This window comes from Amphiura filiformis, chromosome 19 (assembly GCF_039555335.1).
Source record: "Amphiura filiformis chromosome 19, Afil_fr2py, whole genome shotgun sequence".
Lineage (NCBI taxonomy): Eukaryota > Metazoa > Echinodermata > Ophiuroidea > Amphilepidida > Amphiuridae > Amphiura > Amphiura filiformis.
In genome coordinates this window covers 24,375,992-24,520,170 of record NC_092646.1, presented here as the reverse complement: position 1 = coordinate 24,520,170, position 144,179 = coordinate 24,375,992, and the positions used below count along the sequence as shown (strand labels likewise).

General features: G+C 36.9%; 5 protein-coding genes across 11 annotated transcripts; 3 read left to right on the top strand and 2 right to left on the bottom strand.

Moving 5' to 3' along the window:
* Positions 1-9,862: 9,862 nt before the first annotated feature.
* LOC140141101 (EF-hand calcium-binding domain-containing protein 14-like) lies at positions 9,863-37,294 on the top strand. 2 transcript variants are annotated; one of them, XM_072162884.1, is made up of 11 exons: positions 9,863-10,260; positions 20,040-20,188; positions 20,997-21,109; positions 21,907-22,095; positions 23,992-24,159; positions 27,782-27,988; positions 29,225-29,401; positions 30,928-31,156; positions 32,726-33,088; positions 34,484-34,582; positions 35,341-37,294. In XM_072162884.1, the coding sequence occupies exons 1-11, from the start codon at positions 10,016-10,018 to the stop codon at positions 35,517-35,519; spliced, it is 2,118 nt and encodes a 705-aa protein (XP_072018985.1). In that variant the 5' UTR covers positions 9,863-10,015; the 3' UTR covers positions 35,520-37,294. The 2 variants fall into 2 exon arrangements, with proteins under 2 accessions (XP_072018985.1, XP_072018986.1); XM_072162885.1 differs by lacking the exon at positions 32,726-33,088.
* An 11,831-nt stretch (positions 37,295-49,125) lies between these two features.
* Positions 49,126-71,270, bottom strand: LOC140141098 (protein HGV2-like). 5 transcript variants are annotated; one of them, XM_072162876.1, is made up of 14 exons: positions 71,056-71,270; positions 68,845-68,955; positions 67,434-67,627; positions 62,396-62,553; positions 61,334-61,407; positions 60,423-60,587; positions 59,309-59,366; positions 58,755-58,845; positions 57,874-57,959; positions 56,986-57,063; positions 55,502-55,588; positions 54,681-54,698; positions 53,034-53,237; positions 49,126-50,992 (listed from the first exon to the last, which is right to left on the bottom strand). In XM_072162876.1, exons 1-14 carry the CDS (start codon positions 71,106-71,108, stop codon positions 50,918-50,920), a joined length of 1,452 nt encoding a protein of 483 aa, XP_072018977.1. In that variant the 5' UTR covers positions 71,109-71,270; the 3' UTR covers positions 49,126-50,917. The 5 variants fall into 5 exon arrangements, with proteins under 5 accessions (XP_072018977.1, XP_072018979.1, XP_072018978.1 ...); XM_072162878.1 differs by having other exon boundaries at positions 53,103-53,237; positions 71,056-71,269; XM_072162877.1 differs by having other exon boundaries at positions 53,034-53,234; positions 71,056-71,269.
* Positions 71,271-71,765: 495 nt separating this feature from the next.
* LOC140141099 (transcription factor BTF3 homolog 4-like) lies at positions 71,766-86,349 on the top strand. Of its 2 annotated transcripts, none has more exons than XM_072162882.1 (5): positions 71,766-71,866; positions 79,294-79,519; positions 80,565-80,711; positions 81,296-81,413; positions 82,179-86,349. In XM_072162882.1, the coding sequence occupies exons 2-5, from the start codon at positions 79,343-79,345 to the stop codon at positions 82,220-82,222; spliced, it is 486 nt and encodes a 161-aa protein (XP_072018983.1). In that variant the 5' UTR covers positions 71,766-71,866; positions 79,294-79,342; the 3' UTR covers positions 82,223-86,349. The 2 variants fall into 2 exon arrangements, with proteins under 2 accessions (XP_072018983.1, XP_072018984.1); XM_072162883.1 differs by having other exon boundaries at positions 71,856-71,876.
* A 6,734-nt stretch (positions 86,350-93,083) lies between these two features.
* On the bottom strand, positions 93,084-109,041 carry LOC140141097 (required for excision 1-B domain-containing protein-like). Its single transcript, XM_072162875.1, has 5 exons — positions 108,900-109,041; positions 104,386-104,471; positions 101,263-101,467; positions 99,824-99,912; positions 93,084-98,252 (listed from the first exon to the last, which is right to left on the bottom strand). The coding sequence occupies exons 1-5, from the start codon at positions 108,900-108,902 to the stop codon at positions 98,162-98,164; spliced, it is 474 nt and encodes a 157-aa protein (XP_072018976.1). The 5' UTR covers positions 108,903-109,041; the 3' UTR covers positions 93,084-98,161.
* Positions 109,042-109,567: 526 nt separating this feature from the next.
* On the top strand, positions 109,568-142,204 carry LOC140141096 (endoplasmic reticulum metallopeptidase 1-like). Its single transcript, XM_072162874.1, has 13 exons — positions 109,568-110,147; positions 112,850-113,083; positions 114,186-114,332; positions 120,296-120,388; positions 121,248-121,451; positions 122,210-122,439; positions 123,037-123,235; positions 125,670-125,863; positions 127,314-127,466; positions 129,296-129,501; positions 132,731-132,843; positions 134,301-134,476; positions 137,880-142,204. Exons 1-13 carry the CDS (start codon positions 109,568-109,570, stop codon positions 138,045-138,047), a joined length of 2,697 nt encoding a protein of 898 aa, XP_072018975.1. The 3' UTR covers positions 138,048-142,204.
* Positions 142,205-144,179: the final 1,975 nt, after the last annotated feature.

The following is a 144,179-nucleotide window of genomic DNA, read 5'->3' as shown; positions in this document are numbered from 1 at the left end:
TTATTTATTATTAGGCCCTATTATTATTATTATTATTATTATTATTTTTTATTCTTCTTCTTATTATTATTATTATTATTATTATATTATTATTATTATTATTAGTGTTATTAATATTATTATAAATATACTGTGGTTTTATTATTGATATTAGCCGGACTATTTGTATTATAATAAAAGTCACATTGGAGAATTTAATTTGTTTATAGGGCCTATTATTATTCTCTTTCTTCTAATTATGTATTTATAATGTATCTTTTATCTATTTATAGGCTGTTTATTTATTTATTATCATAACATATTTTATCATTTATTGATTTATTATTATTTACTTAGTTGTTCATCTAACAAAATTAGTACCATTTTGGGGAACTATATTGGTTATAATAATAAAATAATGATAAACGATACAGGAAAGGATATCATAACAATTGTCCACTTGACAAGGTGATTAGCGCAATGTCACGTTATATAATAGGAACAATAGCTGAATGGCTAGGATATTGAATTCTTTGGTATTAATCATTGACTGGTGTGCTATTATTAATCAATGGAATCTGTATAATATATATAAAATCAATGGATTCTAGAATATAACCAGATTCTTATCATTGATAATTTTTTTTTAAATCAGCCATCTTTCATTTGTATGAAAATGTTTAATAAATCATAGATAGTAACACGGTAACACCATGGCTGTCGAAAGATTTAAAAAAAAGTTTAAAATGAAATCACACTTCTAAGCCCCTATATCACTAAACTTGTTTAACATGTTTGAGTATATTGAGGAAAAAAAAAAGAAGGAAGGAAGGAAGGAAGGAAGAAAGAAACTTGCGGAATAAAAAAAAAGATGGGTTCCCTGCCCTGTCCATTCAGTCTTATATGCCGATTTTAGATGAAAAGAAAGGAAACAAACGAATCCGCCCTTCAAAATATAACAATTAGCCCGATTTTAGATGAAAAGAAAGGAAACAAACGAATCCGCCCTTGAAAATATAATTAGTCCGATTTTAGATGAAAAGAAAGGAAGAAAAACAAATGAAAGAAAGAAAATCAGTTCAAAACTGTTTAATATTTATACAATAACTCATAACATCCATGCTAAAAAGACAAAACAATGTTTTGTTAAAACATATGGAATAAAATTAAAAGAAAGTCACTGAAAGAGAAAAAAACAAATAAGAAAGAAATATAATTTTCTAATTTGCAAATTTGATAGTATATTGAGGGATAGTGTTTAGAAAGAACGAAAAAACACGCGAAAAAAGACAAAGCAATGTTTTGTCAAAAAATGTGGAATAAAATTAAAAGAAAGTCACTGAGAGAGAGAAAACAAATAAGAAAGAAATATAATTTAATTTTCTAATTTGAAAAGAAAGTCACCCTTTACAAAGATGTTAATTAATTATCTAATTAAAGGATGCTATTATACAGTATACAGCCTGACCATGCACACGGCATAAAACTACCAACTTCTGTGCTTCCAAATCTGGGTATTTGATATACCCAGATATGGAAGACCTATGTGGGCGCGTGAACAGGAAAAATAATGAGTTATGAAGTTTAAAATGAAATATATATATTATCACTAAACGCATTATATAATGCAATCACTTTGTAAACATGTTTGAATGCTGAACATGTTTGAGTATATTGAAGGATAGTATTTAGAAAGAAAGGAAAAAAAAAGACAAAGCAATGTTTTGTTAAAAATGTGGACTAAAAGTAAAAGAAAGTCACTGAAAGAGAGAAAATAAATAAGAAAGAAATATATTTTATTTTTTAATTTGAAAAATACAGTCATCCCCTTAGGCTGCGTTCACATAGAAGTATACTATTCGGGTATACGGTGCACGTTTTACAGGTGCACGCGTATATAGTTAAATCGAGCAAGGCAATATCATAGTACCGGGTCACATAAGGCTACGATCGCATAGAAGTATACTATTCGGGTATACGATGCACGTTTTGCAGGTGCACGCGTATAGATTAAATCGAGCAAGGTAATTTCATAGTACCGGGTCACTGACATAAGAGCTATTCGAAAAGGCCGTATACCTGCGTTTAGTATAGTATAGTGGGAATCGCGCATGTTCGATTTTAGTGCATGCGTATACCGTCCAAATTTTTAAAACCTAAACCATATGTGGGCAAATTCATTTTTGTAATAGATGCACTATCTAATTCTGCACATTATGACACCTCATTGAATGCAATGTGACCTCAAGAAGTAAAGTTACAAGCATTTGATAAGACGAAGAAAATGGGTAAACTGACATACTCGCTATTCGCTATACGAAATACGCTCATTCGACCAGGCTGAGTTCACATAGTATACTCCTATATGAACTCAGCCTGAACGAATGAGCGTATTTCGTATAGCGAATACCGTATACCGTATACTTCTATGTGAGCTCAGCCTTATGGATGCTATTATAGGGCATGCAGTCTACAGCCTGGCCATGCACACGGCATAAAACGACCCACTTCTATGCTTCCAAATCTGGGTATTTGATATACCCAGATATGGAAGACCTATGAGAGCGTGAACAGGAAAAATAACGAGTTATAATATATGATGTTTAAAATTAAATATATCGCTAAACACATTATTGCAATCACTTTTTTAAACATGTTTAAATGTTGAACATGTTTGAGTATATTGAGGGTAGTGTAGAAAGAAAGAAAGAAAGAAAGAAAGAAAGAAAAAGAAAGAAAGAAAGAAAGAAAGAAAGAAAGAAAGAAAGAAAGAAAGAAAGAAAGAAAGAAAGAAAGAAAGAAAGAAAGAAAGAAAGAAAGAAAAGAAAGAAAGAAAAAAAAAAAGAAAGAAAGAAAGAAAGAAAGAAAGAAAGAAAGAAAGAGAAAGAAAGAAAGAAAATACAGGCTAAAAAAGACAAAAATGTGGAATAAAATTTAAAGAAAGTCACTGAAAGAGAGAAAACAAATAAGAAAGAAATATATTTTATTTTCTTATTTGAAAAAAAAGAAAATCATCCCTTTACAAAGATCTTAATTAATTATCTAATTAAAGGATGCTATTATACAGTCTACAGCCTGACCATGCACACGGCATAAAACGACCAACTTCTGTGCTTCCAAATCTGGGTATTTGATATACCCAGATATGGAAGACCTATGTGGGCGCGTGAACAGGAAAAATAACAAGTTATGAAGTTTAAAATGAAATATATATTATCACTACAGCCTGTCTCAAAAAAAGTTGTGCAAGTGAAAAGCGCCCTCTGTGGCAATTAGAAAATACCGTTGTGACATAATGCTTACATCAACGTCAAGGGCATAGTCTTAGCTCTCAAATGCCGTTTAGTCTGTTCGATTTGCTTGTTTTAATCTCGAGATATGCTTACTTAACAACGAAAGGGTAAAATCACAATTGTGCCACTTTTACTAGGGAAGAGGGCTGTACATTATAAATCAATGATAGCATCAAGTTTATCAAGAGTTCCTTCGTGAAATCAATGGAATGCATCAATTACACAACAATACAAATTTGTTTTTAATGTTTTATCATGATAAAGGTATAATGATTCTCTTTTTCCACTTACGACATTAAACGATAAATAAATATTTCACATTCTGCTGTAAAATTAAATACATGTGCATGTCAATGATTTTACCATGGTAAATACTGTTCGTTTTTGTCATTCAAGACATGTTAAAAGACAAACAAATATTACACACTTATAGGTTAATGAACTTTGACAAGTTCATGAAATTTGACAAATTAATGACATTAGACAAAATAATGCACGCGAGCTGGTGTTGATGCGTCTAATGCACGAGCCCCGAAGGGGGAGTGCATTAGACGCATCAACATCAGCTATCATTGATTTACATGTACAGCCCTATTCCCTAGAAAAAGTGGTACAATTGTGATTTTACCCTCTCGTTCTTAACTAAACATATCTCGAGATTAAAAAGAGCAAATTGAACAGAACAAACGGTATTTGAGAGCTAAGACTGTGCCCTTGACGTTGATGTAAGCATCATGTCACAACGGTATTTTCTAATCACCAAAGAGGGTGCTTTTCACTTGCACAATTTTTTTTTGAGACAGGCTGTATAACGCATTATATAATGCAATCACTTTGTAAACATGTTTGAATGCTGAACATGTTGGAGTATAGGGATAGTATTTACCTCGTTACCTCGTTGAAACTTCCTCCATAGCACTTCCACACGGGAGTATCACTGGAGGTTGACTTGAGTGCTGGCTGGGTCTGTCTAGTCATAAATTAAGTTGGGGCTTCTGGCTGGTCAAACTTTTACTGTCGTCGTCGTCGTCGGGTACAGGCACAACAGGGAAACTGTTCCAAATTGCAATTGCCTCTGCGAAAAATGACTGCTTCATGATGTCAGTGTAAGGAGTCTCATGTAAAACAAGCTGGTTTTCATGTCCCCTTCTGCTCCTGCTTGGTTTTGGCTTGAAGTATTTTGACCCATCTATAGCTAACCGGTTCATGAAAGTTTAGAAAGAATGAAAAAAAACACGCTAAAAATTTTCCACCTAGTAGAATTTGGAAGACATTTGCATACCCTACTCGAATTAACTTTCAAACTTTCCTCTTTGAAAAATGTATACGGGTCTGTAAGAAGCGGCCATATAATTATTTCCAATTTGCATTCAATGCAAGAATAAGAATTAATATACGAAACTAACTATAAATTGCACACAGGTGACAAATGGAGCAGAAACTGTGTCAAATTATGTCAATCACTGATTATATCTTGTCTCATATGAGAACTGTTATATCAGGCTCAAATATCTAGTGGCCTGTCGGGTCAGCATTGTTGGAAGTTATACTGGCCCAATGCAAAATCCACTGGCGCAGGGCCACCGGACCACCGCTTAAATCTGTCCCTGCCTATAGGCCTACGGGTGAAACTGATAATTGATAATTTAGTTATTATCAAATTTACATTCTAAAGTTATTATGTAGGCCTACAGGCGAATGCCATGTTGCATTCGTGACGTGAAAATACTATTATTCAACAAAGAATTAGGCCTATTTATAAGCGCTTCGACCATGTTGACCGTGTCCAAACAGGGATTTCCCTTTTAATAAAGGAGCACCGCGCAATGCCGCATGTAGATTAGGCCTATCCATTGGTATATATTCAAAATAGCTGTCAATCATCAGAATAGTTAGATTGTACCCTTTTTCATAAATAAGTACGTGATTAATATTATAATAAATATAGGTGTGGTGTTTGCTAGAAATCAGTAATTTGCAAAGAAAAAAGACAATCAGGGGGTTAGCGACCTTTAATTTATGCAAAATTTACCATTAATGGCCAAGTTGACCTTCCCGTTTTCGGCTTGCGGCTAATCACGGCGTATTATACAATTGTATGACTTACCGAAATATGTTAATAGGCCCTTTAATCAACATCGCCATTGATTTGACAATGATTGACAGACGAGATACAGATTAATTATACAGCATAATTATAAATCATATATGTCAATCATTTGCATAGGCCTATCGTGATTTGGGTTTTACTTTTTTTTATAGGCCTCATGAAAGAAATAAAGAAAGAACATTATAAATATTTGAACTTGACAATCTTTTAAAAATTGTGATTTGACCATATAGGCCTAAATGATCATGATAATTATGTGCATTTTAAAAAGAAAATAAAACCAATTTTCCAAATCTGGGTGTGTGAAATACTTCAAGTATAATTATATTGGGGATAAAGGGAAAAACAGAGTGCACGAAAGACGATAGAAACGCAGAAAGAAAAAGAAAGAAGAAAAGGGATGTATAAGTTGTTATGGTGAGACGGTCATGTTTTGTGATATGACATTTACAGTGAGCTCTAAATCGTTATCATATGGCATTATTATAAAGTTTCAAATTTATTTTCGACATTCTGCGCTTAAATACTTCAAAGTCCATGATGTAGGCCTAGATTGCTTATGTGCGTGTTTAGTATTTGTTTGGCGGGTGTGTGGTGAGTGTACAACAGGGGTGTGCTGGTTAGTTTATGTGATGAGACGCTTTTGTGATGCTTTATATGGTGAGCTCAAAACGCATTTTTCCGCATTCTGCGCTCAACATCTATAATACCGCGTGTATGTTTGTAGGATTGGGTGGGGTGTGTGGGGGTTGTGTAAGACGGATGGGTGTGTATTTTGTATTGTAGTTTTGATATGATAAGCCTTGGAATTTGGTGGTAGGGCCTATATGCAAACCCAGAAAGAACCATACCTAGATAGGGAAGACCCGGACGACCTATTATGTGCGCGCGTGAACAGGAAAAATAACGAATTCTGGAGTTTAAAATAAAATCAAAACCGGCCCTATATCACTAAACACGTTATTGTAGATCAATTCGTAAACAAGAAAGATTTCCCTGTCTATTCCGGTGATTCCAACCATTAAGTTGGCCGATTCCATGTGAAGCTTTGACATTTTTTAGACATAAATATGTCAAAAATCCGCATGAGGCAGTGTTGAAAAACATTAAAACGATCGTAGGCCTACATTTAATGACTTCGTCTCTTGACCCCGGGCTCATGACAGTTGCACACCATTATCAAATTGAAGGAGAACAAGAAAGATAGAAAGAAAGAGAAATAGAAAGAAAGAAAACGAAATTTAAGAAAGAAAAACAGAAATTTAAGAAAGAAAGCAAGAAAAGAAATCAAAAAAATAATCAAAGACAGAAATCAAAGAAATGAAGACCTTAAAGTCATAATGTACGATCTTATAGGCCTAATATGAATTTGGTTAATTTTTTCAAACCTGATTTTTTTTACACATGTCACAACTTGCACCTAAATGGAATCAGCCAAATTTGTTGTGTTTGTAGGTAAACAGAGCAAAGTTCGACATAAAGTCATAATTCAAGAAATTATGACTTTATGTCCGCCCATAGAACTGCGTGTTAAACGGCCAAAATAACAAGCAGTGTTTCTTTCACGTTACCTCGTTGTTTCAGCTCAAAATGGACAGAAACCATTCCCGATCATTATTACTAGTATTATTTCAGTATTTTGAGTACATAATGACAAATTTAAAAATTTGAAGGAAATCGTACATTAAGCCTTTAATATGGAAAGAAACTTAAGAAAGAAGGACACTCGAGGAAAGAATTGGAGGATTTGAGCTTTTAATTCACCAAATGACCCTGCATGTACGTACTAGGCTATAGGCTAGGCCTAATAATATATCGAGCTGTAACCCATGGCCGGGGAACTCATCACAGTGCGAGGAGGAGATGGTCCAGAACGCCGATGTAACCTGTCATTCAATCTTAATTATGTCATGGCCCTGAAAAAACCCAAAATAGTATGTTTAGACCACAACTTTGTTCCAATAGGCTACGTATGCTCCTTTAAGAAAGGACTCACAGGAAAGGATATACTTATAGACTTTTAGCATTTCAAAATTTTTCACCAAATGACCCTATACTATATATACTACACTCCTCAAAAGATTTAAAGGATCAGATGAAAAATTATCAGCATTTTTGAAAACAAAGGATATGATGGATGATAATATTATTGATAATTGTGCTTGATCTTTCAAAAGGCAAAGTAGCATAGGGCCTAAAACTAAAAGTAGGCCCTATAAGACTCGTGATGATGAGATGACACTCGGCTAAGTAACTTCAGTAGGCCTACGTGCGTTTTTCACACAAGCACGATCCGAAATTATGGTTATAATGATGCATCCTATCACACTAGCCTATACACAAATCGGATAATCCACTAAGTATTTTGAAATGAAATGCTCAAATAATATTAGTAATAACTACAGATAATAACTCAAAAGCCTACATGACACGGTATTAAAGTGAAATAACCCTTGTGGCTATTTTAGTCTGAATATGACATTATCTCTATATTTCACTATCCAACATTTAGGCCTACCGGCTATTTCATCAAAAGACTCTATCATCAACCTGTAAACCTCGGCATGCATAGATGTAGGCATAGGTGGAGTGGGAATATTTGTGTGTAGTCCCGGGATAGGGCCTAGGCCTATACCGGGATAGGCCTAGGCCTATATGATATCAAAATGAATCGATGCACGCAAACGGTACTGTTTCTTGTTTTTGTTTTAAAAAAAATTGTTCTTAACAATTTGCCATTCGTATAGTCTTTGAACGTCATCAGAGCTTTCAACATGGTTAAAATATACTAATTTATTTATTTATAAAAACGACTGCAAAAAGAGACTAGGTCGTGCGCAAACTAGGAAATTCCCATGAATGCGCAGATGCTCAAAACATTGATTTCCCGAGTTTGAGCATGATGCGCAAAACATAGATTTCCCGAGTTTGAGCATGATGCGCAAACTCAGGAAATCCCACAAGGACGCAGCTTTTAAGAGCTGCGCATATCAAGGAATTGCTGGGTTTGAGCAGCTTTGGGATGCGCAAACTCATGATATCACCATTTCCCGCATGCGCATTTTTCTGCGTAAACTCATGAAATACGGTATATTACATACATGCGGATAGCGACGTTTTCACGTATTATTTGTGGGACATGAGAGCATACATTTTTTGTAGTAAACGTAGTAAACTTGCTTTCATAGAGTATAGACACAGCTTATTTTGCTCTGAGCTTGTTGTCTTGTTTGCTACTGAGTTCTATTTGAACTTGTCTTCAGATTTTGACTTGAATTTGTTTTTTAACTACAGCATGTAGTTTTCGCTGTTTGATTTTATATTTTGTTGTTTGTCCCTGAAGAAGAGCAGTTTATCTGCTCGAAACGTCGTTTTTGTTGTTGTTGTCTGCTAGCTTATGTGCACAGTGATTTTCATAATTGTACACTTTTGTACTGTTTTCCTGACACTTCTGTGGGCTAATTGGCAATTTTTGGCCATCGAACTTTGCCTGTACCTACATTGGTTGTTTGGTTCTCTATTTGTGCATAGTGATTGTCATCACTTGTTCCAGTGCACTTTTGTATTCCTGTTGATCTGTGTTGTTTTTGCAGGTTTAACAATTCTGTGGGCCTTGGAATTGGTAATTTTTGGCTATCGAACTTTACCTAGGCTACTTCTATGCCTACTTTTGTTGGTTTTTGTCCCCCTCTGCATACCGTCTAGTCTGTATTTTGTTTCCCCACATCAAGTTGGTATACCTTGCCCTCTTTCTTTTCAATCAAATCTAACATTGTTTTGCACTTCTTTATGTAACTTGACCAATGCTTCCAAAATGAAAAAAAATCTCATCATTTACTTTTTTAATTATGAATCTTTAATTATATTCAGCAAAATTCTTCTTTAAAAAAAAAAAAAATATTTCCGAAGCTACAACTAGGCCTATTTTTAAATAGTTGTAGCTTCGGAAATATTTTTTTTAAAACAGTTCCTTTTGGTTTTATTAGTTATAGAAAAGAACATTTAATAAAGGCTACTATTTCACATCAAAAAATTAAAACAAAACTATTTTATATTCAATCTAAGTTCAGATTTCCGGAAATTCCCTATGAATATGATTTCCCCCGGGATTTCCCAAACGGGAAATTATACAATATCTTCGGGAGGGAAGGTGGTATGAAGGTCAAACAACCACCAAAATGTGTATTTCTACTCACACTATATTTATATAATGTCATGCCAACAACTCAATTTCAGCTAGAGGTGGATGTAGGCCGGGGATGTAGGCCTAAAGGCCTTTCAACAAAGCTCCTCAAAATACTGTAATGGTGCAGCTTCAGCTAAAAGGAATTGAATTAAAAACATTATTTGCAATGTATTGACACTAATCAATACATTCTAGTCTTTTACACTTTCTATACACATTAGCGTATTTTTATTGATAAAGAAACAAGACTGTGTTGAGTCTACGGTAATTGACTAATCGATGTATCAATTTATATCTTTCTGTCATCACATAAAAATGGCGACTGTGTTGGCAAATACGTGATGTTATGACCGATGATGTTACACGAAAACTTTGTCCAATACGTGATGAATCCTTGATGTATTTTATTCCAAGTATCTGTTTATAGTTTATGGACTAGCTCGTTACATGGCAGCAAACGGCGATCCGGCAAATCATTCTTCTGCTTCGAATAAATCTGTCAAAAAGATGAAGAAGCGAAAGGAACTTGATGCCTTGTTGACAGGGTCGAATGGCAAAGCAAAACATTTCAACAAACCGAGTAAACCACCGAAAAAAGATGGTCACGAACTCTTAATTCCTGATGAGTCGGACTCACTAGATTCGTCAGATAATGATTTTTTTGCTACATCAAAGAAAACAATAATTAGAAAGTAAGTATAAATTTGTCACACCATTCTGAAAGGATTAACTTAAGCTTACCGCATTTTTTTTTCTTCAATTTGTCTTGCATCATCATTCATGCAATGCATGAGCATATTTCATTTTCATGACAATTAATTACATTTACTGTTACAGGCAAATTAAGTAGTTATTAGCCAAGCTTGAACATATCTGTTGCGTCCAATCCGTCCATGTAGCTAAAAAGCCTAAGCTTTAATTTTTAATACTGATTATTCTGTCGGTCGAACATCCGGGCTATCTCTAGTCTCGGGCCCAAACTGCATGTGGCATACGGTTTGTTGTAAACAACAGAAACCGGCTGTGAAGGAGGCTACATAGCGATGTAGCTGGAGTGGCATTCAATTTCGGAAAAAACGACACGCGACCATGGACTTTAATTTTAAGTTTGTCAGTATCTAAACGGTAAATCAAGTAAGTTTCTTTCACTCTTAAGACTTAGAAACAGGTTGTTTGATTCCACTGACTATTTGCGATCGAAATTTACATAACACCAATGACAGAAATCATCCACAAAAATCGAATCAGGGACTTGTTTTCACTCGAACATCATCAACCGGAAGTGACGTGACACGGACCGACAGAATAGAAAAATTACTTAATTTGTGGACATGGACATGGTGGAACATACGGTACTCTTCAGACTTTTGTGTGGCTGTGCGTAGTAAGCTGTTGTACGCAGATAACCTCGCAAAATGGACGCGTAGAGTCAGTGATCGATTTTCGTATATTTTTATGTGTAGCAAAAAATGCTACTCACTTTCAGATTATGCCTGCCACTTCCACATACTTGTGCATAATACGGAAGGTCGATTTGTGCCCATAAATGTTTAGGCCTATGTTAAACTGTATGTTATACAAATTGTACAGCTATCATTTCTACCCTATGACGAACCGACATACCTGTAAATCAACTAGCCCACAAAAAACTGGTCATCGCTGGTATTTTTCATGAAGAAAAACGACACTTTTTTACGCCGGAACATGTCCAAAACACGTCAGCTGACGTACAAGCCTCCCACGCATGTACATAAACAAGCCGTGTTCATTGTTTAATTGTCACCTGCAGCTGTTCGCAAGAAAACTTTCTGCATTAAATTACCTGGGGTCGTTATCAGGCCTGAGACACACTGGCGCTAGTTTGAGGACAGTCACTATGAGTTACTAATGTCGGCACATGCAGAAGATGCGTGATGGGTCGCCATTTTGTGACTCGTGCAAGCTAACACAAACAAATTATTGGACTTAATAATCTTTTCAAGTTTTAATAAAACGTGCATCTATCATGATAATATTACATTTTATTATTTTAATTACATAAGCTATGTCAATTTTGTGTCCATGTTAATTTTTATATGGATTTACCTGTGTTGATTTTAAACTGTTGTGAACGTGGAGCTACGCAAATTGGCAGGCGATTACCCACCATGCAATGCGAATACACGGAACGATCCAGTTTAGGATGCATCGCAGTTCCTGTTGTGTAAACCAGGCGTAAACCGCCCATCCAACCTGATCGTGTGCACAGGATTTGTGCTGGAGGCTAGTTAATGCGCACAACCAATGCGCAGAAGAAGACCTTGATACTAGGCGGAGCTTACGTTTCACAAGAATGATTGACAGCTGTGAGTTAAGTGAAATTCTGTTCTGAAATAAAAAAAAAAATATGGTTCTCGTATAAATGAATATATTATCCATGGCTTCAAAATTACGAACCGTGTCTTCCACAGAGCCCTATATAGGGCTCTATGGTCTCTACTCATCATACACGACCGTAGAAGATCTGGCCAGCGGCGACGCTTGCCAATCAGGCTAGCTATTTGTGCAGGCGTGGCCTCTCATCCTTTTTATTATCTCTGGTCTTGTCACGCTGGTAGATTAAGCCCACCTGTGATTACTGACCTGGATCTGACAGAAGATTGTGGAATTTACGATTTTCAGCAGCAGGATTTTATGAAACTGCCAATATTTGCAAGTATTCTGAAGGATCGGTAATAATTAAAATATTTTTCATGGTGTCGGTAGTGCAAGTTGAAGTTAGTGAATTTGTGGTTTTGTATGTTATGTGCAAGAGTGTTTTCAGGAAGCGTAAATAGGCAGGCCGTTATGCTAAGCTCTCCATGTTATATGCGAGTTCGGCGATGAACTGGACACATCACACGGTAGTGTGATGTGTCCAGCCTGGATATACTTTCAGATTTGAGTAGCAATTCCAAAATTGTGAGTAGCATTTTGCAACATGCTAATCCTGAATGTTCCATTTTCAGTACAAGTCAGTGGCCAGTGATCGATTTTCGTATGTTTTTATGTGTAGCAAAAAATGCTACTCACTTTCAGATTTGAGTAGCAATTACAAAATTGTGAGTAGCATTTTGCTACGCTAATCCAGCTAAATCGAACACTGCGTAGAGTAGCGCTGTACGCTTGTGTATTAGCATGATTAGTCGCGGAGTAACAAGCGTAGTTGAATGTTCCACGATGTACATGAATTTAATATTTTTTCTATAAGCGTGTGTACGCAAAGTAAGTAGATATATATGAAAGGTGAATTCCAATTTGCCATCAAACCGCATCATTTTACATGTAGACATCAAGCTCTTGAGTAAAGAAAGCCAAAACTGAAAACCGTTTTGCCATATCACTTTCCGTAGCAAAGTTACATCTTGTCAAAGATTGATCATCAAAAACATTCAGCCAACAATGCATCAATTGCTTAAACAAAACAGCATATTGTAGTCTCATGAATGATATAGGCTGAGTAGAGCAGCTTTTCTATGTGGAAGTGCCAAACTGTTATCAAAATCCCTCTAAAATTACATGTGCGATTAATATCTCATGATTCTCATCACAAAAATATATCATATATTTGGGTCAAGTTAGTTCCAATAATTGGAACTCACGGCTCCGACTGTGAGTTCCAAGGAGCTATGTGTACATGTAGTAACAAAAGTTTTGTATACGGTATTATAGAGGCAAGGAATCCAATTACTTCAATGAAATTTCAGTGATTCAAGACAAGTGGATCATTTAATATAGAAATGAGGTACATGTGGTCATGTTTTTAAAGGTGGGACCCAATTGTGTCACATCTTGCCATTTATCAAAAATCAACTCCTTTTTTGTATTTCTGATTATATCTTGAAGTGTTTTCACCCAAATTATGCAAAAGTATACATTTCTAGAAAGCATATATTGTCAGGATTGCAAATCTGTAATGTTTGAGTGCATATACAGGGTGTGCCAAAAATTATACAGGGTGATTCCAATGAAAAATACCTAAAAAATAACATTTCTTTACTACCCCATTATTTCTACATAGTGTATTAAATTGTAAAATAAACTTGATATTTGGAATGTACACAATTATTCCTTTCATCAAATATATAGTTTGCACTATAATTGTTAAACCCATTGTGAAATACAGGGTGTGAAAAAAGTCATATTTTAAATTGCTTGATTTAATGTAAATTTCCCTTTTAGGTTAAAACTGGCATCAATTGTAGCATTTAATGAACAAATGCTCTTTAAATTAGGAAATATATTCAAAATAGTTTAAACAATTACTATAATATAATATTTTAATATCTTATTCCCATACAGGGTATTCCAAAAATAAATGTACATTGACTAATTTGTAACAATGTACAACCTGGATTTCTGACACAATGGAATGCACATAGTGATTACAGTTATGTGAATTTCTTAAAATAATCAAGTAGAACATACAAGTAACCAATTTTAAAGTCAACAACAACAATTTAAATATACAGGATGTAACATAAAATAATCACATTGTCCAGAACACCATTATTAGCAAAACACTTACCCAAAATAATTCTGATGATGTTTCTACATTGAAATGCTGCAAAGTATTTCAGTATGGTCTTCATTTTTCAGCAGGAATTCATCTTGACCTTTACCAGGTGATAATTCTAATGCACAGTATATTAAACTACCATATGGAATTATGGCATTCCTTGGATCACGCTTGAAGACGAGTTCTCTGCGTGTAGATTTTTTATATTCAAGATAATGGCCCTTAATCACTTTTGAGCCTTCTGGAAAGCTATGTCCAAAATCAGACTTTTCCTCCTGGAGAAGGGTTTCTACACCGTCAGAGTTGACATGGATGAGGAAATAGTCATACATTGAGTGTGTGTCCGGTTTTATGGCAACTATTGAGTCCTGTGTTGCCATTGCTGCAAGACTTGCCAAAGCAGGACTTTCAATGAAGTCTAGTGCCACACTAGTTTCATTTTCAGTTGTATCATCATCATTGTTACTGAAATCATCTTCTGATGGTTCTGAAGCTTCCACTGTGGAACCAGTAGCAAGAGATACAGTTTTGAAGTTTTGCGCCAAAGCCTTGTTAACACAAGCATCATAGTTTTGCTCGACGCACTTTGGACAATAGCATGTCAGTTCACGGACTTCCAACTCTCCCTTTTTTCCAAGTGAACGTATACAATGGATGCTTTGAATTCCTTTGATGCCATTGTTGTCAATTTCACGACTGCGGTTCACCTCCTCCTTTCTAACGAAGAAAAACCGTTTTGCGTGAAGGGTTGTTGGATTTGCCTTGGTGCCCGCAGTTATAGGCTTTGGCTCAATAGTAGTTTTGCAAAAATCATACAGAGATTCTGCATCGGTGATGGTGGCATTGTTTTTTATCACTGCATTGCGTGCTTGTGTTTTCACCGCTCCAGCTGCTGAGTCGACTTCCGACTTCCCATGACCACTGGCAGAGAAATTTGCGGTAAATTCATCAATGCCGAGATCATCAAGTGCAGTGGAGGCGTCCATCATCGTATACCTACTCTTATATTGGGTTGCACAGTTGTCTGTTCGTTGATGGATAGATTTTACATTGCAGTTCATTGCGTGGAGCTGAGGCTTGATTATGTTAATCCAACAATGGTGTACAAAATGCACATCATGTTTCAGATCATCTGAAATCATGATCCAGTATTCTTTCACATGAGACGATGTGCTATTATCAGATGGGATACTTGGTCTGACAACAACACATGAATGTAATGTGCATTGCGTCTTGCCAAAATGAAGTGTTTGAGCCTCTTCTTGGTATACAACGGAGTAGTTTTCGCTGAAATCCATGTCTATCATCATTGAATCCGGGGGCAATGTTTCCCTTATCAACTGCCATTGCTCCCTTTGCCATTTACTGGTAAAAAGATGAAGTGAAAATCGTTTCCTGAAAAGGTGATTCTTCAAATGATTCACAAGCACGAGAGGAGCTGTTTCTTTGGTTACAAGCTTCAGCTTTTTCACACATGTTTTAGCTGTTTGAACTTGCACATAATCCAATGTTTGCCAAGTGACTGTACCATCTTCACTCAGTTCTTGAGGGCTAAAGTTCAACAGACCACACTTGGAACAAGTCATTTTAAGACAGTTTATGTTATGGTAACCAGATTTCTCTTTAGGGCATAATGTTGCATTCACCATTTCGTATACATTTTGGTAAATTGGCAGAGTGCTTCCTGAGCGCCTCCTAAAATCCATTAAAGCTCTATGAGCTTTGCGAACTATCACACATTTTTGACAGCAGCACAGTTCTAAATCACGTGTATTAGGAGGCTGGACATAAAAAGGCTTCAGTTTGTAATATAAGCTCTCACTGATTGTGATATCTGCATTGTTTTCTTTGAAATTTTGATAGCCTTCACGAACAGTCATGTTCATTATGTGGCGCCTGTGTTCCAGATATCTCTTGAAACCAAGTCGTTTCCTTACTGTTCCTCTTGTGGTGTCAGTTGATACACGGCTAGCTATATTTGTCCAGTGATCAATGACCACCTTTTGTTGCTCCTGGCTTAATTTTTCTGCACGACTTTTACGAATAATGTCCTCCATTGCAGCTTTATCTCCTTCAATTATGTTTTTACGAATGTTGTGTTTAGTAACTTTCTTTGATGATTTTGGAGAAAACAATTTGCGACTGGCAGCAGCTATGCCCCTAACTTTTCTTACTTGTGAGCCTATACTAATTGCAGTGCTTTTTTGTTTCAATTTCAGTGCAGGGTTGCTCCTCTTGTGTTTTATTGATTTCATTGCTTCAGAAAGATCTTCAACTATGGCATGGCAGACTTCATGTTCACGCTGTTTCTTCTTAGTTTTAACACTCCCTTTCTTCTCTAAAATGTTGCGTGTACGAGGAGAATGGTCAATTAACCATTCAGTAACTTTGGCTTTTGTGTCTGGACTCTGCTTTTGAATTTCTGTTTCAATTTTTTTAATACTGCGATGAGCTTTCATGCGAGCAGTAGAAGTTTTTCTTGGAGGGGTGTGGCTGCTCTGGGGTGTGGCTGAACAAGAATGTGACTTAAGTTTACTCTTTCTGGTCCATGATTTTCCACAATATGCACAAGCAAATGTTTGATTGGTGTGGACAGATGATATGTGACGCTTCAAGCTTTTTTTATATGCAAATCGTTCATTACAGATGTAGCATTGCAGGTCACCATCAAGTCTAGTAATTGGTTTTACATTTAATCTCCTTGCTTTCTGTTTTTCCCCTTTGGCTCTTGTTACCACCATACTGCATTTTCTTTGGTGCAATTTCAAGGTATCTTTCCGATTAAAACTTTGTCCACACCTGCACAAAAAGGTGTTTAAAGTGTCATGAACACTTCCAAAATGTCTTGAAAGGTTAGATTTTTGTAAGAAAGTTTTCCCACACACATCACATTTGTATCCTTTTTCTTTGTGTGTCATTATATGCTTAGCTAAAGTATCACATCGTAGAAAGGTGGAGCCACATATTTCACATACAACATTTTCCAAATGCTCCTCTCTGTCCCCAACATGGATTGATGAAACATGCCTCTGAAGATTAAACTTGCTGCTAAATGATAGGTTGCATTCTTTGCAATTGAAAAACTCATCACTTGGAGTGTGAACCTTTAAGTGTCTAATTAAGTTGCTGTTTTTTTGAAAAGTTTTTCCCACAAATCGAGCATTTGTGTACAGCCATACTGATTTTGAATAAAATTGGATACAACTTGTGCACACAACATATCTTGAAGCACAACTGCTCTCTGAGAAATCAGGATGAAAAGTGAAGACTATAATGTCTAACCTCTCATTTAGGAATTTGTGATCATCAACTGTGAAAATATTATCAATCAACCATTGAAATTAATTGTGCTTGTTTACTTCACCTTTAACCAGTTAACAATAGCCAGGGATCAATATGATATGAGATTTAATCATTTGACTATAATTACTAATCTCACTTGAGAAGATTGTTGTGTTAGATACTTCACCAATCCACTTAACAAAGGAACAATTATCAGATATCAATATGTCATTACTGTCATATTGATTTACTCCTTTCACTGTAACTACTCATCTCCTTTGAGAAGATTTTATAGATATGGTATTTAACAATTTAAAATTCTTTCTGTTAAACCTATTATATTGCTGCTTCCTGAATCCCCAAAATATTTAAAATTAAATAATTAAAATAGTGAATAATTAAGTTTATTATGTACTTTGAATATAAAACAAAAACAATTTAACATTAAATCACATACATTGTATTAATACACTACAGCCTAGGCTTATTAGTTTCTTTTCTTTTCATTCCTTTTTTTAGCATGTAAAAAGTTAAGCCCATTGTATTGCATGGCACACATATTCCACTGCATTAATTAAAAGCTTGTTAAATCCTTAATTACTAACTTAATTAAGATTAACTATTAGACAATTATAGTTAGAAAGTTAAAAAATAAGATATACACTATGCAAATGCATTTTCAATTCTTCTACTATTGAAATTCATACATTTCTATTAATGTACACCATCTTCCCATTAGATTTACACAGAGCTCCTCGCTTCCGGCTCCTCCGCTTCCGGCACCACCCCTGACTAATTAACTTAATTAAGCCATTGTAATTAATTAAAACATTTGTTCAATTGTATTTGTCATTAATCCATTAGATTAATAATTCCTCTTCAAAATAAGACCAAAACCATTTGCTCATGATGGATTTTAGCAAAAATATTGGAATAAAAAGACAAAATGATTTAGCAAAATGTGACAGCACCACCTTTTTTAGGGTCCCAGTTTAAAAAACATGACCATGTACATTCTAGTACCTATTTCTTATCATAAATAACGTCATACCGCTTGTCTTGAGTCACTGAAATTCCAGTGTAGGTACTGGATTCCTTGCCCAGGGTTCTCCTTCCAGCATAATTTTTGCATCGCAAAAATTGTTATTCACTATTTGTTTTGTATAGCAATTGTGTATAGTACGGCTCAGCTTTACGCAATAAAATTACATTTTTGTATTGATTACATAAAATTAATAATGATTCTCAATAAAAGTACCCAAAATAATGTGTCTGTGCAGGGGTGGAATTTCGCGGGAGTCCGAGAGTCGACTCTCGCAGAGACTCCCGTAAAAGTCCTATTGCGAGAGTCCATGTGGACTCTCGCTGGAAATGATCGGCTCAGCGAACTTACGTTTAAGTTCAACACGCCTTTAAGGGGGTACTACACCCCTGCCCAATTTCGTGCCTATTTTTGCATTTTTCTCAAAAATTACAGAGCACTGGTGACAAGTAAGATATACATGTATGTATATTCATGGAAGAAAGAGTATATATATTATAGGGGCAAGGACTGCAACTACTGCACTGGAAATTTTATTTCAGCACAGACAACAGTTTTGGAGTTACAGTCAAAAATGAGGGAAAACCAATATTTGATCAATAAATCAATAACTACTTGCCTTGATTTACTGAATTTTCAGTGCAGTAGTTGTAGTCCTAGCTCCTATAATATACATATCTTACTTGTTACCAATGCACTATAATTTTTGAGAAAAACTCAAAAATAAGCAAAAAATTGGTTAGGGGGTGTAGTACCCCCTTAAACTCAAAGCCTGAAAAAATAAAGGAAAAGATGCAATGACATATAGTATGATGACACATATATTAAAAACTTAACTTTGTTAGTTTGTTTGTTTGAATGCATTTTACGTAGGCCTACATATAATACCTTTTGGACTCCGCAAGATTGTACAACGAGAATCCATTTACGGGAATCCATGGACTCTCGCAAAACTCTCTTGCGAGAATCCACTTGGACTCTTGTGGCACTTTACGAAATTCCACCCCTGCTGTGTCCATGCTGTGTCCTTTATTTATCAATGATTTCAATAAACAGTTAACAGTTTCGCCATTTTCTCGGAAATTTCACATTGATTGCATAAATTGCCCACGGGCTGAAGATTTAATCGCTGAGGAAACACTCGCTATCGCGAAAACACGACTAGTTCTCTTTCTTCCATATTTACAACAAAAGAATTTCCGGTACTACCGATTAAAGGAGGATTTTGTGATCCTAGCTTCCTCTTTTTATGACATTTATCAGTAGATATCCAGGAAAAAAGCTTATTCCCAAAATATCAGTTGATTCCGATTCTGCATTTGCGAGTTATGCATGATTATGTGTATTATTCTACTGAAAATAATTGTAAAATGTTGACACTGTTTTGTATATTTGTTGGCTTCAAAATCTCGGGAAACATTTTAGTGTTTTATATTTTCCCCAAAATTATGGAAGGTATGCGACTGAATGATTCAAAAAACAATTAAATGCAGTATCAATCTTGCCATCAGCTATTGATGGCCTGGATAGTATAGAAGATAAACTTCTTACATGTAGCAAGCGTAACATAGATTCCTTAATAACTGACCAACTAATTTTCTCTCTTTCAGACCTCGACCGTGGCGTATATGTGCAACCTGCATACCACTCTGTATATTTGTATTAACATTAGCATGTATAGTAGTAACCACAGGACTCATATGGATGCATATGGAGCTTAAACAAGACTTAGATGACTTGCGGGAAAGACTAGCCAAAGGTAACAGTTTCAGCTCATATTGGGCTATTCCAGTTGAATCCACACTACCCCTGTGGAAGATTTGGTGAGGGTTAATCATTTTGAAACCCATACTCCCCCTGTATTATGGCTTTACCTATATCTTCCACAACTGGAGTGAGTATTTCAAATGGAATTTACCCAATCGTCTATTCTATTCGAAACTCATACTCCCTCTGTGGTAGACTTTAGCTAAATCTTCCACAAGGATAGTGTGGATTTTAAATGGAATAGCCCATTTAATATTAACATTAGCTTGCATAGAATAGTTAGTAGTAACTGCAGGACTTATATGGATCTTTAACAAGACTTACAATCGATTTCAGAGAAGAACTGCAGTCCCTTGCTCAGATTGACGCGAGCAGCCTGTTAAATGATCGACATAAGCAGAGCTTTGTTTGCGCTGACCAATGTTTTGATGCATAATCGACCAAGCAGATTACCGCGTCTGTTGCTATGATTGTCAGACGATTGAATCAGCCAATCAGAACCCCACTTCCATGGCTGTGTTTATGCTATGCATGCTCTCAAAATGTAAACAATTGCTGTTCTTCTCTGGCAAAAACTGTAATACATGTAGATGTAGAGGAAGACAAGCCAAAGGTAACATTTTGAACAAGCAATCCCAAAAGTAGATGAATGGGAAATATCCTCAACCTGGGCACTTTTGGGCAAGCAGTAAGTTGAGTCGAAAGTTTTCTGTTTATATTATAATTTCAACTTTCAATGTCACAAAGATAAATAATATGAACTTTGAACTTTGATAATGTAATTTTGTTTCTATTTGCAGTTGAATCCGATGTACAGACGTCACAGAAACAAGCTGCCACAGTGATCACACTAGAAAATAAATTGGAAAAACTTCAGGGATTAATTTTTACTAATCAACAAGCACTAACACAGGTGAGAAAGACAGCATAATGTCCAAGGTCCTTTTAACACTTACATATAAACAAATTCATAAACAAGTATTTTGATAGTGTACAACATGGTTACATGGGAAGTTGTAAACTATAAATTTCCCGAAGGTAATTCCCAGGTAATGCCTATCACCCCAAACCTGAAGGGTGGTACGTGATAGACCCGTAACCAAGGTCTTAGGCAGGATTTGAAGGTTTGGGTGTGTAAATTCAAAAAACTGGGTGTATAGGCCATGTGGGCAAAAACTGGGTGTGTATTTACAAATTTGGGTGTGTAAAACACTCCCTACACGGCTGGCTGCTAGCCTTAGGCCCTTGCCCGTAACCAGTACAGTTGCTCTACTGCCCGATATGAAATCATGATGTATAAAGTATTTGTTTTATTACACCCAGTCTTCAAATTTTTCAAATTTGTTTACCTTGTAGAGTTGTAGTGCACTCTTGCACCCCATTTTGAAAGTTGTGGTGCAATTTCATCTGACGCAGAGCAATTTGAAGTGCAGTCTTGGACAATCAACATAAAAATCTGTACAATGTGGAATCGCAATTTTGTTCCACACTTTTAAAGTTGTATCGCAACAGGCAAATTTTGGGGTGCAAATTGCACCGCGATAGGACTTATTTCAAACACTGATTACACCGGACTTTGACTATATGGAGATTGGGGATGCGATAAAAAAGTTTAATTTTCATGTATATATATATACAAATTATTTAGTTTATATTGTTGCTCACAATGTTCTTTATTTCATTCTTTTCTTTTCTTGTATTTTTTTTCAGATGAAAACATTAAACCAGTCAATAATTGATGTAAACCAGTCAGTAAATGATGTAAAAACACAAGTTAAAGCTATAACCCATTCTAACACAGCAGCTAGCGATGCATTACAGTTACAACAAGAGGTTGCTAATATGGGAGCTAGAGTCACTGAGTTAGAGGAAATGAAAGGCTCAGTGAAAGAATTGCAGGTGAGTGGTGCTGTTGAAATCAATAGTCAAGTTACACAGGTTGTTAAAAAAATTCAATAATCCATGTTTTTGTAAAAAACAAATGCAGTGATTTATAGTGTGCTACTCACAGGTGACGTTGATCCACAAGCCTCAGCAACACTTTACAGGTTGTCGCTGACCACTACGGCCCAATATCATTCCATAAACCATTAAACAACACCATCGCAGCCAGTATCAGCCCCCTGAGTTTCATACAGGTTACAACAAGACAATCAGCAGTTAGTTTCTTGTCCAGGGGAATTTCAAGCTAACCAAATTTTAACCCAATTTTTACCACAAGAGCGTACAAAACACCGCCAGGAGTTGAATCCACAACCGAACACCATAGTCAAACACCTTATCGATTGAGCTAAGTTATCTGTTACAGGAGGGGGAAAATAGAGTAGATTATACCTAAAGAGTAACAAGTCAAAATTAGCCAGTGTGTAGCGCTACATGTACATGTACATAGTAAATAGGCCATTTTGGTTTGTCACTCATTGAGAGCAAATACAAAGGTTTGCACGCTCAGCATTTTTGGCAAAATTTGGTACACACCGAATGCAAACAACTATACACTTTCAGCTGAAGTTTGTTGGGCGCATTGCAAAATCATCCAGAGGTACATTGTTTACCCTCCATGAGTGACACACAACATCGTAGAGTCGGTACTCTTTGGTTCTACCTCATTGAGTATGCCAACTATTGAAAAATTACCGTAACCACTCTGGTATAAGCCCCCCCCCCACTAGATGTCAGATTTCACTTCAAAAATGTGGGTGGGGGAGGGGCTAGTACATAAATTTAAAAATAAACAAAATCATCCCCATTTGTATCATGGGATGAGAGCCAGAAAGCCTCAACTTACAATCACCTGCACCCATAAAATGAGCAGAAAGTCGGCAGGGCACTATAGAAGATACAATCGATTAATCTTGACAAAATTCAATAGAAAACAAAAGACATTGTGGAGGAAATATTGATTTTTGAAGACTATGCTCAATTTGTGAGACCTGGTCATAATGAGTTACGGCTTTCTGGTTCTGAACCTTCGATATGACCGATACACCAGTAATTTCTATCATCTTTGTCAATTTAAAAAAAATATAATTATGGCATGTTAATTATCAACTGATATTTTTTTATATTTGTTCTTAAATGTGAGAGTAAAGCATTGATATAATTTAAGTTCCGCAAGGTGGCCGAGCGGAACGAGCTCTGACTCATAATCGGAAGGTTGCTGGTTTGAGCCCCGGCGACACCATCGTGTTGTGCCCTTGAGTAAGGCACTTTATCTCCATTACTTCTCTCCCTCCACCCAGGTGTATAAATGGGTACCGGCATTCTTAAATGCTGGGAAGGTAACAGACTCACTGTGGAGGAGGTGTAGCGATCCCCCTATAGCAACATTACACGGAGGAGTCTGGCCCAATCGCCAATGGAAGAGAGATGGGCACTCCGATTACTGTATATACAGGATCGTCTCCTTTACCTTTACTTTTTTTTATAATTAAAGAACTTGAGCCAAAATTACAACTAGGCTTATACCTGAGTGCATCCTTGTGCAACTAGGCTTATACCCGTGTGGTTACAGTATGTATTCTGGGTCGTTCGGGTACAAGGTGTTGTCTTTTACAAAATGATTGCCACTACAAAGATCGGGGCTAGGTTTTAAGCAAGTATGCCTGGACCAGGAGTTAAAACAAGATGGCTCCTGGACTGGTCCTATAGTTTGTAGTATAAAATGTTGGACATATCAGGAGGATATAAGCCTTGATTTTAGGGTTAGGATCACAGATATTAGGGTTACAATATGGTTGAGGTTGCCAACCACTGTTATAAAATTGCAGCTTTTGTTTGATTTTACAACAACAGGATGCGGTAACTGAAGCCTCTGGAAACATCAAAATTCTGCAATATGATGTGCATACGTTACAAGCCGCACAATATCAAGGCACAACTCCAAAGCCTCATCTAGAAAACACGAGACCAGGAACTCATGACAACTACCAAGAAGTTGCCCACATCTTGGTTCTAACTCAGGTAAGGTTTTAACATAAGGTCGAAAAAACCAAAGCTTGGGATGGCTTGAATCAAGGCTAAATGGAATACTGAATAAGACCATTACTGCCAAATATGATGTTATTCGTTTCTCAAGTGCTACCACTTCTGCTGGTTTCATACAACACGTTAATGGACCAACTCATAAAGATGGACATACTTTGGATTTAGTTTTTACTCGCTCTGATGAAACATTGTTGAAAGACTGCTATACAGAGGATAAACTTATGTCTGATCACCGTGTTATTTGTTTCACATTAGATTTACCAAAACCTAAACCCATGAAAATTGTTTCCACTCTACGCAAATATCGTGATATCGACAATGTGAAATTTGCAAAATCTCTTGATGAATTTATTTCTAATCAACCATCTCACATTCGTCATGATAGCACTGCCATGTTTGAGTGGTATGATTCTGGAATGAAATTTTTACTTGATACATATGCTCCTTCTACAACTCATTACACGCCTTTGTTAAAAACCGCATGCCATACTATAATGATTCAATCCACACTGCACGCCGTGAACGCCGTCGAGCAGAGCGAAAGTGGAGGAAATCTGGGTCTGAACTTGATCGTGAACTTTATTTAATTGAAAAACGTAATGTAAATGATCTCACCATGTCTGCAAAACAAGAATTTTTCAAAGACAAACTTTCTACATGTTCAACAAAAGATGTCTATTGCACAATTAACTCGCTTCTCAACAAACATGTTCAACAACTACCATACTATGATTCTGCTACAGACCTTGCCAATTCTCCTCATATTTTGTAAATAAGATTGTAAATATCAGAATGAAACTAGACAGTCAAAATGTTACTGTTCCTGATCGCTTTTGTGACTCTTGTGAAAATATTCCACCACTTGAAGTGTTTAGGCCAACTACTGATGATGAAATATTGAAAATCATCATGTCATCACCAAGCAAAACCAGTCGGTTGGATCCCATCCCAACATGGTACCTCAAAGACAAGAATCTACCTCAACTTCTTCCAGTGCTAACTGATATTGTTAATGTCTCTCTTTCTACCGGAGTTTTTCCAAAAGGAGCTCATTCTGCAATTATAAGGCCGCTCCTTAAAAAGCCAACTCTGGATCAAAATGTCCTCAAAAACTACAGACCTGTTGCCAACATAACTTTTGTTGGCAAATTAATTGAAAAAATAGCATGCTTACGTCTTACCGAACATATGGATTTAAACCACCTTGCGGATCCTTACCAATCAGCGTACAGACCACTGCACAGCACTGAATCAGCACTTATAAAAGTAAAAAATGACATTATGTTTTCAATTGATGCTAACAGAGCTGTACTTCTTGTATTATTGGACTTGTCAGCTGCCTTTGACACAATTGATCATAACATCTTAATTTCTCGTCTTTCTCAACGAATTTGTGTCAAAGGACCTGCACTAAACTGTTTTCGTTCATATCTTGCTGATTGGTCTACCCAAGTGGATATAGCAGGTCAACTCTCAGAGCCAATTATCTCGCAGTTTGGTTTGCCACAGGGCTCTGTAGTTGGACCTGTTGGCTACACTGTGTACACCCTTCCAGTTGGTGACATTGCAAATTATCATAATGTTTCTCATCATGTTTATGCTGATGATACACAATTATATGTATCTTTTAATCCCAAATTGCCGGGCGATCTTGACAGTGCAATATTTCGACTTCAAAATTGTATATTAGATATAAAAAACTGGATGACTGCAAACAAACTGTCGTTAAATGATAGTAAAACAGAATTCTTTATAGCTGCATCACCATATTATTATAACAAACATTTGCCACCTAATATAACTTTATCTATTGGAAATGAACGCATCGAATCTGCAAAGACCATTAGGAACCTGGGTGCTTTTTTTCGATACTCACATGACTATGTCTTCTCATATTACAAATGTTAGCAAATCTGTTATCTTTCATCTTCGAAACATCGCTAGAATTAGGAAATATATCGACCAACCTACATGTCATCATGCCACACGTTCATTGATACTTTCTCGTCTTGATTATTGCAATGGCCTTCTCTCCTCATCACCATCTACTCATATTATTCGTCTACAACGTCTTCAAAACTGGGCAGCACGTCTTGTATTTGAAGTGGACCGAAAACACTCAGCGGGTCCACTTTTGAAATCACTTCACTGGCTTCCAATACGCCAAAGGATCATTTTCAAATTACTTTTGCTTGTATATAAATGTCTTCACAACCAAGGACCAACATATTTGTCAAATTGCTTATCATTGTATGTTCCAAAGAGACAACTCCGATCTTGCGATGATTATCTTCGTCTTGACTATCCCATGACTAGAGTCTTAGCTGGTGATAGAACTTTTACAGTTTTTGCATCAAAAGAGTGGAATAAGCTACCTGTCTATATTAGACAATCTTCATCAACAAATGCATTCAAAAAAGCGCTTAAAACTTATTTGTTCCCATAACATGTTCTTATTGATATTGTAATTTATATTATTTTTAAGATGCACCTACAAAATGTAGTTTTAAGTTGTAGTATTAAGGTATTAAGGTATTTTGTAAGCGCTCTGAGCCTTATGGAAATGGCGCAAATGCTCTTTGTATTGTATTGTATTGTATTATTGTTTTTGATGGCTTATTTTGCGCATTAGATTTTTTTTTCACTTTTCAAAGAAACTAGAAAATCGCAAAAAAATAAATAATATAAAACACTACTGGAGTAAACATTTACACATTACACAACAAACAAACGTAGTGAAAAACTACTGGAGAAAATGTCACACATTTTTAAAATACCTTTTTTAATCTGCAGGTTGAAAGGGGATCATAATTATCTTGAATATGATTTTTTGTGTGTGTTGGAGAGACCCAAGTGCTGTAAATTCCCATTCCAATTTGCAGCAAAAAAGGCATTTTTGTCATTTGAAGACATGGATAAAAAAAAATGAAAATAAAAAAACGCATTTTGCATTTGACTTTTTTGACCTGCTACAGGAAACAAACATGTTTTTTGGCCTAATACTGGTTTGTGTGAGTGTAATACATTATACATGATCATGTGGTAACATTGTTTATAATTTAGGAGTACCTTCCATTAATGCAGGCCTAGAAATGGCAGTGCGGGCGAATCCATTTGGATTCTCGTAAGAGAATTTTGCGAGAATCCTTGATTCGCACAAATCTACCCGCTCCCGCTGCACAATGATTGAAAAAAAATACTGCCCTCAAACAATCTGATTTAGTCATCCATGATGGCGGTTTTGGTGAACTAATGATCGGCACGCAACCGATGGCTGGTTTTGCTGTAAAAATGCCCTCTCAAATCAGTATTATTGTATAAATTATTAATGATTTAAGTAAAGTATACCATAATTAGCCATTTTGGGGGTTCAGTTGCTTAAAATAAATGGTCAAACTGGGGGTCAAACTTGGAACGTTTTTTTTTGTAAACTGCCAATGCATTACGTGAATCCATATAGATTCGCCTGATTGGTGATTTACGAGAATCTTTACGTGAATCGATTCACAAATTTACGCCGGATTTCTGAGCCTGTTAATGTGCCTTCTGTAAGTGTGATAGTATGATTTCTTATTTCCTATAATTTCTTGTGTTTCAGGAGCTTGATAGATTTGGAAGATCAATGGACGACATGAATGTTACCTTGAACACCATCAGGCAATACCAGCAAGGATTAGATGCAAGGCTGACATTGTTAGAGGCTATTGGTGGAGCGGAAGAAGAATCTCATAAAGAGAATACCGTTTCCATCACGCCACTGATGATGACTGTGTTCACTAAAATACACAATGATGTTAACACCTTGGTGGGTATTCTATTGGTTATAATTTGGTTCACATCAAGTTTGGTAGTGACGTCAATGCTTTTTTGCGGTTGCGCCATAAGCAGGCCAACAAACCTCAGTACGCATGCGTGTATACTCAGCAAGTTTAACTTTGCGCGCACGATTTGATACTGCGGCTAGCAAAAGACGCACATACGTCACTACCAAATTTGAGGTGAATCAAATTATAATTACCTTTATGTATGGGATGCACACTAAAATGGATAATTCAACAGAGTATCTATTAGATCATTTCAGAATCCCTTGTCATACTGTTGATTATACAAATATTAACCGTATATGCCGGCGAGTGAATTGGAACAATATAACCGAGTGATTATATTTCGACCTTTGCACAAATTAAAGACAGTTAATATTTGTTTTATATCACTCATACATAAATTTTATTACTTTAAAAATACTATTTAAGGTAGGAAATACATTTTTTCCATCAACATTACACTATATTTTGCTGTGACATACTGCATATTTTGGTGTCCACCCTATAACTAAATTGGTGAGTCTAAAAGTCAGCGTACACACTTCGCAATGCAGCTGTCACAGGGAGAGGCTGATGGTAAAAATGATAAATAATAATTAACCAATGAAATGTCTAGAATTTATGAATGAGTAATTAATTTATGCGAGGATCTGTAAAAATATATGATGCAAACCCAAGAAATTTAAATTTAAATGATTTTAGGTAGCTCGGGGAAACTGACATACCATATTTCCTTGAATAAATGCCCCAGGTGGCGTTGCATTTTCCAAACCGGGGGCGTTTATTAGAGGTCATTTTAGAACGATAATTCCCGTTAAAATCATTAGGTAAGCTTAAAACTCACACTGAATTGACGAACTATGAACTAGAAACACTGACTTCTGGTTCACTTCTGGGTTTCTGACCAGATTTTCGCTGATTATCGACACTATTATCGACCATGTAAGCAACTTGGTAAGCTTACTACACAAGATAGCATGGAAATATCAGCATTTTTGAAACATCTTGGTTGAAACAAGTGGTGGGGGCGTTTATTTGAGGGGGCGACTATTCGAGGAAATACAGTATAATAAATTGAGAGAAAAAAAATTGGGACTCAGCAGGGTTTGAACCCCAGACCTGCCAATTACCGGTCGAGAGTTATACCACTGGACTACCCAAGTTCACAGTTGGTGCACTAGATTAATAACAAGTTGTATTTTTATCCTACTCTGTAGATGAATTGGTACAATGAGACTCAATTGCACACACCCACAGAGTTCAGCAAACCTACTGTAGCAACACCTATTGTACACCTTCCTGATGGTCCCGAGTTTCCTTCCAGCGAGGACAATGTGCAGTGGGAGCATTATGTAAATGACACCTTGATGGAGCTACAAAGCAAGTTGGAATCGGTAAGAAAACCTATATTTTGAGGATTGAAGGTAGAAATTTGGATTCTCATTATGTCATACTTCAGACAGAGCAAAATCCTTCAGATGGCATGTTAAAATTATATTTGGATTAAGTTAAACTTTTACATGTGTACATTGTAGTTGCTTCAAAAAGAGTGTAAGACCATCCCAACCATTGTAAATTGGTGTTAAATGCTCGTCAGCTTCCCTTGATTGAGCAGTATTCAAGAAGAAGAAAATTAAGGAATGAAGTAAATATATAACTAGCCACTATTTCCATTAGAAACAACTGTTAGGCGACCCAAAATGCGGCCCGCTAACTACTTATATTTAGCCATTGACCAAGTCTAAAATGTAAAGAAAAACATAAGTACTGGGTGTGATTAGCCCTCGATCATGTGTGTTTGAATTGTGTTTGGCCCTCCATTTTGATTTGATTTGATTTGTTCGGGTTTTGACAACCCTGGATAACCCAAGAAAGCCTCTATTGAAGCTTATTTCCATTGGGGTCCATTTGAACACCGGGACGGGTTGGGAACAGTCAGGGGTTAACACCCTACTCTTTTCGAAACTGGCTGCGAGATACATGACAGGTATGGCTCTCTGTACACGGGACCGACGGCTTAATGTCCCCTCCGAAGGACGGAGTACTTTCATGATTCATTTACCCAATTCTACATGAACCATGGGGAGAGCGGAAGTCTGAATTTAATCTACAGAAGTTGCCAATTAATTTCAGACTTTTTTTCCAAGTCAATATCCCAGCAAATCGCCACCGCCTGAGAATCAAAACGGGACCTCATGCACTAAAGGCAAGTACCCTAACCATTGCGCCACACTCTCCATTGTGGTCCTCAAACAAATAAGTTAAGAAGAACCCCTGATTTTTGTGTAAAAGCCCATTTATACTAAGCTGCATTTGTGTTGCGTTCCTGATATATTGATTATTTTATGCCACAACTCGTCTCATTTTCAAGTTAAAATGTATTTAACTTTATTGCGATACCTCAATACAGTATATTTGCAGTACGATGCAGTGCAGCACCGCACCAAAAAAGCAATTGTGGCGTAGTATGAACAGACCTTAAGGCTTAAGACTGAAATTATACGCCCATTTAATAAAGATGGGTGACCTGATCGACAGCCTCATCCCACTTTTTCTTATTAAAATGGAGATTTTGGCATCCCAATAAAGCTCATATTTTTCTCATAATCCCAGTGAAATTATAGGCCTAAAATATATTCCATTTAGATGTTATGAACAAAAAAGTGATAACCGCATCCTAACTTGTGGTATACCACATATACCGTTCTATAGGCCGTTGTGAAGCAAATTTTTACTTCTAATATCAAAACGGCTAGTGCAATTTACCTCAAAACTTGGGAATCAGATAATTTTGGTACAGGCCTCAATTTTAGGTACAAAAAAAAAATCTGACCACCTACCTTTAATTAATGAGTAATATTATTGTGGTTTGCAAAGATCAAGTTAAGTATAACTATTTCTTTCTTTTCTGTGTTCATAGTTGTCAGCCGATATCACCAACGCAGACACACCAGACCTCAACGTAACTGCCCTCATAAAGCAATCATTAGAAAACTTCACCGCATTATACAAACAAGATCTAGTCCTGACTAGACACGATATCAAGATTCACCAAGAAAATGTGATGAATAACTTGAACAATGTACAGGACAGACTCACATTGGTGTATCAGAGACTGGATGAGCTGCAAAGAATGATTAATAATGGAAGTAAGTGACATCGGGCTATTCCAGTTGAAATCCATACACCCCCTGTGGAAGACATGACTTAAATCGCTCACATAGGGGTTGTAGATTTTAATTGGGTTACCTGAATGGGTTACTCCATTTGAAATCTGCATACTGTGTGTGGCAGATTAAGGTCATATCTTCCATAGGGGGTGTATGGATATCAACTGGAATAGCCCATTACCATAATGGAAGGAAGTGACATTGGGCTATTCCAGTTGAAATCCATATAACCCCCTGTGGAAGATGTGACCTTAATCTCTGACACAGGGGGTGTACATGTAGATTTCAAATGCAGTCACCCATTTAAACAACCCCATTTGAAATTCACACCCTGTGGAATATTAAGGTCATGTCTTCCACAGGGGTTGTATGTATTTCAACTGGATTAGCCCATTTGGAACACAAATTTATAGCATGAGATTTACCATTTTATTTATTTTCAGCCCAATTTTGGGTCTTTTTTATCAACTTTTCGCTGTTTCCACCTTTTTTGTTCTACTTCAGCTTTTTTCAAGCAAAGCCACTCCCATGAATGAAAATTAAAATGTAACACTAGGATCTGGCGGGGGAACACTCGGTACAAATTACCATACAGGGATGTGCCGCATATATGGACCTTATTTCTGGGCCACTGGTAAAACAATTGCCCCCTTTTCGGTCAATTTTGGTATTAAATTAGTACTTTCTAAAGTTTTTATGTGAGAGAAAAAATGCCACATTTGTATTTGAATGTTTATAGTATAGGCCTATATGAAAATATTAATAGTTGTGTGCATGTAGCTGGTTTATTTTGTTTCATTTTCCTTATTTATGATTTAGCATGTATTGGTTTGCATGTGAAATGGTTGATGTTTTGTGTATTGGGCCGCATGAAATGCTTACGGCTACATTACTAGTTATTGTATTTGAACTAAAAGTGGTAATTTTCATCATTGCAACACTTTTGCAATAAAATTCTATCGTATTCAGGATTTTGTAAATGTACCGACATAATTATATGTTAATAGGTTCAATTTCACACTACAGTATTTTACTCTTGCATCTTGGCAAGTCTGGAACATTCATTAGGTGCAGCTTCATGAGTGTTTGCTTAAAGCTCTAATGTACATATGCACGTATTGAAATGCACTGCATAGATGCACAGGCAAAACAGCTGCTTCAATGTGTTGATGTCACATGTCACTGATGCGCCAAGAGTAAAAATATGTGACACAATCTGGTCCGTGGAGGCCAAAGGTGGTCAATTTAAAATTGAGATAAAGGCAAAAACATGGAGTAGAAAAACAATAAAATAAACAAGAAAACAGACATCACAAAGCTTCATAAACTTTAGAATCAAGTATGCTAGACATTTGGTGTTTTTAATATATGATAGCCTAATGTTTGTATGAGGTAATAGTTATAGCAACTCAATTTTCAAAAATGCCTCTTTTTGCCTCCATGGACCATATATTGTTAAAAAGTTGCAGAAAAACATGAAAATTACCACTTTGTGTATCATGGAGTGCATGTTGATGTTTCTTTCTATACTCACATCTATTATTCCAGGAATTTCTACCGCTTATCCAACTACAAAACCATCCACAGATACTCCTACCCATCCTCATACCTCCACAAAACTAACTTCTAAAGGAGTCACAATGTTTCCAGCAAAAATGATTATTGGTTCTGATGAGTTCCCTTCAACCATCCATTCAGCTCCCACCCATACATCAATAAAACCAACTCCTAAAGAGGTCACAAAGATTCCCTCGGGCAAGATAATTGGGTCAGATGAGCCCCGTTCAACCCCTCCCTCTAAGACACATCCAGTAACCATGCATGGTAGTACTGATACCCCTGATTTCTGGCATACAACAGAGCTGTCATTGAACCAAGAAGCTACTACCGTTTCAAATCGGGAAACTACAGGTTAGTTTTAAGCTAATCATTTTGCATTCTCGCGATTCACAATTCGATGTGCAGCCAGTGGTTACTCTTGCTATTCCAATTTTTGATCTCCAGGATCATCATCACCATTTCAGCCACCATTAGATTTTCAAACGAGTGTGATAATAATAATGTTGAAAACAGCTCCACAACGGATTCTGTGTGATTGATAGATAGAAAATGGATCTACTATAAATGCAACATCATTATATTGACATTTAAACACACAAGGACATATGTTCCTGTGCTGTATTTGTATTGGGCAGGCTTTGGATGTTGACATTTTCCTGTGATGCACTGCCTCTCCGACAACTGCTGGAGGCGATCGTATTGTGAATTGGCCAATTGCAATAATTCCTACATTTCCTTTCTTTTATACTTGTGCTACTTTAAAGTTTTCTACATAGCCCATTGTCTATAATGCTTCTCACCTCAAGATTGGTAGGGACATCACATCAAAATATGTAAGAGAGTGTCATGATTGTACTGCCTTTAAACACAAGCATGTTATGCTGTGATTCTGAGAATGGCTTGTGCATTTCGAGGCTATGCAATTAAAAACACACAGTGACATCACTACCAATCATGTGGTGAGATGCAGTATAGCAAAGATTTTAGTCGTATCCTAGCTATTATCAACTCGGTATTTGTCTAGAGATCTTACCTCAGAGGTAAACCTTTATACTCTGGTGCAGTTTTGATAATGTACTGCAGTAGTATAGATTGGAAACGCTCATATAGTGCATGTGTTCTTTGAATTTGTGGCTCCTCTGAATGTACTTTGTGACCATAATAGCTAGATTATGAAGTTGGGTGTATACATTTTGAACATACTCAGAGTGACATATCGAACGGAAGGGCTTGAATTGAAATACCTGGACAAAATGACCAAATTCTTGCAATTTGCATCTTGCTAATCAATATTAACCTCAATTTGAGCCATTTTTTGTGCTTGCATGCATTTTTCATGGTAGGGTCATGGGAGTAAGGCAGCGGGACAATTTTTTCTGCTCACCCGGTACACCAATATGTAAATGGGGATAGATTGCATTTGATACTCTTCTGATTATTAAAAAGGAATGCCTGTATTATTCCTTTTGTATCAAAATGATTGGTACTGATCAGTTGTTGGTGTTAATTGACAACCTGCTTCTTTAACATGCTACATCTGATCCTCTTGAAGTACCAAGGATTTATAGTTTAATGACCTGTTTGTAGCATTCATCTATAAATAAGGTAGCTCCTATGTTGCATCTTGATGTGGCAGTCTTGTCCATAATCACTTGAAACTGATGGGTCAAACACAGAAATCGTTTGCTGGATCCATGTTTAGTAGATGTAATTATTCATTTTAACAGTGCTTTTTGTTTTCTTCAGCTGATGTTATGGAAGGTCCCTTCTGGCAGCCACCCCCAGACATATTTGAGCCAACGAAACCACCGACAGTGAAATTTCAAAATGTTAGAAATATTGTAGGTAAGTTGTCCGAAAATAGTTATCCATAGAAGTAGTGATGTAACAGGATTCATTTATTTTTATTTACGACATGCGACATGGGTCTGGTGTTTGTTCCTGACTGGCATGTGGGGGAAGCGCATGTGGCAGCTGACAGTGCATCCTTGTGATGTGGATGTACATATATGTGACCCCTCAGCACAACTGAGCCCAGATGTCACCAATCATCATTTTTGAGATATTCAACCAAAATATTCTGCTTGAAATTAGCTTTAAAATGATGTATATCATGTCTATAGTACTTGACATTTAAGTAGTGAAAAATCAATAAAACAGTCAATCAATCCTTTGTTTCCTATTGTTTATTGTTAAGTTCAATGGAGCATATCTCAATAGTGGCACTGGCAACATCCGGGCTCAGTTGTGATGAGGGGTCACATATTGTGTTTGAATAGTGCAATATCCTATGTAATTGCCCCAATGGGTTGGAGGAGTCACACCTCTTGGTGACAGTGTCTTGATGCTTCTGACTCTTCCAGGCTAGCCTATTGGGTCTATTTAATTTTGATTCCTTTTGCATGTATTGTGTAATTTTGCTTTTTGATGTATTTTAGCCGAATTTGAAAAAAAATATCAATAAATCAAAATTATAGCCGTTTAAAAATTGGGACTATAACTCAACTCACCCAACAAGATTGTGCGGGCAGGTGAGGCATGAGGTTATACTTTTCTATACTATCAAAGCAATTTACATACAACATTCTTCTTTTTACACCCAGATTTAGAAAATAAATTCAGTCTATGGGACAAAGATAGCGATGGGTACGTGCTGTATAAGGATCTTCCAGACTTCATGGGCCCATATACACCACCAGAAGAAGCTCTCATGAAGTTTGATGCCAACAAAGATGGCAGATATGACCTTCAGGAACTACTCGATGCATCTGGATTAGTATAAGGAATCTATAGTCTGTTAAGTGTATGGTGAACATGACCTTCATCAAAATGCATGGATCTTATATTACACAAATGAGGCAACTTGTGGTAGAACAGACTTTAGTTGTCATGGACCATGACTGAAGATAGGGTGTATGAGATAACAAAAGGTTAATGGGTGGGGTCAGGTTCAAGCATATAGTGGACAGACTATAGTTTCTTGCATGGTTCTACCAAATATATGATCTACAGTCAATTTGAAGAACAATGGGTCATTGTTTCACCTGTATGTGAGCAGCATCAGTATTTGTGGGAATCAAAGATTTGGCTAAATCCCACTGTTTGAAATTATCTGAAGAGTCTGGTTCTGTCGTATCTGGGATCACTAAAGCAGTGAAAGTGATATGATGCTGTATTTGATTCTGCCTACAGCTCAACTTGCTGTTTGAAATTCTGTGAAGACTCAAGTTTCATCAAATTTATGATCACTAGTGCATAACATTGGGCTGTGGTTTTTATCCATATTTTGAACTGTGCCAAAATTTTGTAGGCAGTCAAATATTTCATACAGTCTACAAAATCTACAGCTAAACCCACTGTGTGAAATTATCAAAAAAGATGCCGGTTCCATCAAAGTCAAGATCACTAAAGCAGGCAATTTGACAAACAATGGGTCATGTTTTTATCCTTATTTTGAACTGTATCAGGATTTGTAGCAATCAAAAGATTTGATTCTGTCTACAGCTAATCCCATTGTTTATAATTATCAGAAGATGTGTGCCAATGGGCTGTTCCATTAAAAATCCACACTTCCCCTGTGGAAGATTTGGGAAATATCTTCCACAAGAGGAGTATGAATTTCAAATGGAATGAACTCATTAAGCAGGTCCATTTGAGACTCACCCTCCCTCTGTGGAAGATTCAGGTTGAAACTTTCGCAGAGGGTGTATGAAATTCAAATGGAGCTGCTTTTAAATGTGTTCATTGCATTTGAAATTCATACTCCCCCTGTGGAAGATATTTCCAGAATCTTCCACAGGGGTAGTGTGGATTTTAAATGGAATAGCCATATGCTCAGTATAATGTGTGATATCTATGGTGCACAACATGCCTCGAATTGGGCAAAGACAAAGAAGAGTACCAAGGCCAACAAGTGATGAAGAATGCCTTGGAAGTTGACAAAGATGTGGCAGGCCTCGAATTTTAATTTTTTTGTGGGGGGGGGGCACCCATATTCAAGGCCACTAGGCAAAGACAAAGAAGGGCACCAAGGCCAACAAGTGATGAAGATTGCTTTGGTAGTTGATAAAGATCTGGGGCACCAAGGGCAAAACTGAAAAGTTTATATTACTTTTCTTAGTCATGAATGTTGTTAAGTATTTATAATCTCATCTGATTCAGATATTTGTCGCTTGTCTCAAACTGGTCTTTGGCGACTTGTGTTGTCAATTACTTTCACAGAGAAGGTTTATTACACTTACCACAATGCATTTCTTCCCTATACTAATTTTCTATTTAATGCAACATGGGTGGAATACTTAAATTGCGAGATCTGGATGGACTAATTGAGGTATTTATTGTCACTATCAACCCATGTTGCACTGAATAGCAAATCAGTACAGGGAAGGAATGCATTGTGAGATATCTTCTCTGTTAAATTAGATGACATATTAAAGTCATAGACTAGTATCATAGTGGCACTTGTGATTGGCTGATTGAATCAAAATAATAGATCAGCATGTCAGATTATCAATATCCTAAACCAGCTCATCAAACTTTAGGCTGGAGTGTGAACTGCATCTAGACTGCTGCCCTCAGTCGTCAACCGTCTGGATTGACGACTGAGAAAACTATGTGGAAAAAAAGTGACGGATTTTGCAACAGGATTCCTGTGGCATAGAGCATCTTGCAGTTGTGTCCAAATTGACCTTTTGACCGAGTTTGTTGTTTTAGAAGTTCAGAGCGCGATCTTGTCACAGCGGCGCGGTACAGCTTGACGCAGTACACGGCGCCGCTAGTCAGTCGCCTTCGGCGCACAGCCAAAGTCGCATTGAATAGTTTTCAGAAGTCCGTCATGATATTGGCTGTAAGATAATCAGTCGTCACTACGAAGCATACGCAGTACATGCGAAGTGTAGACGGCTGATTGGAATTAGTCTAAACTGCATCTAAGTGACACCATTACTTCATTTTCAATAGACTTGCCAACTCATGAGACAGCTGATCAAATCATATTTTTGAGAACAGAATCTTACTTTAGTTTTCATGTTATGTTATGAAAAATTGATGTAAGAGGGGGGGTAGTCAGTATGTTTTGAAAGTTGACCTTTTACCCAATGTATGAATTTATCTTAATGAAAGTACTTTATGATGGCAAGGTAAAAATATTTACTATTTACAGTTAAGAGAAAAGCCTTGTTTTTGTCAAAAATAACAAATATTTGTTTCAAATACTTTCAAAACATACTGTCCACCCCTCGTAATGTCACTTGTATTACATGAATATATTGTCTCTAGATGTAAATACCTTATGTAATTTAATTGCATTTTTCTGGAAGAGGTATGAAACATATTTGTTGAAATGATATTCAGAATTATTGTAATGAATCAAGTAGTCATTAGATTATTAGCAAAATTCAAATTACAATAAACATGACAGTGTCTGAGATCCCCTATTGTAATTCTATCATATTTAATATTACCAATATCGGTATTAAATTCCCAATGCACTGTGGGAAAGTTTGGTATATTTTGAGACAGCTGAACTTTGACCTCTTTTGTGCCTACAAAATATTGTTTAAAATGTTTTACAAAAATTATAAAAACTTTCAAAAATATTGAAATCTAACAAATTGTTGAAAATATCGTCAATGATACCATTTTTACAATGAATATATGAAAATTAAAGCAATATTTGCGATGCGTCAGGATTCATTTGTACCAAAATTATCCCACAATGCATTGTGTTTCACAGACATTACTTATATGATGAGATGTAGCCACCCCCCCCCCCATTTCTCCAGCTCTAAAAATGTATAAGAGGTAAGAAAATAATAATAAAAAAATGGAAAAGAGTAGAATACAAAAACAAAAAATTGTCAAAAGTATTGTCTTTTTATAGATGAGGTGAATGCAGTGTATATTAGGTAATGTATTGACATGCTTGAGGTAAATGTATAACCACTTACTCACTGATTAAAATCCTTGTAGCCCTACATTTTATTTGGCATACGTTTTAAGCAGTCCCTCAAGCTTGCAGGGATAGAATTTTGTTGATTGTTGCAATACCGTATTGTTGTTATTGTGAGAATCATTTGATCCTCACCCAATTTTTGCTGTTAAAATGTAAAAGTTTATGAGATTAAGTTCTGGTAATAGATCTGAAAAAAATAGTACTTTATATATTTCAGTTCCTATTGGCAACCTTATTCACTCTGCAATGACTGTGTTTCTAGATGTCGGCAGTCCTTAGTGGCTATGATGATGTCGTCACTTTTGAACGTTGCCATTTTGAGATGATCTGGCACAAAATACTTTCCAATTTGTAAGCCCCCTCATTCTTATTCATAGTGTTTTTGCTACTGATCCAAATGGCTTATTTTAGCAAGCATGTTGGTTTTGACTGCCTCTTGATCGATGATTTTGGCCTCGTCCCAACTAATTACATGGTTGCTAACAATGACATGATTAGTTTATTGTTGATTAAAAAATGTGAGATGTGGATGATTTTCTTTCTAGAAACACTACAGTTATTGCAGAGTGAACAAGGCTCCTGATAGGAACTGAAATTAATCGAGTAGGTAGTATTGTATTTTGGATCTGTTACAAAACTTACTGTTTTAATTTACTTTTGAACAATTGATGGATCTCATCAATAAAGTTTATGAGAATCAAGTTGAATCTTTGCGAAATTTGATTTCAGGATTCTTACCGAAATCCTAACCCTGCGCTACCCGGTAGTTTTGCGTCACACCACATCACTTCATCTGTACTAGACTTAAAATTGATCAATTTTGTCATTGAATATTGTACTGTATACTTAGTTCTGTACATACTATTTTATATATTTTGCTATGATTCCATTGTACATGATAGAATATATCCTCATTTTTGTATTAGTCTGTGTAGTTACATGTAAGTTGTAATACGATGTTGTAAAAGTAGCATAAAGTTATTGGGCTATTCATATTTGTTGCTACTTCAGCTTACTGAAGCCATTGGAGTTTTATTCTATAGGGTCCACAACTTGTAAGTTCCCCCCCCCCCTAAAAATATATGTATAGCGCTATTTGTTTGACCCCTGTGGACCAATTTATAGTGTCACCTACACATGATTGACTGTGTTCAGTCAAAATGGTTAATTGTGTAAGAAAAGAGGCCCTTTTAATAGTTGCACCTGAGTCCATAGCAGTCAGGGTTTCATTAACATACACACACAAAAAACCATGTGAATAGGCCTAGCCTGCTGTATTGTTTGAGAGTTGACTCCTATGGACTCAGATGCAAATTTTAACACTGTTTAAAACAGTCTCTTTTTTACATAATGAACCACTGTGACCGAATGCAATGACGTCCATATGTGTAAAACAAATAAGACTACACATATCTTTTGACATGTTTGCATTTCGTCAAATATTTTTCAATTTATTTCAAAAAGTATTTAGGGGAACTTATTAAGTTGTGGACCCTATAGTGTTGCCATGAAAACTTTGAAATTTGATTTTCTAAGATTTGAGATTTTGTCAGAGAAATAGAGGAGACTCCATATACCTTCCAAGTTTTTGAGCTTGCTTTATTTTCTCATTGTAGCCACATTTTTATGACATACCTTGAAAACTTATGCTGTACTTTGCTACAAATGACTATTCTAGAAATATATATGATAATGATGTTTTATAACTTGTTATTTAAAAGATGCTATACTATTAGAAATATTTATGTTAACAGCAAATTTATTGCAAATTTGATTGAAAAAGGCACATGTTTAAGCAAAGTTTTCTGAGAAAAATTATGAAAGCTCTGCAGAAAAACCATTTATTGCCAGTATGACAAAAATTAAGCAAAATTCCATGTGCGTGAAAAATTGTTTTGTGTACTGTTATCTTGTTTGCTTTATGCTATAGAGATGAATGTTGCTTGAAAGAATTTTGAAGGTACACTCGAAGGTACACTTTCCATAACCCTATATGATATACTAATTTCTATACTATTTTTCTTTGTGATGAGGAAGAAAGAAGAAATATAGTATAGCAAGACTCAACCTTCTGTAGGTTCTGTTAGTGGGCTGCATATAACTGCACAATGAGGGTATGCCAGGTCTGTAGCCACAAAAATGGCTTGCAAAAAGAAATGTTTTGTGTTTAAAATATTTTGAAACCTTCACACACATTATAGTACCGGTGGCTATAGGCTTGGCTCAGCATACTGACCCTTCTCTCATGGTATGCGCTCAGCTCCCTACAACATTTTAATCTTGAAAAAAGTGAGATTTCCTGTTGCAATCAGGGAGATTTGTCAAAATGTGTACAACTTAATGGATGAAACCATTTCCTTTTCAGGGAGATGACCAAAAATTAAGGGTTCTGAAGGTTTAAAAGTAGGGAGTCTCCTGCAAAAAGAGGGAGAGTTGGCAGCTCTGCTAGTGGTCCTCATGAGCACCTATGGTGCAGTGATAGCCGATACATTGTAAACCATGATTACATTGGTTTCTCACCTTCTCTTTTATGAACTCTCTGCTGACACCTGTGATTAAATGCATGATCAATGCAAGTTGATGGAAAGTAGTTTTGTTTTAAACATCGTCAGCCTCATAACAAAATTTCCCAAGTCATTTTTCCATGTTAATTACTTGTTTGCAATTTTGACCCTATTGAGTAATAAACCAATAAATTATTCACCTAGATGTGTTATTTAATACAATGAAGTATAACATGAAAAGAGATGTATTCCACAAGTTAATGAAGAAAGCTGCTGCAATTTTGATTAAATATGGGTTTATTACTCAGAAAATCAAAATTGCAAATGAGTAACATGTAAGAATGACTTGGGCAATTTTGTTATGAGGGTGACGACATGCAATGTTAAGTTTGGTGAATATGAGTTTTATGAGCAGCTGTGTAAAAAGGGGTATCAGGGAAGGGCAATCACCCTCAACTATAATCCTGACCATATCTATAACATAGCTCAACATCAAAATTTCATCAAATTCCACCTTTTGGCAAAATGAACCATTTTTGTCTCGCCTGAATGTTCAGGGAGAGACTTAGTAATCACTGGGGTGTGTGTGTGGGGGGGTGTGTGTGTGGGGGGGTGCGTGTGTGTGTTCGGAAAAAGCTTGTGAACGCGTTATCTTGAGAACCGTAAGTGCTATGATGTTGAAACTTTATAGGGGGTAGCATGACCAGAGGGTGTCGACCTGATTAGATTTTGAGCGCAAAATATGGTAATTAAGTACCTAATTTGCATAATTTATGCGTAATAAGCAAAATACCTTGGGAACAGGTTTATTGGGGATCCGTATGGGGTACAGTGGCGTAACTTGGTGGGGAGTAAGCGTGGCCAGATGTTCTCGACCTGATTAGATGGTCAGTGCAAAATATGCTAATTAAGTACCTAATTTGCATAATTTATGCGTATTTGGTGCGTATCAAGCAAAAAACCCTTGTGAACAGCTTATCTGGAGATCCGTATGGGGCACAGTGACGTAACTTGGTGGGGAGTAGCGTGGCCAGATGTTCTCGACCTGATTAGATTTTCAGCGCAAAATATGCTAATTAAGTACCTAATTTGCATAATTTATGCGTATTTGATGCGTATCAAGCAAAAAACCCTTGTGAACAGCTTATCTGGAGATCCGTATGGGGTACAGTGACGTAACTTGGTGAGGAGTAAGCGGGGCCAGAGGTTCTCGACCTGATTAGATTTTGAGCGTAAAATATGGTAATTAAGTACCTAATTTGCATAATATATGCGTAATAAGCAAAATACCTTGTGAACAGATTATCTGGAGATCCGTATGGGGTACAGTGACGTAACTTGGTGGGGAGTTGCGTGGCCAGAGGTACTCGACCTGATTAGATTTTCATGAGGTCAAAGGTCACATACAAGGTCAAAGGTCAACGGAGGTCACCAAATCTTTTAATAATTAATTTTCAACTGTGCATCACATATCCCAATAACAGCTTGATCGGTCATGTAATTAAGGAAATATGACGACTTTAAGATAGTCGCTTTCTTTGTAAAGTATAGCAAAGTAGCACTTTCAATGAGTGATAACTCGTAAAGGAAGCATCTTTCTGTTTTGATTTATTTGATGAAATAGTTCTTTGGTATTGCCAAATTTGATTTTTCAGCGCAACATACTTTTTCCAATTTCGTGAGGTCAAAGGTCACATACAAGGTCAAAGGTCAACTGAGGTCACCAAATATTTTAATAATTCATTTTCAACTGTGCATCACATATCCCAATAACAGCTTGATCGGTCATGTAATTAAGGAAATATGACGACTTTAAGATAGTCGCTTTCTATGTAAAGTATAGCAAAGTAGCACTTTCAATGAGTGATAACTCGTAAAGGAAGCATCTTTCTGTTTTGATTTATTACTTTGATGAAATAGTTCTTTGGTTTTGCCAAATTTTGGAAGGTCATTACGGGGTCATCCGAGGTCACTCAGGGGTCATCTGAGGTCAAGTTATTAAAAACTCGTATGGGCATGAAACTTGGTGGGTACAGTCATCATTTAAAGCCGAATTTTTGGAAGGTCATTTTGGGGTCACCAGGGGTCATCTGAGGTCAAATTAGTAAAAACTGTCATGGACATGAAACTTGGTGGGTACAGTCAACATTTCAAGCCAAATTTTTGGAAGGTCATTTTGGGGTCATCTGAGGTCAAATTAGTAAAAACTGTTGGATGGACATGGAACTTAATGGGTACAGTCAACATTTAAAGCCAAATATTTGGAAGGTAATTTCGAAGTCACCAGGGGTCATCTGAGGACAAATTAGTAAAAACTCGTATGGGCATGAAACTTGATGGGTACAGTCAACATTTAAAGCCAAATTTTTGGAAGGTCATTTCGAGGCCACCAGGGGTCATCAGAGGTCAAATTAGTAAAACTCGTATGGGCATGAAACTTAGCACGAGGGGTACAGTCAACATTTAGATCCAAAATTTTAGAAGGTCATTTCAGGGCCACCAGGGGTCATCTGAGGTCATATTAGTAAAAACTGTTGCATGGGCATGAAACTTGGTGGGTACAGTTACCATCGGCCAGATAATCGTGCCCAGCCGATAACCGCCAAATTCATTTACCTCTCTACCAACAGTTATCGCAAAAGCAGGCGGTCACAAAAGCAGGCGAGACTCGTGGTTCGAGAACCGCCTTGTTTGTTCTTTTCAGCCACTTTTTGACAATTCAGGTCGATTGTTCCCCCCTTTCCCCACACACATTTGAAGCTGGATTGGCACTAATGTCACAAGGGACTATGCTCACAATGTCCCCAGCTCTAGCCATCAGTGATAATGCAAGACCAGTAACTACTTTAGAATCAAGAGTGGAGATGTTCATCTCCCTACATTGAAATTCTTAAGAGATGAGATCAAATTTTACCGGCATTGTTTAGAACAATAGAAACCGGCTCCAACCGGACGGAACCACCCAGAACCGGGGTCGATCAAGTTTTTATTTCATCCCTAATGTAATAGAACATGTTTGTTTGCACTGTTATTTTTTTCCCCAACATAAGACTGCATTATTTTGAAGTGCACTTGCTTCAATCAATACCTTTTTGTGCCTTTTTAGTTTGGGCAAATTTTGTTGATGATAAAATATCAGTTTTATCACCAAAGAGATTAAACTAGGAGAGTGCAGACTCCATATAAATGCACCATATTGTATTGTTATGAATGGGGTCAAAAAAGTGTACTGCTGGCATTTTATAGTCCGAAATTGGATGACAACTTATATTGTAAAGCATGACCCGTACAAGGATTTGTACATGTAATGCTATAACTTGGGTACAGTTGGTAAACTAACTGCCAACCTACCGAAGTCAGAAAGAGGGACATGGAGGCCAAACCTTGTACATGTACACAAACCAGGTACCGACAAATTCAAAGACTTGAGGTGTGCAATACTTTCAGAATTCAGAAGGTTTTGCAGGTCTAAATTTATTAAGAATACTCTATCAAAAAAAGTGAAATTTGCATCATTTTCTGCTGTTCTTACATTTAAATTTGCCATCACTGAAAATTTCAGAGATTGTGCAATCTGAGGAGTAATTTGTATTAGCTATACTTGCAGTTCGCCATTATGCACTATAATGGGAGAGCCTCGAACTGGCAGCATACATGAATGGGAATTGAACTAGTCATAACGTTCTGTGTAAGGTTACATAATTCTTCCTTTCATGTATGCTGCCAGTTCGAGGCTCTCCCCGCACATAGTGCATAATGGCGGAACCGTGCAAATAGCGAATAGATTGAGTTAACTTTTTTTGCTTCAGAAAGCAGGACTGTCCTTCTTTTTCACTTTGGAAAACCCCAAATGAGGGACAGTCCCTCAAAATGAGGGACAGTCCCTCAAAATGAGGGACAGTTGGCAGGTCTGATATTAGCGCAACAACATCAAATTTTGTTGGGATATGAGAAAATAATCCAGAAGTACACCATTTTCCCTTACATGCAAAGTTGCAAAGATTGGAGCTGGTACTCTTGTAATGTAACCTCTTTGGTGGTTATCACACTCTTAGTTGGAATGTTCCATTATGAGTTTGTGTGTGAATTTAAATTATTTATGTATGATGTGTAAATACAATAAAAGCAATCAGAAATTAAGATTTGTCATGATTCATTTTTGTTCACTTGAGGTTTATGACCAAAGAAAAAATGTTTGATTGTCCACAGATCCTCGGGTTGGTTGGTCAAAGTTTTTAAAAAAAAGCCAAAACATGTATTGCCCTTATTAGCTTAATTATTAGCCCAAATAGGTGTGAATTGAGATATTTCTCTACTGTTTACCACTTCATTCATGTTTTAAATTTAAATTTAAAAAGTTTTATAAGTGTGAAGAAACTTTTATAAACAGAATGTAATAATTTTGAAAGAAAAAAACCTTAATGGAATTTCCAAAATTTGGATCTAACACTTTTGTACAGTTTTCTAGTTTAGGGTCGGTCTGACGAAGACCACCACACAATTTTCTTTTAGCCTTAAGGGATCAGATAGTGATCGATGTCTGCACATTATTTTTTGTGAGACCAAAGAGCACAGACACAAATGCCATTCTAAATACGAGGAATGTCCCGATATTTTATGGCAAATGTATTATAAAAAAATTTGATATTTATGACGCATAACAGTGCTCAAAGTAAACTAATGATATGTATTTAAAGTGTATGTAACTTGGAAGGAAAAGCCGACCATCCATAGGTGACGTTGGAGGTGGCATGGGGTCAGGACCCCCTAAGTAGCAAAACACCTTCATTTGGGGGTTAAATATAGTCTGAAATTGAAATAGTCCCCGTAAAACCGGCAAATATGCTCATCCCCTGTCCCCTGACCCTACCTAAATTTTAATGCTTCTGCTGCCACTGCGACATCATTTGAACATTTTGACCTTTCATGGGGGGGTGGAATTTGAAAATTTAAGACTGATGACATCATTCAAAATCAAAACATTTTTCGATAATATATGGTCCCATTCTTTCTCTGGAGGTTTTTTGAGCATGTGCAATAGCTTCAACAATGCAATAGCTTCACTGGTTTATAGTAAAAAACCCTGGCCTCTATACATGGGTAGTGGGCTTGCACGTAATAGGATAGTCGCCGATTGAAACCACTGACTATGGCTTTTTCCCCTCGCCAATATGGTAGGTCCGTTCGTGGTATTGATTCTTTTGTACACCATGCATTTGCATGTCTTCTGGAGGATGATTTGAACTAATTTTTACTTTCAAATTTTACTTTCAATTTTAATGTATACCTTTTGTTTTTTTACACACCAGGGAGGTGAAATTTGAGGTGAAAATATGGCAGCCAAGTGGTTTCACTTTTTTGGTTACCGCCCGCTATCCATGTATTAAAAACGGCCTCGAGGGTAAGAGGACCACATTTACAGCTTCAGGTCAATCCCTCGATTTGTTTGACTTTTTGGGAGAGATTAAATGCAACACATGGTACCGACAACTTGGTACTTGCTCAACAAGATTGCTCAATTTACTGTAAAAGTCAATATTTTCGCGAGAAGATATTTTCGCGATTTTGAAGATTTTGTCAATTGCGTGAGAATTAAATTTCACGGTTTTGATATTGATACAATAGAAACCTAATGCAAAAGGTTATTTTCGCCAGTTTTTATTTTAGCGATTTTATGTCCACTCGCGAAATTCGCGAAAATAAATTCCTCGCGAAAATTTCTACTTTTACAGTACTTTTCATCAAGGTGTAATTGGGATGGGAGGATTTCCCAGAATTGCATCACCCACTGAAATAACTTTGTAAATTGCAGCATATGTCCAAAAGAATACATGCAATTTTAAAGCTTATTTACCCCAGTAATTTAAGGCGACGAAAAAAAAACCACCTGTTCTACGGGTGGACAGACCTTTTAAGTAGGATCGGTCAGTCTGGCTTTTTTTCTTTGAAATGACCCAAAAAAACCCACCAAAATCTGTAAATATTTTGCAATTTGGGAAAATAAAAAAAATAAAAAATTTTGTTCCCGAAATTTTCTACATTTGGGTCGGCATTCATTTGTATACAAAAAATTTCCCCAATTTGTCCAAAATCTGGGTCGCTCGGGCCTGCAGAACAGGATGTGTTTTTTCATCGCCTAATGTCCAATACTCCATGTTTCTAGCTGAGTGGGTTACAAATGCTGTACTCAAAAATGAAAGAACATGAACAGTCAAATATTATGCTTAAATATTTTTCCTTTTTATTCCAAAACACCAAAATGTGTAAATAAAGATTACAAAACATGGTTTTATGGATATAGACAATGGTTGTCATTTTGTTTTCAACTGAAAGCAACACAATTTATAAACAAAACAGTAATAACAAAATATATCTGGAGGTCTCCACCACAATATCACATTCAATGATCAAATGCATAACCATTATTCAGCTTCGAACTAGTCCAACAAACTAGTGGCCTAATCGGGATTTGGGAGTACAATTACTTATTCATTGATTAAACTGTCTTTGGTTTGTACCTCAAGTTTGGTAGTGATCTAGGTGCGTATTTCGCTGGTCCCAGTTTCGAATCATGCATGTAAATTTAAGCTTGCAAAGCATACACATGCACATACTCGCTTACAGCTCAACCGTGAAAAAGCATTGCCATCACTACCAAACTTGGGGTTTACAAAAGTATTTGGACAGTGCATGGAGGTAGTAGAGAAGGAGAAAGCTCGCACGCATTCTATTGTACAATCATAATTGCCGCCCTTTGAGGTTTCGAGATCAACGTTTTGATTATGTAACGCGATTATCACTTATAATTTTGTGTGTTGTATACATGCATCGTCGCACACTTGTGTGCGCTATAAATATGCTGAAACAGCATAAGTCATTCTAACTTGATGAAAATGATACACATTATGCTTTACATCTCTTTCATTGCCTAGATTAAAAGAGGGCTCAGGACGCGGGTTATTTTGAAACCACGGGGGAGGAACAATTGTTAAAGTTTTGGGTAAACAAATAAAATCGGACCAACCGGGCAGTACCGGGCAACACTGAGATACATCTCGTTTGATGGGAGAATTCCTCAACTTAACAATGCGCAATTTGTTTTAATAAGATCTTCGTATTTTTAAAACAGTTGTTAAAACAATTTTACCCGTCCTTAAAATGTGTGTGAACTGTACCATTCCATAATAAACTGTTTAGAAACATTCTGGAACAACGTGTTTCAACATATTAATCGTAAAAAACATCATATATTAAATGAAATATGAATATTCAAGTTCAACAGCTAAGTAAATGTATGCGCATCCATAATACATGTTTTGCGCATACGTGATTTACTTGTTACTAAATATGAACCCCCATGAGACGGAGTCATTCCAGAAATTATCGGCGATGATCATTAGATCAAAGGTACATCTGTCTCTATTGTGTTTACAATAGGATTTGCGTAATGAGCTTAACTCGAGCTCACTCCTTCTCTACTACCTTCATGGACAGTGCTCCTTAGGCTTGAGGGGAAAGCAATTTTTTTTAAACTGAAGAAATTGGCACTCCGCACCCTTACAACTAGGCACCCTGGCAAGTTACAATCATCTAAAAACTTGCTTTATAATGTTCAATCCACCTTTACGCTAAATCTCATTAGCCTTTGCGTTTCGATCCCCATCACGCTGATGCGCATATCGTTATTGTACACTTCACAGTGCGCGGTAACAATGTTTGCAAACCATGTAAAAATGTTTTATGCTTAAAACTATAGAACATTATTTTGATTAATTTTATTGACCTCATTTTCAGATGACCGTGCAAAGGGTCAATATTGCAAAGGGCATGCAGTGCCAAGTTCTTGAGATATTGTTTTATCAGTATCACTTGTTTTTAACAAGTCCTGTAAAAGTGGAAATTTTCATGCAAATGATTAATTTCTCACTCGGTCAATTTTGAACGGTTTCCCTTGATTTTTTATTGCGACTTGTAATTTCCTTATATTGACCTATACACAAAAGGAATATATTTACATTGTTATTTTCATTTGGAATATGAAAATAAATGTAGTGTGAGAATTTCCACCTTTACAGTACATGGTTAGCACAATGGTCCAAGTTAAAATGATTTGATGCTCAATATCTTGTTCTTTTACTTGACCCTTTCGGTAAATCCCACAAGCCTCGTCACTTGCAATGCACAGTAACTATGTTCACTAAATGGCGCAGATTGGCGAGATGTCAAATGACGACATCTCGGGTGTACTTGCAGAGGCTTATGGACTCGGAAAGGCTTATGGGATTTACCGAAAAGGTCAACTGAATTGACATGTACCTTTGGTGGAGGATTCTCCCAGTTTTAAACCCTCCCTTTTTCCCCCTTCATAAAATAAACATATATTTTGTTCCAAGACTTTTAAATAAATTTTCATAAACATCTAACAGATTTGAATAGACTATCACTTTTCAAATTAAATTTCTTCATCACATTTTGCAAAACTTGGTTCCACGAATTATACAACTTTTCACGACTATCGTATTTTCAATTGATTTGTCAATATTGGAGTATTTACAGATACATGTACAAAAATAACCATTAACCTGCCTGGCAAGTTTGTCCTCAATTCCATCCAAGTTTGTCCTCAATTCAGTTACTCCACATTTACAGACATTGGGCTATTCCAGTCGAAATTTGTTATACACACCCCATGGAAGACAATCAAGACATGACCTCCACACGTACACAGGGAGCATGAATTTCAAATGGGGTTACCTGAACGGACAACTCCATTTTAAATATCCATCCCCTGTGCCACCATGCCTCCCATAAAGGGTGTATGGGTTTTAACTGGACGAGTCCATTTCAGGAATAGAAATTTGTTCATATTCCTTTGTTAGTGCAGATTTCAAAGTTTCTTTGTAAGAGGTTTTTAATAAAATCTGCAAAAAAACCTAAATTTTAATGTAATGGACGAAAAACTCTTAATTTCAATGACTTGTAAAGTGCATGCAAACAATTATAAGCTCAGTTTAAATTGGGATATTTCAGATGTTATAAAGTAGATAAGTACACACCAACAGTTTGAACCCATCTACAGTTGAAAATGTCTAGTAGGCTATTCCAGTTAAAAATCCATACACCTCTATAGAAGACATGACCTTAATCTCCCACACAGAGGGTGTAGATTACAAACAGTCACCCATTCAGATTCAACCCCATTTGCAATCCACACCCCCTGTGTAGGAGATTCAGATCATTATCTATTGGGGGTGTATGGAATTCGACTGCAATAGCCCATTATGCCATTTTGTCACGGTAGGGCAAAATTTTTTCCAACTCGTCTTTTACCCATTCATTTTTCAAATCCGTCTACAAATGTGACACATCACATGGAAACGAAGCAGTTGTCAAAAATGACACTGGTGTCGGCTATAGGCATATCTGATTTTATGAGCGAAATATGACGAATTCCTTTCATATGATTTTCATTTTCATCTTTAAAACAACGGCTTACGACAACTGCAGTGTTTCGATGCGATGGGTCACAAATGCTCTTGTATAGTTATCAAGGACATGGCAAATTAATACTACATACAGGTCAATGGGATTATCACAAAATACCAGAAATATATCTACAAAAATCCCTGTATTGAATGGTTCTATACATCCCTGGCAGTTTTTGTTAACAAGTTGTTTTTTGGTTATTTTTTGTTTGAATAGGAGTGTTTATTTCAAGTGATTTCAGGCCGTTTCCATGGCAGCAGCTGGTGCAGCATCTCCGTTTATTTTCTTCTCTACTGTTTTTGGTTTGGCTTCCTGTTAAACAACGACAAACACATAAGAAGAGTGAAACAGACAAAAATAAGAAATGTGGTCAAATTTGATACCTGCTTGCTTTACAAAATAATGATAGGTGATCTTTTCTAATGAAGCAAAGATGCTCTGATGATTAGGCCAAATGACTTTTTTCTTCTTGGCGATGTCAATGCACCAACGCAGCTGTGCTGTGCTTGCCATCTCTTCATCAGCCTCTCTTGAACATTTTGAAATGTGTGCACTGACGTTACCAACTCGCCAAGAACATTGCATAGCAATTTTATATTTGCAACATTTGCCAATAAGATAATAAGCTTGATGAAAGTGCATATGTTAAAGTATATAACAGGATATCCATGGAAAATTACTAGTTTTAGCAAAAAAATTTTGAACAACATAAACATTGTTTGACAGAATAAAATCTATTGATGTAAAAGGTAAGATTATATTTAACCTTGATGCAAAATGTAAACTTAACAAATGCTATTAATGTGAAAGTTGTCCTTATTCTTGCAGAAACTCATTCTGATATTTCCTGGATATCACTGAATGCAACTTTTAGGATTATGGTATTTATTGTGCAAAGCATGTTATTATAATTTGGTTTTGTAGCAAACGCACAGACAAACTGCCCCTGTAGGTGTGCATGTACACTTAGCGCGTTCATCAATACGCGCACAATTCGATACTGCGGCGAGCAATATACGCACGTGCGTCACTTCCGAACTTGAGGTGATCCAAATTATAGTAAGTGATTAGTATGTCTTTATTTGCAGCAAGAAGAGTATAATAGAGCAACATGAGCCCAGCTGCATCCCACATATCAGCAAGCATTTGAAAGGCAGCAGAAATATTAATAGTGAAAATGTAACCACCACAATTAATTGCCCGATTATAAATGTTAGGCATGAATTCTGAAGTGATTCTGAAACTGGGGTTCAATTTGTTTGCAGGAGTCTAATTTGATTCTTGCAAAGAATGAATATGGAATCATCCGATTCTTTACAACTTCATGTACTGTGCAGATGGTGCGCCAGTTTTTTGAGATTCAATTTTAATCCTTGTAAACTCATTAAGCTATTCCAGTTAATTTCATATACCCCCTATGGAAGACAAGACACAACTTTATCTCCCCCACATGGAGTGTGAATATCAAATGGGATTAACTGAATGGACGACTCCCATTTGAAATCTACACCCTTGTGCATGAGAATAAGGCCATGTTTTCCATAGGGGGTGTATGTATTTCAACTGGAATAGCTCAATGCATGTGCAGGTGGGATTGGATTAGTCAATTCTAGTTGATGAAGAAATAAAAATGATATGCAACATGATCGGCCCTGCTAAGGCCAAATGATGGTAGTTTATACAATATAGTTATCATTCTATTTTGCATTGCTAGAAAACCTATTTACTCTCCTTTTAATATTTTCTATTGTTTGTAAAGTAATTTCAAACGTTTGGCTTGAGTGGATCAAATCATGGCATATTATATTGCAGTATGAGAAAGTTATGACAACCAATAGCGAGAATGCATGATATTTAATAGGTAATATGCAACTTCTAAACATTAAAGGGGGCAGTGTTGTAGCTACAGTGGGAGACAGAGTCCACCACTCCCAAGTTTTGGAGCCCACCACTCAGCTGAAATTTTAGTACTGAAGCCCACCACTCAGAAGCAGAAAATAGCAGTTTTAATGAATCAGTCATGAATTTCGTCAAGTTTGGCAACAAATTGCTGAATATGCAAGATTACCACCCAGCACTAAAAATATCCAAGCTACATTTTGTCACTTGTTAAAACGCATTTAAAATTGCTAATGGCAAGAAATGTTTTGTTTAACTTCAAAATCCAAGATGATAAAATGAGTTTCAAATTGACCAAAACCAAAAAAGTTCATGAGGTCAATATGCCAGTTAAAATGAAATGCAGAATTGAACAAACAGGTGAACAACTTCAAAAACTGGTGCTGAACGTTGTCATGGAAACGGTGACAGGTGCATATCATGACGAAAACACTAAAATCAATCAATTTGTCACCTGTTTTTCTGGGGATATATCATGTCCATTCATACTAGCATGCCCATTCATAGCACCATGCCCATTTACCGTGGCAGCATGTCCGTTTTGTGCAGCCTTGGGTGCATCCCCTGATTCGTCTGGTTTGCTTCGTTTGGCGTCCGTTTCCGTGGAGTCAACATCTTTGCTGCTCTCACTACTAGCCTCTTCTTCAGGCTTTCTCTGCTGAGCAGAAACAATGGCATATGGGTCAATATTCTTTTCAAATTGTATCTTTTTCTTTTTACATCCAAATTATTTCTTTTTGCTAACAGCTTATTATTTTTATGTCACATTTAATTTAAAATTGCTAATGGCAATAAATGTTTTGTTGAACTTAAAAATTTAGAACTTTTATGAGTCTGATAGTATATGGTCAGTGACACCTGAAAATATGTATGCGCAGCAGGGGAGGGAAGTTTAGCACTGTATATTCAAAAAATTTGGGCATTTTCATATTGTGCAACAAATATGGCAAGTTGATATATAACAGTCCTGATGAACTTATTCAAGGAGTTATGGGGGCTCTTCTGGGGAATAGGTAGGCTACAGCAGGAGTTATCGTCCCCTGTATTTTTATAGTGCCATTTCCTTAATATTTACAACTCTGTGTTATCTTTCTTAGATTAATTTGCAATTTGGATTGATCGAGGTCGACCAAGATGTACCAAGCTGCAGGGACAGTCTTTTAAGTAAGTAGAGCGATTTGTAGCTGCTTTCAGTGTATATTGTGATCATTATTTTGTCTTTATCATGGGTCTAAACCGCTCTTTTGAATCATTCCATAGTAACTTAAGAGCAGCGTTTCAGATCTCTACCTCATTTCAAAAGACAGTCCCTGAAGATGGCCACTGTGGTTAACTTATTCCCAGTGAGGTTATCCGAAATGTTGTGATCCATACTTACAAAAACATCACCTTTGTAACAGTCTTGTTTTTATTTATCAGGGCTTGAGTTTTTAAGATGAGCAACAGAGCTCTCCTCTGCTATTCACCAATTGCATGTGTGTGCGGGTACGTGTTGCAAAAGCCTTCTGACGCATTGCTAGAAAAGCGAGACACACAAAAATGCACATTTTGCGCATGCGTTTGCAGGGAGAACCTCATTTTGGTACCAAGATGGCGGATCCGTGCAAAAGGTGAATAGGCTCAAAAATCATTAGAAGTGTGATTCATAACACCCAATAATGCTGCTAAAAACGTATGGTTCTTAATCACCAGGGCAGCTTATCTACACCTTATCATCAAAACTCAAGCCCAAGTCAGTGTGCTATGTATATCAGCTTATTACACATATTGCAATGGTATGCATGAATATTGCAGGTAAGCTTAAGGGACCTTGCACTTTGTTAAAGTAAATTGTTTAATTCTTCCATGGTTTAGGTACGCACTGGTGATTATTGATCGTGTAGAAGAGGCTAAGTCAACGCGCCAATGACCTATCTTGTTGCCATGTCCACTGATCAGCCATTCAGCATGGTTTGCAATTCTGCATTCAAACTTGTGTACACTCGACGCATAGCATCACCACAGAAGAATTCAAACATTTATTTTAAAATGTTGCAGTGACATATCGCAAAATTTATATTAGTATTAGTTTGATAATAACATTGATATCTGTTTCACTCACCTTTCTTCGTACTTGAATCTACAGAACAAGAAAAGAAAAATCCAAAATCAGAGGTAAAACTGGAGTTTATCAGAGAAATGGGAGCATGATATCCAATGAGGGATGCAAGAGAAAACACAAAAAAGTAAAAACACTGTCTTCATTAAGTCACTTCTAGTTTACTCAATTAGGATAAAAAAAAGTATCCTGACAGTAACAGGTCTTTAGGACGAAAGCTTGGGAGTGTCATGCCCACACACCCAGTTCTCACTTGCAGACCAGTTAAAACCTACCATTGTCTACTTAATGAAGCCCCCACTGGCAGACCAGTTAAAACCTACCATTGTCTACGTAATATTAATGCACACAATTTAATACTAGAGGAAGCCCAATGGACAAATACTCTTGTACCCATCCTCCATCCAATATTTATTCAACTATCATCTTTTGCAGTAAAATAACATTGTCCTACTCTACTCTACCCTGATGTACAGAGGCACCACTTTTGAGTCAATGCACACAATTTAATACTAGAGGAAGCCTAATGGACAAATACTCTTGTACCCATCCTCCATCCAATATTTATTCAACTATCATCTTTTGCAGTAAAATAACATTGTCCTACTCTTGGCACTTTTGTATTTTTTAGTATTCGTCATTTTGATATGGGGACAAAGTTTCATAAAAACTCGATTTACAGATAAGCTTAACCATTTAATACAAGGATGCAAGCAGGTGTCAACAGAAAAAATCTAGAAATAGATGGAGGAAAACCTGGATATCTGTATATTTCTACAGTTTATCCTGAATACTTCCATCCCTTTATACAGGTTGTTACTTACAGGTTTTGCTGGTTCTGAGGTTGACGCTGAGGATGAGGATGCGCCGAATGCTGATGTGGACGATGAGGATGCTCCTGGACCAAGACCCTGCGGAAACAAAATCAAAATATATGTTAATAACAGACATGTAAATCAATATGTGTAATATGAAATACATTACAAAAACATCCACTCTCATTGCAAGCTGGGGGTAGATATAAAAGAGCAGACTTCTTAGTGGACGTAGAATGTTTGATAAACAATATTTACATTATTTAATCTATTCCCATTCTATTTCCAGTAACAATTTCCACTAACAAATGTTTGTGTGAAATCGCTAATAAATTTCTACCAGATATTCTACGTACGTAACAGAACAAACATTACTGGAAATAGAAAGGGAATAGATTAAATAACCTAGATATGTTGTAGCAGATATTTTATGTTGATGAGTCTGTAGCTGCCTTAATTGTTAATGTTCATTGTTGTGTCGCCGTAAGGGGAGGCGGTCTTTTGTGCGTAATTATAGAGGGCCAGGGGATTCACTCTTATCATTATAAAAAAATATTTAAAGAAATCAAAGAGCCCTTGGAATAAAAATTGTAGTGTAATTCACGCCAGATACAATTTCTTTTAATGACAAAAATGAATTTTTGTAATCGATCAAAAACCAAATGTTTTATACAAATTTTGAATTTAGCCTGAATCCGTAAATATGGCACCTCTCGCCCTTTTTCAGGTCAAGGCTGTTTTTACCATTATGCAGCGAATCATTGATGAAGCTATTTCACATACATGTCTAAAACACTCTAGAGAAAGAATTTTGCCATATACTGCTGAAATATCTTTTGTTGATTTCGAATGATAATGTCTTAACGTCGTAAATTTTAAGGTCAAATTTCTAAAATCAAAACAAAACATTGCGACGCAGATATTCCCCGACTTATGCAATTTCATCATCGTATCAGTCTTTATTATTTGTTTGAGCCCTTTTCCAAATGTTCGTGCTATTTATACATAAAACGGCCAATCTATCTTGCGTCATTTTAATGTAAACAAAAGGCTAAAGATAGCATTTTGAGATTTATGTTTTACTATTACACTCTTCCGTTCATCTGCCTCGGTGGCAGAGCGGTAAAGACCGGGACTGATAATCAACGACGCGTGGAATCGTTGGTTTGAGTCCCCTCGAAGCCTGTGGGAACTTTTTTTCTTCTTCAAAATTCATGATCGCATTCCGAAATGAGTCACTTGTCGCTAAATCGTGTATCGTATCCTTAATCTTCATTACCTTACTGTATTATTTTAGTAAATTGCATGTTGACTAATATTGTGTGGAATGCCTGTGTAACCAAGTAAAACAGAAACAGACAACAACTGTGTTTGGAACGTGAATCACACCCAGTAATTTCTACATTCAATTAAGTGAATCATTCAATCGGTTTATGAACAATCATGGATAAAACAATACAATGTATTTCATGCAAATACAGCAAAATACTCACAAATTCAGCAGCTGCAGCAGCAATGGCTTGACTGGCAGCATCTTCAGCACTCTTCTTCATGTCTTTGGCATCTTCAAGCTAAACATTACAGATAAAAAACAAACAAATTAACAAGTAAACGCATATACATTATACAAATACATACAAATTCTCTTTATTGCCAAGACAGGAGATAGTTAAAAGTGCATAAAGTCAACACATCAAAATCGAATCTACTCTTCATTTCATGGAATATTCTTTAGCAGTGCAAAACCTGTTATCTGCATTTGAAATTAGATGCTGCATATTTTTTTTATTTTCTCAATGTATCATGACATACACAATATTTCATTTGATATTCTGTAAGCCCATACATTTAACTCACTGTTCAATATCTTATTTATCTTGAGATAGAAAATGTCTTCACAAAATTTCCTGAGAATAATGAGCCAAAACTCCCAAACAATTGCAACAGTTTCCAAAACTTCCCAGGAGAAAGCTTTGTGTGCTACTTTTTCCAGCCAAGTTTACAATTTATTATGATTGAAATTAAAAAATGTTGGTATTTATACAGCGCCTTTCACAAGTGCTTTATTCCACTATTGTTAGAATATGTCAGCTGCCATACAATGCCCAAGGCATGCTCATATACCTTTGAGTGGAATGGACATGGACAATATTCATAACAGCTCCCCATTTCACACCTTGGTAGAGCACGGCAAGCAAGGTAAAGCTCCTAGCCCAAGAGCACAACTCGATGGAACCACCAGGGTTCTAAATCACAATCCACCGAGTGCAAGACAGAGCCCGTACCGCTGTGCCACCACGCTCCGAAATTATCAAGCAAATTTATTGTGACTATAAGCAACTTTATCGTGACACACAAATAAACTTTATCCTGATACCTACCTTTGCTGTTATTTCAGGTAATAAATCTTGTAGTTCTGCAATTTCTTTTTGGTCCTTTACTAATGGGTCTTCTGCATCAGCCTTCTCTGTAATGCAAAATATATGATACTCAACTTTATAATCCGTTTCTTCAGGTTGAACAAACAAATTTCAATAGAATGAACACAGCCATACATATTGTGAAATAAGCCATAAAAAAGCATTGACATCACAACCAAACTTGAAGCAAATCAATGTATAAAGTCGAGGTGTGGCTTTTCTGATTCAATTGCAATTATGGCAGCACACCAATCCACAGGGTGTACACTATTCTCAGATTTCTCTCTGCATGCTTTTGTACATTGCAGGTATAAGGCAGGTACATGTAGCAGGCCTGGTCAGTGGCTTGCTAGGATTTTTACAGGGGAGGGGGAAGAGAAAGAAACTTTTAGGGTGAGAGAAAAGAAACTGGGAGGGTGAGGGAAAAGAAACTGAGTGGGAGGAGAAAGAAACTGGGAAGGGGAGGGAAAAGAAACTAGGAAAGGGAGGGGAAAGAAACTGGGAAGGGGAGGGGAAAGAAACTGGGAAGGGGAGGGGAAAGAAACTGGGAGGGAAGGGGAAGGGAGGGAAAGAAAGTGGGGGGGGAGGGGAAACGTTCAGGGGGAGGGGAAAGAAACTTTCAGAGGTAGGAGAAAGAAACTTTCAGGGAGAGGGATAGAAACATTCAGGGGAGGGGAAAGACACATTTAGGGGGAGGGAGTTATGATGAAAATTGTCAAAAACAGGCTAAAAAGACGTAAAAATATAAAATGTCAGTGGCCAGCATAGAGGGAAGGGGAGGGGCATATATGTCCAACTGGGGGAAGCATTTGGCCTGATGCCAAACAAACTGGCAATCTTACCTTTCCCTTTGCCGGTTCCTTCATTGTCCTTTACGCTCTTCTCAAGTTTTGCTATTCTATTTTCAATCACTTTCTTGGCTCCTTCAAAGTTCTGGATAATAAAAACAGACAAAATATATGGTATTATGCTGGTTCCTTAACTTTGCCAAGTATAAAGTCAATTGTTTTCCATGTTAAATTTGGTTCAACAGACCTTGAACAGTACAGTTTGAAACAAGGCGATCAACGGGTCTCAAGCATCTTATGTTTAATATGTGACCAGATCTAGTCCATTTAGGCTAAGTCAGCAATAATGAAAGTTAGGCAAAAAGTTAGGAGAAAAACATAAAATGGACATAAAGGTTCAGAACTTTGTCACCAAGTATTCAAGAGACCTAGGGATTCGACATCAGTACATGTAAGTACTGAGCAAGTTAGTAATATGGTAGTAACTCAATTTTAAAAATTGCAAACTTTGGCCTGAGTAGATCAGATTGGGTCACATATTTTTAATTTGGCAGCCTCAACCACAGAGAGAGGAAAGAAAAGCACTCTTAAGATGCAAGTCTACTCACCTCGATTGCATCTGAGAATTTTTTGTCAAAACCACAAGCAAGACCCAAGTTGTATTGTCTGTTGAAGTACTTGGTTAAGGAAAACATGTAGGAGTTGGCTCTCCTAAGCAAGGCAATAGAATTGTCTTAAGGGAAGGGGTATGAACGTTTGGACAGTATTTATTGTGGGACATTAGAGCACATCAGACATATCGAATTGCATTCTGAATCGAAGAATGTCCTTCTGATATCAAATAATTTTGATTTTTGAAATTAGCAATGCAATACACAATTTATGGCAAATCATTAAAAATTGATATTTTTGATATTTAACAGTACTTTATACTTTATACTTAAAGTGTTTGTAGGTGGGATAAAAAGCAGACGATCAATTGAAAATTTTGACCTTTCGTATTGAAGATATGGATTTTTTTTACCAAAACACCAAAAAAAATGGGTCTTTTTGGGAAAAAAATCCATATCTTCAATATAAAAGGTCAACATTTTCAATTGACCGTTGGCTTTTCCTCCCAGCTACATACACTTTAAGAATATATCATTAGATTTATAAAATTTATTTCGAGGACTGTTATATATCAAAAATTTGAAAAATATCAAATTTTAATAATTTGTCATATAATTTGTATTATATCGTGAATTTCAAAAAAATGAAAATTATTTGATATCAGAAAGACATGCTTCGTATTCAGAATACAATTCGATACGTCCGAGGTGCTCTCATGTCCCACAAAAAATACTGTAGAAACGCCATAAACGCTCATTCTAGATCCCTTAAAAACCACACCACAAATTACAAATGTTCTACTGACAGTTCTAGTTCTGCACAATGCTGGGAATTGTGAACATGCTTTATTTGTACCATTTTTTTTAATCTTTTTTTTTTGCAAGTGGGCAGGAAAAATCTCATGTACTTTTGGCCCCTGAACATGTTTAAAATAAAACTGCCATGAGGTTTTGCTTTTTCAGTTCAGGGGCAAATGACACGTATATAGGAGGTTTTCCTGCCCAACGACGACTTTGTTTTCCTGTCCCAATGTTCAAATTAAAAAATACACACCCAAGAGTCCCCAGTACAAATTTTAAGAAAGAATATTATAAATCAAATCAAGGATACGTTTCAGCTAAGAGTCTGCTCTCTGCATCCAAGTGTTCTCTTTGTATATTGAGACAATGTGTGAAGTCGTCAATACTCTGTGAATACTGCTCCGTTTCCAAGCCAAGCTCCCCTAGTTTGAGATGCACCTGTGATACTTTCAGTTTGTACTCCTTGTCGTCTTTCCTGCAAAATCAAAATTTAAAAGTTGAAATTCCATAACTTCTACTAAATAGTACAGGAGCAGCAACCTCAAAAAAATGACTTCGTTCACCCTCCACTACATACAAGGTTTGACACCATAGGTAGTTAGTATGGACCCTCTAGATCACTGCTAGGTAGGTAGTGGACTCAAATTGTGGTATCACTTTTTTTTTAAAAGGTCATTTTATGTATGGACGTATAATCGCCAAAAATAGCACAAAATTAAGGGGTAGGGGAGATATAAACTCCAAGAACTCAACTTTTACTCGTGATTTTGAATTCATTTTGGTATCAATATGTAGCTAAATGATTTTCCTAATTAGTATTTCCGATTACATCATCACTTCTACGGCAAATACAACCAAAGGAGACGCTTTCATTACTACCCTAGCGAGGTCACTCTTATCTATTATTATGAGATGGTAGAGTAATATAAATATAGAAAGCTTCATGGGCCATGGGTTGCCGTTTGTGATGACGCATTTTGGGGACAACCAAAATGTATTGAGGACAAGCAGAATTTATGCCCAAGTTATCCTCCGGATAACCTCCATATTTTCCTTATTTCGGACACTGCATTCAGTAATCACAAACCAATCACAGGGGTATGATAAACGTGAAGCACTCAGTCAAGGAAGAGTGCTTGGCCTGTGGCATTTCAGCCTGCGGCATCTTGATATCAGATTTTCCCTGAAAATGTTCTTGCTCGAGAAAACAAATTTACATACCTGCTAAAGATAACTCTGGCCAACTCTAAAATCTCCCAACAGAGCTGGAAATTGGGAATATCATCTCCCTCTCCCTAGTAGGAAGAAAAAACACAATAGTAGTGAAATATACATGTAGTGGCTTTGAGGCAAAACTCATTTAATTTCATTTCTGTTTCAGCAAGTTGTTTTAGGGAATAATTCTGGAATAGCCTGCACACCATACTGTAGGCAAAATATCTAATTCTCGATCATGAGAACCAACTTGGGTATGCACAGGTATTTGTGTCAAGCGTAATATGCAAAGAAGTGCTTACGGTGCAAACACAGCTTTTGAGAATTGTCCAATCACACAATCCTTGCTAGGCAAGGTCAAGGTTCGGTCATATAGTTTGTGCGATCGTGTTATTCAATGAAAAGTACGCTAAAAAAGTGGACCAGTAGTGAATTTTTCCTTCAAATGTTTTAACCCAACAAAGTGGAACTTTTGTGAATTTGTACTTCAAAAAAGCTGATTTTCAACATTTTTCCAGAAAAAAATTGACATTTTCCAGGTTGGCAACTTTCTCTACAGCTTTTAGGCAACACCATATGACCACTCGTTTAATAGCCTTATTCAACAATCTGATTCGGTGAAAGTGTTGTTTTTTAATCACATGCTCTCAAGGTTGCTCACTGCCTAGCTGTTAGACATCACATCACCTCATCTACAAATCTTTCACATGAAACCTGGCATGAACCTATGGGCTATTCCCTTTGATATCCATACACCCCCTGTGGAAGACATGACCTTAATCTTCCAGAGGGAGTGTAACTTTTACATGGGGTTACCTAAATAGGCGACTCCATTTGGCATCTATACCCCCTGAGCGAGAGATTAAAGTCATTTCTTCCATAGGGGGTGTACAGATTTCAACTGGAATAGCCAAATTACCTAGAGGACTTGAAATTCAGAGCAATTGCCAAATAGGGTGCAACTCTACTATTCTTATTACAAGACTGCCCTACCCCAACCCTAAACTAGGACTGGACCCAAGTCTAGCAAGTTGCACCCTATTCGATAATGGTACCCGAAATCCTTACCTCTTTCTCTGCATCTTCTCCCTCATCGGCTGTGCCTTCCTCTGCTGTGTCTCCTTCCTCCTCTTCTGCTGTGTCTCCCTCCTCCTTGTCCTCACTACCTTCTGCCTTGTCATCTGTCTTCTTGTCATCATCACCTGTACTTGGACCAGCTCCCTCATCTGGAAGGATACAAATGGTAAACCTTGGTTCGAACATTCTATATATAACATGAAAGGACCTTCGAAAATCCACATAACCAGAGTACCGGTACCGGTACTTAAAAATTATGTACTTATCACCAGGGATCAAGTCCAAGTGGAGTATGCACACATTTGTTCTCCAAACAGTTGTTTGTAGCAATAATATTTATTGAAAATATATCTGCCAAAACTTGTCACACAATAAAGTTAGTAACATTAACTTGCATCAAATATGCAATACCGGTATAATTAAATGTATTTGGACACCGATATTGTATACAAAACAAATGAACAACAATATTAAAGAATTAGTGAAATGTATTTAAACTGAAAATAAGAACAAAATAAATATTTGAAAAATAAAATGAAGCATTTTAAGGTTGAAAATTGAAAATAAAGTTACTGGTTTGGAATGAAATGTAATGAAACAATGTTAACATAGACACCTTTACAAGCAGGTGACAATAAAAAACCTGTTTTACAGGTGGACCGTGCATGGACAAACATTTGTAGGGTTTAATTGTCAGTCTGAATTTTTTTCTTATTTGATTGTAAACTAAAATATCACCACTCTGCCAAACTTGAAAAATCTGGCAAAATATTTTTGCAAACATAAATTTTGGCCACAAAACGTCCAATTTTATATTAAGTTAGCAAACTAAAAAAAATCCCCCATACGTAAAGCAAAATCTGGGTCGGTGGAGCCTGTAAAAACAGGGTTTTTTTGTATCAGATAATCTATCATATTTGACCTACATGTAATTAACAGCTAGCACCCTCCCTTTATAAGTGCCCCCTACAAGACTTTTTCAAGTGGCAACTTCCCAAGTGCCCCTTTTCAAAGTACTTGTACAAGTAAATTTTGTTGAGTGTCTCAATCATGTCACCATCTAAATTATCTTCCCGCTCATGATTAGATCAGGGCTCGAAAAAATGTTTATTTCCCGGGAATGTGATTCTGATTTTACAAGATATCCCGCGAGTTGAGGCATTACAAAATTGGCAAAACCAAGTACTGCACCCGAACTACACTGGTCACAGCATGGGATCGGGGGTGTATTAAATTCAGTTGCCGACTTGCCGCGGAGAACAGCTGTAGCTGAACTGTGTGCGAGAAGTGATAAGTGGAATGGTAGTAGACTCCAGCATATATAAACGTGTATCCAACGTTACAAACTATACAAATGTACCAACGGTTGAATAAAAATACAACAAACTTACGTTTCTTTTGGTCTTTCTCTTTTAATATCCTAAGAAATGGATCACGATTAAGTGCATTGTGCAAAAATGTTTCTGATTCGATCATGAAGGAAGTAGAGATCCGATGAATGACATATGCTCGCTAATTATGATTAGATTAATGCCCTCCATAATCATCACACAGCGCCAGTCGTTCATCCCTGGCTACCGGCGCTGAACTTAGACCCACCACGCCACGTGCGAATATGTTGGGGTTTCCTATCTTAAATGCAAGGCGCCTCGGTCAGTGACGACGCTAAATATACGGGGATTTCCCAGAATTTCAGAAACCCGAATTAGGCTCGAATTGAGTCATGCATTCATGCTGGTGTCTGTTCCCGCGGGAAGCTTAGCGCATTTAAACATATGAAGTACACTTTGGGTTTTCTGGCCAATGCCATCCTTTACTGGCTGCCCAGCGTGGAATTGTTTTGTATGCTCCGTAAGGCGATCCCGGCGGATTGTCACACAGCAATGTCCGCATTTCGTTGACTGCTGCTGCTTTGATCTTGGTATAGGTTTATTTGGTGCCATTTTTGTTTTAACGCGCCATCCACATTATATTTCAAAACTCAATCACATGACTGAAATTTAGCTGGTATTCACGGTTTTCAATCTTAGCATTAGGCCTATAGCAATACATAAATCCACGAAAGGACGGGCACCAAAGTTTTGCATCGGGAACAATAAATATTATAATATAAGCTACTAATGTACTATAAAGGAATGACTCAAATCCCACTCCGCACGGCAGCGTAAGCGCTACGTGATGGTTCAATGAGTAGAATACCTTTCATTCCTGCATATACTTACTATTTATAGATGAAAACATGTGCTAGTGCTGGCTGACTGGCTTCCTGTGTACACGAACGGCCGGCGCGCACGCCGATGTGTGATGATTATATTGGGACTTTACCGTATAAATATTTACTACAATAACGTAACTATTTTGATAAAGTTTTTACTTTTCATTGAGATAGATTACTGGTACAACAAAAATGTTTAAAAGTGAAAGTATGGGTAATATAATTTGTAAGTTCTGCCTGTTCAATGACTATCGTTTTTCCCAATTTTTTGGGTAAGCTTATTTTTTATTATTATTATTTTTTTTGCTGCAGCTCTGATTTCCCGCGAGCCATGGATATTTCCCGGTAATGAGATTCCCCAATTCCCCACTTTTTCGAGCCCTGATTATGATGATGCAGAAAAATTTATAGACTTCATGTCATGCTTTTGGCCCCTGAACATGTTTAAAACAAAACTACCAACAGGTTACATCTATAGGAGGTTTTGCTTTAAACATGTTCAGGGGTCAATGACACATAGGAGGTTTTCGATGTGTCGATGTGGTATTTTCTATAGCTAAAATAATAGTTTCTCGATCATGAGAGTATGAATGTACTGTGTGCACTGCGTAATGTCGCAAGTTAGTGGAATGACACAATAGCGCGATCGATTGTGCACGTACAGGAAATGCAGCGCTACCGTACCCAAAGTGTGTGTGGTAGGCGTTGCACGCCGACGCAATTGTCATTGCGTGCCTATTGAGCTCTCATGATCGAGAAAATATTATTTTCGCTATAGTTAAGCCAATTGTTTCAACTTTAGGGACCGTTCACAAACACTTGTTAGGGGGGGCCTGATGCAAAAAGGGGGCCCTGAACATTTTTTGACCCTGTAAAAAATGACCACTTTTCCTGGAAAAATTAAGTTTATATGCTTTTGGGTTGACCCATAATTTTCATGTCAAAAAGGGGGCCCTGAAATTTTTGAGGTCTGTAAAGGGGGCCCCAAAAACTTTTCGCGATGAATTTTTTTTGCATCAGGCCCCCCTTACAAGTGTTTGTGAACGGTCCTTACATTATGAACAATGTGAAACAAGTTAGTAACATCAACTAAATATGCAATATCTAATTACATGTATTAATTTAATCACCAATGTATTTTAGTGCATACATACATACACATGCAACTTATTCAGTTTCATACTTTCTGCCGCTTGTCACTGAGCAGCGTGGCACTTCATCATGCCGCTTGTATTTTTCTGCAAGCGGAGCGGCACACATCTGAGCAGCATGAATATGAAAGCCAATGTTGCTGCTCAGCACTGCCAAAAATTGTTTTCTGTTCTCCCATACATGTTGGGCATATCAGAGTGACGTCGCTCCCCAGTTGACTTGAATTCAGCTCCTAGCGATCTGCCACTTTGGGCAAAGTGGTGGAGTGATTGATATATATCGGCAGGAAAGTATGAAACCAGCATTTTAGACAAATTATTTAATTTGTGTACCGGTACATAGTGGAACATTCAACTACGCTTGTTACTCCGCGACTAATCATGCTAATACACAAGTGTACAACGCTACTCAACACGTCCAAAAATGCAAGGTTATCTGCGTACAACAGCTTACTATGCACAGCCACGCAAAGAGTATGTTCCACGATGTACACAAATTAAATAATTGTTCTATAGTACCGGTACACAGAACAAATGAAATACTACATAATGAAATGTATAAAATGAAAATAAGAACAAAATAAACATTTATACACCCAAGTGCTTGTTAGGTCAATTATAGAACATTGCAATAACAATAGACCCTGAGAACAATCAGTTGATATCAAATTCAACATATGAATAATGTGCGCCATGATGGAAGCTGTGAAACAACTTCCTGTTGCCATAGAAACATAACGACTGCCATAAAGTGAACACCAGTGCTAGTGATACCTTTCACAGCCTTTGAGTCTTTGTCTTTTTCTTCTGTCTGTTTACTTTGATCATCTTTCTTGGTTTCCTCCTTGGCCTTATCAACTATTTCTTTCTTCTCGTCTTGACCACTTTCGGCATCCATCTTCTCCGCAGCATCATCTTTCTTGGCTTCCTCCTTGACCTTATCATCCACCACTTCTTTCTTCTCATCTTGACCACTTTGGGCATCATCTTTCTTGGCTTCCTCCTTGGTCTTATCATCCACTACTTCTTTCTTCTCGACTTGACCACTTTCCGCATCCATCTTCTCCGCATCACCCTCCTTTTTTGTCTTTACGATCATCTTTCTCGCCGTCTTTTGACTTATCAGTATCCATTTGCTCCTCTTCATTGTCTTTTTTGTCGCCTTGTTCACCATCTTTCTTCTGGTCAGCATCTTTTTTTGCATCTTCAGTGAGCGTATCCAGGGCCTCATCTACTGCCTTTTTCACCTCTTTTTTCTCAGTCTCTGAAATTGTTTTGTTAGTTGGGAATGAATGGAGATCATGTCAAGTCATAGCAATTTACAACATTTGAGAACCACATATTGACATAAAATTGTACACAAATGGTCTATGGATGGCTAATAAATTACCCAACTTCTTAAATAAGATTTTGTTTAAAGGCCAAGAAAAAATAATAATTGTACCATCATGTTTTGGCTTTTGGATGCAATATTTTCACACATTCGGAATGGATTCATCCAAACATAATGTTTAACATTGTGATTTTTCAACATAATTCTTCATACATGTACAAATGACCATGTATACATTTCGAGAGAATGGCAGAGCTTAAAGTAGTGTTTCATGATCCTAGCATCCTCTTTAAAAAAATGAAACAAATACACTGACAAATATGATCTTACCTTCAACTTTGTCAGGACTTTCTACTCGCTCTTCACCACCCTCTTCATCAGAGTCATCTGTTGCGGCATCAGGGACTCCGTCCAAAGCATTGCCAAGTACTCCAGTCTCCATGCGGCCTAATTCGAGCAGTGCTGAGCCGTAATGGAAGTATGCCTCGCCCAGTTCATCGCCCATCTCGCCATACTGAGTTGCTCTGATCAAAACAATTGTTTTAGATATTTACTAGATTGAGGTGCTAGTATGGACGTTAGTGCTGTCGTTGGCACCGTTTTTTAATGTCGACATAATTCGTATACCAACGTCGACACTCGACAGTGTGTCGACATAAAAAAGATTTAAAAAAAATCAAATCAAATCAAAATGTACAACTTTAGGCCAATTCCACCGTTACGGACGTTACAGATACATGCAACTTGCAACTTTTAAGTGAATAGCACACACGTTTGCTGTTAGGATAACATTTTATTTCTTTGTATGCTACTAGTACACACTCTAATGTTCAATATAATGAAGCAATTTTGTTTTGGCTTTCTTAGTTAATTAGCTACAACAATTAGAAGCGAGCGTTACGGACGTTACGCGAAAGTGCCTGCCATTTTGACAGATGGTACATATCCTTAAATCTCCATTCAGTTCTGTTTTTTATTTTTTTCTGTTAACTATATTGAGCAAGCCCTGACTCCATTCTATGTAAACATGGAAAGCAAGTTTGAAATTAATACTCCTGTATCGTCCTACACTGTTAATTTAGTGTTACGGACGTTACATTTTATGTCAAATGTAACGTCCGTAACGTTTTTCATAATGAAAATTTTGTTGCACTTACGATGGGATCACAAAATGGGCCTTTAAACTCAAATTTTGTATGTCTAAGCTTTTGGTTGTTCACCATTGCCATGCAGACAACCATCACCTGGGGTAAAAGAGGTAGTCAGCCTGCTAGTTTCGTTAAAATCCCCAAACTCAAGCATATAGTCTGTTCCGCATCCTATTTTCAGTATGGCCACGACTCGCGCAATATATAGGGAACTGGACTCTGCAAATGAGACTAGGTAAGGTACTGACAGTGAAAATTTTGTCTTTGTTATTGTTTTTTGCAAACACCCCAAAGAAAACCCATCTTTTCATGCAGCAGCAAAAAAACAATGCAGGCAGGGATTAGAAACTATTCACTTTTTTTTTAATGATTTTTTATTTTCATAATTATTTAATTTACATTGATAGCTTTTTTTTTAAATAATTTTTTATTTGTTGTTGTTCAGTAAAAACCTGTGCTGTGGCCCCTGAACATGTTTAAAACAAAACTGCCAACAGGTTACACATAAGATTTTGCTTTAAACATGTTCAGGGCCAATGACACATAGGTTTTTCCTGCCCAATGACGTAATGTCATCAATTTTTCGTACTTACAATAAACCACAGGCTTCCTGTAGTGATTGTACCGCAGCGGGTGCATCCCCCACCAACAGGTGGCGCCTTCCTAAGCCCAGGAGTTTGGCTGCTTCCACGATGACATCAACTCTACAAAGAATTAAATATCAGTTTACATCAGTTACAATTAAAATATGGTACCGTACCAAACACTGCATTCTTAATCTTACATGTATCAACAAAATGCGGCATAGGGCCGGGGTGCACTCAACTTTTGAAGTGACTGGAATTTGCGGACAGCAGTTCGAAAGTAGGGGTCTTCGGTAACAGCCTAGACCATAGACACCAAAACAGAAAGGGGAGTCTTTCAGTGGGAAGGTCCAAAAATAGGGTCATTTCATGATTTTGTGAGACTGGGGGAAATCTGACCAAAAAAGGGTGTCATTCAGCGGGTCAAGATATAATAAAAAATTTGATGAAAAAATGGGGTCATTCAGTCGGAGATTAGGCCGTATAAAATGTTTTGGTTCTCGCCCAGAGGATTTTCATGAATTGATGAGGGAGGAGGTGTTTTTTTTTGTTTTTTTTTTTCAATGTATTTTTAGCGTTGGGGGTGGTTTGGGGTGTTTTTCTTCTGTTCTCGTGGATACAATGAGGCCTTTTTTTTTTTTTTCAAATGTGAGATTCTGAGGGATAAACCCCCTAGAGTACCACAAAAAGACTTGGAAGTGATGCTTGTTCTCTAATAAACTTATTTATATGTATGAAGATTTCATAAATCATTCCTAAGTCTAAAAAATTGAAAAATCTAAAAAATCAAAAAAAATCTGACAAATCCCAGAAATTGAGGAGGAGAGGGGACGAGAACCAAAATATTAATTTTACACGGCCTTATCAGAAATGTTTTCCAAAATTTTTGAAAAAAGGGGTCTTTTGGTGACAGGAAAACAAAAAAGGGTATAATAAATTGGGCAAGAAGGAGTTGAAAAATGGGGGTCAATGTGGCTGCACATCCCCATCACCCATTTTATAGTGAGTGTGGAAAAGCAACATTTGTTAAATAATACAAACCAACTGAAGGCCAGGTTTCATACACATGTATGGTATGCATGACTGAGGTGCTGTTCGCACCTATGAAACATCAAATCAGACACATGCAATTTGCATGTCCATGACTGCTTTGAGTTCGAGCTATTGAGTTGCATGCATGGTTGTCGGAGCGACATGCATGCTAGTCACGATTATCGCACTTTCAGTTTCCCACGCGTTTGAACGGGAATTGGATTGCGTACTTTTTCGATGTCTAGTGAGCAAATTTTTCAATATTTTGAGAAAATGATGTCAAATTTTCTATTCCATACTGCTTGGTAATAATGTCTTCTGCCAATAGTATGTTGAAAGTTGTAATTTTGTGTTTTTGATCGCAAAGATCGGATATTTTCGCTTCGATTCAATTCTGAACCCTTCGCAAGGGTGCCGATTTCGCAGAACTTTGACGATAATTTTGCCTTTTGGACACTAAAATGCTTTCGATCCTTAATTTTGTTTCAACCGAGTCTTAAATTAGCAAGCACAATCACGGTTGGTACCACTTTTATATACATTGATGAAATTTTAAAGATTTTTTTCCAAGTTTCTAACGGCGCAAATCGTTAAGTGTGTATTTCCCATTGACATCCAAAATGGCGTAAGCCAGTCCTCAATATACATAGGTACGGCGTATATAGGACTGGCAAGCGAGTCTAATGCATGCATGTCATCTGGTCGCCATACATGTACGTTTTTGTACGTGCATCATTCATGTGACATGTGTCAAGTATTATTCAGATTTCCTTTTACAAATTATCCATCGGCGTATACGTGCGCGACGCGACGTCAAGCCGCAAGCGTGTGCATTGGACCATGTGCAAAATATGCACTGGACGGCTAGCAGTAGGCCCTACGCTTAATTTGTAAAAGGAAATCTGAATAATACATGAATACTTCACTGTAAGTTTTATGACAACATCAACAATCATCCAATTAAATTATCATGCATGTCATGCATGTCATGTGTAACATTGTAAGTTGTAAAGTGTAACTCATCAACTTCTTGAAGTTGAACTTAACATGTCATTGTCAACTGTCATGTGCATGTGTGTACTTTAAGTTTAACATCTTATGACTACTAATCCTATCATGACTATGCATGTGCATGCATGCATTTATGAAAAAAAAACAGTGGAAAGTCAAAGTGGAGTTTTTATTCACCCTGCTTCACCACTTTCGGCTGTCGAGCTGCTTGGTCCTGCTGTTTCTGACATCTTGTAATCTGTCAACTGTAAAACTTTGGAGTAAAACTGTCAGGAATGTTAAGCTTGCAGGATCCTACGTCCAGTACTCTTGACCACGAACACGGAGCGATGAATGAGTTTACAATGCAGCTGAGTTCCCGGGAAAATGTCTCGTTCCCGCGGTTATTGTTCGAAGACTTGTTTCTTTATGTGTGGCTGTTACTTTTATTGCACATCCTCCCTCAACTCTGGAAAAAAGACCTTAGCTACAAAAGAAGACGTTATTTTCCTTTATTTGTTTCTCTCAAATACTAAATCAATAATATGCCAATTTCAAATTTACTTTATATTACAACTTATCTAAAGCACGGTCTAAAGCTCAATTTGTGGAGAAACAGTAATATCAAAGGGAGTGTTGTAACTACTAAAAATAGCATCTAATTATGCAAAAATAAATAATACTCCATCCGGGATGTGGTAATGTTTTTTTAAAATGAAATCTACCATTCTTTTTATATATTATCATTTTTTGTGAATTTTCCAATTCTATGAAGAGTAATTCTTTAGAATATTTAATAATTTAGGAACCATAAATACCAATGTTTTTCAATAATTGATAGTCTCGTTGCTAGAATTAAAAATACGAAACAGATGAACGGTATATGAAAGGTATGCACCACAAAAGCGAGGTGATGCATTTTGTAAAAGAGACTTATTTTGTTCCTGACGTCACATCCTTCATCGGCCATCTTTCGTGAAACCTCGTGGATGATTTCGGCACAGAGAAGGTACGGTAAAGTATGTTTTTAATACATAAGTCATTGTTTTTCCCGTTTAATGTTGAAGATCCTAATACTACCTATCACAACCATTTACCACTAATCATTTTGTATACTCCGATACAGTTGCCCATCACTTTTCAGGCGTTCGCAAACATGCTGAACATTGATTGTTGTGTTTCAATTCATTCACATGCATGACATGCATGTTCATGTTCATCAGTTTGTGCAGTGCATGAATGATTGGGCAGTATTGCAGTGATTCACTCATCATTCAGTACCATCCAACAGCCATCATGTTGTCCATGCATGCATGGTCATGATGAGCTGTCCATAATTATGATCCTAATATACTTGATTATTCTGGCTGGAGACTTTGGAGTCATCCGATATATTAAATATTATCGGTACGGGAACATAAAAAAACCAGTTACTCATGAAAAGTCATGTACTGTCATTCCTCACAAATCAATCATGTCAATTCACAATCACATTCACATGTCATATCATGACTAATGAGATGGCTCCCCACTCATGCCACTAGCACAATTTCTTTAAATTTCACTCAACAAAGCATGCAAATGTTGTAGGTAACCTAGGCAAACCTTAGTTAACACATTTACTAGTCAGCTTAATTCGCCGAGACCGGGCCCCAACACAATGCATATTTACATAGAAATTTGAATTTTTTTCGAGAATAGGTGGGTGAAGGAAACCGACATAAATATGTTTTCTATACTTCACTTGACCCAAATATATGATTTTTTATGGTGATAATCAAGTCGCACATGGAATTTTAGAGGATTTTGATAGCAGTTCCATTAAAAAAGCTGCCATCGCCATGAGACTAAGATCTAGAAACACCCCGAAATGCCGCTTTGGGGAATTTTGCTAGCTGAATCTTTTTGATGAAAGTCAATCTTTGACAAGATGTAACTTTGCTACGGAAAGTGCTATGAAAAAGGTTTTCAGTTTTGGCTTAGTTTACTCAAGGTCATGTTTTTTGAGGTGGGACCCAATTGCGTCACATCTTGCAATTTGTCAAAAATCAACACCTTTTTTGTATTTCTGATTATATTTCTAAAAGTTTTCACCCAAACTATGTAAAAGTATACATTTTTATAAAGCATATATTGTCAGGAATGCAAATCTGTAAAGTTTGAGTGGATATACAGGGTGTGCCAAAAAATATACAGGGTGATTCCACTCAAAAATACCTAAAAAATTACATTTCTTTACCACTCCAATATTTCTACATAGTGTATTAAATTGGAAAATGAATTTGATATTTGGAATGTACACAATTAGTCCTTTCATAAAATATATAGTTTGCACTATATTTGTTAAGCCCATTGCATTATACAGGGTGTGAAAAAGTTGTATTTTAAATTGTAACATTTTGCTAATTTAATGTAACATTTTGCTAAGTGCCATTAATTGAAAGCAAATAAGCTTTAAATTTGGAATATAATGTATTCAAAATAGTTTAAAGAATTGCTATAATATCACATTTAAATATCTAATTCCCATAGGGTGTTCCAAAAATCAATATACAGTGAATAATTTGTCACAATGGTACATGTACATGTAGGCCTATATGCACAATAAACCTACATCAATAAACTAACAATAACTAGAGATCAATATGTCATCAGATTAAATCCTTTGACTGTAAATCTCCTTTGAGAAGATTTAAAACAATTTAAAACCAAAAGATCTATTTATGACAGCTGAAATTTATTTTCATTCCTTTTTTCATGCATGCAAAATTTAAAGCCCATTGTATTGCATGACACACATTCCACTGCATTAATTGAACTTTAGCTCATTAAATCCTTAATTATTAAATTTATTAAGATTACCTAGGCAATTATAATATAGAAAGTTAAAAAGTAAGATTAACATTATGCAAATGCAGTTTTACTTCTACTAGGCAACAAAGTGAATAAATTTTATTAATGAACACCAACTTCCCATTGGAATTACACAGAGCTCCTCCTCTACCGGCTCCTCCTCTACCGGCTCCACCCCTGACTAATTAACTTAATTAAGCAGTTGCAATTAATTAATACATTTGTTCAACTGTATTTGTTTTGTTTTTCATTAAATTAATAATTTATCTTCAAAATAAGACCAAAACCATCTCTTCATGATGGATTTTAGCCAAAATATAGGAATAAGAAGAGAAAACAATTTGGAAAATGTGACAGCTCCACCTTTTTTGGGTGCCCACCTCAAAAAACATGACCTCAAGGGCTTTAATTTGATATATAAAACGATGCAATTTGATGGCAAATTTGAATTCACCTAGGATACCTAAATGTTGTTTCTACACACATAAATGCACTAGAATAGTAGAAAAGCTTAGTACAATTACAACAAGTCATACCTAGAATATTTTCTCACCGTATGATTTCTTTTGGGGTTTTTTTTACCGTAAAATTTGCGTCAATTCCCGATGTCATGATATGTATGTGCACCATGTTTTTTAGGCGAGTACCCGCTAGTCCGAAGGACCGCTAGTCCGAAGGTTTGCTAGTCCGAAGGTTCGCTAGTCCGAACACGTATTTCAATGGAGGACGTGAGGGTCGCTAGTCCGAATTCGCAAAAAGGTTCGCTAGTCCGAAAAAAAAGGTTCGCTAGTCCGAAGGTTCGCTAGTCCGAAGGTTCGCTAGTCCGAATTTATTAAAAGGTTCGCTAGTCCGAATTGTTAATCAGGTTCCCTAATCCGAATCAAAAAAAGGTGCTCTAGTCCGAATTTTAAATAAGGTCCGCTAGTCCGAATTTTATATAAGGTTCGCTAGTCCGAATGATAAATAAGGCCCGCTAGTCCGAATTCTACATAAGGCCCGCTAGTCCGAATTTTCTTTAAAGAACCTGATCAGCGCCATACACCGGTCTCAAAATGTATTGGAGGTGTTTGATCAAATATAGCGTGTTAGGCCGTATAAAATTAATGTTTTGGTTCTCGTCCAGAGGATTTTCATGAATTGATGAGGGAGGGAGGTGTTTTTTTTTGTTTTGTTTTTTTTCCAATGTAAAATTAGCATTGTCAGTAGTTTTCGGTCTTCTCCAACAGTGCTCGAGGAAACGATGAGGCCTTTTTTTTTTTTCAAATGTGAGATTCTGAGGGATAAACCCCTAAAGTACAACAAAAAGACTTGGAAGTGATGCTTGTTCTCTAATAAACTTATTTATATGTATGAAGATTTCATAAATCATTCCAAAGTCTAAAAAATTGAAAAATCTAAAAAAAAAAAAAAAAAAATCTGACAAATCCCAGAAATTGAGGAGGGAGGGGACGAGAACCAAAATATTAATTTTACACGGCCTTACCTGAGTAGGTGCGCACAGGTTCACAACATTGTTCATGTTTTGCAATGTTTCTTTAAAGGTATATGATGGCATGTACATAAAAGTATACATTTTCAGAAAGGAAACAATGCAAGTAACCCAATAAGTTTCCAAATCGATGAAAACTGTATATTTTTGTTCTAAAGACATAAAAAGTATACATGGTATAGATGCTGTTTTGTTTTTCTAAAGTATTTGAATATTTATTCCTTTTAAAAATTACTGATGTAGGTTTTGCAGAATGAATGAAATTGCAATCAAATATACACCATCGCCTCAATAGTAATGGATATAATTCAAAACAACAACGAGAGCTAGGCCAATATGAATGTCTAAAATACAAACTTTTCTATTTATTTTATTTCTTCATTGATTACTTTCTCTATATATCCTTATTCCTTTAATTTTTTCTTTCTTTCTTTCTTTCTTTCTCAAGTTCGTTCTTTCTTTCTTTCTTTCTTTCTTTTTTCTTTCTTTCTTTCTTTCTTAAATTCGGACTAGCGGACCTTATTTAAAATTCGGACTAGCGAACCTTATTTATAATTCGGACTAGCGAACCCTAAATCAAATTCGAATTAGCGGACATGATTTTAAATTCGGACTAGCGAACCTTATATATAATTCGGACTAGCGAGCCTTATTTAAAATTCAGACTAGCGAACCTTGTTAGAAATTCGGACTAGCGGACCTTATTTAGAATTCGGAATAGAGAACCTTCGGACTAGCGGACCTTCGGACTAGCGAACCTTCGGACTAACGAACCTTCGGACTGGCGGGCCTTCGGACTAGCGGGCTGTAACCGTTTTTTAGGCTCCGCGATTGCCGATTACATAGACGAGAGCAACTGGTAAACAGCGAACCTGTGCAGCACCGGGCTGCTAAAGAAGTGCTATTCAATTGCGTGCTGCATGTAGATATGCTAGGTGAATTCAAATTTGCCATCAAACTGCATCATTTTATATATCAAATTAAAGCCCTTGACTTGAGTAAACAAAGCCAAAACTGAAAACCCTTTTTTCATAGCACTTTCCGTAGCAAAGTTACATCTTGTCAAAGATTGACTTTCATCAAACAATGTCAAAAGATTCAGCTAGCAAAATTCCCCAAAACGGCATTTCGGGGTGTTTCTAGATCTTTTGTCTCATTATGATAGCAGCTTTTTTTAATGGAACTGCTATCAAAATCCCTTTAAAATTCCATGAGCGAGTGTCTTATCACCATAAAAAATCTTATATTTGGGTCAAGTGAAGTATAGAAAACATATTTATGTAGGTTTCCTTCTTCGGCCAGTTGTTTTAAATTTCTATGTAAAAATGCATTGACATTTTCGGCGAATTTGGCTGACTAGCAAATTATGTGTTTGCCTGGCATACCTACTGCATGGGTGACATGTATTTTCAATGTAAAATGCCTATATACGGTAGTGCCATCGTCAACATGCCTTATGTCGACATAATGTCGACGTCGGCACGTATCCCGACATGTCGACATCAAAAAAAAAAATTCTAAAAGTAAGTTATAGGCCCAAAATTACTTGTTATTCAAGGTTGGAAACCAGAGAAATACTGCTACTAAAAAAAAAAAAATGCCAATTTTTTTTTACAAAGTTGGATAAATTTGTTTATTTTGATTACCTTTGCTTCTATTGAACAGTCAGGGACACATTGAATTAGTATGCATTGCTAGCTGTTCAATAGAGGTTATCCACTTTACTCATGCGTGACTTCTAACAAAAGGCGCTGGTTCCCGTAGTATTCCTCATTCAAACTAATTCAATGCACGACCTCGGAGTTACCTGCATGACTTTGGCGGGCTATTTTGAAATAGTCATGGTAGAAGATGCAGGTACTTCTTTTGAAAGTCCTAAACAAGGTATAGGAGTCGCTGGTAGGATATGCAGCTTATAGAACACGGATAACCTCTATAGAAGCAAAAGTAATTAAAATATACAAATGTATCCAACTTTGTAAAAAAAAAAATTTTTTTTTTTTTTGAGTAGCAGTATTTCTGATTTTCTCTGGTTTCCAACCTTGAATAACAAGTCATTTTGGGCCTATAACTTGCTTTTCTGGCCAAAAATATTTTTTGAAAAATTAAAAAAGAAATTTTTTTTAGAATTTTTTTTATGTCGACACACTGTCGACGTTGGTATACGAATTATGTCGACATTAAAAAACGGTCCCGACGACGGCACTAATATACGGTGATCCACCCAAAATAAAAAAATCACCGTATAGATCCCTGTACTAAGAAAAATCCAGAAGTTTTAGATCCTTGCTCTTACCCGTTTTCCCATGGTAGCCGATCAAAAACTTGGCTGGGCCGGGGGACCGGGGATCTATTTTTTACCATACGGCTGGTAAAATGATCAAAATCAAATCTGAATTTAAGGGTCTATTGCCTAAATTAAATATTTACTAGAAACTTGGAAATAGCAATATAAATCGGTTTGGAGGTAAATTTCATGAAAATGACGCATGTGTGTGGAATGAGAGCGCCACAGAAATTGCGCAATATTTTGCTTGCTATCAATTTCAATTTTCATTTGCCATTTGAAACCCAAGTTTGACCCCCCTAAAATCACTTTCCGACAAAATTTATCTTTTATCATTTATGAATTCATGTTTGAAATGTCATAGATTTTAATGAACGTCCATCGTTTACCAAAGTAATATGAACAGCATCCTTACATTGAGTCACAACGAAGTCATATTTTTTTCCGGGGGTTCCAAAAAATGCGAAAAATGTACAACTTTTAAAAATACAATTTGCTACTATTGAACAGCCTGGGACATATTGAATAAAACATACATTACTAGCTTTTCAATAGAAGCAAAAGTATTTAAAATGTACAACTCTATCCAGCTTTGAATAAAAACCTCAGAACTTGTAGGGTTTTTTGGGGTTTTTTAATAGCAGTTCTTCTCTGGTTCCAACCTTGAATAACAAAAAAGTTAGGGTCTATAACTTAAAAAAAAAAGTAAAAATTAAATTTTTTTTTGTTTTGAAAAATGCAATTGCAGATATGCACCCAAAAAACGCAATTTCGGCCGCGAAAACCGTGATCGCGTTTTCCTCCGGTGCTTACTGTAGACCCTCTCTACATAAATTGTAGAAACATAAAAGAGAATGAACCCAATAATTATGATAATTATCCAAATCATGAAGAATCATTAAGAAATTTTGCAGAGCAATTTTTGGACCAGTTTAATTTGCACTAGAAGTAAATTACTCCCATGAAGATTGCAGTTTTTGCCAACTCTGGGAATGATGATGAAGCCAACAAAAGATAAGATCAATGTACATTGTAGATCAATTATCTCAACTTTGAGTATGGTACAATGGGATTAAAATCATCCATGCATGCCCAAACCCTGGTACAATGGGATTAAAATCCTCCATCCATGCAGGGTCAGAAATTCTCAACCAAGTGCGAGAATCCTTTTGGATTCTCCCAGTGGAATTTTGCACTATGGATTCTCGCCATATTACTTAGCATAATAAACTGAAATATTTACAAGAATCCATTTAGATTCTTGTTATTTTGTTGACGAGAATCTTAGCGAGAATTAATTTGCACCAAATTTCTGACCTTGACCCTGGCACGCCCAAACTGTCCTTGAGACAGTTTCGCAGCTACATCCTTGGAGCCTACAATGAGCCCACATACATGTATTGTGATGTTTCTTATTTGTGGAACAGATGTCAATAGCGTGCCCTGTAACCCATCTGAGTTACAGTTGCTGGCAGGGTTCGAATTCGTTAAAAAAATTTGCGTAGCAGTTTTTGGCTAATTCATCATAATCAGGACACTTCCATATATACAAAAGCACTATAAAAAGTGCTATACAAATGCAAAATTGGGTAGCAGTTACTTCAAAATGTGGAGCAAACTGCTATGCGATACAGCCGAATTCGAACCCTGGTTGCTGGAACTACATACATGCCATTTTGGGCATGAAAGTTACCTTGAGTTTTTACTCAAATGTTGACCTCGAAAGAGTCAACTATTTCAACCCTGCTAGTAGAACATTGGCACTGATTTTATTCTTGTTTCTTTATTTCCTATTTTATCTCTTCAGATAATTGTTCACGCCTACATACCAAAGTCGATAAATTAATAACAAAACCATGAATCCTGAAAGGTTGCAAAAGTTACAGAGTCAGGCACAGCAAGTACGTATAGGAGGCAAAGGCTCCGCCAGGAGAAAGAAGAAGGTCGTCCACAGAACAGCAACTACAGATGATAAAAAACTACAGAGTTCACTTAAAAAACTAGGCGTTAATAATATACCCGGAATTGAAGAGGTGAGTGATTCACCGGCACTCCGGCAGAGATGGGTCACCGACAGAGATGAACCTGGAATGTTGCGTCTGACATCAAGTCACATCATCCTTGAGGGGCGTGGCATTATGAGTGACAGTTGACGTCAGATGCAACATTACAAGTTTGCGGTGACTTGACTATATTAATGCTGCTTGTAAATATGTTCCCAGACAATCCAGACATGATGGGGCATAATGGTTGACTAGATATTGCATTTTCATTATCTAAATCAATATATTATTGAAAAATAACACCTTGATTGATGTTTTGCAGAAGTTCATTCTACAAATCGTATACCTTGAACTTGCTTGATTTATTGTATGAGTTATGTATGTTTTACAAAGGTGATGTTGTTTCAGCTTTCTTTGAAACTCAAGAGTCACAGCAGGGGTAGCGTTAACCCCGATCGGAGGTGAATGACCCCCTAAATTAAAAAAATATCAATTTTTCATCCTCTATATTGGGAATATGTGCAAGCTCGGGGTGAACTCTGACCCTCTACTTTTGGACCTTACTCCTACCCCTGACTACACTGCAAAATATTTTTCACCCCCGAGATTTAATTTTCACCCAATGTATTTGGATTTTCTGCAAGCTCAGGAGTGAAAAACACAGGAAAACAACCCCCGACTTTCGGGCCTTAATGCTACCCCTGAGTCCCAGGACCTACAAAAGTATATCTGTGATATTTGAATTCTTCGACACACTCGCTATGAGGTGAGCAATGCAATTTTTGTCAAAGCTTACTACCAATGGCAAGATGCTGTGAACTACCAAATTGCAACAGTCTAAAATAGTTACTAACCTTAAACAGATCGCAAATACATGTTTGTGCTTTTGTACTTTTGTTGGTTTTTACTTGATCAGGAAATGTCGTTACAAGAATGTTCTGCAAGCATGAAGCACAAATCCCAGCATTTGGGGTTCCCCTGTCCTCACTGTTTGCCATATCATAGATGGGTCTTGACAAGTAGATCTGCTATTTGTAGTAACATATTTCTTGCAATTGATTTCTCCTCCCTCCAGGTGAATATGATAAAAGATGATGGTTCAGTTATACACTTTAACAACCCTAAGGTGCAGGCATCACTTGCAGCGAACACATTTGCCATCAGTGGCCACGCTGAGACCAAGCAGCTCACAGAGATGTTGCCAGGAATCATTAGTCAATTGGTAAGTGGGGGCCGGGAAAAGTAGTGCATCACATTTCCAGCGTAAAAAGTCCCATCATAAAAGTTATGGATAGGTGAAATGCTATTATCAAGTATGAGATGGGATGCAGGGTTCCCACGGTCCTTGAATTTGAAAAGACATTTTCAAGGCCTGGAAATTTGCACAAGGTCTTTGAAAGTCCTTGAAAATTGGAATTTTACCTTAAAATATGTGCAGCATGGAGAGCTGCATCATGATTTTTGTGTTGTGGTAAGTCCTTGAAAATCATGCGTTTGGACCTTGAAAGTCCATGAATTTTAACAGCTTCAAGGTGCGGGAACCCTAGGGATGATTTACTGTTTTTAATTCTATTCTTGGTCAAAATATGTATGCCTTTGTGAGTTTGTGTTATTTATTTTATTGGGTTTTTTTTTACTCCTTATCTCAATTTCAAATTTGCTGCCTTTAGCCCCCATGGACCGGATTGTGACACATATCATGTTTTTCATCTATAAATATTATTATTAATATTCCTTTTTTTAAACCCAATATGTTTTGCTTTAAAATGATTCACATGTATTCGTTATATATTTTATCTTGAATAGGGAGTTGATAGTGCAAGTAGTTTGAGAAAATTAGCACAAAGTGTTCCCATCCAAGAAAGCGGAGCCAAACTGGGCGTGCAAGCAGACACAATCGACGAGGATGATGAAGATGTCCCAGGTATGTAGGCAACTAGCACCATTAATGGGCTATTCCATTCAAATACCACACTCCACCTGTGGAAGATTTTGGAAATATCTCCCACAGGGGGAGTATGAATTTAAGATTGAATGAACACATTAGGCAGCTCCATTTGAATTTCATATACCCTCTGAGAAATACTCAACCTGAATCTTCTAAAGAGGGAGGATGAGTTTTCAATTGAGTCGGTTAATGTGCTAAAGTACATATTTGAAATTCATATTCTCCCCATGGAAGTTATTTCCAAAATCATTCACAGGAGGAGTGTAGATTTCAACCAGAATAAATGGCCTCATTTCCAATGGCATAGTTCTATAACCTTCATGTCTTAGAGGTTATCCTCAAGTTGTGGGGATGAGTTTTTGTAAGTGGCCCGCAACATCACTTTAAAAAACATAATGTGAGAACTTACAATACATGCTAAGAGAGCGCGACCTCCATTTAAAAAAAATAATTTGAAAACTTGTACAATACATGCCAAGAAAGCCCCTCCCAGGGCCTTCCTACAATACATGCCAAGAGAGCCCCTCCCAGGGCCAAAATCCATGAGCTACTCCACCTGGGGCCATAAGGCGGGCCCCTATATACACTGCGCTCGCTCTTGCATTGGAGAATTGCATTTGAGAATGCCTGTTCTAACATTGTTGGACTTGTAAAGATGAATTTATCTTAAATCTTTTGTCTACTTGGTGATTTCTTCAACTATTATTAACATGCTCCTATCTTGTTTTTCTTTTGAAACAGAATTGGTAGAAGACTTTGATGCACCGTCAAAAGAAGAGTCATAAATTTTAAGAGACTTTCAACTGGTAATATTTGTAAGATAACATGGACAATTGTACTATGCTATGGGGCCATTAGCACCCTGTATGCAGAGACCAATCCCTTGACTCTAAGGGTGACATGGAATCATCAGGACCCAACGACTTTGCATAAGTAATTCCAAATTCAGCGTAAAAAATATTACGGGATTACTTTTTCTTCGGGATCGCCTTGCACGATTTATGTGACAACAGACACGGTTGATGGTGTTGAGTATTTTTTTTGTGTGCATGGAATGGATTTTTTTTTTCATGCTAGAATTTTTGGAATAAGATGTTTTTTATATGACATGTGTGATGAGTAGTAAACAGATTGAGGTTTAGTAGAGGTGAAATATTAAGAAAAAATGGAAAAGAATCAAAATTTGGTAAGTATATAAAGGAGTTGCGGACAGTTTGCAAGGTATTGGAAAGTGTCCTGTATGTAAGATAGGAAATCATTGGTATTTAATAACAAAGTGTGTTACAAGCAGCTTAAAGTGAAACTAAAGAGAATTTAGAACAGTACTGTTTGTGATTTCGCCAATCCATTTTGAAGTTTTTGAAGCTGAATGTATGAATAGAAAGGGGGTTAATTGTGGTAGATGGCCTGTTGTGCAAGGTTGTGAATGAATATCTTTGTTTCTATTGAAAAGTGGAAATTTAGATTCGATCTGTTATTTATTATTTGTAGAAATACAGAAATAACCTGATTCTCAAAGAGTGGTTCTCATCTTTATGAAAAGAGCGAGGCATTCTTTCATTCGCTACATTGCGCTTCCATCAACATTGTATTATCTGAGGAACAGTTTGAAAAGATAACGGGAATGGAAACGAACATAATAGGCCAGTACACAGTGACCATATCAAATTTTCAGCTTCAAATGCTTCAAGAATTGAGACTCGCTTAAGCTGCTTGAAACAGGATAAAGGGGCAATGTCCCCAGATTTGTAACTTCTCATTTTTTACACATGATAAAATTGTAACTTTTGTCTGCGCATTTCATAGGATCCAAATAAAATAGGCTGTTGCGATATTGAAGATAATATTGATAATACTTGCAAAGACTGAATTTTCCAGTGTGATTTTCTTGCATCAGTATTGTTGGCTTTCAGTCTCCAAAGTGAAATGCATTTTTATCGGAAGAAAAATGCTAATGCGAGTCAATTACGCTATTCCAGTTGAAATCCATACACCCCATATGGAAGACATGACCTTAATCTCCCACACAGAGGTGTAGACTTCCGATGGAGTCGCCCATTCAGGTAACCCCAATTAAAATTCACACTCCCTGTGTGGGAGATTACGGCCATGTCTATGTAGGGGGAGTTGATTTCTACAGGAATAGCCATCCTAAATACACAACTGTGGCATGTAGAAAACATTGGATGTTCATGGTATTGAACTTATTGTTTGCATGTAAATTTTAAAAATCTCAATATTAATTGATATCGCAACAGCTTTATCAAATGCTTTATCATTGCACACCTACATGTATGGCAATAACTTCTGCTGGTGTCAGATTTTCTTTTTCCATGACGTGGCATTATTTGCCGAGAAGCACGGTAGGCCAAGTTGTGATGCCATCTTTGCATTCTGATAAAGGAAAAGAAAATTTGGCAGAAACTTTTAAAATTAAAATCTTGTTTAGAAGTACATATGATGTACAACGTACTACGTAATATTTCTATTTCCCTGAGCACAAAGCTTAATTGTTGTCAACTAACAGTTGCTTTCTTCGCAGAATAATAGTTGTAAATTCCACGATTTATGTTTTTGAAGACATTATTCTTCATTGTTTAAGCAGAACACCATCATTAATTATGGCATCGAAATCACATAATAGGCTTAGCATTTGAATAATTACAGTATCCGGACCCTCATGCTGCTTTGTTTTGCTCGTTTAACTTCACATAAATCTTCCAACATCACTGTGAAAAGCTGTCTATCCCTAGTTTTGATAAGAGGAAGAACGGGTGCACATTTTTTCATGGAAATTAAAAGTGGAGAATGCCGACTCCATTATAGAAAGAGAGAGCAATTCCTGACAGAAATGCCAACTTCTATGTGTGCGCCAGTAAAATCAGTTTAAAATGTCTGCACTGCAATTTATTTTTGATTGATTCAACTGGTGTAGATATGAAGTTTGTGTTGTCTCTAGAAATCTTGGTCCCTAAAGTAATTTGCTTGTCACTCATGAACTGGGGATGTAGTGAATCTAGTATCCTGAATCAATTTTCACAAAGATTCTTAACAAATTTGCATGAATCAAGATTGATTCTCATAGACTTATGGTTACATAGCAAATATGGGATGAGAATCAGATAATTGTCACAGAAAACTATTTACAAGAATCACATTTGATTCTTATTTTTTTTGTGATCTGTTGCTTGCATTGGGCTATTCGAGTTGAAATCCATAAACCCGCAAGACGACATTGAATCTTCTACACAGGAACTGTAGATTTCAAATGGAGTCGCCCATTCAGGTAACCCCATTTGAAATTTCCACTCCGTGTGGAAGATTAAGGTCATGTCTTGGAATTTTTTTTCAATAGGGGGTGTATGGTTTTCAACTGGAATAGCCCACAGGGGGTGTATGGATATCAAGTGGAATAGTCCCATTTGGCGTGCACCATAATACGACATTGCAGATGATGCGTGAAGCTTGTTATCATGTATGCAAACTTCTGTAACACCTGTCTTGATTAGCTTTGCTATGGTACATGTCTGAAAAATTCACTATTTGGTTTCCCATAGGTGACAATACAATATGGCAAAAATTATGCATAGAGAAAACTATTTTCACATTTTTTTGGATATCTGTGTGCCAATTTCAATATTTCTTCCTACGACTACACATGTACACTCCCCATGTTTGTTTGCGTAGTATGTTTTCAAACCCAAATATTTAAGTTTGATGCGTAAAATCGCCCCCCTATTAGCTTTATTTTTCCATTTGCTTGTTTTTTTGAGATGTATTTATGTTAAATTAATACAGCATGATTATTTTGTAATGTGTAGACTATTTCTATTTTGGTTAATGGATTTCTTAAAAACAATGCTAAGGAGCAAACCAAGGTTAAATCAATCCATCGAGATGAGACTAATGCTGGTTTCTTCACGCCGCTTGCATTTTTCTGCAAGCGGCATGACTCGTGACTTTGAATGTTGCACCTCTGTGCTCATCAAGTGCATATACGACAGAGCAGCAACGCTCCCTGGTCAACTTGGAATTCAACTGCTAGTGATTTGTCGCTTTGCAGGGCCTAGATTTTGTCTTGGTTTGCAAGAACCAAAATCCATCTTAGTCGCTGCACTTACTGTATGATACAATGAGAGAAGTTGATTCTCGCAACCAAATCATTACGAGAATCAATTCTGTGATTCTTGTCAAAATCTAGGCCCTGCTTTGAGTAAAGTGATAGAGTGGTCGATACATCGGCTTGCTGCTGGTGTTGCTATTGCTTATCATGACGTAAAAATTGTCAGCAAACCGGCAAGTGGCAGGAAAGTAGAAACCAGCATTTATAAGTAAATTGTGCATCTACACTTGCTAAAATTTGTCAAATCTTTTGGAGATGAATGTCAATTGCAGCAGCAGAAAGAGCTCCATATACTTAATTGGACATACAGTGTATGACTGTATGTGTATGCAAGTTGGCAAAGTTATTCACACTGATAAAATTGCAACAAACAAGACTGGAGCGTAAAACGGTTAACTGCTAAGACTGCCTGGAACACAGAAAGGTTAACTGCTAAGGTTAAACAAAGGCAGCTATCCTTTTTGTGCTTCAACCAGCCTTGGCACTTAACAGTGTTGTGCTCACAAGCAGTCGATACTCGTAGTACAGAGATCCCGTCTTCAGGAAAATTTTTTTGTTGAAAATTTGCTTTTCCAAATAAAGAAATTAACAAGAAAGACAATGAGCTTATGTTTATTGTCAAATGGAAAGTCACATTAATGATGGTTGGAATAACATGTTGGTTTGTTCCCTGTGCATCTTTGTGTCAATCAAAAATGAATTGCTATTATATCTTCCTATGATATGTAGATACAAAGGAAATAATGTTCAAATATATAGCCGTACCTTACAAGGTATCCTGAACAACAATTGGTATTTGTGTGATTTGTCTCTTTTGTTTTGTGTAGCAAAATGGTAACTTAGAAGGTGTGCAAGCTGATTGACCGCCTCGCCCTTCTTCCTGTCCCAATTTACCCCAAACAAATTGCAAATTGTTCCACTATATGAGAGGAGAGCTTCGATCTAGCAGCATGCATGAATGGGCCAATGGGGATTGAACCAGTCATATAACATGCGTAATACTTCCATTCATGTCTATTGCCAGGTCGAGGCTATCCCCGCATATGGCGGAACCGTGCAATAGGCGAATTGCAGGCGGCGTAGGAAGCACAACACGTGACGTACGAGGCTGGCGAAGATACAGGGCTGTCAGCCCCATTCAAAATACACGGTTAGCAATTACCAATGGAAAATTGACATACTTGCAGTGGGGTACTTTGTCGTACCCTGACGGTTTTAGAGTAAGATAATTTTGCTTTGACACCACATAACAAATTTAGAATTGTTTGTGACGATTTCATGATTATGTGTTAATCCAATGGCGACCTCAAAATTGGCGATATCGCTTTCATCACTGCCTGGCGAATTGGGTGAAAGCTCGTATTTTGTTTGTAATCCCAGTGAAATTATAGACCTGGAATGTATAGGTGGATGAACAACCAAACTGCAGAGATGTCACATTTCCGGATTGCCAGATTTTTCTCAAATCTCGGAAAGTTTCCGGATCTGAGAATTTAATTTTAAAATGAAAATTCCTCAGAACCCTGACTGGATGACTCGGCTAGATAATGGTACTCATTTAACATGCATGTTTTCAAAATTTTTTATTATTGAGAACACCTTTTCATGCCCAAAATTGATGAATTTTAGTCCATTATCGGACCATTATCTATACTGATTGTGTCGGGTTTTTCGTTCAAAAACTCTTCTCTTTTTCCTCAATGAATATTACCTAAGTAAGAAGTATGTAATGTGTATTAATGAATGATGACATTTGAGATGATGCTGGACTGATGTCGTATTAACTGGTAGTTTGGTGGTTACTATCCTGAAATCAATTTTTGTGAAGACTACTTGTTCGCTTTATCCCATCACATGGTTAAAGTGAAATGGAAGTGACCCTTCGGTGTGCATAATTGTTGGGAAACGTTTTTCAATATGGAATGAAGCCTAATTTCATTGAAATGTACAAGCTGCACAATTGAAATGTTCCAATGATTACACAATCCCCTTTTTCAGAGACTGTCTTGGAATTTGCAGGAGAGCATTAAATAGCTCTTCTGGAACCTTCAAGAAGAGCTCTTTAGAGCATTTTCAATACAATGTAAGGAGAGAATGGTCAACTAAGGAGAGCTAAAAATCACTCTCTTATATCAGATTTAAGGAGAGCAGTAGAGAGCGATTGTTCTCCCTCTCCTAAAAAGGCAGTCCCTGCTTTTTGTTCAAGGTGGGTGACCCCAGAGAAGATATATTGCCCTTCCCAGAATGCTTTGCAACATGATGCATTGCCTCAATACAACAAACGACACTTCCAGTACTTTCTGCAGGTTCTCTTTGTTTTCATGTTGAGAATATACTGGCTAAACATGGGTAGATAGTCAAGAAACAATTTGCATAAGATCTGGATGTGCTCTGTTCATACATAGACCTTGAAGAGATGGACGGTCGTCTGCTTTCGGGTTTCATGATGTTCCTGTAAATTGCGAGTTATCTTCATTTGCTTCAGCTGATCATGATGAAATCTCTGAAATTATTGTTCGTGCACCAAATAAGACGACTTGTTCTCTGGACTCCATGCCTACATGGCTTCTTAAGACCTATGTCCATGATATGGTTCAGTTTGTCTCACATATTGTGAATACTTCCATCAGTACTGGTGTTTTCCCAGACTCCTTACGTCGGGCCATAGTTACTCCGATCCTTAAGAAATCAAATTTGGATCAAAATAACTTGAGTAACTAGAGGCCTGTCTCCTATATATCCTATCCAAAGTCATTGAAAAGGTTGTTTCTCGTCGTCTTGATTCATATATCATGGAAAATTCTCTGGAACAACCTTTTCAGTCAGCTTATAGAGGCAACCATAGCACTGAAACTGCCATTCTACGTTTCAAAAATGACATTATGCATGAGATTGACAATAACAGGGCTGTTTATCTTGTCATGTTGGATTTGTCGGCGGCGTTCGACACGATTGACCATGATTTATTAACATCTCGCCTTGCTACATCTTATGGGCTGCGTGGTCTCGTGTTGAACTGGTTTGATAGCTACCTCAAGAGCCGCACAAATCGTGTCAGTATCTCTGGCACCCTTTCGGATGAGCAATCTGTGGATTTTGGGGTTCCTCAGGGCTCAGTTGTGGGTCCTCTCATATTTACTTTCTACACTAAACCTGTCGCTGATATCATAACTCATCATCATTTGAGATACCATGTATATGCAGATCATACACAGCTTTATACTGCCTTTGATCCTTCTGTTCCTGGAAGTTCTGATCTAGCTTTATCCAGATTGTCTGCATGTATCTCAGATATCAAGAAGTGGATGACAATCAATAAACCCAAGTTGAATGATCAAAAAACTGAATTCTTTGCTGCGCTTCATTTGAGCAGCTCAGTCATCATCGAGCCCTCCAATTCCATCCGGAATCTGGGAATCTTATTTGATCCCACCATGTCTATGCGTGACCACATTACCACCCTCATAAAGTCTGTCAATTTCCATCTTCGTAATCTTTACCGCATCCGTAAATTCATTGACCAGGATACCTGTCACCATGCTGTTCGCTCTCTCATACTGTCCCGACTTGATTATGGCAATGCAATCCTCTATGGTATCACTCAAGGTGAAAGAAATAGACTGCAGAAGCTGCAAAATCGTGCTGTGCATTTGATTTTCTCTGTCCCTCGTTCAACTGGTACCTCCAACCTTCTCATTCAATTGCATTGGCTTCCAATCCAGGACCGAATTCTTTTTAAACTTCTGCTTTATGTTTTCAAGTGCTCTCAGGGCCGTGCCCCCAAATATCTTTGTGAGCTTCTTTCAGCCTATGCTCCCGGAAGAGAATTGAGATCTTCTTCCGATAAGACTCTGCTTAGTCAGCCTAGGGCACATAGAGGATCTGGTTTAAATACCTTCTCTGTCTCTGGCCCGAGGGAATGGAACAAACTCCCTAAAGCCATCAGGGAGTCTCCATCAATTCTAGTTTTCAGGAAGAAACTGAAAACTCACCTTTTCAGTTAGCTTCTTTCTTGTTCCACTGTGTTTCTTTTTTTTCCCCATCCTTTCTCTCCTTGTTCAGCGCTTTGATAAATTTTAAAGGCGCTTTATAAATACCTTTATGTATGTATGTATGTATGTATCGTAATTCTATAGAAATTTCACATTATGCTGAAACCATGTACGTCTCAATCGCACCTGTTGGATTAGCATGTTTGAAAGAAGCGGCATTCAATCGAAGCACATACATTGTCTCTGACACAGTTACGACTGCAATATCAATAAAACAATTATAGTTACAAGAAATACCACGGTAAAAACCACTTATTTGATTCAGTTTCAAGTTAATTAAATAAATACATTCACCGTTGCCATTTATCTAACAATACCTGTAACTCTGGCATTGAATGAGTTTCACTGGGCGTTAAATAAGGCTTGGTCTCAACATCATGCTTGCACGGATGCTCAGAGCATAACATTCCATTGGTTTGCGACTGATAATGCAATTGAGTGGATGAGAGTTGGGTTGACCTTTTGTATCATAAATCGATTTGGTGGCAGGTTTGAAGACTATCTTTTCTTTGTGTTCAGGCGTGACGATCATAGCTTCAAAGGATACTAGTATGCTGCAGATGACCGTCCATGTCTTAACGGTCTATGGTTCATATGACTTTTTTGTCACTATCGACCCATGTTTCACTAGATAGCAAATCAGTACAGTAAATTGAAATGGAAGAAGTGGGAAGTGTTAGATATCTTGGAAATATGGTTTAGTTTTAAAATCACATTTGTTTTTCCATGTGTTCAGTATCCGTTTTCTGAAAATCTGAAACCAAGTCTTCAAGATGACTGCTAATCAAAAAGTCAGAGTCAAACACACTCAGACAAAAGACAGTTTTAATTTCTTTTAAATTTGCATCATGTGATTTAATCACAATTTATTCAAGACATTTAATACCACAGACTAAATTACACAAAGCTAGTACTAGTTATTTATGCACCATGATAATAAACAAAGATACATTCTTTCCTACAATTGTATACGGCTCATTATTATATTTAAAAAAAAAACATTGCAAATTTCTGGATCATTTTAGATCATGATAGAAATGCCTTAAAATAAATCTTGGTAAAATAAAAATGTGTCTTGCACATCTGAAATACAGGCTGTATCAAAATGATACCCATCAATTTGATTTTTAGAATGACCAGAATATATTGTTTAAGGGATCAGATATCAATGTTTGCACAGTATTTCTTGTGGGACCTGGGAGCACATCAGGACGATCTCAAATAATTTTGATTTTATGAAATTTGCAATACAATCCAAATTCTATGGCCAATTGTTCATCATGAAAATTTTGATCTTTCGTATTGAAGATGTATACTTTTTCCCAAAAAAAAAATTATCTTCAATACAAAAGGTGAAAATTTCCATACGATGGACAGCATTTCCTCCCAGTTAAAAGTACATATCATTAGATTGTATTATGTCGCAAATTTCAAAAAATTTATTTGGTATCAAAAGGACATTCCTCATATTCAGAATGCAATTTGATATGTCTGATGTGCTCTCAGGTCCCACAAAAATACTGTGCAAACATTGCTATCCGAGCCCTTAATGACCTTTTGTAACATTAAATCTACATTTAGGTCTATCTTATGTTGCATTTTATGTACCAGTCTTGTCCATAATTACAGAAAACTGCTGGGTAACAGTAATGCACACTGTACTTATTATAAGTGTCAAATTTTTACAATTATAAATTCTTATAAATTATAAATTATAAATTAGGCCTACACTACTTCAGAAGTTATACATGTAGTACTTTAAACAGCGGTGGTATGAAAATCATAGCTTGCATTAGTGTTGCCAAACCAAAACCATTTTTATTGAGTCTGGTAACAACTACCATCAAATCTCTCAAGATTTTTTTTTAAAGCAAATTGCTAATTTGCTAAAAAGCTTGTGCACATGATATTCTACCAGCACAACTGCTACACAACTGCATTCAAATGTCTAAATTTAGATATCTCCTAACAGGACATGTGAAAATGTTTCGTCTATACCCCAAGTTGTTATAATGACATAAAATGAATTAAAATAAATTTTGGATTTATAAAGCGCCTTTCTCCAGATCTTAGAGGGCTCAAAGCGCTGTAATTTCGCTGCAATGATGAATCATCACAATCAGATCGCATCAACTAGGTTGCTGCCGAACGGCGCACACTTATCCACCTTTAGATTGTAACATCCATCAATTTTCTGTGCAGCTCCCCAAATTCCATTGGGTGAAGGAAGTTTTTGATAACCAAACAACTAATCACCGATTTTTGCGATACAGGAGGAAACCGGAGATCCCGGAGAAAACCTGCGAGAGCGAGCATGGAATCGGGATAAACCAAGTGCACATGAGTCCTTGGGCGCGCCGGGCTTGAACCGGGACCTCAGTGGTGCAAAGCACAAATGAACATTTTGTTGAAACATCAATTGCAGAGGTGAAACCCAGCCAGGTAAAACATGCAAATACCAGAAAGGGGAAAAATTGCAGTGTCTCATATGTGGTGTGATCAAGCAAAATCTGAAGTCAGTCATATTCAATTTTCAGTTTCTAATATGATTGTAACAAGCATTTGCAAAGCTACATTTTGAAAAACAAAATAGTTTCCAAAATACTAGGAAACAAAAGGAAATACTTCATTAATTTTGTTTGGCTGTATCTTAAAATCAATATTTCCGACTTCCGACTGATTTTGCTTAATCACATCACATACATGGAAACTCATTAACACAAAACCTGTTAGCACATATACATAATTCCTGATAACAAAAAATTATTTTTTGTTCCAAGCATATACCTTTACATATTATAATAAAAATCCTACTAAAACTAAAATCCAAGGCCCTGACAATTCTGTGTTAACAAGATTCCGCTGTATCTTCATATCCCTTAAATCTATTTTAACGACTCAGCAGCAGAGAGACATATATCCATGAGCTGCTGTGTGTATGATTGCCTGTACCAAATATGAGCACTCATATAGGACTTGCACTGAACTCATGCACGTCAGAAACAACCTTACACTCAGCAGCTAATGGACATACGTCTTTGTGTCACTGAGCCACTGATTTGATGTATTGCCAGTGCATGCGACATCTTCTGTGTGTCATCTCCTGCAGTAGACGTGAGGATCTATGGTACTAGAATAGAAATGGTAAGAATTAGTTGATTACATGGTTTGTCCATATCATAAATCTCTGTGACAAAGAGATAGGGGTTGAGCAATAATTATCTGTATCCCAGGGTGGGCACATTTCAAATGACCTGCCATGTTTGTGGCCTGCCCAATATGCTCCCCCTCCCGCTGCATGACAAACAAACACCCCCTTCACAGCCCGTCATAAAATTCTCCTTGCATGTTGCCAAATTTTGTTTTTATTAAAAGGTGCCTATAAATGTATGCGAAAAATTTCTCCCTCCTTTTGACTTACCAAAATCTTTTGGCCCTATCCCCCCACCAGCTAAAACTTGCCCCCCCCTTCTTTGCCATGCCAAAAACTGCTTGCCACCCCAAAAATTGCTTGCCACCCCTTTTATTGTCCACCAGGGAGGACAAATAATTATTTCACAGCCCCTTACTATTGATTACAATTTGTTGTCATGATCTACAGTTCAAATTACAGTTTACTTCAAAGTAAAAACTACATTTATTTCAAATTTAACCTCTTAGTTACCGTAGTCTTAACACAGTAATATCTATAAAACAACAATAAAACACAGGTAAATGAATATTAATTATTGCACTATTTCCTTGGAATTTGTAACCAAAGGCATCATAATGTAATTAGCATAATACAGTTTGGCAATGCTGAATATCAACTTTTAACCCCATGAGAACAACCTGCCTATTGGTCAAAAAAAAAGAAGTTTTCATTATCAATTGGACCAATCAACAACATTGTTAGAATAATTTCACCACACAAAAAATTGAGATGAATTATTTGCAAAGCTCCATTCTGATTGGTGATTAAAATGAAGATATCATGTAATTGACCAATCAGAGGCAATGTTAGATCGGCAGGTTGTGCTCAGAGGATTTAAAAACAACTTATTTTTGCAACAAAAATGCCAATTTCATTGTCCTCGTATCAGCTTTCCATTGTTATGGTTTAGTCCAGCAATAGACTTGCCCTTTCAACCCTTTAAAGCAGGGTTCAGGTACAAACTAATAATTAGGAGTTTCTGCCTCAGTTAAACAATCAAGCTCATATAATATTTCTATAACACTTAGCAAAGTGGAAGAAGCTTCACTTTTGTTTCAACTTCATAAACAACATCAAAACACCTACATGTATACAGGGTTTAAAATCCAACATTATTTAAATCTGACAAAGATTTGTTTCTCACACAGTTTTGGGATGACCATGGTGCCATTTTCAAATCAAGCAAATCATGGGAATATAATTAATGCATTATTTTTGCATTTTAACTGCCGAATTACACCAGAGAAGGCAAACTTGGCCATATTTGTAATGTCACTTGCATTTCAGAAAGACACACATGCCATTAATAGCTGGTATGTGTGCCATTGTGATATGCATTCATGAGTTTACTCAGGTGGTGAGCGCCACAAATTCTCTAAATTCAGTACATTTCCGTTGTCAACCGTGTATTATTTTGAAATTTTAAAACGCTTAAAATATCACAAACAAGTAGGCCTATGTTAATAAATGATATTAATACAAGCTAAAACCATTGGGGTTCGATAATGAACCCCACAAAACTGAACCGAGTGTATGGAAAATGCCATACGGCTGAGCAGTTTTGCCGTCTCTCTCCGCCCATCATGCCGCTCGCCGCCTGAGTTTACTCTTAGATGGCATAGTCCATACAGCATCAACTTGTATAGAGCATTCAATATGCAGTAAGTAAACTTATATATCACAAGCAATCATACATACAGCAGCTAATGAAGATACGTCCTTCTGCTGCTAAGCCATCAATTTGTACAGAGGGCAAAACTCTACCTTCCAACAGTGGTAGCGTAGCACCAAATTTTCCAGCTTTCTTTCTTATTTTGTCTGTGAGTCTGTTTCCTTCCTGGGATTGAACCAATACCCATTTGTAAACCTGGGTGGGGAGAGGCAATAGGGGTGAAGAGCCTTGCCTAGGTGCACAACACATTGGCACAGCAGGGATTCGAACCCATAACCTTTATGGATTATGAGTCAAAGACTTGGACCAATGCACTACCGTGTCCCTAACCTGTAACTGCATCTAAACTAGCCTGCGTGTCAATCAAAACCTACAACCCTGCAACAACTTAAGTCTACAACTATTATAATATAATAATCATATACGTGTACATATTATAATATTGCACAAAATACAAAGGTTACTTACTACAAAGTAACAATTATATAAGTATACACAAGGTGTATAAAAACAGTATTATGTAAAAGTGGTAATTTTCATGAAATTAATTTTCACCCTGCAAAACATAAAACATATTCACTTGTTTTAAATTTCACTTTAAATTTGCTGTACACACATTTATTAAATACACAGTTTTGCATGCTTACAATTAAACACCAGCTAAGAAAAGTGAAAATTAATACCACAAAAAATATCCACTTTTACAATAAATTATTAAAGTACTGACAAAAACGTGTTTTAAAAATAGGAGTGGTATACAAATGATACTCCATCAATTGCTTATAAGATCATGCATGGGAGAACAATATAGTTATGACCAACTTAACTTGCTTCTGCCCAACAATGGGAAATTCCAGTTGAAATCCATACATTCCTTATGGAAGATATGACCTTAATCTCCCACACAGGGGATGTAGACTTCAAATGGAGTCACCCATTCAGGTAACCCCTATTTGAAATTCACACTCCCTGTGTGGAAGATTAAGGTCATGTTTTCCATAGGGGTGTATGGAGTTCAACTGAAATAGCCAAATCTACTGGTTTGGGTGGTATCATATGTGTCCGTAACCCAACCATTCTAATATTACAATTATAGTTTGATCAGTTCGTAATCGGCAGGCCTTATAAGTTACATCGCGGATTAATATCAATATATTTTATTTTGAGAATTGCCTTGTGACATCTCGCCAGAAACATCACAAAGTGTTAATTGAAGTAAATGAAGTTCATCATACTTTGTCTACTTTATTTAACATGCACAATATAGACAAGACAGATCAACTTTATCACTCTTAATGTGGGTCTACTTTTTGGCGTCATGGTAAAAGCCTAACGATTCCCGCCGATTACGAGCTAATCAAAGTATAGTGTGAAATACATCAGTTATTTCACAGAATATATAAAATATTCCTATTCATAAGAAGGTAAATTATGAATAAAATACTGGACTGATCTAAAGTTATGGGGGTTTTCAGCTAATTTCTTCCAGTCACTGTATCTCAAAATTTAGCAACATTTGACCATATTTGGTGTAATGTATTTAAAACTGTAATGCATAAACATTCTTATGCAAATCAAATATTCCGAGCCCTCGATAGCAAATTTCAGACATTTTAATTTCCAAGTTAAGTTAGTACTTCGATGTAGCATAATTGCACATAACTTACTTCAACAATGATATAAAATACTTCATATAATGTACTAATGTAGTATATATTCACTGTGCACAAAAAGTATCAATACATTTTTTTAAAAGCAATATATTTTAAGACATTAATAACTAACATCTTTTAGTATATTGTTCAAAATTCGAACCATCATGGATCAATCCACCAATGTTTAAGCTATAATGTCTTTTAACAATTGTTTTTAATATTCTATCTTGCCGGAGACTCGCTGGTGGGGTATCTCCGTGTCCTAGATTTTTCACTGCCAGTTTGTTTTACTATATGTATTTTATTGTTGCTATACATATTTTTTTCATGTATCATTATTTGTCTTATGTAATTGATGAGAATAAACTTGCTGATTTAATGAAATTACCAAATGAAGTTCTAGTATTCAATAGATGGAGAAATTGTTCTGTGTAATTTTATACCTCATTCGACACAATGTGACTTTATTTTCCCAAATTATATCAATTTGAATGAAAAAGAGATCATTTCAAAAAGGACAAAAAGTTATGTAGACTTTTCTCTCAAAACGTGCTAATTATGAGCATGGTGAGTGAGCGTTGATCTGCCATGCTGTAAATGAGCCCGTCACAATAGCTGGACAGAATCACCCTGAAAGAGGAGATATCCCAAATTTGTCACTTTTTAAATGCTCTCTTTTTTCATTCAAATTGGTATAACTTGGGGAAATAAAGTTGCATTGTGCCGAATGAGGTATCAAAATACACAGAACAAAAGTATGGTAATTTAGGCTGAGTGTTTTTAAGCTATTCCTTTTGTTTTGTGTATGGGACATTTTTGTGTGGAGTATAGGTCCACATCATGGAGAGATGAAACAAGCTTGACTAATTTATTTTAAACTTTGGAACAAAACTGACTGTGGAATACCCTTTCACACTGTGACACCATTCTTGTCCCCAATTATGAAAACCCTAATACTACCCACAATCCTATATTCTAACCCTAAACCTATCCCTAAACCTACCATTAAACCTACAACATGAAAGGTGTTAAAGGATATTCCATAAGTACAGTGTTATGTACATCAAAAGTTAAAATTTGGAACTGCTGGACAATTTGAGACGCGACCGTATCAACTCAAATTTTAAAATTTGAACTTAACATACATCTTTATATATATACGCCACATAATTTGGTCATCGTTCACGTTGTCATCAGTTCTGTGGCAGTGAAAACAGAAATAATACTTAATACACAGGAATGTTGGCATTATTTTATCAATGATCATCAAATAATGAGTGCAATAAAATTAAATCTGCAACGACTGATTGCTGTTGGAGCATTCAATTATTTGTGACAGCTAGTATCAAGGAAATGTAACCAAAGGGTCTGCTTGGTCTGAACAACCAAAACACACAATGGAACATATGTATACAAGTACACTACACTCTGGTATATATGCTGCAGCTCAGATGCTTAACCCCATGAGAACTACCTGCCGATTGGCCAAAATGAATATTGTGTCCAATTTTGAACCAATCAAGGAAGGTATTAAAAAGATCATCTGGAAATGCAAGTTTGACCATAAATAGTTTAAAGCCTAATCATAATTGGCAATTGAAATGAGCATTTCGAGTTATCAACCAATCAGAAATGCTGTTAGATGACCAGTAGTGTCCAGGGGGTTAAAAAAGTTAGGGTTTGGTTTAGAGTTAGGGTTGGATACAGTACAGAGTCAGGATCTGCTGTATACAGACAGTGTGACACTGAATGCGGACATATATTCTAGGGTTCATGTTTAGGGTTATGCTTTATATTAGGGTTAAGGTTAGGGTTACCGTACACCTAAGCCAGCCAGACGCAGTATGCACACTCTGTGCAGGTACGTAGTATTTCACATAGTATAAATATGCATACCGACTTAAATAGAACCTCATAAGAGCTTGTACTACATCCACTGACTCGTCACACTCAGCTTGTGATAAAACCATAAAGTAGGCCAAAACAGCCATTGCAGACAGACATGTTTATTGCAGTGATATGGGTGTATTCATCTGTCGGAGGCTTCACTTAGTAGGTCCTCGGCTTCATACTTCAGGTCATCTAGATAGCTGGTGATTTTATCAACTACTGTTGACATTCTGTGAATGAGAAAAATATATAAGTTTCAGTGTAGTTAATGTAGACGTGTACATTAAGGTTCAGACAGGGATTAATTCAATTGGGATATGACAGCTAGTCAATTAATTTATACAGGTATGTAAGCTGCCATTACCCTTCCATTGCGTATCCTGAGACGCTACTGCAACTTCTACCGGTTATATCGTGACCGTGCTGTGTTCAAGCAAGAAAATTTACAGCAAAATCGTCTCTTTTTGCATCCATGGTTAAACTTTTTCAAGCCCACTATTACCGTATTCGTCCGAGTATAGTCCCATTGAATTTGAATGCATTTTGAAATCATTAATAGAGTATGACATGAAAACAAAGTATCAATTTTCATATTAAAAATACAAAATATCTTGAAATTTTTTTTTTTTTTTTTTTTTTTAGGTCAACCACGAATGATCCTAGCATCTAGGTCTAGGTCCAGGGACACTCCAAAACCGGAAAAAATAAACTTAAAATTTTTTTGTTTTTGAAATTGAGTATAATCCCACCCCCAATTGTGAAAAATTTTCACATAAAAAACGGGTGGGACTATACTCGGACCAATACGGTAAGTATTTTTAACAAATGTTGAACATCTAGTTTAATGATATTTTTAGCCCATCCATCAAATCGAACAACAAACCCACAATCCCATCCAAGAATACAAAAAAATACTCAGTCTCTTTCAATCACAAGAATTAACCTAAATTTATATGCCCTACACGTAAGACTTGGCAATAGTCTATTCAGATATCGTTGTCAAGCTCCAGTGATTGACAGTTGGGACGCGATGCTGATCGCGTAGAGTCATGGTGCTGGGCGCGTTGGGGTGTGATGGCAATCAACGGTCGCCAGTACCCCAAAACCCACGATGGCGGCCTCCATCTGTGTACCAGGATATATTGCTCCGGTACATATAAGCAGGCCTTCATTTTTGAAAATTGCAGGAACTCTGTTAATCACTCTCCTGAGTTTACTAAGGTGGTCAACAAGGAGCTCAATCTTTTAATATCTGTATTAAACACAGGTATTCAAGTAGTGAGGAGCTCAGTAAATCATACTCCTGAAATGTTGTTTAAAAGGCGAATTGTAGGAGCTCTGGTGCAATCGAGCTCCTCAACAAAGCAATGGCAGCCATGTTGGTGGACAATTCATCCCCTGGTGAACAGAATTTAATTTCAATGAGGATGGCTGTTATGAGTGATGTTACTTTACATACTACATAGGGTCCATGTATCACACATGTGTATGCACACACCTGTGAGCATATGTGATTTGATCAAGCAAAATCAGTCAGAAATTGGAAAAATTGATTTTGAGATATAGCCAAACAAAGTAAGTATTTCTTTTTGTTTCCTATTATTTTGGAAACTCTAATAATTGCTCACTGTTTGTCCAAATTCAATGGGGTTTTCTGCAAAATGTAGCTTTGCAAATACGATTTACAATCCTATAAGAAACTGAAAATTGAATATGTCCGACTTCAGACTGATTTTCCTTGATCACACCACATATGTATAGGGGCAGGTTGTGTGTTGGGGGTGTTTAGATCTAAGTTTACCTTTGTTTGATATCGGCTAGCTCAGCAGGATGTTCTTCACTTGATGGTTCATCTATTACCTTCTGTTTAGCCAACTGCAGATCTGCTGTCTGTTTACAAAAAAAAACAAAAAGCCAACCAAATAATCAAACATACATCAGGAACAATTATTAAGGCTAAGTGCAGATTGCAGGTTGAACACAGCATTTTAAATGCAAAACGAAGCATGTGATGGGGATTAACTGTGTAATACATGCTGAGAGTGAAATTGTACAAAATAATGCAAGCATACTGAAATATTGGTGCATCTAATGCACAAGCCCTGCAGGGGGACTGCACTAGATGTATCATCGACAATCAACATCTCAGTACAAGTGTATCATTTTGTACAATTTCTTCATCAACAAGCAATATGCAGTTTTGAACCTATTTTACATGAGAAAAAGAAATCCTGTTATTTGTATAACAAAATTGTCACTAAAAATGTTGGTAAATACGAGCAAATGTAAAGGTATCAACCCGTAAAGAGAATGAATCAATCCTATATGACGCAAACACGTCTAAAAACGCATTTATACCAGGCATGAGAATGGCTATGTGTATTTTGAAAACTGCCTGCAAAAGCATGTGAATTCAGCCTTAAAAGGCCCAAAACAGGCTGAAAAACAAATAAAAATGTGTAAATTTGGCCCAGAAATTTGGACAACTAAACTGCTTGAATTCAGGCAATTTAAGCCTGAAAATTCTCATGCCTGTAATACAAAATCAATAAAATCATAGAATTGTTCTAATATTTACTCTGATTGGTTATCATATCACTATCTATGATTGCATGCATATTGATTAGTCCGTAACAAGGACATATATATATGTGATGCGATCAAGCTAAATGAGTCTTATGTTGATCAAAACACATTAGGGCTCATATTAAAATACCCTACCATGCTTTCACACAGAAAGAAGGCAGGATTCCCCTCGCTAAGCCCACGCCTCAGGAAAGCTCGGTCATAAATCGGATTATAAAGATGGATTATATGCATCATCAGTGATACACCCTGCCTTTTGAAGTGGTCCATGACGAATGGGAAGAAAACAAACTGACTATGACTCATTGCACAACCCAGGAAAGCGCGCTCCTAATTTAAGTGGCTAATTGCAGTGTTATAATCACACAGGATTTTAACAAAAGAAGGCTAGCATAGGAAAGCTGCAGGATGGCGCACACCTTCCTGTGTAAGGGAATTTCAATATGAGCCCTTACATGAGCCATTCTCAGAGCTTTATTTGCTAAAATCCCCATCATAATTAGACTTATGGTTTCAGAGATATCATCATTTTAGTGTTCCTCAGAGCAATAAAATACAAAGGAAGTTGAATACTATTATTGGCTATATCTCAAAATCAAAATTCCTGATATCCGACTCATTTTGCTTGATCACATCAAACGTTCCAGTACATACCAGTTCCAGCTTTTCCTTTTCTCCATCCTGGACATTCCTAATGAAGCCAGCCAAGTTGGATTTACCAAGCTCATCCTTGAATACCTTCTCTATCTCTATGATACGGTTAGATATCCGATTGAATTCTTCAGTGCAGTTGTGAACCACTTGACGATATGCTACAAAGTTGTAATTAGGAGCCGTCTGAAGGTAGTCAGCATGCCCCCTGAAAGGAAATTCATGTAACAAATATATGAAAACATACAAATTTATATAGAAAGCAAAATTATACGTCTATGCTACTCAAATTTGGTTAACCGGGTTAACCGGCATCTTCAGCAGATGCTATACATGTAGACTTCTCTGTAGTCCACTTGCCCAGTTTGCATACTCTGGCTATTACATTTAAGCATAAAACTCTGATTTATATTGATTTGTGTGCAACTGATAGATTTTCACATCTGTATCTGATCTTTTCAGTCACCACACTCCCTCTGTTTGTTAGCTTCCCAAGTGGACTACTGACTTTGCCTTGCGGTTAAGATTTTAAAACACAGGACTCTATGGAGAGTTAGGCCAATTTCTGGCCTAACTAAAATTGGCCATGATGTAATGCATCTTTAAATGGATCTGCCTTGTGATTGGTCGCCCATATCTCGCTATGGTTTAAATCTTCCGGGCCCGCGCCATTACCATTAACTACACCGTACACAATTATCTGTGGTATTTGCGGCGCTTTTGTGTTGACGCAAAAGTTAATCTCTCATCAAACATCTAGCGCGTCTTGTACTATACCATGCTTAGTACTTGTGCTTAATGGACTGATAAACAAGTATGCTTGACAGTGTTTTTAGAGAGCAAAGTCCAGAGGGTAAAGTTCTGCTTAAAATTCAAAGTCCATAGTCGGATTTTCGGGGTTCGCTATCAATAAACTAGAATTGTTCAGTATTAAAGTGAGCCATTATAATTATGCAAGATAATGTTGCATTCAATTACTTTTATTGTTACTAATCATCTGATATTTTTAACTCTTTATGATCATTTTACTATTGAATACTTTAATTTTAATAAACATCAGTATAATTTTGAGTTCAACGAAATGGGTTCATCATGACTAATAATAACATATTTTTAATAAAATTCGACTATGGCATAGTCTACAGATGCTACTGCTCTGAAGATTTGTTGATGCTAGTGATACTGTTGAGAAATCTCCAATGATGTCACAGATGAAGATGACGTCAAACAAGAAGATGTTGTGGCGCCCCCGTGGTTCCGGGAGGTCAGTGACATCATCAGGGAATTTCCTGCCCGGGTAATAGGATTCTCGGGCAGGACTCGATTTCCCGGGACTCACTCGCACCCTTATTCAATCCATAGAAAGGTATGAAAGTAAGGGAAATTCATAAAATTGTTTCAAGAAGGGTGTGGTCAATTGTCAAAATTCAAAAGAGTATACATGTGACAGCCAATTTATTCCTCAACCACACCAGTTCTTAAGTTATGTGTAGTTGTGGCTTTCAAAGTTTCTAACGATACAGTTCTTTCAGGGACACCCTGTATATGCAAGCATTGGCTACAATCTTAAGAAAAATCTGACTGATGACCCTCCATCTTGGATCTACATGTAAGGTAATGAACAAACAAACAACTTTTTGTTGGCCTAAACTAAATCTCAAGATTTGCTCACTAGCCTACTACAACCTACTGTCATATAGTTCACAGGAAATATCACCAGGGGCGTAGCAAGTGGGGGAAGGGTGGACGAAGTCCATGGGACCCGAGGGACAGGTTCAGGGGCCCCAAGCAATTTAAGAGAAAATGAAATAAGTGCTGACTGCTGATTAAGGAGATGCTAAAAGGTAGCCCTATGGCCGAGTTTACCTGGGCCAGGCCAAAAGATCGACAGTGGTGGCAGAAGCATTGCAAATTAGAAGGAGATAAGCATATTTTCTTCTGATCTTACTAGGGGTGTGATTTTCGGGTTATTTTGTGCCTGGGTACCCGGCGTGTTTTTTTTTAAAGTTATTTTTTCCCGTTTTTTAGTGTCCCCGGACCTAGACCTAAATGCTAGGATCATTCATGGTTGAATGGTTTTTTTGTTTTTTTTTAAATTTCGGGTATTCGGGCCGGGAATTTCCTGCCCGGGTAACAGGATTCTCGGGCGGGACTCGAATTCCCCGGGACTCACTCACACCCTTAGATCTTACTAGAACATTTCCGCACGAAATCATTTTTTTATTTCAGACCATTTTTGCCCAAATTTGAATTTTGCTATGTGAAGGGCTAAGTATGATATATGCGCGCAGAATTTTGCAATTTTACCATATTTTGATCTAAAACATGTGTTGTTGGGCTAAGAGGAACATATTTTTACACAGGGTAATTTTGGGGCCCCTCTGGCCCAATGGTAAATCCAGTCCTAGTGCTAAAAGGGCCCCACACTGTTTCTTGTCCATGGGTCCCGGGGCTCCTGCTACGCCCCTGAATATCACAAGGCAGGAAAAAGGGGGGAGGGGGGTACATAATACATTATGGTATGCCAGCTTGTTCTTCCCTCACACCATCCGGGAGTGGAACTGCTTACCAGTAGATCCAGCTGCATACCCATCCCTCAACTGCTGCAAGACTGCTCTGAGGGATGTCCGTCTGAAGTAACCTCATCGATCACCAGCCTTTTTATTCGCACCTGTATACATGCACCTGTCTTCAATTTTCCTGTTGTCTTATGCGTCGCATGCCCACACACGTTGTGCGTTTATTCTCAGCCAATTGAGAGCAGCACAGTATTGGAAGGAAGGAAGGAAGGATGAACGCTATTTTGCTTGGTTTATATTGTAAGGAGATCAGTGGCTTGTGCGATGCTATTTTGCGCGGGTTACATTGAAAGTAGATCACTGATTCACTGGCTTGTACATGGTATGTTGTGCAGTTTCTACTGCAAGGAGATGGGTCACTGGGCGATTATCTTTGGGAATGGAAGTTATTATTATTGTATTGTAGTAAATCCAGTCCTAGTGCTAAAAGGGCCCCACACTGTTTCTTGTCCATGGGTCCCCGGGGCTCCTGCTACGCCCCTGAATATCACAAGGCAGGAAAAAGGGGGGAGGGGGTACATAATACATTATGGTATTTCCTACTCACTTATCTAAATCTTGATAGACTTTGACCCTTTCTTCCTGTAAGGCGTAGAATTCCTTTAACAGTGATGATGCATCATTGCCTTGTGCCTGGGGAGAAAAAAGAACCACAAAATCAATCACACCATATTACATGTACATTGTATGTCTCAACTTGCATCATCCACCAGAGGCCACAGTTCCAGATTCTTCCTTCCATGTACCGTACCCACTCTTCAGCGTATGCCAGCTTGTTCTTCCCTCACACCATCCGGGAGTGGAACCGCTTACCAGTAGATCCAGCTGCATACCCATCCCTCAACTGCTGCAAGACTGCTCTGAGGGATGTCCGTCTGAAGTAACCTCATCGATCACCAGCCTTTTTATTCGCACCTGTATACATGCACCTGTCTTCAATTTTCCTGTTGTCTTATGCGTCGCATGCCCACACACGTTGTGCGTTTATTCTCAGCCAATTGAGAGCAGCACAGTATTGGAAGGAAGGAAGGAAGGATGAACGCTATTTTGCTTGGTTTATATTGTAAAGCTGGTTTCATACTACCCTGCCGCTTGCAATGAGCGGCGTGGCGCACGCGCATTGCAGACAATCGGACGCAATCAAGGCTTGTCATTGGTTGACACGCTCTGCCGCTTGCCGCAGCGGCAAGCGGCAGGAAAGTATGCTGGGGGCATAAGGAGATCAGTGGCTTGTGCGATGCTATTTTGCGCGGGTTACATTGAAAGTAGATCACTGATTCACTGGCTTGTACATGGTATGTTGTGCAGTTTCTACTGCAAGGAGATGGGTCACTGGGCGATTATCTTTGGGAATGGAAGTTATTATTATTGTATTATTTTGGAAAAACAGGTATCTTTCCTAAGCCTCTGCTAAATTGATTAATGAGTGGGGTCCAGGGCCCACCTGTGAGAGGGTCCAGGATCCAGTGTGGCCAGTGCCCCCCAAAATACTTGAAATTATAAAGTATCCAGACAGGTTTGCAACAAATTTTTGGTTACCAAGGAATACATTTTAAAATCCAGGTTTGTAGACTACCCAGATACACATCATACACTACACATTATGTAGGTCTACAAATTTCTAGCACTTGTTCTCAGCCCAAGTTATAAAACCTTCTGTGTAAGTTGACTCCAGGATTTTATTGCATTTAATAATATATCTAGAAAAATATAATAATATTGAGTTGACAACCTGTTACCCATCCACACATTCAATTGACATTGTGTATATGTTCATAATCATGAAAAATTATTGTATTAAAAAAGTCAATGTGTGATTTCCAATCATTGTGGGTAATTAGGTATGAAAGGCAAACCTTAGTTAACACATTTGCTAGTCAGCACAATTGGCCTAAACCACGGCCCAAACACAATACATATTTACGTCAAGGAAACATAAATATATTGTCTATACCTCACTTGACCAAAATATGATTTATTTTTGTGATGAGTAAATCACACATGGAATTTTAGAGGGATTGTGATAGCAGTTCCACATAGAAAACCAGCACTTTCATCATGAGACTATGCTGTTCAAGTTTGTTTTTTAAATGATGCATAAATATTGGCTGAATATTTTTGATGAAAGTCAATCTTAATCTTTGACAAGGTAAACTTTGCTACGGAAAGTGTTATGGATGGCAAAACAGTTTTCAGTTTTGGCTTTCTTTACTCAAGGGCTTTAATTTGATATATAATATAATGCTGTTTGATGGCAAATTTGAATTCACTTTTCATACCTAGGCTAATCTGTCAAATGTGCACAGATTAGCACCCCAGGCTAGTATGAAAAGTGAATATATGCAAACAATATGAATAGAGAGAGTCACTTGCACTGTAGGTATTGAAACTCACTGTGAGCCCTGATATTTTAATCATACAATTATTAGAACTGCACAGTGCACTGATCATGCATTCATACATACACGCTATGTAACAGCGCGCGTGATTGGTCGAGAGCCGGGCATAAACAGCGTTTATGCCCGGTGTCCCGGATGTGAGTCAAAAATCATGTTTTTTAATAATGTTACTAATATAAGGCCAAATAAAAAATAAAACATGTTTCACGTCCCCTCCCGCTTCCTTTTTTGAGGTTTCATCATTTTTATTTTTATTTTTGAATTTCAGTTATAACTTTTCAAAAAATATGTCTAGGAAGTAGAGATGCTTTCTATAGCCTTGCTAATATACAAGAAACACTTTTATAAGATTTTGTGATAGGTAGAGGGGGCCTATCTCTCAGAACAACAAATAAAAAGAGGCCTCCTCCTTTTTCCAGGCATTATTGTATATGGTCATTTTCACGGTAAAGGGTGTAACTTTTGATTTTTAGGGTCAAAATTTCAAACCACTTAAATATGTTTCTGTTTACTGAAATCATGCATAGAAGCAACTTAATTTCAAGTAAAATAATGTTTCAAGGCTTAAACCTTTTGATTTCTAATAAAAATTTGACATTTGCATAACATTTTGGTTAAAATCTAAGAAAAATGTATTTTACATAACCTCAGAAAATTTTGACATGAAAGCTGGAATACATGTGAAATTCCATTCCAAAGTAAGTCAACAGATATAAGTTAAATTTTATACCATGTATTGCTATGTTTGTAATTGCAGTTTTGAAAATTTTTAACATCAAGTGTCATTTACAATGGAAATTTCCAAACCTTAAACATATTTTTAAGTTTTAATTGGGTTCCTAAAATAATTTGAATGTCTAACTTCATGTACAAATACTACTTGATGAAAGGAACCTCCCAGCCAAGTTTCACAGAAATTGGAGTTATTTTTAGAATTGGCAATTCAAGCGATTTGTGTTTCGGAGGCTTCAGTTAACAACACAGGTGATCATAAAAGTAAAATATTTAGCTAACTACTACAAGTTGACATAAAAAATAGGTAAAAAATATCACAATTACCAATTTTCATGCTTTGCTTCTAAGTATTGAATTTCAGTTGTGACAAAATTAAATTATCACAGCAAGTCATTTTTTTGTTTGGAGGCTTCATGTTAACATTTGTTAAACATTGCAGAAGTAGTTTTTTTGAAAACAACAGTGTTGGGATCATCTAAGCTGTTATTTTCTTGTGTGTATTGAATCAATGATTCTATGCGGCAGATATTGTAGATTTATCACACATTAATTTTTTCACCCATTTGTTAAGTATGGTGTTTTTTGCACGTGAAGCCTCCGAAACAGGCTTTTTAAGGTATCAGTATATTTTTCAAACATTAACCATAATGTCAATTTTTTTTTTGATTTATGACATTCTGCACATATCAAGTAATAATTACAATGCAGATATCAGTATGAAACACACCAATTTAGATATGCATAGATGATAATTAAGTTTACTGTTGTTTGGAGGCTTCATTTGTTTCGGAGGCTTCAATTGTTAACGGAAAGTTTGTATTGGGTCCCATTTTCAAACGGTGATATATATCTCCACGATTTAAAAACATGTGACTTGAGGATCTAGTTTGCTACATTTTAATAAATAGATTGGATGAGCTCTTTTATTTATATTTGCACAAGCTTGCTGAACAGTTTGTTTCGGAGGCTTCAAAAAAGTTAACGGAAAAACGGCCATTTGAAGTCAAGATTTTATAAAAATTTTAAAAGCTTGCAAATCGGCTAATTTTGTTACCCATTTCAAGTTAAGATAACAACTGTTATGAATCAAGAAGAAGTGAAGAAATAACCAAGAATTATGAACCAAAGCTACACCCACAAAGTTTGTTAACAATTGTTAACGGAAAATGAAACCTCGAAGCGATAAATATTGAAGTCCGGTTCTCAAAAATACAGGGCCGTTCACAATTAAATCTAATGTGGCAGTGTTTACTGAACATATGACTGTACTTTCAGGATAAGAAAAATTATCCATGAACTAACTGAAGAAAACACAGGGTTTTACAAAAATGTTACTGTTTTTTATAGTTTTTCAAAATGGCAATATTAAGTACATTTAAGCCTGCTAAAACTGAACGCAGTAACTCCCAAAGCTGATTATGCTACCCAAGGTAGCTGCTAACTAGATGACTTATGTGGCCAAAAATTATGGAATTCTGTGGCTTTATTAGAACACTACGGATTAAAATGTTAAAAATCCAAAGTTACACCCTTTAGTTTTACCGTGAAAATGACCATATGCTAAAACAGCTCTAATTATGGGTATTTACACACGATTTTGCGATAAAAATAAAAATAAAAAGCCCCTCTTCCTCCTTTTTTTCAAAAACCGGACGTGAAACATGTTTTTTATTTTACTTGGCCTAATATTTTGTTATTATTTCGATGAAATAAGAATCACAAAATGTTCTGGTATGTATGAACGGGGTTCAAGCGGCTCCTCGGGCATAAACAACCGTTTAGTCATGAAAATATATGAATGAACCCCTAATTATGAAAATGATGATGATATGATTGTAATATTGGTGGTCATTTCCATTTCACAATTTTATTTTGGTTGGATGCAGTAAGCTTAAATTTAATCAATTCATTACTAATATTCTCTTACCATTTTGTCGCAATCGATAGCCCACACCCTGTAAAAATGCTAATCTGTATTAATTTGACGATCTGGTGCAAATGATTAAAAATCCAGCCAGGAACATACAATTACCACTCATCAGTTCACTAAACAGCAACCGGTCAGCGGTCACAGGGTCGATTGATTGATTGATTGCAATTATCAGCATTTCTATATCATTTTCGCCACACGTATTCAACTACTATTTTTACTCTGCCGGTAATAATTGTAATACTATCAAAGTTTTATATATTTTCCTGCTATTTCAAAACTGTAAATATATTAACAATTACTTTTTATTTCGCAATAGAATAGAAATATCAATATATTTTCAACAAAAACGTTTTAAAAACACCGATTCACCTGCCCCTTCATTATAGTCTATTTGAAGAATCTTTGAATGTGTCAAGCAAGGCGAGTCACAAGTTCTAAAACAGCAGCAACAAAAGGCTCCAAAATTGTTATTTATGTAATAATTTTCAACCAAAATGAATGAAAATGAATATTCCATATTTATTACAGCTATATCTTGAAACGTTTTCTTCTTTTAAATGTATAAATGAAGAGTTTTGTTTTGAGTAGTAGGTACTTTTTTTCTAATAGAACTAGAAACACACCTCTATAATTTATCAAATATCGATACTACTATAACCAAAATGGCCGCGCGCGGTGGAAACACAAGATTCAGGGGTTCTTCTACAACAAGTCCGTCAAGCAAAGATACAGACAAACCTGACAATGACACAGAAAAGCTACAAGGGCAGCGCAGATTTCTCGGAGAGCATATTTGTTTTCTTCTCCTTATTTCATATTTTGTGTTCTTTGGAATTGTAAGTTATGGGCATCGGAGATTGCCAACACCAAAAACCAATGCTGACTATTCAATGGGAAATTTGACTTTCATTGAAGAACGAGCATACAGCCATTTGAAAAAGATCACTAGCTTTGGACCAAGGCCAGCAGGATCTAAAGCAAACGAAGAAAAGGCTGTGAATTATCTCTTGAAAGAGCTGGATAGGATAAAAGCTTCAGCTTCAGGAGCACACAAAAAAATAGAAATTGATGTACAACGACCGGAAGGGTCATTTACTTTTAACATTCTTGCACAGCCATTGACACATTATTATAAACATGTCACAAATATTGTTGTCAGAATGGGATCAGCAAGGAGGACCAAAGGGAGAGCACGGGCACTGTTAATCAATGGCCATTTTGATACTGTACCCGGTAGTCCAGGTAAAGAATATTTTAATTTTGAAAATCTAACTACTAAAGCAAGGCCACATAAAATTAAGTTTGTGGTCCTTGTTCGCAGTGTTTGAAGGATTTGCAGCAGGGCGTCCTCTATTTTTGAGGAGTGCGATCGCGCAGACGCTCCAATTGCGCATCTCAAAGCATAGCTAGGAGCAGTGTTTACTCAGGTTGTATGTCTCAATTTTGGCCCAGTGAAAATTATTTTTGGCACGCACAAATTTGCAATGCTGTATTACAATTAGTCAATTTGGGGAATTGCTGAGCCAAAATTTGGCAAATTTGGGAAGAAAATATCTCATTTGGCACACCCAATTTCCAGAGAGGGTAAACACTGGTTAGGAGCGTTTATAAGTGCTCCTTATTTGGAATTTGTTTGAAGAGATAATTAATTTACTGAGCAGGGGCGGATTTAGAGGGGGGCGCGCCCCCTCTATTTTTTGCAGATCGGCACCTGACTCTGTGTATTTTTGCAGAGCGGCGCCTGACTTTGTGTGGGCGCCGACGGCGGCGGTGGCTCGGCGCCCCCTCTATTGAAAATTCCTGGATCCGCCCCTGCTGAGCATAGTAAAACAAATTACACTCATTTCAGACAAAATATCAAAAATGAATACTCCAAGTACCAAATTTGTAAATACACACCCAGAATGCAAGGCTTGTGTAACATAAGGAAAATACGGTACAGATGAAAACACGAACTGGTGATCTTAAAGGGGCATTTCGTGATCCACAGCCTCATCCCCCACTTTTCTCAAAAAAAGTTGAGATTTTTATATCACTGGAAACCTCTGGCTACATAATGTTTATGTACAAAATATTTCTTGTAGATTAATTCGTTTAGCAAAGATATCGTGAAATTTGAATTTCGTTCTGGTGCACCAGAACGAAATTACAACGCATTGTCTATGGAGCAGTGTAATACACATAATCATGCATAACTCATGAGCATAAAATCGGAATCAACTGAAATTTTGGGAATAGGTTTTTTCGTGGATATCTGATGAAAAATGACATAAATAGAGGATGCTAGGATCACGAAATACTCCTTTAAAATCAAAATCAGAAATTCATCTAAATATTTGAGCATTAAAGATACAGATTTTTGACCCTTGCTCTATCCAACTATTGGGATACCAGGGTAGACTAGAAGTGAACTTAACCTAGCCAAAATGTTTCCACCATATGGACATTGTTTATAATTTTTACAGGAGGAGACTCTATAAAATACATTTTTTTAACAAATTGGTGATGATAATGATTATTTCATAATGTTCTGCATGATTTTGTTATTTTTGTATTTCCCGGATCTCCAAATGTATACAGAGAGGTTAGCTAATTGCAATCAATTATAGACACACGAGGCATAGGGAGGGGGGTGGCAGTCGCCCTCCAAAAAATCACCAAAGGGCAAAAAGGTCCACCAGTTTATTGATCGCGAAAGCCCGAGTAAAAATGCGACTATGTACTTTGACTTTTAAGCAGAACTTTACCCCTCGACTTTGCTCTCTAAAACACACTGTCAATCATACTTGTTTATAAATCAATCCAATTTAGCCGCAAGTACCAAGCATGGTAGTAAGACACGCTAAATGTATGTCCTTACACACCACTGTGAGTTTAACTTTCGCCCCAGATCTAACGTGCTGCAAATTCCATAGATTGCTGTGTACGATGTAGTTTATGGTAACAGCACGTGCCCGGAGGATTTAAACCATAGCAAGATCTGGGTGACCAATTACAAGCCAGATCCATTTAAAGATGCATTACATCATGGCCAATTTTACTTAGGCCAGAAATTGGCCTAACTCTCCATAGAGTCCCGTGTTAAGAATCTTAACCGCAACCCAAAGTAAGTAGTCCACTTGGGAAGCTAACAAACAGAGGGAGTACGGTGACTGAAAATATCAGATGTGAAAATCTATCAATTGCTCACAAATTAATACAAATCAGCGTTTTATGAAAAATGTAATAGCCAGAGTATGCAAAATGGGCAAGTGGACTACGGAGAAGTCTAACTGATATCTCAAATTGTTCATGTGCTGCTATCTTCAGTAGACAGCAACTTCCATTCACTGCTGCATGTATCTACAGGGCCAGAGCCAAAGGATATTAGATATTCAGGCCTTCATTTTTGAAAATTGCAGGGAGCTCTGTTAATCACTCTCCTGAGTTTACTAAGGTGTCAACAAGGAGCTCAATCTTTGAATATCTGTATTAAAACATAGGAATTCAAGTTTAGTGAAGAGCTCAGTAAATCATACTTCTGAATTGTTGTTGAGAGAGCTGTAGGAGCTCTGGTGCAATTGAGCTCCTCAAAAATGAAGGTCTGGATATTAGAGAATTAAAGAAACAGTGATCTAAAACTATGGGGTGCTAAATGAAATGAAATTAGGTTAAATTTTATACAGTATGTTAAAATCAGAATTTTTGAGAAAAAATGATGGCCTCATTTTGGTTTATCTTACATGTATATTATTCGCTGTCGTAGTGCACGTTAGAATATTTCCATTGCTAGGTCAACTGGATCACGCTTTCTTTGTTACGAACCACTGAGCCTATGGCATATCAAAATTCGGAACAGGTGTATGAGCCCAGGCTTGGAGTAGTAACCGATGGTTACTAACGTGCACTACGACAGCGAATACAGTATTGTGGTTTTAAAATGTAATTAATCCCATACATTGTAGGTGCAAGTGATGATGCTGTAAGCTGTGCAATAATGTTGGAGATCCTGGAAGTCCTATCCAAGAGGACTCAACCATTGGATAATGATCTCATTCTTCTATTCAATGGAGCAGAAGAGAATGTGTTGCAGGCCAGTCATGGGTTTATCACTCAACATCCGTGGGCTAAAGATATTGATGCTTTCATCAATTTAGAAGCTGCTGGTGCTGGCGGACGAGAACTGGTGTTTCAAACTGGTGAGTGGGTAAATAATTAGATGTACATGTATGTTGTATTTTATCAGGTTGTGTTTAAGTTATTTTGTAAATCCTGCATTCAGGCATTCGTGAGGCCAAAGTATCAGGTCTTTGGGTGAGAAATATAAATTCTATGTTGTTTATGAGGTCAGTGGGTGATAACATGTTGTTTGTGTGTGGGGGTGTGATTTGGGGGATTATTAAGTCCTCAAAATGTGATATTTATGGAATCCTTCATAAGCCTACATGTACAGCATTGTGTTGTTAATTGTAATTTACTTTGTTAGACCCGTATATAATATATTTGCACGTAATACAAACATGAAAAATTAAAGTTATGTGAATCACTGCTAGAAAATCTATAAACATAAAAACAAAAGCAATTAAAAGTTAAGATTGAAGATAAAAAATGAGGGGTCTGCTTGAGATGACAGATCAGAAATGGAATACAGGGTCCTTTGTTACTGATCCATGTTTAAGGGGGTACTACACCCCTGTCCAATTTTGTGCCTATTTTTGCATTTTTCTCAAACATAATAGCACATTGGTGACAAGTAAGATATGTACATGTATGTATATTATAGGGGCAAGGATTACAACTACTGCACTGGAAATTTTATTTCGGCACAGACAGCAGTTGTGGAGTTACAGTCAAAAAGGAGGGAAAACCAATATTTGATCAATAAATCAATAACTACTTGCTTTGAGTTGCTGAATTTTCAGAGCAATAGTTGTAGTCCTTGCCCCTACAACATGCATATCTTAAAGAGGAATCCGGTTGACCAGGCAAACTTTCAAGGGTAACCCAATTAAGTAGGCTTAAAATATAATCAAGCCAATGTTTAGTTATTGTTCACCTCTATACCAACAAACTTTACACAGCTCCTAACTTAATGTGTTTTCCAGATATTTATAGCGGCCTTTAATTGTCACCAATGCGCTATAATTTTTGAAAAAATGCAAAAATAGGCACACAATTGGCCAGGGGTGTAGTACCTCCTTAAGAGAGCAAATGATTTGTTTTTGTTTTGTTTTGATTTTAATACCTCCTTGTTTGAACTAACACATTTACAAACTCTGCTTGTAACTGTATTAATTACAGGTCCTGAGCACCCATGGTTAGTGAGAGTCTACAGTGAATATGCAGCTCACCCATTTGCTGCAGTAGTTGCCCAGGAGATCTTTCAAGCTAACTTGATTCCGTCAGATACAGATTTTAGGATCTTCCGTGATTTTGGTAAAATACCTGGTAAGCTAAACAGATTACAAGTTATAAGGCTAAGTAAAACAAAATAACATGCATATCGCCCAGATTTTTTCAAAAATCGGTGAGAAGAGAGTGTTTTCAATGTGTTTATTAATGATAACCAAGAAGTTCCTAACATGTCTTTTCATTACAATAATTTTAGAAATAAAGTAAAGGAGCAAAGAAGAAAATTGATAAAAATATTTGAAAATCCCAAAAAATCGGTGAGGGCGGGCATGATAAACATGTTATTTATTTTACTTGGCCTAAATGTCAGTCATATTGTAAGGCTATTCCACTTAAAATCCATACACCCTGTATGGAAGACTTAATCTCCCACATAGGGTGTGTGAATTTCAAAGGGAGACTCCATTTGAAATCTACACCCCCTGTGAGATTATATCACTAGGTCATGCCTTTCATGTTGGATTTCAACTGGAATAACCTATTGATTTGGTCTGCATGATGTTTATGATACTGATTATACACATCGAAAGAACCTTTCTACAAAAGGCTGAGATATAGTTTAACGCAGGGGGAAAATCCTCATGCAAAAATGTCGGACTATATACTTGCATTTACTGGGCTATTCTAGTTGGAATCCATACCCCTATGGAAGACATGACCTTGATCTTCCACACAGGGAGTGTGAATTTCAGATGGGGTTACCTAAATGCTGAGACTAATATGTATACCTGAATATTAACCTCAGCCAAATGGGTCACTCCATTTGAAATCTACACTCCCTGTGTGAGAGAATAAGGTTACGTCTTCCATATGGGGTATATGGATTTCAAATGAAATAGCCCCAATCCACTTGAAAGTGAGACATTATTGACCATTGCAGTTGCCAAGGTGTTACTCATACAGTTCTCTGAAAGAAATTTGTGTCACAATACCTATTGTAGTTAGGCTTGTTATCGACAGAGCTACTGTCGCCAATATTGTCAACAATGAATTTTTTTGAGATTTTTCCGACAGTCGATAAGAGACTTTCATTGTCGACAAAATAGTAATCAATAATAAATCATGCACGGCTAGTAATTAGTAGTAAAAATATAAAACCAAGAGTTTCACAATCCAGACAAAATGACCCTACAAAAAACAAAGGGAAGACAATTAATATATTTACACTTAGATGGGTATAGGCCTACCATGATAACGCCAATAGAATTGCCATGATCCGAGTTAAAATTCTGTCCAAACCTCCAAGCTAAAAACTTTTTACCAATAGCTAGCGTGGAAAGTAACTAGGTAAACAACAAGTCATAGCAACTGTACACGGCACATGTTGAGCTAAACAGCTAATTATAAATGCACGGTCAAGAGGGGTTCACGTTCACTGTACTCGTCAGGCACTCGTGTAATAATTTTCCCGTGATGGTTTGTTTATTATCCACAGATGTAATTATTTCCTTTCTCTTGGTTTCTTTCTTTCTTTTTTCTTTTCTTTTCTTTCTTTTATGTTTTTTTTTTCTTTTTCCTTTCTTTCTTTTATGTTTCTTGCATTTCTTTTGATTGTTTTATTCTTCTTTCTTCTCCGCGAATCAACTTTGATTTGCGTGTGTACCAAGTTAGGCGAATCACTGCGCGATTTGTTTCGATGACCCTGCAGCGAAATCAACTCCATCGATATTATAATAATTTATGCATATGACGTATTGGGGAATACCGCGGAATTCCCATCCTGATTGGTTGTGCAGAGTTGTTTACAGAAAGAATTCACGTGTTCGGAGATTAAGAGATGAAATCGTCCGTGTGAGGAGGAATAGCGAGAATGTGCGCAATTATAAAAATAACATGCCCTCAAATTCACCTTGGGAAACCCGACATTGAAGGGCGCAGGGACTTCACGTGTCGAGTGGATAAGTGTTTACAAATTTTTCCCAGGGACGCGCTGTACAGTTGGGAGTGTTGTCACTGAGTAGATAATATTTTGTGGTTTTATTATACAATGGACAATGGAATGTAGAGGCGTTGTTGGTCAATTGGGCGCAAAAAAAAAAAGTTCTTAGAAATGACAATTTTTTATAAGCTTAAACGTCAGTTTTTATCTCTCAAATTTGTGAAAATATGGCACCAAATGGCGTCAAATTAAGGTCCATTTTTGAAAATTCTTCAACTTATGAGGGGGGGCACTTCCCCCCTCAGACACCCCCCTCCGCCGCTTATGCGGCGCATGTGACTGCTTCGCAGCCACCTATCACGGGAAATATTTAACAACAATTTTATATTCCCGGGAAACTTTGCATTTTTTCCACCTCTGCGTGTACATGTATGTGGTGCAACGCTGTGTGTGAGCTATTAATAGCGAACTCGTCATGTCGTAACGCATGGGTCAGTCCATTATTGCTGTGTAGGCACTGGGAGGGCAAGCTGATGTTTTAATACTGCTTGTAAAGATGTAATTATATTTTATTATTTAGCTGTTTTATTTAAATATAAAAGTGAGATGATACGGCAATGAGTTGATTGGGTTCATGATAACACAGTCATATTGAAGTGAAGTCCTCCCCCTGCACACGTCATTACATCATCGCTGCATGCTTTCACTGTTGAATAAATTTGACCTTGTAAATCATTGTAATAAATCCTCAAAATAAAGGAGAAAAAGCAAATAAATGAAGCCATCCAACAAGAATAATGTTTGGAAGAAGTCAATTCATTCAAGGGCGCTCGTACAGGTAACAAGTGCTATTTTAGGGTCATAGAATTCGCCATCGTCGGCCGTCATGGATGTACAAATAACGCATTGAGTGCTTAATTCGGAAGCTTTATAAAGACTACATGTGTACATCCATATCAAAACGATGCACTTGTCGGCTGCTACATGTGTCTCATTTCACATAATAGCTAGGAATAAATACCAGATTCATCTCAAGTGGAGGTCACTTCAAATCAGTCCCAAGTGACATGGTTATGGAATGTTCTCTGTATTTAATAACCCATGTGAATTGGGGATGATATATAAAGTGACCCCCCACTTGAAATAAATCTGGTATTTATTCGCAGTTATTATGTGAAATGAGACGCACGTAGCAGCCGACAAGTGCATCCTTTTGATATGGATGTACACATATTTTTCACTTGTTTGTCGACAAAGATTCGACGTCGGATTCAGAATTTTGGCGACATGTCGCCAAAGAAAAATGAAACGATAACAAGCCTAATTGTAGTAAATTGTGCCATTTTTTCCAGTTACTCCATATTTCACTTGCCAGGATTGTATAAATGTCACCCTAATACACATGACTCTCTATACATCCTCAACTACTTTAGTTTCATATGCCAGTGGCACACTGGTGAAGGTCTTTGCAAGAGGTTCCCGGTTCAAATCCCTGCAGGACAAAAAATCCACTCTCCCCGTGGCTCATCTGGTAAAGGCAAGGTTTTTTTTTTTATCTTTCTAGCCCGTGAGGGTCTTTATTAAAGTGACACAAAAAACAACAATATACAAACATGTATATTAACAAAAACACACACAAAAATTACATCAGCCAGCAATGATTTTTACATAATATATGACAAAACTTTTCTAAAATGGTATTATCAATACATTGGTTCCCATTTCTTGACATGAACACCATATTTATCTTTACTGAAGGCAATATTTTTCTCAACTTTTTCCATAAAGTATAACCACACCTTGAAATCAGAGAAATTCAGTTTTAATTCTTGAACTCTACACTTGTAAATGTATCTTTTTGCAAAAAGTATAATCATATTTATGAAAACCATATTTATATCATCTTTATAGCATCCAAGACAAATGTCAAAATATGTTAGCTGCACATTGATATTTACATCTTTCAGCCATTTCATAATATTGTCCCAAAACCTTGATACACTGTGACAATCCCACATTAAATGTCTCATTGTTTCCTTAGCTTTCTTACAAAATGAGCATCTGTCACTTTCAATTTTTCCAATTTTAAACAAGAATTCATTTGTTGGAAGAATCCTATGGATGAACCTAAATTGAAAATAGTGATCTTTAGTTTCAATTGTACACCTGTATGGCATTGAAAACACCTGCTTCCAATCAACATCCATCATGCCCCTCTCACAATTAAATTCAATCTCCCATTTATGCTTAGCTGTTGGGATGATTGTGCTTTGCTGACACAGCAATTGATATGCAAATGAGCAAACCTTTTTGGCAGCTCTGAGTTGGTTAATCAACTGTATCTCACGGTCTAGCATGCTAGTAGGGGTCAACTGATGTTTATAATGTTTGGAGACTGCATTAATTACACTGAAATACTTTAAAAAGTTACACTTAATATTGTACTTTGCTTGAAATTCTTCATATGTCATAAAATGATTTTCAAAAATTAAGTCTCCAACAAAGTTCACACCTTTTTCACACCATGATTTATAATAAATTGTTTCTCTGTTTATCTTAACATGAGAATTATGCCATAAAATATCATCATTATTTTCAACACAAATATTTCTCAAATTAAACCATGACTTCATAACCTCACACAAAAAGGAGTTATGAATATTCTTATACTTAAAATCATTGACTGACCTTGGTTTACAATACCAAACCCATTCACCACCAACTTTGGAAAGTTCCTTGTAGAAAAGGCTTTTCCATTTTCCTTTATTATCATCATCTAAATATCTCTTTACCCATGTCACTTTTAAGGCATTACAAAAATGAGAAATATTTGTCATTTTTAAACCTCCATTTTCTTTGTTACAGTACATTACATCTCTTTTGACCTTATCTGGTTTACTATTCCAAATAAATTTGAAAATAATTTGCTCCACTTGTTTCATGTATTTTGAGGAGGGGGTAGGTAAAACAGAAAATAAATAAGTTAATTGTGAAAGAGCCAGTGATTTAACAATTGTAATTCTGCCTATTGGGGTCAGGTCCCTCTGCGACCAGATGTCTAAAACAGTTTTTAACTTCTTTAATTGAGGATCAAAATTTAGCTCAAACAGCTTAGTCTTATCCAAAGAGACATTTATCCCAAGAAATTTAACCGGGCCCTTTGACCACTGATAATTTTCCTCTGGAATTGGATTATCAACATTATCTTTTAAAGAGCCAATTTTGAGAAAAGTGGATTTATCGATATTTAACTTCAAACCAGAAACTGTACCAAAATTTTGTATGATATCAACTGCATTCAAAATTGATTCTCTGGATCCATCTAAAATAAGTGTGGTATCATCTGCAAATTGAGTGATTTTAACATGGTTATCATTAATTACAATACCTTTCACCTTTTTATTTTTACGAATAGAGATACCCATAAGTTCTGCACATAATATGAAAATATAACAACTTAAAGGGCAGCCTTGACGCACGCCATGTGAGATAATTTAAAAAAATTTGACATATAACCATTATTTACAACACAACTACTTATTTCTGTATAAAATACTTTGACCCATTTTTCAGATCTCTTCCAAAACCAAATAATTCTAGACTCTTTTGCACAAAATCCCATTCAAGTTTGTCATATGCTTTTCAAAGTCAATAAAGAAAAGGGTACCCGGTACATTATACTCTTCTGTATACTCAATGATATCAAGTACTAGCCTAGCATTTTCACCAATATATCTATTTGGCAAAAAACCTGTTTGATCACATGATATAATAGAATTCAAATTCTTTTTCATTCGATTGGCAATCACTTTGGCAGCTATTTTGTAGGCAAGGTTTTGGCTCATCTGGTAAAGGCAGGGCAGATGAACCATGAGAAAAGACCTTGATACAGTCACTTCTGATCAGGGTAATAAGCCCGATTGTTGGCTTCACAAAAATGCCCCAATCAGGTATCTATTGCAACCACGTTCACCAGGTCACTTAGTGCCTGGCCAGAGATTTGTCAGCATTATCGCCTAGATTTCAGCTGTTGATGCCTAGATATGCTTGACATAAAAATAAATAAATAATAATAATTAAGGCTCTTATCATCTCTACAATTTCTTTATTTCTTTTTCAGGATTAGATATTGCTTTCATCAGTAATGGATATGTGTATCACACTAAGTATGATAACCTAGCCAGCATACAGCCTGGGTGCATACAGAGAGCAGGTATGTAATACAAACTTAACAGGTTTAATTGGAACTTGGAAGGCCAAAATTGTTTGGTGGATTCAGTTTAAGAATATTTTATTCCATTGGTTGATTTTTCATGTAATTATTTCGTGTAAGCTAATCCTAAGCCTAGCTAAATCTAAACCTAATCCTAACCCTAATCCTAAACTAACCATAACCCCAACCCTTAACCTAACCCTAAGTTTGTGTAAAATTACATGAAGGAATAACCCCATTACCTGACCATCTCAGGCATACACTAATACATAGACCATTTTATTTGAGTGTGTAAGTGTAATAGGGACATGAGCACCCAAATTAATAGTTCAAGTTTTGAGGTTCAACATAAAGCTTGATGAATACAGTGAAATAAATCATTGTTGGCATTTATACAGTGCCTTTCATCACAGCACTTTACATTTATTCCGCTATGTTAGAATATGTAAGCTGCCATACAATGCCCATTTGCCCAAGGCATACTCGTACCTTTGGACTTCGCTCAATGGACAATATTCATAACAGCTCCCCCTTTCACCCCTGGAAGATAGAGGCAAGTGAGGAAAAGCTGGGGGCTCAAACTTACAATTCCAAAATTTCTATATTTTAGGAAGTTTGATCTCCGTGGACTTTTAATCGACAACTGATTTCCCATTACACCATTAAGGCCTCAAAATTCACATTATCAATGGCACTCGCTTTCAAGGCCAGTGAGCAAAGGGCACAAAGGTCACTGTGTACGTACTGAAGAATGCCTTGTAATTAAGGGCAACAGAGGCTTTGGCCTCCCTGTATTTAGAAGCCTCACACCATTATAACAGATTTGATTTCACCTGTATTTTTCCTCTTTCTTCCCTAGGTGACAATGTACTATCCATATCTCATCACCTACTGACATCAGACGAGATGGAGAGAGGATGGAAGGAGGAGCTTTACGGACAGCCCGTCTTCTTTGATATCTTAGGGTTCTTCATTATTTCTCTACCAACCAGATCAGTAACATATATGGTGTGGTCACTCCTTGCAGCAGCTATTGGTATGATCATTATGAGGGATGCTAAAGGTAGGTTGAAAACAGTGTCTCAGCTTTAAATTGAGGTCTACCTGTATGACCTTACAAACATTAAGCAGGTTTCAAAAGCTCGCTAGTGGTGTTCGTGCCACATGGAATGATTTGCCATCATTAACTGATGATGCTGGACTTTGCCTGCTGGTGGATGGTCTGGATATTTTTTCGTCTGAATCTAAACCTAAATTCCAAGCCATACCGCTCCTAATATACATTTCATCTTGTCAAAACCAATTATGTTTTACTGACCTGACAGTTACGACCATCTTGAGTGATGGCCATCTTCAGAGTGATGTTTTCTGATCCAACTTCTGTACACCAACAGAGAGGGCGCACCAGCCCTCAGAAGTGAATCGTATATGTGACTAAGATAATGGGCACCTTCGTCTCTGGTCATTGTGTTCGGTGCTCTCTTCCTTATCCAGTCCGCCGTATCAGAGAAGCAATCTGGATAGAGACAAGGGGACCCAGTATCTTAGTCATGACAGTCACATATACGATCCACTTTTTGGTGCTGGTGCGCCCTCTGTTGGTGTACAGCAGTTGGATCAGAAAACATCACTCTCAAGATAGCCATCCTCCTAATTAGATGGTCGAAACTGCCAGGTCAGTAAAATTGGCTTTGACAAGATGAATTGTATATTATGAGTTTCTACAAACCTAATGAACCTCTTCAAGAACATACCGCTCCTAAATTAAGCAATCCATAGAGTTAGACTAAAATATATAAATTTGTTGTTCATTCTGCACAGGTTTCCATGGTAGACCATACTTTGTCAGTGTCATCCAAGCTGTATTAGTAATCCTTCTTTCCTGGGTAGCTGGCCTGGTAGCCATCATCTTCATGGGAGTCATTGTTTCATCTTTCAGTAGACATATGTTTTGGTTCTCAAACCCAGGACCAATCTTGGGAATATATGCAGCGCCGGCACTCTATGCTATCATTAGGGTGCAGCGAGGATTGGGGTTGAAAATGCATAAGGTAAGAGTATGGAGTGTGTACCCATGCAATTATACAATATTTATGCACAGCTAGTAAATTACTAACGATTGCTGTGATTGGTTATCACTATCTAGGAGTATATGAATACGCTTGGTATGCTACCAGTGTTTGATCACTAGTGATTTTTAAATCACACACTGTGTTTACTTCCATTTTCAGAGTGTCAAGCCGATCAATCGATACAAGTCGCTGAGGCAAAAACGATGTCGCTTTTGCAAGTTGAAGAAATCTCAACTTTCGAGCGATATCGCTGGACACATGATTGCATCAGCCAATCATTTACAACCAACTGCATCTATTATTTTGCTTATTAACCTTTCTTGATTATTAACATTTGGTGATAAATTAAATCGAAGCTATGATTATTGACAGCAATGGATTTCTAAAAATGTATTTTGTGGCATTTTGAATATTTTAATTGTTGTCTGCAATTACTATCACTGTGATAAGTATAAAATGCAAACGCCATGAGCGATGCATTGCTTTCCAAAAGCAGTGCATCGCAATCGCTCGGCGATCGATGATATAAATTCAGCTTCAAGGTATTTTACTTTTTCTTATATTATATCACTACAGAATACCAAAGCCAAAACCTCCAATCCATGGCTAGCAGAATGTATGTTTTTTGATGCCTATGTGGTGATCTGGTCATCTCTCTTGGCCTTGTGTGCCTATGCCGGATTATCATCTGCCTATATACCATTCTTCTGGCTTTTCTTCCCAGTTGCAATAAGACAGACGGTGTGGAAGTATATTAAAGCATATAGGCAGGAAGGTAAGATTGTCAGTGTTGCCAGAACTTGTCATTGCCAAGGCACGGCGAAATGGCTCGCCCGGCCGCGGTGAATGAGCCCCAAGTAGCTCAATTTTTAGAATTCCAAAATTTGAATCAATAAATTGTCACAAAAACCCATTGTTATTATAATTTTGAGCTTCAGAATCTCAAAACCTTTTTAATTTTCTAAATTGAAGGGTAATAATATGTCAAATTACTGCCAGCGGTCTGACATTTGCAAAATTAGCTCAATGTTAGCCAATTAGCGGCATGGTTTTCCAGGCCCGTGACGCAGGATTTCATTTGGGGGTGCTGATTTTGAAAAAGTGGACTTTTTTTTCCAAGGGGCGATTTTTAAAAAGTGGACTTTCCTCCCAAAATTTGGACCTTTTTTGTCCAAAAAAGCGTAAAAAACCTTACGGGCCTGTGGTTTTCTGAGTAACAGCAAGTGACCACCAAGTAGCCCAAATGTGCGTCTAAGTGATCACCAAGTAGCCCAAATGTGTGCCTAAGTGATCACCAAGTAGCCCAAATGTGTGCCTTAAAGTGATCACCAAGTAGCCCAAATGTGTGCCTAAGTGATCACCAAGTAGCCCAAATGTGTGCCTAAGTGATCACCAAGTAGCCCAAATGTGTGCCTAAGTGATCACCAAGTAGCCCAAATTATACAGAAAAAAAATATATAGACCATTCACCAGCAGGCAAAGTCCAGCATCATCTGATAATGATGGCCAATTGTTCATGAGGCACAAATACATTAAAATACTGCACCCATTCTGTATATTTTTTCAAACAGAGTCTTGATATCTTTTGAGGAAACATAAACTGAGCTCAAAAAGAAACTTATAATTTTTTACAACTTGTGAATCACAAGGTCATATCTTAAAATAGTGTCAATCAAAATGAACCAAAATTACACACAGGATTACTTTACTACTCTACTCAAGACACATGTCAGTAACCAAGCAGTTGTCCAACTGACACAACAGCAAAATGCACTGTCATGGGACAGCTTCCTGGACTTCCTCCACTATCACAGCCCAACATTTGGCACCCAGCACAAAAAATCTGTGAGAATGCACACAAGATCCTTGCACAGATGATAAAACGGTGCCGGTTTCTGCTTTTTATACACTTTTTTCATGAAACAGGGCTGGGCTGTGAATGTGGTCCAGGAAGCTGTTCCATGTCAGTGCATTTGCTGTTGTGTCAGTTGGATAACTGCTTGGTTACTGACATGTGTTAAGAGTAGAGTATTGAAGTAAACCTGTGTGTAATTTTGGTTCAATTTGATGGACAGGATTTCAAGATATGACCTTGTGAAAAATTATAAGTTTCTTTTTGAGTTCAGTTTACATACATGTAGGAACCTGTAAAGTGTGCTTAGGCTTGTAGATCAACATCGAGGCTTCGTGCCTGTGCGTAGTGGACTATAAATCACTGCGCTTTTGTTCTTTTTTAACCATAGAGCTGATACAGCTCCCTGATAGCCACAAACAGTGTGTGTGTGTGATTTGTTACCCACAGGTGATCGAACAATTGGCCCTCATGAATATGCGACAATTTTCAGCATACAAAGCACAGGTACTTTGCCTGTGAAGTATGATCCCACCCATGTTATGCTTGTCTATGTATGTGATATGTCTTCTAGATGGTTCCCTATATCTGGTTGTTTGTCTGTCTGGATCAGAGTGGTTTGAATTTGCACAATTAGGCCATTCCGTTTAAAATCCGCACTACCCCTGTGGAAGATTTTGGAAATATCTCCCACAGAGGGAGTATGAATTTTAAATGGAATTAACAAATTAGCAGCTCCATTTAAAACCCATTCTCCCTCAGGGGAAGCTCAGAGGGTGTATGCAATTCAAATGGACCTGTCTAATGTGCTCATTCCATTTGAAATTCATACTCCCTCTATGGCAGATATTTCCAAAATCTTCCTCAGGGGTAGTGTGGATTTTAAATGGAATAACCTATACATATAAATTGTGCATGTACATTGTATGGTCCCATAACCATATCAAATGAAGCGAGTCCATTTGAATTGCATGAAATTTTTTATCTTTTTCCTCCCTAGATATTTAATGATATTTAATACCTGCACTTGGTTTTCTACTTGCCGGTGCCCCAATTGTAGGCCCATTTAAGGTCTTGCCTCTGGCATTCCATTCTTTTTTCCAAATTATTTAGGTATTTCCTAGGTGGGACGGTTCTAGAGGTGAATTTTACACCTGTTTATCCCAGCCTATTCGCTGGTCTTTTAACATGTTTTAAAAAAAAAAAAAGCTTTTATATTTATATTTGTCAAAATTTTGATGTGCAATAATTATATATGTACCAGTACCAGTGATGAAGTCTAATAAATAAATAAAAATAAATTAATTAATGATGCCTTCACAATCATAACTTGCATTGCCATGTATTTTATCTTCAGTTTTAGGAGATTACACAGTACTTGGTATTTACCTCCTCATGGTGTCCATGCCCGTCATCATGTCTTTCTATCTACTATGGGTTGGGTTAGAGGTGTTTATACCAATCATGGGACGATCAGGATCACAAATCAACCCGGAGATATTCATCGGTGCTTTTGCCTTTGTTGGTGTGATTATCAACACAAGTTATTTAGTAAGTATCATTTGTGATGCGATCAAGCAAAATCTGTCGGAACTCGGAAATGTTGATTTTGAGATATAGCCAAACAAAGAAAATATTTACCTTTGTTTCCTGTTATTTTGGAAACTGTTTAATTGCTCATATATTTGGATTGGTTGTTTAATTTCGATGGGGTTAAGTTCACCACCACATGCCACAACAACTCATGGTGGATCTGCCGGCCGGCGAATTAAACATGTAATGATTTTGCTCTCTCAAAAATGTCTCACGGCCAAGCCAATAGAGGGTTTGGCCCCAGACAAACAAGTACCTAGACCTATGACTTTGGTTCGCGTAGTTAAGCCGACACTGCTTAGCAACGACTTTGACAAGGACGCATACCCGGATGCAAGCAAGCAGATATGTTCGCGTCCATGGAACATGTTACATTTGACGCGAGCGATAATGGCCCAACGAGCGCGTCTTTCTCTCCAGACATGAACGCTTATTTCTCCGCGTCCGACCACCCGACCAAAATCACCTTGGATATGTGGCTTCACCTACTGCCACGGTCAGGGATGGGCAGTCATAGGTCTAGGTGGTATGTCTATGGTTTGGCCTATCTGCTGTGTCCTAGCAGAACATCAGTCAATGTAAGACATTAAATATTAAATGCGAGGATCACAGAGGATACGTGCCTGAGAAAATATATATTAAATTAAAGCTCAGGCAAACTGGCAATATAATTAAGATTATGGCAGATCCGCCATGAGCTGTTGTGGCGTGTGGTGGTGAACTCTACAACATGTAAAGCAAAAAAAAAAGGTTTGTCTCAAAGCTCACGAGTGGTTTGAAAACAAATGGTATTTTTATGGTATTTTGAGTAGAAAAATCTGATTTTCGCCCAATTTTCCAGATAAAACTAAAACTTGTGGCCTAATCATGAGTGTGCGCTGATTCGAATCTGAATGGTTCTGATTCTTTCTCTCCTTTATTATATTGCCAGTTTGCCTGAGCTTCACTTCTGAATTTAATATTAATTTAATTAAATTACTCTCTGATAGTGTTATTACAGTATTGTTTCTATGGGGCTATTACAGTTGAAATCCATACCCCTATGGAAGACATGACCATAATCTCCCACACAGGTGGTGTAGATAACAAATGGAGTCACCCATTCAGGTAACTACATTTGACAATCACACTCCCTGTGTTGGAGATTAAGATTATGCCTTCCATAGGGGTGTATGGATTTCAAATGGAATAACCCATTTTGAAGCAGACAACACCTAAATGGGTGGCTTCATTTGAAATTCACACTCCCTGTGTGTAGGATTAAGGTTATGTCTTCCATAGGGGTGTATGGATTTGAACTGGAATAGCCCAGTTGTAATGAGATCATATCTAGTACCTTTGTTAAAATTGATTATCAATTAGTAGTCTTCATGTGAAAACTTTATTTTGTTTTCTTTGTTCTTTTCAGACTAGCCTTATACAAACCTTCAAAACCTTAAAATACACTCGGGCATTTTTGCTTGGATTGTTCCTCACCTCAACTCTTGCCATGTTTACATCACTTGGATTCCCATACTCAGGAGATCCAATGAACCCTGCACCAAAGAGATCTTATTTGCAAGTAAGTGCATGTTTTATAAATCCAGACTTGTAACAACTGGACTGGAATGACTCAGCTTGGCTTGACATTTAAGGACTTGTGACTCAACTCATGCCTAAAATCCCAAATGACTAGGACTTGAGTCCTAAACCCAAATGACTCAACTTGATGAGACTCCAGTGACTGAGATTCAATATGTGACACGATCTGGTCCATGGGGGTCAAAGGAGGCATTTTTGAAAATTGAGTTACTGTAATTATTACATTATACATACAATAGGCTATCGTTTACTGAAAACACCAAAGATCTAGCATACTTGGTTCTAAAGTTATGAAGTTTTTTGGTGTCAATTTTCTTATGTATTTTATTGTTTTTTACTCCATATTTTTACCTTTATCTCAGTTTCAAATTTGCCGCCTTTGGCCCCCATGGACCAGATCGTGTCACATATTAAGAATTATGACTTGACAATTTGACTTAAAATTGCATTTAGTTTTTGTTTTTGTGATAAATCACCAACATCCTTTGTATTAATGATTTGCATGCTTCAGCATAAGAATTCCAAATACTGGGCTTGTTTTTACTCATTTTAATGCATTTTTCTTGCCGATTCCAAATATGATCATGCAAAATGTACGATTCTGGAATTTTTAAAGAAAATTTGGAGCTTGTTGTCTGCAATCAACACCAGTGTGGAGAGGACAGGGTTAAAGTCATCTAATTTGACAGGGAACCTTCCAGCTCCATGCATGCTTGCACCAGTCTATAAATCTTTCAAGAAAGTGGAAATATTTTACTTTATTTTATTATTGCATCCCATGAACAAACAAAACTTTTCCAGGCATATTGTATTATATCACACATTTCAAAAAATCAAAATTATTTGATATCAGAGGGACATCCCTCGTATTAAGAATGCAATTTGATATGTCTTATATGCTTTCATGTCCCAGAAAAAAATACTGTGCAAACGTTGCTATCCGAGCCCATAACCCCATGGGCACTACTGCCTTTCTTAAAGAGCCCCTGATATGATATAATCATCTCAGTAACCAATCAAAATAGAGCTTTTAGATTTCTTGGAAGCTTTTCTCCTGTCAGCCCTACTGACTATTCTTACCATGTCCAAATAGTAGGCATCCCGATCACCTTATTTTTCACCATCACAAAGCCAAAACTGATGCTTTTCTTTATCATTCCATCCAACGCTTCCCAAAAAAATGGTCTGACCTCCCCCGTCACGTCACTGATATTTATTTGTGCAATAGCTTTAACTGCTTCAAATCCCACTTGAGAGACTACTTTCAGTCCATTCAAGAAATTTAATCCTTGGTGCCATCTATACTTTTGTTGTGGTGGTAGGGTGGAGGGGGGCATTATCTCATTATGTTGTGGTGTGTTTTATCCTGCTTGGCTAAGTGCAATATATTGTGTCTCTTGGGGCTTCATGCTTTTAACATAGTGCTGTTTTTAAAAAAAATGTTTGTACTTTTAATGTGTTAATAATCTTTGTAATTTTTATGTGTATTTATAGTGCAATACTTTGTTTATTTTCATGACCAGCTTGCAAGGGTGGGGTCCACTCATCTTTTAGATGTCAGTGCTTTATTTGCCACTTTTGTTGGGCCCTGGCAGCCCTTGCTCGCTGGTCTAATTGGCTAAATACAATGTACATGATATAGTCCTCTTTGAAACCAATCAAAGTAGTCCTTAGAGACCGATAATTCGGCCGGTTAGTGCCCATAGGGTTAAGCAATAGATAACGATTGGTTATTCTCAACATCATGAGCAACATGTACCAAACATCATGGTCAATTACAAATATTGGCTTTCTTCTTTCATTTCACAGCATACTTCCAGGACATATTACGACTACTCTGGCTACTTATCGTATGAGGAGGATTCATTTCTAGGAGTAGCTCCCATGGACTATTTAGGAGTGGCACCCCTGTTTAGCGATATACCAGAGTTAAAAGATGCTCCAGAAGCAGGCTGTGATCCGGAGGTGCCTTATTGTGGTTTACCCTATTGGGTACCTGTCAGATCTATGTTAAAGTAAGTATTAGTACATTTGGTGGTTCCCATGAAAAGTTTATGAGTGGCACCCACCTATGAACATGTGTCAAATCTTTGAATACCCCAGAAATTAGGCCGGAATCAAGCACTCACTCACTCGATTTGTCGGACTCCTACGATGGTTCTCCAGATGTGTCTGTCCTGCATGCAGCTCCAGATTTCGTTTGGTTCCTGTCCAGTGTCCTCACACAGAAGATCTACATAGGTCTTGCTCGGCCGCCCCACACTTCTTTTGCCGTGACTGGGTCTCCACAACAATAGGTCTGACATCACCTGCCTGGTACTTCTTAAACAGTGATCAGCAAATTGTAGTCTTCTTTTCCAGATTTTATCAGTTACCTTTGGGAGTTCTTCCTACAGTTCTTTATTTGCGGTATGTGTCCTCCAGCTTATATCAAGAGCTGATCTAAGTAGTCTGATGTAACAGCCATCCAACAACTTGCGGATCTTGGTTGTGACTGTCCATGTTTCTGAACCATAGAGCAGGATGCTTTCTACTGTTGCATGGAATAACTTTAATCTGCCTTGGAAGATGGGATTTCCAGATGCCCTGCTCACTGCTTTTGGAATCAAGTACACATGATTTTAAATTGTGTGACATATGAATAGCAATCATGAAGTGCACTATTCATTGCCCTCCCTCCTACAAGTTACACATAAAATCTAAGAGTGTGGAGTCCATATTCTCCTTGTAACCTTGGGGCATGGTGGGGGACATTTAGCGTGTTTCTATTGAGTCCCCTGCATTTTACCGGTAAAACTGTTCGCCGTCAAATAGCGGCGAAAGGCGGATAACGGTCAGTTTCCATTACACGTTGTTTACCGGTAAACACTCGACGAACAGCGTCAATTGACACACCTTTAAAGCCTCCAGCATACTTTCCTGCCGCTTGCCGCTGCGGCAAGCGGCAGGGCATTTCAACCAATGACAAGCCTTTATTGTATCCGTTTGCCGGCAATGCGCGTGCGCCACGCGGCAAGCGGCAGGGTAGTATGAAACCAGCATAAAGTTTGGCGGCGAAAGGTCGTGCACTGGGGTCAATCCCCGGGTCAATCGCAAAGCATTGTGGATTTTAATATTGTAGTATTTTCTTAATTGTTTGGCTAAAAATGAGGTAGCAAACATGAGAAAAGAAGACTGAAGAATAATGTTTTTTTAATAGCATTTTCATTCGTTCGTACATCAAATTACGCCATTGGGAAATCCCCTCAGTGATATCGACGTGAGTACTCAGTTTTGTTGCTTGCGCGCACAAAAAAAATAGGTCTTAGAATTTAATCTTTCACAGTTTAATTTCAGTTAATTCTTTTTAGCGAATAGTAATTTAACATCAACAACATAATATTAAATTCATGAAATCTTTCTAATTTTTTCTGAAGCACACACCGCTGCGGATCCGAGTTGATTTCTATTTTTTTTTTCCGCATGCACAGCTGGATTCATCCGCTGATGTTGTTGTTGTTTTATTTCATGGCTTTTACTTGGGTCATAGGCCTAGCTAAATCATAACTCATGTTAAATATTTAGCATAATATGTATAATGCAGGGATAATGCATTATGAATATTTCTTCCATTTACTTTATTTATAGCAAGTGAGTCAAATATTTGTATGTGATTAGGCCTAAGAATTTTTGCGAACGGAATGGCTAGCTCATTGATGATGCAGAGGTCAATTTCGCGACTCAACTTCCGTTTCCTTCCCTGTATGCGCATTCAATCGGAACGGAGTGAGTTTCTATTGACGTTTATCGTAAGCGCCCCCGCTATTTTCCTTCCTCAAGAAGGAAAACGTTACCGGTTAAAACTCGCCCCTGTTTACCGGTAAATAGCGGGGAAGGTCAGTTTCTATTGAGCAGAAATAATCCCTTTACCGTCTTTTTACCGGTAAACGGTCCCAATAGAAACACGCCTTTTGATTCATAATCGTGCGGTAGCTCGAGGTAGTGGTTCGAGTCCCTTCCTCGTCAACATGTTGTACACTTAGGTTTGCAAATGGGTACAGGCTTTATTCAATGCTGGGGAGGTAACAGACTCCCTGCAACATTATAAGGAGCACTTCGAAAGAGAGACAATCACTCAGGTTTGTCCGGTTTACCATACCTTTACCGTTTCATTACTGTAAGTCATTGAATGCTTCAGATGAAGCAGTGCTGAAGATACTGACAAGGAAAAAAATACTGTTTTACGGGCCTAACTGGTCCAGGTTTTGCAATTTGGGAGAATTTTTTTAAATTTTGTTAAAATCGCTAAAATTGATTGATTTCGACCAAAAATTTTCAACAAAATTCAGAACATTTTAAAAATATGTTTACAGAAAATCATCAAATTTCTGCCAGATTGCTTAAGTTTTTCGGTGATATTTTAGGGTCATTTAAGCCTCCAGAATTTTTTTAAAGCCCAATGACCATCCCTACTTTGTCTGCTGGTAAAACTTTTTTTTACCGTTGCTATAATGAAATTTATTAAGGGATCTGGAATGAGCATTTTGAATACAAAGAATGTCTTTCTGATATCAAATAATTTTCATTTTTTGAAATTCACAATATAATACAAATTTTATGACAAATTATTAAAAAATTGATATTTTTCACATTTTTGATATATAACAGTCCTCGAAATAAATTTTATAAATCTAATGATATATTCTTAAAGTGTATGTAGCTGGGAGGAAAAGCTGACGATCAATTGAAAATTTTGACCTTTCACATTGAAGATATGGATTTTAATTTTGTTTGGTGTTTTGGGGAAAAAATCCATATCTTCAATACGAAAGGTCAAAATTTTCAATTGAACGACGGCTTTTCATCCCACCTACATACACTTTAAGTATAAATCATCATATTTATAAAGTTTACTTGAGTACTGTTAAATATCAAAAATATCAATTTTAATAATTTGCCATAAAATGCATTACATTACTTAATTTCAAAAAATCAAAATTATTTGATATCAGAAGGACATTCTTCGTATTCAGAATGCAATTCCATATGTCTGATGTGCTCTAATGTCCCACAATAAATACTGTCCAAACGTTCATACCCCTTCCCTTAAGAAATGAAAAAAAATCTATAATATCTTTCTGGGAAATGAAAAATTTTTCATCGGCTTTCTATATTTTAACACAGACTGATTACAGTTACACCAAATGAAGGGTTTGACTGTGTACACTTCAAATAAACTGTTCTTCATTTTATTCTCTTGCATAGAAAAATTTGGAAGCTTCCGGCTGAGCCACCTAAGGTACCCGTCCCTATGAATATTAAGCTTGTGACTAAGATAGAAGATAAATCTAAGACAAGATTTGAATTTAATATAACAGGTGAGTAATCTTTTTGACACATTTACAAAGTGGTTTGTGAAGCAGAATTAATTTTCAATTCCCCCGTAATTTTGAAGATTCCCAGCTTACATATATTTATGTTGCATAATACACAAAATGCTAAGAGAATTAAACACTAATATTTCACCCCCTGCTTCTAACAAAACATATGTGACATGATCAGGGACAGGCGATTTGCGCGGAACTTTCTTTCCGCGCAATTTAGGGATACATGATTTGCACTGAAAAAAAAAGTTCCGCGCAATTTGCTATTTTTTTCCGCGCAATTCGCCTGTCCCTGGACATGATCAAGGGGAATGAGTTGGATTTTGCTAATATTGTTTTTGAGATATTGGCAAAAAACAGAAATTCTTTTTTTTTTTATATTGTTTTCAGCCATTGATAAATTACTGTAGTGACCCAATTACCGACACTGTTGGCAGGGCACCCTTTTTAAAGGGTGCCACTTGGAAATTTGGAAAATCCTTAAAAGGGTGGGGGTTTAAACTTTGTTGGTAAAAAGGGTGGATTGATATAAAGGGTGGGAGTAAAATAAAAGGGTGGGAGTGCCAGCTTACAATATATTTTCATTGAATGATAAAATAACCACAAGAATAAGTGCCAAACCACTGCCAGCAAAGGCATCGCAAGATAAAATTCCATTTGATGCATGTTTACATCCACTAGGTTATCGTGTGATGATAGGTGCAGAATTCAGCGTACTTGATTTACTTCAAACCAAATTGCCTGTGACTTCATCAATGTATACAAATAGGGGGAAAAGCAAAAAGTGGTGGGGGTCAGGGATTTTCAGTATAAAGGGTGCCTCAGTAAAAAGCGTGGGGTCAGGAATTTTCAATATAAAGGGTGCCTCAATAAAAGGGTGGGGGTAAAATAAAAAGGGTGGGGGTCAAACCCCACTGCCAAGTATGACCGAGCTCTTGCCCCCTCGGAATGACCAACCTGGTTACACACCTGGAAGTATGCTCAATCCAGAATGACCCGGTGGAATCCATTTTAAACCAGCTGTGATAGCTGGCATTTGAGCTGTCCTATTAAAATTGTCAGAAAAAAATTCATCAAATTTTTGGCAAATTTTCAATCTTTTAATGATATTTTAAGGTCATTTTAGCCTCCAGAAAAAAATAATAATCCTGACCAACTGACCCTATCATACTCAGGCATGGGATTTTCCAGTGGAAACATTGGAACCAGACTTTTGTGATGTCAAAATTTCCGCAATTTTATTAATTTTCAGCCTTTTTTCAGGTGTTTTTGAACAATTTTACGTCCTTTTCCAGCTTTTTTGACAATTTCCAGACTTTCATGAATATGTAGACTCATGCCTGCTACTTGAAAAGTCCATCCGCCCGTAAAACGGTTGTTTCATTTTTGTCGTTGCGTTATGATGGTTTATTTGTTTGCTTGATTGTTTCTTTGTTTACTTTATTTGCCAGCTCCGGACCACATGAGTGTTTACATTTCACCTCGTGCCCATGTCAACATGACAAAATGGTCTATGTCAAAAAAGATTCCAAAACGAAATCCTAACGGTGTAGGTGGTTATGCATATATAATTCATTATGGAGGGGGAAAACCACAGGATTCATGGCCACTGTGGATTGAATTGGAGGTAAGTCCCCTGTTGTGTTATTGTTTGAAATGGAGTCACCCATTCATTGGGTGGCTCCATTTGAAATTCACACTCCCTCTGTGGAAGATTAAGGCAGTGTTTTCCATAAGGGGTGTGTGGATTTCAACTGGAATGGTATATTCCACCCTCTCACAAGAGGGGTATGGAATGGCAATCAAGGAAATACATGTGACATGTCGTGTCAAAAGGAGACGCTTTTGGGCAGGTTATCAATTTTGAGGTTTTTACATATCTTAAATATAGAGATATTTTGCTCCACAACACCGTTTTCCCCAATGAAATCAGACATTCCTAAGCAAAGATATTGAGTTCTTATGGTATTATAAAATTGGATATTGAGATATCGGCCTTTAAAAATATTATTGACAATGTTGAGAGTATGAATTACCTTGAAAAATGTCTCAAAAAATACAAGATGCCAGCTTATATTCCGGTCTGAAACTATCAGACAACATTTTATAACATTAATAACATCACAAATTCGCAACAAACCCAAATTGTGAAAAAAATCACCCCGGGCAGATTTTTAGCTAATTCTCCATTTACGTCCTGCCCAAAAGTGTCTCCTTTTGACATGACACGTCACACATACGGTACCCAATTTTACAGGGATTGAGATTCTTCCTCTGATTAGAGAAATAAATATTGCTCTTTAAGTTTTTCTTCCCTGTACAAAAGTGTAGGAGATTCATTAACTCTTTCCACACGGGTATCGTCTGCAGACAACAAGTTTGTTTTAAAATTTAAAAATTTCAGAAATGTAAATTTGCATGATCATATTTGGAATCAGCATGAAAAATGCATTAAAATGAGTTCAAACAAGCCTAGTATTGGTTCAGTGGTTCTTGATAGCTCTTGATATTTTGAGAATATATCTCAAATCGTGGACTTTTTATGTTGAAGCCTATGGCTAGCATGCAGAGCATTAATTTTCCTCCTTTTTGGTGCTTTGCTCTTTTGGATTGGTTGAACCTCCGTCTCATGCCTGATTTTATAAACAAGATATTTTCATCTTTGACAAGAAATTTGAAGGGGTGTTCATCCACAGACTTCCAGTTTCTATTAGATAAAATCTTTTTTGACACATTTACAAAGTGGTTTGTGAAGCAAAATTGACTTTCAATTGCTGCATGGATTCACAACATACATATATTTATGTTGCATCAGTGGAATTGCTCATATATCCGATCCCCCACACCCAGGGCCAGATTTACTCATGGGGCCAGGGGCCATGATCTAGGGGAAAAAATAAGATTAAAAAAGGAAGAGGAAATTGGCATAAGAAGTTGTAATATGCATCTTCTTTTGGCCTGGTTTTAGGGCACAGTTGTCCTAATTTTGCCCCATTTTAGCATGAAAATTGCAAATTCTTGCACAATTTGCTCACATTTGTGAACATCAACGATGAACCCAGTGTAAAGTTGAACATTTAAGGGATCTAGAATGAGCGTTTATTGCGTTTCGACAGTATTTTTTGTGGGACATGAGAGCACCTCAGACCTATCGAATTGCATTCTGAATACAAAGCATGTCTTTCTGATATCAAATAATTTTCATTTTTTGAAAATCACAATATAAAACAAATTTTATGACAAATTATAAAAATTTGATATTTTTCAAATTTTGATATATAACAGTCCTCGAAGTAAATTATATAAATCTAATGATATATTCTTAAAGTGTATGTAGCTGGGAGGAAAAGCCGACGGTCAATTGAAAATTTTGACATTTCATATTGAAGATATGGATTTTTTTTCCAAAAAGACCTAATTTTTTTTGGTGTTTTGGGGAAAAAAATCCATATCTTCAATACTTAAAGGTCAAAATTTTCAATTGATCGTCGGCTTTTCATCCCACCTACATACACTTTAAGTATAAATCATCAGATTTATACAGTTTACTTCGAGTAATGTTAAATATCAAAAATATCAATTTTTAATCATTTGCCATAAAATGTGTATTAAATTGCGAATTTCAAAAAATCAAAATTATTTGATATCAGAAAGACATTCTCCGTATTCAGAATGCAATTCGATATGTCTGATGTGCTCTAATGTCCCAAAATAAATACTGTCCAAACGTTCATACCCCAGCCCTTAAGAATCTTGGATTTTGAATTGTTTGAAAAAAGAGCTACTCAAAAATCAAAATTTGGTTTGAAAATTCCTTTTTTTTTTAAATTGATTTTTGTTTGGTTTATTGGTCCATATCTCTAAATCTGTACTGGCGACTTTACACTGGGTTCGTCATGGATGGTCACATTTGTCCCGGTAGTGTCATTTGAGGATACTCAAGCAACTTGGAGCAAAAATTTTTTGAAAAAACTTAGGTTACCAGTAGTGGGAGGGGGTGTAACACTTCAATCCGAAGAGTGGAGAGGCGATCATGTTGCAGTGCCCAGGGGCTAGCAAAAGGAAAATCCGGCTTTGCCCACAACCCTGATCCCCACGAATCTAAGCTGCTGTCACTGGCAACCAATGATTTGGTAATACCTTTGTTGCTTGAGTCTCCTAGTGAGGTCACGCTGGACAAATTGGGAGGGCGAGTTAGCGTGAGCGGTAATTCCTCGCTTTGCACCACTGAGGTCCCGGGTTCAAGCCCGCGCGCCCAAGGACTCATGTGCACTTGGTTTATCGATTCCATGCTCGCTCTCGCAGGTTTTCTCCGGGATCTCCAGTTTCCTCCTGTATCGCAAAAAATCGGTGATTAGTTGTTTGGTTATCAAAAACTTCCTTCACCCAATGGAATTTGGGGAGCTGCACAGATAATTGGTGAATGTTACAATCTAAATGCGGATAGGTGTGCGCCGTTCGGCAGCAACCTAGTCGATGCGATCTGATTGTGATGATTCACCATTGCAGCGAAATTACAGCGCTTTGAGTCCCCTAAGCTCTGGAGAAAGGCGCTTTATAAATCCAAAATTTATTTTTTTTATTTATTTTCCATTCACAGTAAGAGGAGATTCGTGGGTGTGAATGCAATGGAGCAAATAAATCTGCAATCAATACAGCATTTATTTGCTAGAGATTGAACAGGGCACCTGTCTCATCAAATCACTCTAATATCTCTTTGAAAGTGACAGAGGTGTCATCAAAGTTGGAACAGATAATAATACCACTTTAAAATCACATCTCACACAAATAATTTTTGTCCTTTATGATGATATGCAATGATATGACAATTTATACACCGGCGTGTCCAGGATCTTTTCCTGCAGGGGGCTTTCAGAGTTATGCGGGGTGCTTAATGGCTAAAATTGCCAAAAAACAGCTGATTTTACATAATTTTGAACAATGTGGCCTCAGCACCCAAAGCCCCTCTGGACACGCCACTGTTATATCATCATTTTAAAATGTTTTATTCATGTTTCTCTCCAATCCAGGCTGGTGAATCCCACATATCTTCAGAACCCATCTTGGACATAGCCTTTGCTGGACAATACAAGGCTGACTTCAAGTATACACCTGAGATTAAGGACTTCCTAAGACGTCAACCAGACTGGCACTTCTCTGTACCCATTATAAGTACATATTTTGCATATGTATACTAGAATTTATTATAAACCTTAAGTTTTGATATTTGAAGCATGGGGAGAGCAATTACTCCCCTAAAAGCTCTCCTTATTTTTCCACCGGAGAGTGAAGTATGCTCACCTGCAATTTTTGTAAATAAATGATTTTCAAATAAAATACTCACCTAACATCTCTTATAAACATTCTCAGGAGAGTGATTTATAGCTCACCTTGAATTTTCAAAAAATCAAAGCCTGAAATTCATTTTGTATTTTCAAGGCAGTCTCTTTGACTGAGTTTTCACTGAACCGCTAGCAGTGAGCAAATGATTTTGTAATTTTTGTGATTTCAAATAAAATCACTCCACCAACATCTCTTATATCAGGAGAGTGATTTATAGCTCACCTTGAAATTTTAAAAATCAAAGTCTGAAATTCATTTTGTATTTTCAAGGCAGTCTCTTGGGCTGAGTTTTCATTGAGCCACTAGCAGTGAGCAAATGCTTTTGTAATTTTTGTGATTTCAAATCAAATCACTCCACTAACATCTGTTATAAATATCAGGAGAGTGATTTATAGCTCACCTTGAAATTTTAAAAATCTGAAATTCATTTTGTATTTTCAAGGCAGTCTGTTAGGCTGAGTTTTCACTGAGCCGCAAGCATCGAGCGAATGATTTTGGACCAATCAGAATCCAAAGCAGCAAAAGCACTCTACCTCATCAACTGTTCCTTGCTAAGTGATTCATTGTAAATTCAGTGTTAATCCCATGAGAACTACCTGCCGATTGGCCAAAAAAAGTTTTCATTTTCAATTGGCCCAATCAGCAACATTGTTAGAATAATTTCACCACACAAAAAAATTTGGGTGAATTATTTACAAAGCTCCATACTGATTAGTGATTAAAGTGAAGATATCATGTCATTGACCAATCAGAGGCAATGTTAGATCAGCAGGTAGTGCTCAGGGAGTTAAGTGACCGTGAATGGGTGCAGTTCTTATACCATTTATCACCCTGATGTGTTAGTGACATCAGCTGCGCATTTCATTGAATGCAGCTTCAAACCCCTAGTGTTCGCTCAAAGTGCTGGCATATATACACACATGCTTGAAGACCATCTAGATTCATGAGCGAAACAGTTGCTTCAATACGTTGACATCACTGCCACATCAGGGTGAAATATAGTTTAGACAGTATGTTTAAGAAATTTGACTTTCTGCAGTATTTTATGTATGTACAACTCATTTTGTTTCAATCCATTTTGTATATGAAGGCTTTTATGCCATGTGCACTGTAATCAATGCATTGTTGATAAATGTTTTGTTTTTTAGCATATTGTGTGTAGGTGCTTTCTACAGAAGATTTGTATTGCCCTGTCCAACCAACCCTAAAATATGAAAAAAAATTGAATTTATATTTGGTATAAAATTTGCAAAATGTAATATATTTTGTTGTGAACTTGCATTTTTTAAAAATATTATATGTTGCAAATTATATAAAAATGTCAGAACGACCGACTGCGATTTGGAGCTTAAGGGCAATACATTTTTTTCTTTTTAGGCCTTTTTAAACACTGAAAACACAGACCTGCCAACTGTCCCTCATTTGTGGTTTACCAAAGTGAAAATGAGGGACAGTCCTGTTTTCTGAAAATTTCAGTGATGGCAAATTTAAATGTAAGAACAGCAGAAAATGATGAACATGTCTCTTTATAATTTGCTATAGCAATCTCTTTAGTCCATTGTGATAAATTCAGACTTGCAAAACCTTCTCTGAATTCTGAAAGTATTGCACACTGTAAGTCTTTTAATTTGTCGGTACCTGGTTTGTGTACATGTACAAGGTTTTGGTATCAATGTCCCTCATTCTGACTTCGGTAGGTTGGCGGGTCTGAAAATATTCATCTGATATCATGTACAGTGGATTGCACCGTGGTCATATACAATTTTAATCTTTTCACATGCTATCTACAGTAAATAGCACTAATGTCACTTATGACAAATTAAATTAAAGAAGTGCAAAATCATGCCATGTACGGTAGTTGGGCACATGTGGACTGTTCTGTCATGCGCGCACATGGATTTAATTGTATGGCGTATTTAGGGATTCAATCATGTTTCACCGTTGTTCATCACCGATTAACAACGATTCGTCCGCGTCGTCTGCATGGTTTACTAAAGTAAACCACGCAGACGCGCCAGACGCGAGTTGTTAATCAGTGATGAACAACGGTGAAATATGATTGAATTCCTTTCAACAACGAAAACAAGCTAAAGATTGTATAATTCACATGATTATTTCCCCGATTATTTCACAAGGAATGTCACTTAATCATTGACACTGACAGTCAGCCTTACAAAAATATCGGTGATTTCTGTTGATATCAGCAATAAAACTGAATAAAACGGCAATCTTTATCCGATACTTCCAAAACACTGAATTCAACTTGTAAGCGTGATTGGCACACAGATTCCAGACATGACGAATTTTACGAGCTCACGCGTAACGCTGGCGTTTTCGCGTATACGCTTACTGCAAAAGTGTGGATTCATCACAGATTAACAACGGTTGGCTCCTGTACAAAATTATAGGAAGAGTCGTTGAATATACAATATCTTGTGGACGTCATTGATAGATATAAATAACCTCCATGTGTATCATCCAACAAGCAATTTGATTGGGACGCACATATGGTGTGATACACAGAGGTTATGAATCATGTTTTATACTACTAATTGTGTGTGGGAAAAGATTCATCATTCTTAACAGTGTGTTTGACATATATTTGTATGTGTCGGTTGTATTGTAGTTGGTCTCTTCTTGTTCCTGTTGAAATATTGGTTGTTGCGGAGAACGCGCAGAAATGAACTGAAATGAATAGTACCTGTCTTTCCATTTATAACATTGATACATGAATTTTGTAATATTATTACCCACAGTCTTAGCTAGAATTTGACAAGTGCCCATCATTTTCACCAAACTGCCCGTCAAAAATTGACTCTGAAAACAAAAACCAGACCTCTGCCTCTTCTAGGTTCAGTCAGTTCAAATACTGCGCCAAGAAAGTATCCTTACACTTGGAAAAATAATCACAATTTCAAAACTGAACCATATTGGGGTAAATTTGTATTTTTAATAGAGGCACTGTCTAATCCGGCACATTTTGACACCCCATTGAATCCAATGTGACTTCAAGAAGCATTTGATTAGACGAAGGTCCTGTTTTAAAAGTGACACACTGGCCTATTCAAAACTCCACAGACTAGACATTTGGTTTGAGATTGGTAAATGGCTAATTTGTGTGTGCCTTTAATTTAGAACAAAAGGAACAAAAGAAAACTGAAACAAAAGAGCTGACAAATAAAATGCAAGTTATGAAAAGTACAGAGAAGTAAAAACTGAAATGAATACTGCTCTAAGTTAAGTTTCATTGAAGAAACTGCGTTGTCTCTTTGTTGCACTTGTTGAAATCTTTTTGCGCCTTGTATAGGCCAATTTGTCACTTTTAAAACTGGACTTTCGTCTATTAAATTGCTTATAACTTTACTTCTTAAGGTCACATTGGATTCAATGTGGTGTCATAATGTGCAGGATTAGATAGTGCATCTACAAAAACAAATTTACCCCAATACGGTCCAGTTTTGAAATTATGATTATTTTTCCAAGTGTAAGGATACTTTCTTGGCGCAGTATATTTCTTTTGCCTTGATTTATTAAGTCTGGTCTTGTTATGAATGCACAGAACTAATTTAAACACTATTTTGAGAATTAAGTACATGTCACAGGCATTAATTTCGTCCCAAGAGTGAACTGCCCATCCAAAATGACGGGTGGACGGGTGGCTAGCTAACACCATGGTATTATCGTAAAGATTTGCCTAATAGCGCTATAGGCTCACTTGACATAAGTGGACTTTTGTTTTAGGCACAACCTAAAAGTACCTCCCGTAAAATCTCCACCAGCAAATAAGGGCACAGAACCTTAATTCTTGTTGGGATTTCTGAGGAGAGAAATCTCTATTTGCACACAAAATTTACCCCAAGGTAAAGGAGCCCAAGTGCGCCATTAGTCGAATCTTTATGGTGTGTAATTTGCCAAATATATCAGTATTTAGTTACATGAAATTCAGGATAACTTTCATTAGATTTGGACATATGTCTATTAAGGCTGGCATTTTCGGTCGGGTAAACGGGTACCCGCCGAGATTACATTACCGGGTAGGAAATACCTCCCGGGTACCGAAATTTAAAAAAAAAAAAAAAAAATTCATTTAATTTGAATGCATTTTGAAATCATTAATAGAGTATGACATGAATACAAAGTATCGATTTTCATATTAAAAATACAAAATATCTTGAATTTTTTTTTTTTTTTTTTAGGTCAACCATGAATGATCCTAGCATTTAGGTCTAGGTCCAGGGACACTACAAAACCGAAAAATAAAAACTTAAAAAAAAAAAAATTTTTTTTTTTTTTTTTTTTTTTTTTTTAATGCAATTCAGTACCGGTTACCCGCCTGAAAAAAATGGCGGGTACCGGGTACAAAATTACCGAAAATGCCAGGCCTAATGTCTATTTTATATTATGTCTGGGAACATTTTGAGTATGAAAAGGCTAACTTGATTTTATGTTGATTTTGTGTGTGGGGGTGTGCATATAAGTGTGTAATTGGAAAAAATACATGTGCCTTTGTTTGACTCTGTAGTGTTAATCATATCAAACAGTGGCTTTGGGATTTTTCAGTTGAAATCCATACACAGTAAGTACAAACCCTACAGAAGACATGGCTTTAATCTCCCACACAGTGGGTGTAGATTTCAAATGGAGTCGCCCATTCAGGTGTTCCCATTTGAAATTCACACTCCCTGTGTGGAAGATTAAGGTCATGTCTTCCATAGGGGGTGTATGGAACATCCCATTTCAATCAAAATTTGCATGGAGGGAATTTTTTGTTTAACTTTTAAAGCTGTAAATTGCATTTGATGAAGGCCTTGGAACTTTTTTTTTTTTTTTTAATTTAATTTTTAATTTCCTTTTTCTTTCTTTTTTATTTATTACAAGGGTAGGGCCTAATTTTAGGGCAGGTCATGTTATGCCAATCAAACAATTATTTTTTTAGGCCTTTTGGTCTTATGGGCCTCAATCAAGATAATTAAATGCTGCACTTTTTGTGGATTTTGTTTGAAATGTCGGACCAATCTGCATCAAGAAGTTCAAACCAAAACACATACTCAACTTTGATATAATCCATTTTGGCTTTCTTGCGGTAGTGACGTCAGTATTTGTCACAGTTATTTCTGTACAGTTCCCATGCCTTTGATCGCACATGTGAACACACCAGTTCTTCGACTCGACGCACACAATTTCATACGGCGCCCACTGAAGCAGGCACTGACTTCAGGAAATCAAATGGACCATTAAATAATCATGCAATGAATTCTTGCCACATTATTACTTTGGAATAGTAGCTAATATAGCTAATATGTATACTGTTATATCACAAATTTGTATTAAGAATCAATCTTTGAAGGTTATTGCCTCTCCAGAAAAAGATGGCAGTGTAATTGTTTCCCCTACTGTAAGAAAACAGGATCATGTATAGTGTTATTATTCCGCTGAAAGGTTGTCACATAAGATTTAGCAGGGGTTGAAAAGAGCAAGGAAAAAATATCTTCAGAATTTGTTACAGTGCAATAAAAGCATGTAAATTCACTGCAGAGTAACCAAGAAATTTGGCTTTGAAAAAATTGTTAGCCTTGGTGAATGAATACAGCCAGGCTGTACTCTGTTTCTGCTCGAGCTTTGTAGTGATGTCAGTGCATATACATGGTTGGCTGAAAATGGGTGATTTACCTCAGTGGTGTAGTGCCATAAAATAATGCCAACCAAAGTGATTATTTTGAAAAATCTCATTGCAAATGACTGAAAAACAGCTGGTGAACCTCAATCATGCTCAGTGTCCCCCTTCAATGGAATGACTCATGCTACCAATGTCTTGAGTATCAGATGATTCTCAAAGAGTTCCCCAAGTTTTAATCAAGATCCTCATGCTTAGCCCATGTTGGCTATCCTTGCTACACCCAATACACTCTCGTATGCGTGTGTATATATACACACACACACAGTATATCAATAATGTGCAATGGTAAGGGAACAAACCAAAAGTTTGA

Excerpts from the sequence above, each read along its gene's own strand:
- LOC140141101 (XM_072162884.1), top strand. The coding sequence starts at position 10,016 with ATGGCAGCAAACGGCGATCCGGCAAATCATTCTTCTGCTTCGAATAAA. Across the intron at positions 20,189-20,996 it reads GCGGGAAAGACTAGCCAAAG|TTGAATCCGATGTACAGACG; the intron begins GTAACAGTTTCA and ends TTCTATTTGCAG. Across the intron at positions 31,157-32,725 it reads AAGAATGATTAATAATGGAA|GAATTTCTACCGCTTATCCA; the intron begins GTAAGTGACATC and ends CTATTATTCCAG.
- LOC140141098 (XM_072162880.1), bottom strand. The coding sequence starts at position 66,917 with ATGAAGAGGAGCAAATGGATACTGATAAGTCAAAAGACGGCGAGAAAG. Across the intron at positions 60,588-61,333 it reads GCCAGAGTTATCTTTAGCAG|GAAAGACGACAAGGAGTACA; the intron begins GTATGTAAATTT and ends TTGATTTTGCAG. Across the intron at positions 55,589-56,985 it reads CTGCTGCAGCTGCTGAATTT|GGTCTTGGTCCAGGAGCATC; the intron begins GTGAGTATTTTG and ends TTGTTTCCGCAG.
- LOC140141099 (XM_072162882.1), top strand. The coding sequence starts at position 79,343 with ATGAATCCTGAAAGGTTGCAAAAGTTACAGAGTCAGGCACAGCAAGTA. Across the intron at positions 79,520-80,564 it reads ATATACCCGGAATTGAAGAG|GTGAATATGATAAAAGATGA; the intron begins GTGAGTGATTCA and ends TCCTCCCTCCAG. Across the intron at positions 81,414-82,178 it reads GGATGATGAAGATGTCCCAG|AATTGGTAGAAGACTTTGAT; the intron begins GTATGTAGGCAA and ends CTTTTGAAACAG.
- LOC140141097 (XM_072162875.1), bottom strand. Across the intron at positions 101,468-104,385 it reads GTCTATCAAGATTTAGATAA|GGGGCATGCTGACTACCTTC; the intron begins GTGAGTAGGAAA and ends ATTTCCTTTCAG. Across the intron at positions 98,253-99,823 it reads CTAGCCGATATCAAACAAAG|AATGTCAACAGTAGTTGATA; the intron begins GTAAACTTAGAT and ends TCTCATTCACAG.
- LOC140141096 (XM_072162874.1), top strand. The coding sequence starts at position 109,568 with ATGGCCGCGCGCGGTGGAAACACAAGATTCAGGGGTTCTTCTACAACA. Across the intron at positions 113,084-114,185 it reads AGAACTGGTGTTTCAAACTG|GTCCTGAGCACCCATGGTTA; the intron begins GTGAGTGGGTAA and ends TATTAATTACAG. Across the intron at positions 122,440-123,036 it reads TGGGGTTGAAAATGCATAAG|AATACCAAAGCCAAAACCTC; the intron begins GTAAGAGTATGG and ends ATATCACTACAG.